At 43.7% G+C, this 144,179-nt stretch overlaps 1 protein-coding gene across 6 annotated transcripts; it reads left to right on the top strand.

The window, feature by feature from the left end:
* The first annotated feature begins 6,022 nt into the window (after positions 1-6,022).
* On the top strand, positions 6,023-85,332 carry gnb1l (guanine nucleotide binding protein (G protein), beta polypeptide 1-like). Of its 6 annotated transcripts, XM_072240870.1 has the most exons (7): positions 6,023-6,175; positions 35,009-35,139; positions 48,914-49,039; positions 58,439-58,601; positions 62,118-62,216; positions 79,370-79,585; positions 82,764-85,324. In XM_072240870.1, exons 2-7 carry the CDS (start codon positions 35,024-35,026, stop codon positions 83,028-83,030), a joined length of 987 nt encoding a protein of 328 aa, XP_072096971.1. In that variant the 5' UTR covers positions 6,023-6,175; positions 35,009-35,023; the 3' UTR covers positions 83,031-85,324. The 6 variants fall into 6 exon arrangements, with proteins under 6 accessions (XP_072096971.1, XP_072096975.1, XP_072096972.1 ...); XM_072240874.1 differs by lacking the exon at positions 35,009-35,139 and having other exon boundaries at positions 58,420-58,601; positions 82,764-85,331; XM_072240871.1 differs by lacking the exon at positions 35,009-35,139 and having other exon boundaries at positions 82,764-85,328.
* Positions 85,333-144,179: the final 58,847 nt, after the last annotated feature.

Below are 144,179 nucleotides of genomic sequence, written 5' to 3' on the forward strand. Positions count from 1 at the left end.
GAACTCTGAACTTTGAAATTTTGCTCTTTAATGTTGAAATGGACCCTGCACCAACCACTTGCACTGGCAACTCATTCCACACTCTCACTACCCTCTCAGTGAAGACATTTCCCCTTATGTTCCCCTTAAACTTCTTACCTTTCACCTTTAACCCAATGACCTCTAGTTGTAGTTCCACCCAGCCTCAGCAGACCCAGTCCGCCCCAATCAAAATCACACAAAATAGCAATAAAGAAAGTAACCAGAAACACATCAGAATGTGAACAGCAGAGTCCAATCCACAAACTGCGCTGATCAAACCTAATACAGAGGTGAAAGAGATTACATAGAAGTAATTACCAAATCCAGAGCGACACACACAGAATGCTGGGGTAACTTAGCAGGTGAGGTAGCATCTACAGAAATGAATAAACAGTCAATGTTTTGGGCGGAGACTGAGAAGGAAGGGGGAAGATGCCAAGAAAAAGGTAGTGAAAGCGAAAGGGGGCTAGCTGGAAGGTGATAGGTGAAGCCAGGTGAGTAGGAAAGGTAAAGGACTGGAGAATAAGGAATCTGATAGGAGAGGAGAATGGACCAAGGGAAGGAGGAGAGGATCCAGGAGGAGGTGATAGGTAGGTGAGAAGAGGTAAAATGTCACGAGTGGGGAATAGAGGAAGAGAAGGGGATTTTTTTTCCCTGGAAAGAGAAATCAATATTCCTGCCATCAGGTTGGAGGCTACCCAGACGGAATATAAGGTGTTGTTCCTCCAACCTGAGAGTGGCTTCATCTTGACAGTAGAGGACGCCGTGGATAGACATCAGAATCGGAATGGGACATGGAGTTAAAATGTGTGGCCACTGGGAGATCCTGCTTTCTCTGGCGGACAGAGTGTAGGTGTTCAGTGAAATGGTCTCCCAGCCTGCGTCGGGTCTCACCAATATATAGAAGGCCACATCGGGAGCACCGGACGCAGTATATCACCCCAGCCGATTCACAGGTGAAGTGTCGCCTCACCTGGAAGGATTGTCTGGGGCCCTGAATGGTGGTGAGGGAGGAAGTGTAAGGGCATGTGTAGCACTCAGCTGTCCAGCTCTTAGCTCCATCCCTCCCCTTCCTGTCTTCTCCTAGCATTTCGGATCTCCCCCTCCCCCTCCCACTTCCAATCTCTTACTATCTCTTTTTCAGCTAGTCCTGACGAAGGGTCTCGGCCCGAAACGTCGACTGTACCTCTTCCTATAGGTGCTGCCTAGCCTGCTGAGTTCACCAGCAACTTTTATGTGTGTTGCTTGAAATTCCAGCATCTGCAGATTTCCTCGTGATTGTGTATTTAAATAAGATGAGAGTGATGAGTCTTTGTGTTAAATGAAGACAGAACAACTCTGTCTCCACTCCTGTGTTTCTGGCTTCTCTCCGGTGTTGTTTGACTTTTCCAGTGTGTTCAACACCATCCGCCCTGCTCTGCTGGGGGAGAAGCTGACAGTGATGCAGGTGGATGCTTCCCTGGTGTCATGGATTCTTGATTACCTGACTGGCAGACCACAGTACGTGTGCTTGCAACACTGTGTGTCCGACAGAGCGATCAGCAGTACTGGGGCGCCACAGGGGACTGTCTTGTCTCCCTTTCTCTTCACCATTTACACCTCGGACTTCAACTACTGCACAGAGTCTTGTCATCTTCAGAAGTTTTCGGATGACTCTGCCATAGTTGGATGCATCAGCAAGGGAGATGAGGTTGAGTACAGGGCTACGGTAGGAAACTTTGTCACATGGTGTGTGCAGAATTATCTGCAGCTTAATGTGAAAAAGACTAAGGAGCTGGTGGTAGACCTGAGGAGAGCTAAGGTACCGGTGACCCCTGTTTCCATCCAGGGGGTCAGGGTGGACATGGTGGAGGATTACAAATACCTGGGAATACGAATTGACAATAAACTGGACTGGTCAAAGAACACTGAGGCTGTCTACAAGAAGGGTCAGAGCCGTCTCTATTTCCTGAGGAGACTGAGGTCCTTTAACATCTGCCGGACGATGCTGAGGATGTTCTACGAGTCTGTGGTGGCCAGTGCTATCATGTTTGCTGTTGTGTGCTGGGGCAGCAGGCTGAGGGTAGCAGACACCAACAGAATCAACAAACTCATTCGTAAGGCCAGTGATGTTGTGGGGATGGAACTGGACTCTCTCACGGTGGTGTCTGAAAAGAGGATGCTGTCTAAGTTGCATGCCATCTTGGTCAATGTCTCCCATCCACTACATAATGTACTGGGTGGGCACAGGAGTACATTCAGCCAGAGACTCATTCCACCGAGATGCAGCACAGAGCGTCATAGGAAGTCATTCCTGCCTGTGGCCATCAAACTTTACAACTCCTCCCTTGGAGGGTCAGACACCCTGAGCCGATAGGCTGGTCCTGGACTTATTTCATAATTTACTGGCATAATTTACACATTACTTTTTAACTATTTATGGTTCTATTACTATTTATTATTTATGGTGCAACTGTAACGAAAACCAGTTTCCCCCAGGATCAATAAAGTATGACTATGACTATGTTAGATTAGATTAGATTCAACTTTTTTGTCATTGTGCCGAGTACAGATACAAAGCCAATGAAATGCAGTTAGCATCTGACCAGAAATGCAAAGAATAGTGTTATTTACAAAATAATTTCGAATAAAAAGTAAGTGCTACAGCACACAAATATAAAAGTACTGAGATAGTACAATATGGGTGCAATACTGCTTAGCGCTGTGATGAGAGGTTCAGCAGGGTCACAGCCTCAGGGAAGAAGCTCTTCCTGTGCCTGCTGGTGCGGGAGCAGAGGCTCCTGTAGCACCTACCGGATGGGAGGAGAGTAAAAAGTCCATGGTTAGGGTGAGATGCATCCCTGATAATGCTTTTCACCCTGCCCAGGCAGCGTTTATGGTAGATGTTCTCAATGGTGGGCAATTGGGTGCCGATAATCCACTGGGCAGTTTCACCACACGCTGGAGTGCTTTGCGGTCCGATACGGGGCAATTGCCATACCACACTGAGATTCAGTTGGTGAGTATGCTCTCAATGGTACAGCGGTAAAAGTCCGTCAGTATCCTGGGACAGAGGTGAGCCTTCTTGATGCTCCACAGGAAATAAAGGCGCTGTTGTGCCTTTTTCATCAGGATGGAGGAGTTCAGGGACCAGGTGAGATCCTTGGAAATGTGGACACCAAGGAATTTGAAGCTTGATACACGATCCACTACAGCTCCGTTGATGTAGATGGGGACGTGAGTGTGGCTCCTAGCATGCACGAAGTCCACAATGATCTCCTTGGTCTTCTGGATGTTAACGGTCAGGTTGTTGTCAGCACACCACGCAGCCAGGTGCTGGACCTTGTCCCTGTAGGCCGTCTCGTCATCCCCTCTGATCAGACCAACCACGGTGGTGTTGTCTGCAAACTTGATTATGGAGTTAGAACCATATACAGGAACGCAGTCATAGGTGAAAAGGGAGTACAGAAGAGGGCTCAGCGCACAGCCTTGAAGCACGCCGGTGTTCAGGGTGAGAGTGGAGGAGAGGTTGTCTAACTTAACTGATTGGGGTACTAAAGCATTTGACAACATTGCATCTATTTCCCCAACTTCTCACCTCCTCTTTTCCAGGACTGAGTAACGTCAGAATTACCCTGGTCCTCCCCTTCCAGCCCATCAGCCCCTGGATTCAACAGATCTGAATTACTGCCACTGGCATTTAGGGCAGCAATCAAGGTCCTCCATCTCTGGCAGTGTTCAGGGCTTCCTTCATCATGTCAGTGGCTTCCTCTTAGTTCTCACTACTGTCAGTCATGCAAGTCCCGGATGGAGACTCAGGAATACTGTTGCACTCAGATCTAGAAGGATTCTTCATTGCTGTTTCTGTAACAATTGTCTTTTGACCAGTCAGGGTTGTTAGCCCTGAGCTGAACCCCCAATCTGGGAGACCAGTGGACTACTCTTCGTTTGTCTCCTACCTTTTCTACCCTTTGACCCAACCAAGAGCCAAAGCATAAAGCCCTGACTCCAGCCAACAGCCCTCGGATTCAACAGATTTGAATGACTGCCGCTGGGGTTTAGGGCAGCAATCAAGGTCCTACATCTCTGGTGGTGTTCAGGGCTTCCTTCATCATGTCATTGAGGCACACAAGCCTCCAAACCCTATGACAAGGTTGTGGTATAAAAGATTATAATCCACAAATTCTACCACCTAAGTGTTTTCAGCTCTTGAAAGGCCAGATACATCTTTCCCTCCCTCCCCTTTTTGTATTTCACAGGGAATGTTCACTTTACGACCTCGTGGTCCAGTTTACCATGGCCCTACTAAACAATGCCTAATCTAGTGGATTGCATTCACTGCCAACATTGTGGTCCCATTTACATTGGAGATACAAACCATTTTTTGGAGTTTATGTTGCAGTGCAATTACATACAGTCCATACTAGCAACCCCAAGCTTCCAATTGTCCACCACTTTAACTCCACACCACATCTCAACACCTTAGTTCATTGAAAGGGGTGTCACAGGTAGATAGGCCGCACATTGGCCTTTATAAATCAAGGTATTGAGAGCAGGAGATGGATGTTATGTTGAAGTTATGTAAGAACATAAGAACATAAAAAATAGGAGCAGGAGTAGGCCACCAGGCCCATCAAGCCTGCTCCGTCATTCAATAAGATCTTGGCTGATCTGGCCATGGACTCATCTCCACCTACCTGCCTTTTCCCCATAACCCTTAATTCACCTATAAGACATTGTTGAGGCCTAATTTGGAGTATTGTGTGCAATTTTGGTCACCTACCTACAGGAAAATATCAGTAAGTTTGAAAAACTGCCTGGAGGACCTGAGTTATAGGGAAAGATTGGATAGGTTAGGACTTCATTCCCTGGAACATTGAAGAATTTGATATACAAAATCTCAGAGTAAATGCAAGCAGGTTTTCCCACTGAGTACTACAACCAGAGGTCATGTGTTACGGGTGAAAGATGAAAAACTTAAGGGGAACATGAGGGGAAACTTCTTCACTCAGAGGGTGGTGAGAGTGTGGAATGAGCTGCCTGCACAAATGGTGTAAGTGAGCTCGATTTCAATGGTTAAGAGATGTTTGGATAGATATATGGATGGTAGGGTTATGATCCCAGTGCACGTCAATGGGAGTAGGCAGTATGGGCTGAAGGGCCTGTTTCTGTGCTGTACTTTTCTATGACTTTGTGCCTTATTAATATGCAGCCCTCTGAAGTGATGTAATAGGGTCAACAGAAATTTAATTAACAGGTTCGGGGTTCAGCTCAGGGCTGACAACCCTGAATGGTAAAACAAAATTGTTAAGAAACAGCAATGAAGACTCCTTCCACATCTGAGTGTGACGGTATTCCTGAGTCTCCATCCGGGACTTGCATGATCAACAGTAGTGTAAATCAACAGGAAGCTACTATCCTGATGAAGGAAGCCTTGAACACGGACCTTCATTGCTGCCCGAAACGCCAACGGTGTTACGGGCAGTAAGTAAATAAGGAACAACACCTTCATACTGGCACATCCTGAACTTCTGTAAGCAATTTGATTTCTCAGACTATATCAGTCATCCATCTGTGATATTGACCCAATATTTTGTTTCTTCCCCACTGGGAGGAAGTACAGGAGCCTGAAGGCCCACAATCAGTGATTCAAAAACAGTTTCTTTCCCTCTGTTAACAGTCCATGAACACCATTTTTTACTTCTTACACTATTTCCTTAGTTTAGCACTATTTATTTTGTAATTTATAAAATGGGTATGACTTTGTAAGATACTGCTGCTGCACAACAGCAAATTTCATCTCATATCCGTCCCCCCCTGTTGGTCAGGGTCGACCACGAATGTTGCATCCTGCTGTCTACGTGATGCTAGATTTACTGAGTGTGCCCGCAGTAAAATAAATCGCAGGGTTGTATATTGTGACATATGTACTTTGATAATAGCATTTATTTTAATTACCTCATCCTTCGAAGTTGCCTACATTTCCCAGAAGGCACGGCGGCAGCAGCCGGAAGCTGGAACCAGAGCGCGCTTGCGCAGACCGTACGGCCGCCGTCGGTGGACACGAGGTCGGCCGACGTGCGTCCCTCGGCTGAGTGCCGGTCACCGAGCGTGCGTGCTGACACCGTGGTTGCCCTGGTAACGAGGGCGGAGCCTACATGCCGGTCCGGGCCCGGTGAGCTGACTGGGGTCTCGGTCGGGAAGGGGGTGTCGCAGTGTACGGGCGGCGTGACTGGAATGGGGAGGGTTACCTTCCTGCACGGCAGTGGAGAGGGGGAGATCCTTCACTGCGATTGAAAGGGGCTCCCTCACTGTACTGGGAGGGAATGGGAGATCCCTCACTCATTTCACTTGGAGGGATCACTCATTCCATTGGAAGGAATGGGGACTAGACTCAGGGTTGTACAGCATGAAAACAGGCCCTTCAACCCAAGGCTTTTGTGGTGACCATTGATTCTGTTGTATTTCTTTGTTCCACTGTGAATGCCTAAGACAATGAATCTCAGGGTAGCATATGGTGACAAATACTCTTTTGATACTAATTTGATAATAAATTTACTTTGAACTTTGAAGTGTCTAAGAGAGGTGGTCCCATTTGCCTGTGTTTGACCTTTATCCCTCAATAAAACCTTTCCTATCCATGTATCTGTCTAATGTCTTTTGAACATCATAACTGCGCCATCCTCTAGCAGGGGTTCCCAACTTCGGGTCCATGGATCACTTAGTTAATGGCATTGGCCCATGGCATAAAAAAGGTTTGGAACCCCTGTTCTAGAGTCTCCTCATGGCAGCTTGTTCCATACATCCATCATCAAAATCAGGTTTAATATCACCAGTATATAGCATGATATTTGTTGTTATAGGGCAGCAGTATTATATATTATATAATAAAAGTAAATTACCCTAAGTATATATTTTAAAAAGTTAAATAATAGTGCAAAAAGAGAAAAAAAAAGTAGTAAGGTGGTGTTCACGGGTTCAATGTCTGTTCAGAAATCGGATGGCAGTGGGGAAAAAGCTGTTTCTGAATCATTGAGTGTGTGCCTTCAGGCTTCTGTACCCCCTCCTCATTGGTAACAATGAGTACAAGGCATGTTTCTATGTTTCTATACCCTGGGTGATCGGGGTCCTTAATGATGGACACCACCATTTTGAGGTATCGCTCCTTGAAGATGTCCTGGATGCTGGGGAGCATTTTTCTATGTGGAAAAAGTTGCCCCTTGGGTCTTTAGTAAGTCTTTCTCCTCTTACCTCTATTTTTACACTATTCTACCCTGCGGTGAAAGTACTGCAGACAGTCTTCTTATCTACACCCTTCTTGATTTTGTATTCCCTCACAAGGTCACCCTGAGCCTCCCATGTTCCAGAGAGAAGTTTCCTAGCCTATCCAGCCTCCTTATAACTCAAACCTTTCATCCTTCTGTGCATGGAGTTCAAAAGAATCAATAACATAAATCATAAAACACTACAACACAGTAACAGGCCCTTTGGCCCATCTAGTCCATGCTGACCTGTTTCCTGCCTAGACCCATTGACCTACACCTATCCAAATTTCTCTTTAAGTGTTGAAATCGAACCTGCATTCACCACTTCCACTGGCAGCTCGTTCCACATTCTGAGTGAAGAAGTTCCCCCTCAAGCTCACCTTAAATATTTCAACGTTCACCCTAACCTATGACCTTCAGATCTATCTTAGCAACCGCAGTGGGAAAAGCCTTCTTCCATTTACCCTATCGATAATTTTGTAAACCTCTATCAAATCTCCTCTTAATCTTCTGTGTTCCAAGGGAATAATGTCCTAACCTATTCAACCTTTCCATATAGCTCAGATCCCCAAGTCCCTGCAGCATCCTTGTAAATTTTTTCTGCACTTTTTTAATCTTGTATATCTTTCTTGTAGGAAGGTGACCAAAACTGCGCACACTACTCCAAATTAGCCCTCACCAAGGTCTTATACAGCTTCAACATAACATCCCAGCTCCTGAAAATTGTTTAATTCAAGATTCGAGATAGTTTAATGTCATTTCCTGTATACGTGTAAAAGAGAACAAAAAGTTACTCTGGATCTGATGCAATACCAGAAAATCCACAGAGCTAATGAACACAATAATAATAATAATAAAGCACAATAAATATAAAAACATAAGATAGCTTATCTTAGCAGTCCATAATCCATCATCAGGGCCCCTCCCCACCCAGTATATGCTCTCTTCTCACTGCTCCCATCAGGGAGAAGGCACAGGAGCCTCAGGACTCATACCACCGGGTTCAGGAACAGCTATTACCCTTCAACCATTAGGTTCTTGCACTAGAGGGGACAGCTTCACTCAAATTCACTTGCCCCATCACTGAAGTGTCCCACAACCTACAGACTCACTTTCAAGGACTTTTCATCTCATGTTCGCGACGTTTTTTCTTTCTTTTTGTACTTGCACAGTTTGTTCTCTTTTGCACACCTCAGATCCGCCTCATCAGTGCGGTCTTTCATTGATTGTATTATGGTTATTGGATTTATTGAGTATGCCCGCAAGGAAATGAATCTCAGAGCTGTATATGGTGACATATATGTACTTTGAACTTTATATACAGTACTTTGCAAAGTCTTAAGGTCGTGGTTCATTCAATTTCCCTCTCAACCCTCTCTAAAAAATCTATTTGAATAGATTCTTGATTAGTAAGTCTGCCAAAGGTTAAAGGGAGAAGGCAGTAAAATGGGGTTGAGAGGGAAATTGGATGAACCATGATTGAATCATGAAGCAGACTAAATGGGCTGAATGGCTAATTAAGATCATAAGACATAAGAGCTGAATTAGGCCATTTGGCCCATCCAGACTTCTCCGCCATTCCACCGGGGCTGATTTATTATCCTTCTCAAACCTATTCTCCAGCCTTCTCCCCAGAACCCTTGATACCCTTATAATCAAGAACCACTTTAAATATACCCAATGGCTTAGCCTCCACAGGTGTCTGTGGCAATGAATTTCACACATTCACCACCCTCTGGCTAAATAAAGTCATCCTCATTTCTGTTGTAAAAGGATGAGCCTCGATTCTGAGACTCTGCCTTCTGGTCCAAGAATCTCCCTCTATAGGAGACATGTCCACTCCATTCAAGCCTTTCAGTATTTGTTAGATTTCTTTTGAACTCCAGTGAGTACAGGTGCTCTGCAAATGTTAACCCTTCCATTCCCGGGGACATTCCTATGACTCTCATAATTCTTCTCCTATGTCTTATGGTGAGATATTAAAGAAAGGCTATTCTACTCAGAGAGAAAACATCCTTGGGTGGTATTTTAAAGCAGAACAGGGGAACTATCCTAGGTGTTGCTGACAATATCTAGCTCACAACAAACATGACAGAAATGAAATATTTCAGTGAGCCCTTGAGTGTTGTGCTTCCTACATTACAGACGTGACTGTAATTCCAAAAAAACCTCATTTGACCGAGGTGCTAAAAGAGAGGTTGTACAGGTCCACAATTCCTTCTCCGAAATTCTGAAATCCGAAAACCGAAGTTTTTTTTTGTGGAGTGTGGAGCGTGTTGCGCCAACAGCTGACGTCACTCAGGTGTGACGTGGCAGCACTAGCAGAGGCCGCCAGACGTCAGTTGTGGCTCAGCGCTCGTACTGGTTACACGTGCATTTGTTGTTCGCTGATATTTTGTGTTCACTGTTGACTCTGTGTTTAATTTCACTGTGAAAATGTCAAAAAGAGCTGCAGATACCCCTATGGGTAACAATGAGAAAAAGCACCCATCGTTATCAATAACACAGGAAGTGGAGTTATTGCAGAAGCTTGAATGTGGTGTGTCTGTGCGGCGTCTTACTGAAGAATATGGTGTCGGAACTACCACTGTATATGATTTAATCAAGCAGAAAGACCAGTTACTGAAGTTTTATAGTGACAGTGATGACCATAAACTAATGAAAAATAGGAATACACTGCATAGGGCAAAAAATGAAGATCTTGCATTCCTTGAGTGATGGGGAAATTGCTGAAATGGTGTTAACTACAGATAAGCATGAAGGTAGTAGTGATGATGATGATGGCATAGTGAACACAGGTGAAAAAATCCCCATTGACGATATGGTGAAAATGTGTGATCAGTTAATTGCTGGCCTTGAACAGCATGCATTTATCAGTGAGCAAGAGATTATGGCAGTTTACAACAGGAATTCAGCAGATGCTGGAAATTCAAGCAACACACATCAAAGTTGCTGGTGAACGCAGCAGGCCAGGCAGCATCTCTAGGAAGAGGTACAGTCGATGTTTCGGGCCGAGGCCCTTCGTCAGGACTAACTGAAAGAAGAGTGAGTAAGAGATTTGAAGTGGGACGGGGAGGGGAGATCCAAATGATAGGAGAAGACAGGAGGGGGAGGGATGGAGCCAAGAGCTGGACAGGTGATTGGCAAAAGGGATACGAGAGGATCATGGGACGGGAAGCCGAGGGAGAAAGACAAGGGGGGGGAACCAGAGGATGGGCAAGGGGTATATACAGAGGGAGAAAAAGGAGAGAAAGAGAGAAAGAATGTGTGTATATAAATAAATAACGGATGGGATACGAGGGGGAGGTGGGGCATTAGCGGAAGTTAGAGAAGTCGATGTTCATGTCATCAGGTTGGAGGCTACCCAGACGGAATATGAGGTGTTGTTCCTCCAACCTGAGTGTGGCTTCATCTTTACGGTAGAGGAGGCCGTGGATAGACATGTCAGAATGGAAATGGGATGTGGAATTAAAATGTGTGGCCACTGGGAGATCCTGCTTTCTCTGGCGGACAGAGCGTAGGTGTTCAGCAAAGCGGTCTCCCAGTCTGTGTCGGGTCTCGCCAATATATAGAAGGCCACATCGGGAGCACCGGACGCAGTATATCACCCCAGCCGACTCACAGGTGAAGTGTTGCCTCACCTGGAAGGACTGTCTGGGGCCTTGAATGGTGGTAAAGGAGGAAGTGTAAGGGCATGTGTAGCACTTGTTCCGCTTACAAGGATAAGTGCCAGGAGGGAGATCAGTGGGGAGGGATGGGGGGGACAAATGGACAAGGGAGTCGCGTAGGGAGCGATCCCTGCGGAATGCGGGGGGGGGGGGAAGGGAAAGATGTACTTAGTGGTGGCATCCCGTTGGAGGTGGCGGAAGTTACAGAGAATAATACGTTGGACCCGGAGGCTGGTGGGGTGGTAAGTGGGGACCAGGGGAACCCTATTCCTAGTGGGGTGGCGGGTCCGAAGGTGTGGAAGGGTCTGGAATAGGGACAACAAATACCTCCTCATGGCGGAGAGGGTCGCCTTCAGAGCTTGACGGGAGAAGCGGCGAGAGGCAGAGGCAGTTTACTCAGTTAAAGAGAGATTGCGGATTGCTTAAACATAAACCTATGTTAATGAGACAAGTGACACTTGAAGAAATCTTTAAAAACGCCGTCTGTCATAGTGGTGCTTCATAACTTGAGAATCCTGTTCCTGGCCCATCAGGTACCTGTAGAGTATTTAGCTTTGTTTGCCAGACGTAATGCAACTTAACAAGAGGTACCTGTACGTATTTAGCTTAGTTTGGACCTGTATATGTCCTAGAGTATTTATGTTCTACACTTATTCCAATAAGTAATTTACCATGTGTTTGATTCGGTTCATTTGAAGCTGTATATTTTTATGTTTTATTGAATGTTTCTGTTGGAGATAAAATGTACTAGTATTTATGGTTTATAATTATCCCACTATTTCATTTCTCAGTATATTACTCTATAAATAAACTGTAATAGTATTTGTGGGTGCGGATTGGGAAAACCCAGAAGTTCTCTCTCCAACACTCATTGTTTGAGCATGTACAGACTTTTTTTCTTGTCATTATTCCCTAAGCAATACAGTATACAGTAACAACTATTTACATAGATTTACATTGTATTAGGTACTATAAGTAATCTAGAGATGATTTAAAGTATACGGGAGGATGTGCGTAGGTCCGGAGCTCCCCTGGGTCCTAAAGTCCACCCGCACTGAGCCAGGTTAATTATCAATTTTCTGAAATCCGAAAAATTCTGAATTCCGAAAAATTCTGAATTCCGAAATGCAACTGGTCCCAAGGATTTCAGATAAGGGATTGTGGACCTGTACAATAATACAAGTTACACACATCAAAGTTGCTGGTGAACGCAGCAGGCCAGGCAGCATCTCTAGGAAGAGGTGCAGTCGACGTTTCAGGCCGAGACCCTTCATTAGTCCTGGCCTGCTGCGTTCACCAGCAACTTTGATGTGTGTTGCTTGACTTTCCAGCATCTGCAGAATTCCTGTTGTTTGCGTTTAAATAATACAAGTTCCTGTGTTTGTCTTTCTTCGAGTGCTGTACTTACAAAGGCCATAAACCCGAGAGATTCTGCAGATGCTGGAAATCCAGACAACCACTCACAGAAAATATTTATGGAAATGAGAAAACAGCTTCGCTTTGGGCCCAGATCCTTCTTCAAGACAGGAAAAGAAGGGGGAAGATGCCAGAATAAAAAGGTGGAGGGAGGGAGTGGAAGGAGCATAGCTCAAAGGTGATAGCGGAAGTCAGATGAGTGGGAAAGGTAAAGGGCTGGAGGGGAAGGAATCTGATCGGAAGGGAGAGTAGACATTGGAGAAAGGGAAGGAGAAGGGGGCCCAGGGGGAGGTGATTGGCAAGTGAGAAAAGGTAAGAGGCCAAATTGGAGAATAGAAGAGGGGAAGGGGAGGAGTGATGCTGCCTTTTGTATGTTGAAAGGCCTCAATAGAGTGGACGTGGAGAGGAGTGGTGAGGGAGTGTTTAACAAGATGAATCAGACTCAGAATAGAGGGATGTCCTTTTAGAATGAAGATGAGAAGGAATTTATTTCGCCAGAGAGTGGAGAATCTGTAGAACAGGTGGCTGTGGAGGCCTTCGGTATATTTACCTGCTAGATTCTTGATTACCGTAGTCAGGGCATGAAGGGATATGGGGAGAAGGCAGGAGATTGGGCAGAGAGGGAAAATGGAAAATGGATGAAGTGGCAGAGCAGACTCGATGAGCCAAATGGCCTAATTCTGCTCCTATATCTTATGGTGTTATTAAATAACCATACTTCTGATTTTGATGATGTAAGCGAAGCTCTTCACTAGGCAGTTGAAGTTTTTATTCCTTTCAGCTCACAACTGAGTGCCAACGTGCTAGTGTAACTAATCCTTTTAGAATGTAAGATTATGCACTAGTGAGTATGCCTTAATTGGGGGTTTGGGTTTTGAGGTGATGACACGAACACAATTCTGTTCCTCTGTCCCCACATAAGATCAGGAACTTTTGGTGGTGTTTCCTGTCAATTTCGTTGTGTGACATTGGGTGGCCTGGTGGAGATAACATCTCCTTCCTTCTGCTAGCCTTGTGTAAGAGGCCCTTTCCTTCGGTTAGCTTGCAAGTCACCCTTGGACAAGGTGCAGCACCTGCTTAGCAACCCCCTCCCCCACCCATCAGGGTCATGTGAAGCCATGGGCGAAGGTGGTGGATGGTCGTTTGAGCAGCTGGTACGTACCACAAGTCCTGGTTATACAACCACTGACGCCAGGCAGACAATCTCCAACGAGTATTGATGATGGGTGGGGTCACCTGTCCTGTCAAGATGCTGCCCAGAAGAAGGCAAACGGTCGGTAGAAAAATTAGCCAAGAACAATCATGGCCATGGAAAGAGCAACAGTGTGAAGGGGTCTTCCCCACAGACAACGTTCCGTCACGTGGTAGACATTAAAGGCAGATAGAAGACCATGATCACCCATGTCATACAACACGGCACATAATAATGACATTAGTAATAATTCAGGTTAAATTTTAGGTCAGAGAGCACCAACCACCTTATTTTGCAGTGACAGGAGAAAATATATTTCAAAGTTCAAAGTACATTTATTATCGAAGAATGTATATGTAAAACATAGTACATAGAAGAGTACAGCACAGGAAGAGGCAATTTGGCCCACAATATTGTGCCGAACCAACTAGAAAGCAAATCCAATCCCTCCTACCTACACCATGTCCATATCCCTCCATCTCCCTCTCATCCATGTGCCTATTCAAACATCTCTTAAAATGTATTTACCTCTACCACCATACCAGGCAGCACATTCCAGGCATCCACCACTCTGAGTAAAAAACTTAACCCTTATATTTCCCTTGAACCTACCCCCTCTCATGTTCAATTTATGTCCTCTGGTATTAGACATTTCTACCTTGGGAAACAGATACTCTCTGTCTACTCTATCTATACCTCTCATTATCTTTTAAACCTTTATCAGATCTCACCTCAGCCTCTGCCTCTTCAGAGAAAACAACCCAAGTTTGTCTAGCCTCTCGTGATAGCATGTGCCCTCTAAACCTCCTTCAATAAGCTGCGGTAAATCCCATTATGCCCTGGGGACTTATCCACCTTAGTACTCATTAGGAAGGCCAACACTTCCTCCTCCTAGACCTCTAAATGCCCTAAAGTATTTATACACTCAGCACTGATCTCCAAGTCCTCCACGTCCTTTTCGTTAGTAAGTACTGAAGGAAAGTTCTCATTAAGTACCTCAAGCAGCACATATAAAAGTTACACACATCAAAGTTGCTGGTGAACGCAGCAGGCCAGGCAGCATCTCTAAGAAGAGGTGCAGTCGATGTTTCGGGCTGAGACCCTTCGTCAGGACTAACTGAAAGAAGAGCTAGTAAGAGATTTGAAAGTGGGATGGGGTAGGGGAGGGATGGAGCCAAGAGCTGTACAGGTGATTGGCAAAAGGGATATGAGAGGATCATAGGACATAGGGTCATAGGAGGCCTAGGGAGAAAGAAAAGGGGGAGGGGAGAGAAAAGCCCAGAGGATGGGCAAGGGGTATAGTGAGAGGGACAGAGGGAGAAAAAGGAGAGAGAGAGAGAAAGAATATGTGTATATAAATAAATAATGGATGGGGTACGAGGGGGAGATGGGGCATTAGCAGAAATTAGAGAAGTCAATGTTCATGCCATCAGGTTGGAGGCTACCCAGACGGAATATGAGGTGTTGTTTCTCCAACCTGAGTGTGGCTTCATCTTGACAGTAGAGGAGGCCGTGGATAGACATATCAGAATGGGAATGGGACATGGAATCAAAATGTGTGGCCACTGGGACATCCTGCTTACACTGGCGGACAGAGCGTAGGTGTTCAGCGAAACGATCTCCAGTCTGCGTTGGGTCTCACCAATATATAGAAGGCCACATTGGGAGTACCGGATGCAGTATATCACCCCAGCCGACTCACAGCTGAAGTATCGCCTCACCTGGAAGGACTGGCTGGAGCCCTGAATGGTGGTGAGGGAGGAAGTGTAAGGGCATGATCTCCCAGTGGCCACCCATTTTAATTCCATGCCCCATTCCGATTCTGATATGTCTATCCATGGCCTCCTCTACTGTAAAGATGAAGCCACACTCAGGTTGGAGGAACAACACCTTATATTCCGTCTGGGTAGCCTCCAACCTGATGGCATGAACATTGACTTTCAAACTTCCGCTAATGCCCCACCGCCCCTTCGTACCCCAATCGTTATTTATTTATATACACATTCTTTCTCTCTCTCTCCTTTTTCTCCCTCTGTCCCTTTCACTATACCCCTTGCCCATCCTCTGGTTCCCCCCCCCTTTTCTTTCTTCCTAAGCCTCCTGTCCCATGATCCTTTCGTATCCCTTTTGCCAATCACCTGTCCAGCTCTTGGCTCCATCCCTCTCCCTCCTGTCTTCTCCTATCATTTTGGATCTCCCCCTCCCCCTCCCACTTTCAAATCTCTTACCAGCTCTTCTTTCAGTTAGTCCTGACGAAGGGTCTCGGCCCGAAACGTTGACTGTACCTCTTCCTAGAGATGCTGCTTGGCCTGCTGCGTTCACCAGCAACTTTGATGTGTGTTGCTAAAACTTTTCCATGGACGGCTTCCAGACCGTTCCGGCTGACCGAAAGTGCACTGAGAGCAGTAAACGTAAAGGGGTTGGGTGCTTACTGTTCTGGTTAACAACAGATGGTGCAATCCGGGTCATATTATGATCGAGGAACATGTTTGTAGACCGGATATTGAACTTTTTGCTGTTGGACCCCGGCCATATTCCACCATGATACAACACTGGGCGTCATGGGAGGTTGTTCCTGCCTGTGGCCATCGAACTTTGCAGCTCCTCCCGTGGAGGGTCAGACACCCTGAGCCAATAGGCTGGTCCTGGACTTATTTCCATCTGGCATAGTTTGCATATTGTTGTTTGATTGTTTGTGGTTTTTGTATTGCTATATTTATGCTCTATTCTTGGTTGGTGCAGCTGTAACGAAACTCAATTTCCCTTGGGATCAGTAAAGTATATCTATCTATCTATATATCTATCTATGTATGTATGTATAGAATGCCTTGGGACTCACCATTATCTACTGTAGGTTATACAACCTTGTGATTCGTCTCCTAGCAGGGAGCCAGGAAACAAACCCAAAACAAACCATAAAGAAGACCGTCAAACACCCAATGTGCAGACAAAAAATCAGGCCTCCACAGCTGCCTGTGACAGAAGTTGATAGATTCTTGATTGGTCGGGGCATGAAGGGATACGGGGAGAAGGCAGGAGATTGGGGCTGAGAGGAATAATGGATCAGCCATGATGAAATGGTGGAGCAGACTCGATAGGCCAGATATCCTGGCCTATATCATATGGTTTATTATAAATCATGCAAACAATAAACACAAGCAAATAGCGTTCTGAACTGAAGTCCACAAAAAGAGTCCATCCGCAGACCTTTAGTTCTGCACAAAGAGGAGCAGTGAGCTGAACCGGCCCATCCAACACCTTGGCTCGGGCCACGATATCCTGACCTTTTCAGTTTGGCCTGGTGCCAAACTCCTGGTCCAAACATCGAGTTTAGTCTCTTTGATCTGCCCTGGGGGCCTGTACCCCATCGCCTTGAGTCAGTCCATACCCGACCTTTCCCATTTGGCCACACATATGAAACATAACAAGCTCATTGAGACTCGTAAGACAGCTTACCTTGCAGGAACTTCAATTGTTGTCTGTAGCTGAGATATATTTTACATTCTGTTGCCCTTGGGCACTAAACAGTGAAACTCTACTTAAAGATGTACAATGAGGTTTAATTTCATATTGTTGACACTGCTTTCATAACTATTGCAATGCAAATATGCCGACAGTTTATAAAGTTCATTTTCCATCCCTCTTAACAGCTGCTGTGTTCAATGTGTGTGGGCTGCTGTAACTATTATGCATGTTGCCACCTACCTACAGTCTGACCCTATTTCCCCAGACAATGGAGTCTACAGGATCCAGCTCAGAATGATTATCACATCTCGTGCTGCTTTCAGAGCACATATTTCAGCTGGAGTGATATTGAAACGCTTTCAAAAGTCAACAGTTAAAAATAATTGCTGTTTATGTTCATTTTCACTAAATAGAAAGAGTCGATGAAAATTATTTGTTCTGATTTAGATTCATCCATATAAGTATAATGTGCTGTCTCTTGCTCAGATTATAACATTCAATCAATTAATACCTTTATCTTTGTTGTCCTGCTAACATGCCTTCAGGACTTCTGGCTGTCTGCCGGTTACCAGTGGAGTTCTACAGGGGTCAGTGTTGGGACCGCTGCTTTTTATCATATACAGTACGTCAGTGTTTTGGACTGCGGGATTAATGGATTTGTGGCTAAATTTGCTGATGGTACAAAGATAGGTGGAGGAGCAGGTAGTGTTGAAGAAACAAAGAGCCTGCAGAGAGACTTAGATAGTTTAGGGGAATGGGCAAAGAAGTGGCAAATGAAATACAATGTTGGAAGGTGTATGGTCATGCACTTTGGTGAAAGAAATAAACAGGCAGACTATTATTTAGATTGGGAGGGAATTCAAAATGCAGAGATGCAAAGGGACTTGGGAGTCCTTGGGCAGGATACCCTAAAGTTAACCTCCAGGTTGAGTCGGTGGTGAAGAAGGCAAGTGCAATGTTGGCATTCATTTCTAGAGGTATGGAATATAAGAGCAGGGATGTGATGTTGAGGCTCTATAAGGCGCTCGTGAGACCACACTTGGAGTATTGTGTGCGGTTTTGGGCTCCTTATTTTAGAAAGGATATACTGACATAAGAATGAATCCAGGAATGAAAGGGTTACCGTATGAGGAACGTGTGGCAGCTCTTGGGCTGTATTCCCTGGAGTTCAGGAGAATGAGGGGGATCCCATAGAAACATTCCGAATGTTAAAAGGCCTGAACAGATTAGATATGGCAAAGTTATTTCCCGTGGTAAGGGAATCCAGGATAACAGGGCACGACTTCAGGATTGAAGGACGTCCATTTAGAACAGAGATGCAGAGAAATTTCTTTAGTCAGAGGGTGGTAAATCTGTGAAATTTGTTGTCATGAGTGGCTGTGGAGACCTAGTCATTGGGTGTATTTAAGGCAGAGATAGATAGGTTCTTGATTAGCCAGGGCATCAAAGGGTATGGGGAGAAGGCAGGGGAGTGTGGATGACTGGAAGAATTGGATCAGCCATGATTGAATGGTGGAGCAATCTTGATGGGCTGAATGGCCTACTTCTGCTCCTGTATCTTATGGAAGTCCCTACAAAGGACTGTGAGTACTGCTGAGAAGATCATTGGGGTCTCCCTACCATCCATCAGGGACATTTAAGATCATAAGATACAGGAGCAGAATTAGGCCATTTGGCCCAGCAAGTCTACTCTGCCATTTCATCATGGCTGATCTATCTACTCTTAGCCCCAATCTCCTGCCTTCTCCCTGATTGCACCCATCCATCCAGCATCCTCTTTGACTTCATACCATCAGGCAGGAGACTCCGATGCATAAATACAACAATGGTCAGAGTGGGAAACAGTTTCTTCCCTCAGGTTATTAGATTCCTGAACTCCCTGCTCCATTGCATTTGAAGTGTTACTGGATAATCTGTTCTGTACTCTACAATATTTAATTTATGCACTCTACTTTGTTTATCTATGTGTAATTCATTTGTAGATTTAATTTTTACTTTCTTAAGTTATTGTGTGTTATATGTACTACTGTGCTTTACACCCTCGTCTGGAGAAATGTCTTGATTGGCTGCATACATGTATAGTTAATAGCAATAAACTAGACCTGACATGTATGGATAGGTTCAAAGTTTAAAATAAGTTCGATTATCAAAGTACATTAATGTCACCATATATATTTACTTGTGGGCATTCTCAGGAAATCTATAAACTGGTAACTATAACAGGATCAATGAAAGATCAACCAGAGTGCAGAAGACAACAAACTGTGCAAATGCAAATATAAATAAACAGCAATAAATAATGAGAACATGAGATAAAGAGTCCTTAAAGTGAGATAATCGGTTGTGGGAACATTTCAATGATGAGACAAGTGAAGTTGAGTGTACTTATCCCCTTTAGTTCAAGGGCCTGATGGTTGAGGGGTAATAACTGTTCCTGAACCTGGTTCATTGTGTGCAAAAAAAATCATGTCATCAGTCTCTTAATAATTTGATTCTGTATTCTGTTGTCACACTGTCAAAGCTTAGCTAAGCTTAGCTAGAAGTAGGGTGTCTGTTTTAATGTACACTCAATGGCCACTTTCCATCATTGCTTATCTATTTCTATTATTATTAATATAACTTTTTTTCTTTCTATTTGTATTTCTACAATTTTGTTGTGTTTTGGACACTTTGTTTGCCTTGGTGTGGTCTTTCATTGATTCTATGGTGACTGGATTTATAGATTTTGCAGGAAAATGAATCTCAGGGTTAAATATGGTGACATATATGTACTATGATAATACATTTACTTTGAGCTTTATTAGGTACCTCTTGTGCCTACTAAAATAGCCACTGAGTGTATGTTCTTCTGCTGAATTTCAAGATACAATGTGTTGTTCACCCAGAGATGCTCTTCTGCACACCACTGTTATAACGTGTGGTTATTTGAGTTACTGTTGCCTTCCTGTCAGCTTGAACCAGTCTGGCCATTCTTCTCTGACCTCTCTAATTATCAAGGCATTTTTGCCCATAGAACTACCGCTTGCTGGATTTTTTTTGTTTCTCGCACCATTCTCTATAAGCTCTAGAGAATGTTGTGCCTGAAAATCCCACGATATGAGCAGATACTCAAACCACCCCGTCTGGCACCAACAATTATTCCATGGCCAAAGTCACTTTCATCACAATTCTTCTGCATTCTGATGTTTGGTCTGAACAACAACCTCTTGACCATGTTCAAAGGTTCAAAGGTCTAATTTAATGTCAGAGAAATGTATACAATATACATCCTGAAATGCTTTTTCTTTGCAAACATCCACGAAAGCAGAGAAGTGCCCCAAAGAATGACCGACGGATAAACATAAGAACCCCAAAGTCTTCTCCAGCTCCCCTCCCACACGTAAGCGGCTGTGAGCAACAATCCCCCCTCCCCCCACCGGCAAAAGGAAGCAAGCATTGGTACTGTCACCAAGCACTCAAGTGTGAGCAAAGCAGTAGCAAAGACGCAGACCTGCATTTACCCCAAAGACTCCGCCTTTCACCTGACATTCGACATATCACAGATTCTCTCTCTCCCTAAGAAGAGAGAAAAAGGTGTCTCCGTTTTCCCAGCGAGCGAGGAGACATAACATGCAATTTGATGGTTTACGATGTTAAAAGTGTGTTACGTCACTTTTTTTTAGCTCTGTGCCTCAAGATCGTAAAGATCCCAGGTCTTCGGGTCCACAGCAAATATTCCGGCCCCCCCCCCCCCGATGACACACGAGTCTCCTGCTGTGACACTGCGTCCTTTTATGTATTGAGTTGCTGCTACGTGATTGGCTGATTAGATATTTGCATTAACAAGCAGGTTTACAGGTATGTTGAATAAAGTGGTCACCGAGTGTATGTCTATTGTGTACCATTTAAATCAGGGGTTCCCAACTTGGGGTCCACGGCATAATAAAAGGTTTGGAGACCATGATTTAAATGGAGTTATAAAGCCACTGTGTCTGACCTGACTATCAAGTACCCATCATAAATGCAATATGAAAAAGGAATCTGACTTGACACAGGACAGAGGGTTCAGTTTGGCTTATTGTTCCTTGAAAATAGGTTCTGTTCATACTGCTCTGTAGATGTATAACTTGGTATTACAGACAAAGGAAAGCATCATGTAGAAAATTGTTCTTGTACACGATGCCCTCTTAGTCATCCGTTGAGAAAAATGGTCGTGTAGTTGTTAGCACAGCAACCCTTGTTAATTTTCCACTGCTGCCTGTGAGTTTGTACATTCTCACTGTGACCATGTGGGTTTGCTCCCACAGTCCAAAGACATGCTGGTTAGTAGGTCAATTGGTTATCGTAAATTGTCCTGTGAGTAGGCTAGGGGGTTGCTGCATAGGACAGCTCGAAAGGGTAGAAGGGCCTGTTCTGTGCTGTTTTCTTATCCTTACTGCCCGTTAATGCTGCTGCCGTTTAGAGAAACAGTGAAGGTCCTCTATCTTTGGCAGTGTGTAGAGCTTCCTTCATTGTGTCAAGTAGCTTCCTCTTGGTTTTCACTACTGTCAGTCACGCAAGTCCCAGCTAGAGACTCAGGAATACCATCGCACTCAGATGTAGAAGGATCCTTCATTGCTGTTTCCGTAACAATTTCGTTTTACCAGTCAGGGCTGTTAGCCATGAGCTGAACCCTCAAACCTGGAGGACTTTCACTCTTAGTCTGGCCTCTACCCTTTGACCTGTTTGTCATGGGTGACCCTACCAAGAGCCAAAGCATAAAGCCCTGATTCCAGCTTACATAGCTCTCCTAGTCACACAAGCCTCCGAACCAATGACAAGGTTTTGGTCCTCTTGGTGGTCCATGCTGTATCTCAACAAACAATAAATAAACTAAGTTCATATTTCTGCACCTTTCATGATAAATTCCTTTATAGATGCTCAGAGTCATGCTTCTGACTTTTAGCTGATTTGCCCTCGAGTGTCCTTCAATGAAATTACCTCAGTTATGTGCATCATGTCATTCTGGGTGTCTTTGTACTTTACCATGGAAATTATAGAGCTAGATTAATTCATTTTTGGCTCATTGTGCTTTCAGAGTGAGCTGTTTCCTCAGCTTTACTTCCCTGACCCTATTGTTACATTTTTTCTTTTAAAATATTTACGTGTTTCCTTCGAAACTGCCTTATCAATCCTTTCTTATTCATCAGCATCATTATGTGCTATGTTGTATGACGTGGGTGATCCTGGTCTTTCAACAACCATGGTTGTTTTCTACACAAGTGGTTTTCCATTGCCTTCTTCTGGGCAGTGTCTTTACAAAACGGGTGTCCTCGGCCATTATCGATACTCTAGAAAGTTTATCTGCCCGGTCTGTGGTTGCACACCCAGGACTTGTGATCTGCAGCAGCTGCTCATACGACCATCCTCCACCTGCTCCCATGGCTTCATGTGACCCGGATTGGGGTGGGGGGGGCCAAGCAGGTTCTACACCTTGACAAGGGTGACCTGCAGGCTAGTGGAGGGAAGGAGCTCCTTATACATCCTTTGATAGAGACGTATCTCCACCCCACCACCCAGCTGTCTTTAAAATGTCCAGTAAAACTATGCCCAATGCTCTGTCTACTTTTTTCAGTTCAATCCATTCTAGTCATTGAGAGCCCAACATACGTTTCAGTCCACTTAAAAATAATATTCTAATTTGCCTGACGGTGTTAAAGGTGTATATTCTTCAAGTGGATTAAATACCTGGCTATGAGTCCTGGCTACTATTAGAACATAGAACAGTACAGCACAGGACAGGCCATGAGGCCCACAGCAAAACACCCCAACTCTAATCCCTCCCACCTACACAATGCCCATATCTCTCCATCTTCCTTACATCTGTATATTAGCCAAAAATCTCTTAATGTATCTGCCTCTACCACCATACCAGGCAGTGCATTCCAGACATCCACCACTCTCAGTCTCCACCACCCACCCCCCCCGTCTCTATCTCCACCCCCCCCGTCTCTATCTCCACCCCCCCGTCTCTATCTCCACCCCCTCCGTCTCTATCTCCACCCCCTCCGTCTCTATCTCCACCCCCCCGTCTCTATCTCCACCCCCTCCGTCTCTATCTCCACCACCCCCCCCGTCTCTATCTCCACCACCCCCCCCGTCTCCATCTCCCCTCCCCCGGGTCTCTATCTCCCCCCCCCCATCTCTATCTCCCCCCCCCGGGTCTCTGTCTCTCCCCCCCCCATCTCTACCCCATCTCTATCTCCCATGATGGAGCTGACAAATTTTACAACTCTCTGCAGCTTACTTATATCTTGTGCAGTAGCCCCCCCCCCCCGCCCCATGCTAGAGAGTGATGCAGCCAGTTAGAAAGCTCTGGATGATACACCTAGAAATATACGGGAATCAGATTCATCGAAACAGACAGTGAAAAACATCAGTTGCATTAACAACCAGAGCATGTGCTGTGGGCAGCCCACAGTGTCGCCACAGAGTCCATTGCCAACATAGATTGACCACAATATTTGGCAGAACCTGTAGCCAGCTGCACTGTCAGAATCATGTTTAATATCACTGAACATTTGTATGAAATTAGTTGATTTTGTGGCAGCAGTGAAGTGCAATACATAATAAACATTGCTGTCTCCCATTTCCGTTTCATCTCTCTTGAAAGTTTTACGATTAAGAAGAGTTATGGCCTCAGATGTGTTCTTTTGTCGTTTCTTGTCAGATGTTCAATTCCTGACACTGCCTATAAGGAGTCTGTACGTTCTGCTCCATGACCGTGTGGATTTCCTCCCACAGTCCAAAGATGTACCGGTTGTTAGGTTAATTGGTCATGGATTCATAGAGAAGTACAGCACAGAAGCAGACCTTTTGGCCCATCTAGTCTGTACTAAATCATTTAAAATGCCTTCTCCCATCGACCTGCACTGGGACCATAGCCCTCCATAACCCTCCCATTTATGTGCCTATCCACCACTTGCACTGGTAGTTCGTTTCACACTCACCATCCTCTGAGTGAAGTAGTTTTCCTTCATGTTCCCCTTAAACTTTTTACCTGTCACCCTAAACTCATGACCTCTAGTTGTGGCCCCACCCAATCTCAGTGGAAAAAGCCTGCTTGCATTTACCCTGTCTATACCCCTCATAATTTTGTATATCTCCTTTCAATCTTCTACGTTCCAAGGAATAAAGTCCTAACCTATTCACTCTTTCCTTACAACTCAGGTGCTCCAGTCCCAGCGACATCCTTGTAAATTCTCTCTGTATTCTTTCTATCTTTGGAATTGTAAATTGTCCCATGATTAGGCTAGGGTTAAAATTGTAGGTGTGGCTCGAAGAGCCGGAAGGGACTATTCTGTACGGTATCTCAATAAAGTAAAATAAAAAAATAAATAGTACTTGAATATGTCAAAACTTTAAATCATGTGTTTCTTTGAAAAGTTTTATCCATCGGGTACGCAGTTTTACTCTTTTTCTATTTATCTTGCATAAGCGGAAAGAGAATGTTTTCAGGCCTTACTGACCAGGTGAAATTCCAAACTCGCGTTTTTAGCTGTGTGCTATTGACCTGTTTTGCTGAAGGTTCATCGCTGGCGGTGGTTTACGGCTTGTGGTCACAGTGTACATGGTGAAGGATTAATGGCTTTGTGTTATTCATTGCAAGTTTCATCTGGGGTAATGTTAAATAATTAACTACTGGAAAATAATCCAATCTCAGAGTCAGAATCAGGTTTAATATTACTGGCATATGTTGTGAAATATGTTAACTTTGTGGCAGCAGTACAATGCAATACATGATAAATGTAGAAAAAACTGAATTCAGTAAGCATATATATTAAATAGTTAAACTATGTTAAGTTGTGCAAAAACTGAAATTTAAAAAACTAGTGAGTTAGTGTTCATGGGTTCATGTACATTCAGAAGTCAGATGACAGAGGGGAAGAAACTGTTCCTGAATCGTTGAGTGTGTGCTTTCAGGCTTCTGTACCTCCTTCCTGATGGTAACGATGAGAAGAGGGCATGGCCTGGGTGATGGGCATCCTTGATGATGGCCGCTGCTTTTCTGAGGCACCACTCCTTGAAGATGTCCTGGATGCTATGGATGCTAGTGCCCTTGATGGAGCTGATCAATTTTATAATTCCCATCAGGTTACTTTGATCCTGTACAGTAGCAACCTGCCCCCATACCAGACGATGATGCAGCCAGTCAGAATGCTCTGCATGGTACATCTGTAGAAAGTTTTGAGTGTTCTAGGTGACAAAGCAAATCTCCTCAAACTCCTGGTATCTTGCCTTTATACTGTAGGTGCACCAATACATTGGGACAAGGTTAGACCCTTAGAGGTGATGTTAATTGGAAGTTAATTTCAGCTTCTCTTTTTCAATCCTCTGTAACTTTTCAGATATGGCTCACTTGTTCATTACTGGGTCACTGTCATATAATGAACCACAAAACAATAAAGTAGCTTTCTCTGAACTTAGCAAGAAACATCCTGAATGCCAACTAAATGTGACATACTGTAGTATCTGGAATGACAGAATCTCATGCCAAAAGTTGGAAATAGAATTGGCAAGACTTGTACAAGTTAACTTTGAAAACATCCTCAAGTTTCAAATAGAATCCATGTTTTTAAAACCTTATCTGAATCCTACAGAATCCTCTATACGGTAAGTGCTCATGGGTAACACAATCATGACTAATCAATCTGTTCTGTCTTTGTCAAAAATATTGGACTTCTGTAGAGTCCATTCTACTGACACTGATCCTGTTCTCTTTACTCCGTCTGTACGCCATGTTCTGTTAGAATCCATTTTAAAAGTTTAGTACACCATTCATCCAATCTTAGCACACAAAAGCTAATCGGTATCTTTCTGGAGCGGTAATTTGTGAAATAATGCCGGGGTCAAGGGTGCCACTGTCAGTCATACAGACGCATCCACTCCCGAAAATGCATCGTTGGCGCACTGCAATGGGACCCGGATCTTTTGAAGCCAGGAGGAATTGCCAAGCAAGCCCTTCCAAAGGCTGGGCCTGATAGTGGTTTCAATTGAATTAGGGTCTCCGGTCCCTCAGGTGCTGACAGAAGCCCCGGCTCGCGATTATTTCTGATTTAATAACATGAAGGGGAAGCAGGCTTTTGCTTGATAATTAGGCCTAATTAGTGAGAATGTGTTGATGGACAGGCCATCATACGGTCACAAGGAAACAAACTTTCTTTATCCAAGGCTTAGAGTCAGATTACAGTTCCTGTGTTATCTGCTTCTGCCGACTACAAGGCCGACTCATGGTTACTTCTTCAAAGAAGGATAGGATCCACTATATATGGGATTGGGAAGAGAATATTGAAAAAGAATATCTCTTTGATTCATTTTAACTAAATTAATTATACCCTCCCCCCCCCCATTAAATTATCACTGTCTTTTAGTTGGAATTACAGAAGTGATCCAATTTCAGCTTTGGTAAAGCAATGAATAAGAATCTTTTCTCAATTTATTTCTAAATGAGTTCAAAGCTGCCTGTTGCTTAATGCTGATAAGAAGTATTTAGTGATTGTACAGTTTTGATAAAATACTGCCTTTGCTTTTCTGCTGTCTCATTGAAAGAAACGAATGGAATGGGCACTGTGAACCACTAATTGATTTCAGCACTCTTTGTCACGCACAGATCGCACAAAGTGGATGTTGTCTTTTCCTGTTTACTAATTTCTAAGATGCTGTATCTCAGGCCATAAGATGCAAGAGCAGAATTAGGCTATTTGGCCTGTCGGGTCTGCTCCGCCATTTCATCATCGCTGGTGCATTTCCCCCTCTGCCCCAATCTCCTGCCTTCTCCCCATATCCCTTTGTATCCCAGCTGATCAAAAATCTATCAACCCCTGCCTTAAATAAACCCACTGCCATCTGTGGCAACGAATTCCACAGATTTGCCACTCTCCGGCTAAAGAAATTCTTCCTCAGCCCCATTCTAAATGAACGTCCCTCTATTCTGAGGCTGTGTCCTCTAGTTCCCCATCTCCATTCTAATCTGGGCGGCTCAGTAGTGTACTGATTAGCACAATGCTTTGTAGTACTGGTGACCCACTGCTGCCTGTAAAACGTTTATATGTTCTCTCCATAACCGTCTGGGTTTGCTCCGGGTGCTCCCATTTCCTCCCACGTTCCAAAGACGTACCAGTTGGCGGGTTTAATTGGTCATTATAAATTATACCGTGATAAGGCTGGGGTTAAATTGGGGAATTGCTGAGTGGTGAGGCTGGAAGGGTCTAGTCCAAACAGTGTCTCCAATCACAAAGAGAAGAAAATCTGCAGGTGCTGGAAGTCCAGACAACACACACAAAATACTGGAAGGATGAAGTAAAGAGCTGGGAAGTTGATTGGTGAAAAGAGATACTGGACTGGAGAAGGGGGGGTCCAGTAGGAGAGAACAGAAGGCCATGGAAGAAAGAAAGGAGGGGAGGAGCACCAGAGGGAGGTGATGGCAGGCAAGGAGATTAGGTAAGAGATGGAAAAGGAGATGGGGAATGGTGAAGGAGGTGGGGGGGGGGTGTCATTACTGGAAGTTCAAGAAATCGATGTCCATGCCATCAGGTTGGAGGCTATCCAGACGGAGTATAAGGTGTTGTTCCTCCAACCTGAGTGTGGCCTCATCATGACAGTAGAGGAGGCAATGGATTGACATATCGGAATGGGAATGAGAAGTGCCTGCTGGGAGATCGTGCTTCTCCTGGCAGACGGAGCGTAGGTGCTCGGCAAAACGGTCCCCCAATTGATGTCAGGACTCACTGATATACAGGAGGCCACCTCGGGAGCACCGAACACAGTATATGACTCAAACAGACTCACAGTTGAAGTGTCGCCTCACCTAGAAGGACTGTTTGGGGCTGTTTGTAGTGAGGGAGGAGGTGTAGGAGCAGGTGTAGCACTTGTTCCACTTGCAAGAATAAGTGCCAGGAGGGAGGTCAGTGGGGAGGGATGAATGGACAAGGGTCATGGCTTAGGGAGTGAAGGGAGTGATTCCTGTGGAAAGCAGAAAGTGAGGGGGGGGGGAGAGGGAAAGATGTGCTTGGTGGTGGGATCTTGTTGGAGATGGCGGAGGTTTCGGAGAATTATGTGCTGCACGTGGAGGTTAGTGGGGTAGTAGGTGTGGACAAGAGGAACCCTATCCCTGGTAGGGTAGCAGGAGGATGGGATGAGAACAGACATATGTGAAATGGAAGAGATGTGGTTGAGGGCAGCATTGATGGTAGAGGAAGGGAAGCCCCTTTCTTTGAAAAAGGAGGACATCTCCTTCATTTTAGAATGAAAAACCTCATCCTGTATCTCAATCTGAATCAGAATCAGAATCGGGTTTAATATTACTAGCATATGTTGTGAAATTTGTTAACTTTGTGGCAGCAGTACAATGCAATACATAATAAATGTAGGGAAAAATACTGAATTACAATAAGTATATATAGTATGTATGTGTGTTTGTGTGTGTGTATATATAAAATGTTAAATTAGTAGTGCAAAAAATAGGAAATTAAAAAAGTAGTGAGGTAGTGTTCATGGGTTCAATGTCCATTCAGAAACCGGATGGTAGAGGGAAGAAGCTGTTCCTGAATCATTGAGTGAGTGCCTTCATGCGCCTGTACCTTCTCCTTGATGGTAGCAATGAAAACAAGGCATGTCGTGGGTGATGGGGGTCCTTAATTATGGACGCTGCCTTTTTGAGGCATTGCTCCTTGAAGATGCTCAGGATGCTATGGAGGCTAGTGTCCATGATGGAGCTGATTAGGTTTACAACTCTGCAGCTTATTTCGATCCTGTGCAATGCTCCTGCCCACCCCTCCCCATACGGTGATGCAGCCAGTTAGAATATATAAATAAATGCAGTCTTAAGTGTTAAAATATTTGAATATTGAACAGTCTGGTATATAATTTTTCATCTCTGCACCCGTTTCCGACACTAAAAATGTCTCACTGCTAATGGAGTAGCCTGTGACATTTTTTATGTATGTAGACCTTCAGCTGTGACATTATTCTGAAATTAATTGCTATTAAAATAACATTCCATATGTTTGACAAAGGAGTGATAAGTGAAAGCCTTTTTGTCAAACATATGTTCAAAGGAGAAATGAGCTAGCACAAAACATACTTCCTAACAGTTAAGAGAACATGGCTGTGAGAACTTCTTAATCCTTCAACGTTTACTTAGGAAGCATTACCCTGCAGTGGCTTTAATTAGGGAGGCTGGGCGGACAAATCTGAGTGGTTGACAGATTAGCAATGCACAATTAAGCCAGGGCTTTCTCACCAAGCAGTTTTCTAATTGCGACAGGATATCCAGGTCCTTTTTTTCCTCTAGATGTTTGCGAACATTACTCACCGAGGCCAGTTTGCACGTAGCATCAAAAATAAATCATGAGACTTGCTGTTTGAAGGAGAAAATTCTTGCCTTCATTATTCTTAGACTGGGTGTCAACATCTATCCTGGGCCCAAGATATCAATGCAGTTACAAACGAAAGCACACCAGTAGCTATAGTTCCTTGGGAGTTTGAGGAGATTTGGTATCACTTGCAAATTTCTACAAATGTACCATGGAGAGCATTCGAGCTGGCTGCATCTCCATCTGGTGTGGGGGTGGGGGGGGAGCTACTGCACAGGATCAAAAGAAGCTGCAGAAAGTTGTGAACTCAGTCAGCTGCATCATGGGCACCAGCCTAGTAGTATCCGAGTGATGCATTATTAAGGCAGCATCAATCATTAAGGATCCACATCACCCAGGACATGCCCTCTTCTCACTGTTACCATCAGGAAGGAGGTACAGGAGACTGAAGGCACACACTCAACGATTCAGGAACAGCTTCTTCCCCTCTGCTATCCGATCCTTGAATGGACATTGAAGCCATGAACATTACCTCACCACTTCTTTGCACTACTTAATTTAACTGTTTTATATTTATAATTCTATATCTATTAACAATTTTTATTATGTATACTATTTTACAGTTGCCGCAAAACAACAAATCCCATGACATAAACCAGTATTATTAAACCTAATTCTGATTCTGATATCATTCATAAGAGGGATTGAGTTGGTGGGAAAGAGAAAAATGTTCAAGTCTTTCACATGATACATTTGTTGCTCTTGCTGTGATATGCTGCTGGTCAGGTTGGGCTGGCTCCGGCCTGCAGTCAATGCGAAAACAATGCTAAATTGACTGTTTCGGTGACTCTGTGGTTTGATGTTTTATGTTCTGTGTGTTATTTGCTCTTTTTTTGCCATTTGTACGATTTGTTCTTTTTTTTTTGCGTGTGGGGTGTTCGATGTTTTTTGAATGGTTTCCATGGTGTTTCTTTGTTTGGTGGCAGTCTGTGGAAAGGCAAATCTCAGAGTTGTATACTGCTTATGTACTTAGATAATAAATATATTTTGATTCTTTTTGATCTTCGATGTTTTCAACAGAATAGCTGCACGGAAAGTAAGTGCTGCTAAACAGACGTGGAACAAACCTGAGAGCAAGTTGTAAATAGAGGTTATAGGTACCATCCCATGCAATCAGTGTAGCTTAGGTCACGCAAGTGTTCAAGAAGATTCAAAATCATTCATCGTCATTCTTAAGTACGTGAGTGTAAAGGAGATGAAAATAATTGTCTTTGGATTTATTGTAGCACAGAAAACATGAAAAGACAATATATTGCTGATGATTAGTGGTGTTCCACAGGGGTCTGTGTTGGGACCAATTCTTTTTACATCATATATCAGTGTCTTGCATGACGGAATTCAACGGCTTTGTTCCAAAGTTTGTAGACAATCCAAAGATAGGTAGAGGGAGACGTTTGAAAAAGTAGAGGGGCAACACGAGGACTTAGATTAGAAGAATGGGAAAAGAAGTGGCAGATGGAAAAGACTGTCAGGAAGTGTATGATCATGTACTTTGGTAGAAGAAATAAAATGATACTCTATTTTCTAAATTGAGAGAAAATCCAAAATTCCAAGGTGCAAAGGGACTTGGGAGTCCTTGTGCAGGATTTCCTGAAGGTTAATTTGCAGATTGAGTCTGTAGTGAGGAAGGCAAATACAATGTTAGCATTTATTTTGAAAGGACTAGAATATAAATGCAAGGATGTAATGTTGAGACTTTATAAAGTACTGGAGAGGCCTCACTTGGAGTATTGGGGATCCCTTATCTAAGAATGGATGTGCTGACATTGGAGAGGGTTCAAAGGAGTTTCACAAAAATTATTCTACAATTGAAAGGCTTCTCAAATAAAGAACTTTTTAATGGCTCTGGGCCTGTGCTCACTGGAATTCTGAAAATGAGGGGAGACCTAATTGAAACCTATCAAATGTTGAAAGGCCTTTATAGAGTGGATGTGGAGAGGGTGTTTCCTATGGTGGGAGAGTCCAAGACCAAAGGACACAGCCTCAGAATAGATGGGCAATCATTTAGAATGGAGATGAGGAGGAATTTCTTTAGCTAGAGAGTGGTAAATCTGTGGAGTTTGTTACCAAAGGTGGCTGTAGAGGCCAAGTCATCAGGTATATTTAAGATAGAGGTTGATAGATGGTTGAATAGGGCGTGAAGGGATACGGGGAGAAGGCAGGAGATTGAAGCTGTGAGGGAAATTGCATTAGCCATAGCGACGTGGTAGTGCAGACTTGATGGGGCAAATAGTCAAATACAAAAAGAAAGGAATATAATAATAATAAATAAGAAATAAATATCGAGAATGTGAGATGAAAAGTTCTTGAAAGTGAATCCATAGGTTGTGGGAACATTTCAGTGATGGGGTGAATGAAGTTATCCCCTCTGGACAAGAGACTGATAGTTGAGGGATAATAATGGTTCCTGGACCTGGTGGTGTGAGTCCTGATGCTCTTGTACCTTCTTCCTGATGGTAACAGCGAGAAGAGAGCATGACCAAGGTGGTGGGGGACCCTGATGATGGATGCTGCTTTCCTGCAATGATGCTCAGTGTAGAAGATGTGCTCAAATATGGGTAGGGCTTTACCCCTGATAGACTGAGCTATCTCCACTCGTGTAGATGTGCAAGTAGATGGGTGTTAGACTAAATGTATTGTTGAGAAATGCAAGGTATAGCTTTGAAGGGGAGAAGTAAACCACTCTATGATCTTTCTCTTTCCATGTGGGCAAAAATTCTGTCTTTTTATTGCATTTCTCTTAAGTTACATGGTTAAAGTCAGAAATTCTACCAATGGTAAATGAGATTTACCCATACTTGGACTCAGCCCTAGATATCACGGGCACAGTCCTCTCCACCGTTGGTAGTATGTATGAGAGGCACTGCCTCAAGAGGACAGCATCCATCATCAGAGATCCCCACCATCCAGATTATGTCAGCTTTTCTCAGCTTAGTTATAGAAGCCGTAAGTCCCACACCGCCAGCTTCAAGAACAGGTACCTCCTTTCAACCATTTGGTTCTTGAAGCAATTGGCAAAACTGGAATCACCACAGTTTCTTGTAAAAGGTGTGGACAACTTGTGGTTAAGTTACATTTTTCTTGTGAATGCTGCTTATCTATTGCTATGTGACTGATTATGCTGCAAGAAAGTTTTTCATTGCGGCTGTGCATAAGTCTTAGGCACAAAATATGGCTAGGATGCCAAAGAATTTTGCACAGTATTGTAGTAACTTTATGTATTGCTGCTAAAAAAAAAAGTTCATGACATTGAGTGATGATGAACCTGATTCTGATCTGGGTCTCTATTGTGGACTGAGAGTGGGAAAGGGGCAGGGAGAGAGGAATCACGGTTGGGAAAAGGAAAAGGGAGAGGGGAGGGAGCAGGAAGCACCAGAGACATTCTGTAATGATCAATAAACCAATTGTTTGGAAAATGACCTTGCCTGGTGTCTCAGGTCTGGGTGTGTTTGCACCCGGACCACCCACCTCCTGTGGCGCTCCACCCTCGCCATTCCCAACATCTTTTGCTCCCACCAGATGTACAAACTTGCTCTCTTCTCCACATTGACAAATGTAGTATTGTGTAAAAGTCTTTGGCACCCTAACTGTATATATGAGCCTAAAACTTTTGCATAAGACTGTACAAGTGACAATAAACTTGATTTTGACCTTTGACCTAAATTTTTGTTTGTTCTAATGTATGGTGTTACCAGGAAGATTATTCATTTTAGATATATATCATACCTAATAATGCCTGTTTTGTGCTGTATCCACTGAGTGACCCCTCCACTTATGTTTTCTGAATCTGCTCTGAATAATTGGTATTAGGTGCTTAAACTTGATATAAAATATATTCTACTACCCTCATGTAGCTCAGAATATGTGAGCTATTTCTCTGATTTACCAAACAAAATTTAGAATGTCATTTGGATGTCATAACCAACCTCCCGAGTGCATTGTGAATGATAGAACGTTAGATCAATATTCTTGAAACTCTTTATAAAAAGTAGCAGATATGACCCACTCTATTATGGGTAAAGCCTTCCTCGCCATTGGGCACATCAACATGAAAGGCTGTGGCAGGGAATTAGCACCCATAATCGGGGACCCCCACCACCTTCTTCCTGCTGCCATCAGGAAGGAGGTACAGGAGCCTCAGGACTCGCACTACCAGGTTCAGGAACAATTATAACCCCTCCACCATCAGGTTCTTGAACCAGAAAGGAATAACTTCACTCAGCTTCACTTGCCCCATCACTGAAATGTTCCCACAACTTATGCACTCAATTTCAAGGACTCTTCTTCTCATAAGACCATAAGACATAGGAGCAGAATTAGGCCATTCAGCCCATCAAATCTGCTCCACCATTCCATTGTGGCTGATCCCAGATTCCACTCAACTCTGTACACCTGCCTTCTCGCCATATCCTTTGATGCCCTGACTGATCAGGAAGCAATTAAATTCTGCCTTAAACATCCCCACTGATTTGGCTTCCACTGCAGTCTGTGGCCAAGCATTCCACAGATTCACTACTCTCTTGCTAAAAAAAATCCTCCTTATCTCTGTTCAAAAAGGTTGCCCCTCAATGTTGAGGCTGTGCCCTCTAGTTCTGGATACCCCCAGCATAGGAAACATACTTTCCATGTCCACCCTGTCTAATCCTCCCAACATTTTGAGATCCCCCCCCCCCCGCATTCTTCTAAATTCCAGTGAGTACAGGCTGAAAGCTGCCAAATGCTCCTCATATGTTAACCCCTTCATTCCCGGAATCATCCTTGTGCACCTCGGTTGGACTGTCTCCAATGACAACACATCTTTTCTGAGATATTGCATCCAAAACGGTTGACAATACTTCAATTACGGCCTGACTAGTGACTTAAAAATCCTCAGCGTTATCTCCTTGCTTTTATATTCTATTCACCTTGAAATAAATGTCAACATTGCATTTACTGCCTTTACCACAGACTCAACTTGTAAATTAACCTTCTGGGAGTCTTGCAGAAGGACTCCTAAGTCCTTCTGCACCTCTGATGTTTGACCCTTCTCCCCATTTAGATAACAGTCCACACTATTGTTCCTTTTGCCAAAATGCATATATACATTTCCCAACACTGTATTCCATCTGCCACTTTTTGGCCCCTTCTTCCAATTTGTCTAAGTTCTGCTGCAATTGCATTACCTACTCCTCCACCTACCTTCGTATCATCTGCAAGCTTTGCCACAAAGCCACAAATTCCATTATCCAAATCATTGACAAACAATGTGAAAAATAGCAGACCCAATACTGACTCCTGAGGAACAACTCTAGTCACTGGCAACTGACCTGAAAAGGCCCCTTTTATTCCCACTCGCTGCCTCCTGCCTGTCAGCCATTCTGCTATCCATGCTGGTACCTTTCCTGGAACTCCATAGGATTTTATCTTGTTAAGCAGCCTCAAGTGTGGCACCTTCTGGAAACCTAAGTAAATGACATCCGCTGCCTCTCCTTTGTCCAGCCTGTTTGTTACTTTCTGGAAGAACTCTAGCAGATTTGACAGGAAAACGAATCTCAGGGTTATATATGGTAACATGTATGTACTCTGATAACTTTGAACTTTCCATAATTTATTGGCTGTTTCTCTCTGCAGAATAGTGGTGCAACCATGGCCTTGCATCCCCCCGATCCAAAGTTTGTTCTTCGAGGGACCGGAGCTTCAGTCCACACGCTGAATTTCTGCTGCAGAAGCCCAGTGAACAGTGATCCAGTACTCTTCTCAGGGTGAGGAGCATCTCCTGCACCTCCTGAAGGGCAAGGAGTTTGGTGATGAAATTTAATGCCAGTGTTGCATGTGTGTGAGAGACCAACAAAATGGAAGAAGGAAGGTGAAAAGATACTGAAAGTGGTGCAGGCACCCTGTCATGTGAGGCTAAGTGAAAAGTGATCCGTAAAACACAAAATGCTGGAGGAACTCAACAGGTCAGGCAGCAAAGTTCAAAGTAGATTTTATTATCAAAGTACATATATATCACCCTATACAACCTTGAGATTGAATTTCCTGTGGACATACTCTGTAAATCTAAAGAATAGTAACTATAACAGCATCAATGAAAGATCAACCAGAGTGCAGATGACAGCAAACTGTGTAAATGCAAATATAAATAAGAAATAGTAATGAGAACATGAGAGAGAGAGTCCTTAAAGTGAGATAATTAGTTATAGGAACATTTCAATGATGGGACAAGTGAGTATAATTATCCCATTCTATTCAAGAACCTGATGGTATCTATTCCACTCGAAAAAATTACTTATAATTTAAGAGATAAATATGTAACATTTTTGAATATTTGGCGCCCTTATTTACAAAAGATAGGATGGCATATTTAAGTGCTCCGATAAAGACCTTGGTCCCTTGGGGAAAGTAACGAATAATTATACCAAATTTATTTTGAATCCCATGGAGCATGTGGAAACCTTCCAACACCCAAGGTGGCTCTTCTTTTTTTTTTCTCTTTTCTTTCCTTTTGGGTAGGACTATATATGGGGGGGGGGAGAGGGGGGAGGGTGGATTTTATCTTTTCACGTATTCTTTTTGAAAAGTCAATAAAAATTATATTACAAAAAAAAAAGAACCTGATGGTTGAGGGGTAGTAACTGTTCTTGAACCTGGTGGTGCTATTTGCTTACTTCTATTGTTTGCACGATTTGTTTCTTTTCTTTCTCTTCACAAAGGGTGTTTGATGGTCTTTTTTATGGATTCTTTTGTGTTTATTTATTTTGTGGCTGCCTGTAAGGAGATGAATCTCAAGGTTGTACAACACCATGTATTGGTAGGGAGGGCTTTGCACATGATGGGCTTTACTACTTTTTGTAGGATTTTCCATTCAAAGGCATTAGTATTTCCATACCAGGCTTGATGCAGCCAGTTAATATACTCTCCACTACACAAAACTTTAGATATCATGCCAAATCTCCATAGTCTCTTAAGGATGTGAAGGCGCTGTCGTGGTTTTTTGCAATGGCACTTATCTGCTGGGCCCAGGACAAGTCCTCTGAGATAGCAACACCCAGGAATTTAAAGTTATGAACCCATAAGACCATAAGACAAAGGAGCAGAAGTCGGCCATTCGGCCCATTGAGTCTGCTCCGCCATTTTATCATGAGCTGATCCATTCTCCCATTTAGTCCCACTCCCCTGCCTTCTCACCATAACCTTTGATGCCCTGGGTACTCAGATACCTATCAATTTCTGCCTTAAATACACCCAATGACTTGGCCTCCACTGCTACCCGTGGCAACAAATTCCATAGATTCACCACCCTCTGACTAAAAAAATTTCTTCGCATTTCTGTTCTGAATGAGTTCTCTTCAATCCTTAAGTCATGCCCTCTCGTACTAGACTCCCCCATCATGGGAAACAACTTTGCCACATCCACTCTGTCCATGCCTTTCAACATTCGAAATGTTTCCTTGAGGTCTCCCCTCATTCTTCTAAACTCCAAGGAATACAGTCCAAGAGCGGACAAACGTTCCTCATATGTTAACCCTCTCATTCACGGAATCATTCTAGTGAATCTTCTCTGTACCCTCTCCAACGTCAGCACATCCTTTCTTAAATAAGGAGACCAAAACTGCCCACAGTACTCCAAGTGAGGTCTCACCAGCGCCTTATAGAGCCTCAACATCACATCCCTGCTCCTATACTGTATTCCCCTAGAAATGAATGCCAACATTGCGTTCGCCTTCTTCACCACCGACTCAACCTGGAGGTTAACCTTAAAGGTATCCTGTACGAGGACTCCCAAGTCCCGTTGCATCTCAGAACTTTGAATTCTTTCCCCATGTAAATAATAGTCTGTCCATTTATTTCTTCAGCCAAAGTGCATAATGATACACTTTCCAACATTGTATTTCATTTGCCACTTCCTTGCCCATTCTTCCAATCTATCCAAGTTTCTCTGCAGACTCTCCGTTTCCTCAGCACTACCGGCCCCTCCACCTATCTTATTATCGTCAGCAAACTTAGCCACAAAGCCATCTATTCTATAATCCAAGTCGTTGATGTACAATGTAAAAAGAAGTGGCCCCAACATGGACCCCTGTGGAACACCACTGGTAACCAGCAGCCAACCAGAATAGGATCCCTTTATTCCCACTCTCTGTTTTCTGCCAATCAGCTAATGCTCTATCCACATATGTAACTTTCCCATAATTCCATGGGCTCTTATCTTAAGTAGCCTTATGTGTGGCACCTTGTCAAAGGCCTTCTGAAAATCCTTTTATACAACATGCACTGCATCTCCCTTGTCTAGCCTACTTGTAATTTCCTCAAAAAATTGTAATAGGTTTGTCAGACAGGATTTTCCTTTAAGGAATCTATGCTGAGTTCTGCCTATCTTGTCATATGCCTCCAGGTACTCTGTAACCTCATCCTTGACAATCGATTCCAACAACTTCCCAACCACTGATGTCAAGCTAACAGGTCTATAATTTCCTTTTTGCTTCCTTGCCCCCTTCTTAAATAGCGGAGTGACATTTGCAATCTTCCAGTCCTCCGGAACCATGCCAGAATCTATCGACTTTGGAAAGATCATCACTAATGCCTCCGCAATCTCCACAGCTACTTCCTTCAGAACACGAGGGTGCATTCCATCTGGTCCAGGAGATTTATCTACCTTTAGATTATTCAGCTTCCTGAGTACTTTCTCTGTCGTAATTGTGACTGCACACATTTCTCTTCCCTGCCACCCTTGAGTGTCTGGTATATTGCTGATGTCTTCCTCAGTGAAGACTGATGCAAAATACTAGTTCAGTTCCTCCGCCATCTCCTTATCTCCCATTACAATATCTCCAGCATCATTTTCTATTGGTCCTATATCTACTCTCACCTGTCTTTTACTCATTATAAACTTGAAAAAGCTTTTAGTATCCCCTTTGATATTATTTGCTAGCTTCCTTTTATAGTTAATCTTTTCCTTCTTAATGACCTTCTTAGTTTCCTTTTGTAAGCTTTTAAAAACTTCCCAATCCTCCATCTTCCCACTAATTTTTGCTTCCTTGTACGCCCTCTCCTTTGCTTTAACTTTGGCTTTGACTTCTCTTGTCAACCACGGTTGCATCCTTTTTCCATTCGAAAATTTCTTCTTTTTTGGAATATACCTGTCTTGCACCTTCCTCGCTTCTCGCATAAACTCCAGCCACTGCTGCTCTGCCGTCTTTCCCGTCAGTGTCCCTTTCCAGTCAACTTTGGCCAGTTCCTCTCTCATGCCACTGTAATTTCCTTTACTCCACTGAAATACCGACACATCAGATTTTGGCTTCTCTTTTTCAAATTTCACAGTGAACTCAATCATGTTATGATCACTGCCTCCTAAGGGTTCCTTCACCTCAATCTCTCTAATCACCTCCAGTTTATTACACAATACCCAATCCAGTACAGCCGATCCCCTAGTGGGCTCAACAACAAGCTGTTCTAAAAAGCCATCTCGCAGACATTCTACAAATTCTCTCTCGTGGGATCCAGTGCCGACCTGATTTTCCCAATCCACTCGCATGTTAAAATCCCCCACAATTATCATAACACTGCCCTTCTGACAAGCCTTTTCTATTTCCTGTTGTAATTTGTAGTCCACATCACTGCAGCTGTTTGGAGGCCTATAAATAACTGCCATCAGGGTCCTTTTACCCCTGCTATTCCTTAGCTCAACCCATAAAGATTCTGCACCTTCCGATCCTATGTCACCTCTTTCTAATGATTTGATATCATTTCTTACCAATAAAGCCACGCCTCCCCTTCTGCCTACCTTCCTATCCTTCCGATACACCGTGTATCCTTGGACGTTCAGCTCCCAGAGACATGCATCCTTTAACCAGGTCTCAGTGATGGCCACAATATCATCCCTGCCAATCTGTAGCTGTATGACAAGATCATCCACCTTATTCCTTGTGCTGCGTGCATTTAAGTATAACACCTTAAGACCAGTATTAGGTACTTTTCGCTTTGATTTCACTGCAACTTTATTGCACTGCAACTCATCCCAATGGCTACAAATTTGCCCCATCACCTGGCTGTCTTTCCTGACATCTTTACTGCTCACTATCTTAGATTTATTTCTGTTTTCCCCTTCCTCCGCTCTGTCATTCAGGTTTCCATCCCCCTGCCAACCCTGTCCACCTCCGATGAGGACTGGCTCATGGGCCTCTGTTTATTTCTCCTAAAGTCTATAATCAGCTCCTTGGTCTTGCTGACACTGTGTGAGAGGTTGTTGTTGTGGCACCACTGAGCCAAATTTTCAGTCTCTGTCCTGTATGCTTATTCATCACCAGAACAGGACTGAAACCTGATGAAGGATTTCGGCCTGAAACAACAACTGTTTACTTCTCTCCATTGATGCTGCCTGACCAGTTGAGTTCCTCCAGCATTTTGTGTGCATCTTACTCTGGATTTCTATCATCTGCAGAACCTCCTGTGTAGATGATCCATAAAGTTCCTTATTTTCACCATGTTTTCACTGCTGTGATACCATAAGGATATAATATAATTTTTACACAGAGAGTGCTCTTTGATATTCAGTGTTCACTGAGCTTGGCAGTCAGCTTACAGACGTTTCATCACCAGTCAAGGTGACATGCTCAGTGCGCAGTAGTTGGTGTTTCTCTCTGGGAGTGCTCGCATTTATATAGGCCTCCATTTGCTCGCCTCAGTCCTGACTGGTTACCCCTTCAGTGACCTTTGAATTCTATCAGCTCATGTTTCTTTGGCTCTTAGGGGTTCGTAAATGGCGTCTATTTCTCTTGTTTGTTTATGGAGTTATCAGAAGAGGACCACACTTCTAAAAATTCTCATGCCTTCTTCGTGTTTGCCTGTGCCAGAACATTCACGGTGTCTCAGTTAAAGTGTTGCCCTTCTTGGTCTTCATGTATTGAAATCAGCGACAATGGATCATGTGTCCTTACTGCCAGTTTGTGTTCCCGTAAATTTATTGATAGTTTACATTGTGGCTGGTTGATGTGTTTCTTGTTGCTGTCTTCACAGGTGGTCCTGCGCACCACTTTGCTTTTGTCAGTTGTCTTTACTGGTACCTTGGTTCTTGAGACAAGCTTCCTTAAAGTCGCAGTTGGTTTGTGAATGATTGTGATGCCAATTTCAAGCTGTCATTTCTGAGATATTCTTGTAGTAAGTGTGTGGAACACACCATCTGGGGTGATGTTAGAGGCAGATACGTTAGAGAGATTTAAGAAACTCTTAGATAGGCATATGGAACAATGGTTCAAAGGCTTTTTTTATTGTCAAAGTATACATGTACAATACAACTCTGATATTCGTCTTCTCCAGATAGGCATGAAATACAGAAAGACCATGGGAGTTGTGAAAGAAAAGACATCAACTCCCTCTCCTGGTAAGAAAAAGAAATAAATCTCGCTAACCCTAAAACACCCCCCACTCCTCCCTCGCAGTTAAAACAGCAACAATTGCATTCAAACCTTTCACCCCCTCCCTGCAGAAGAAAACAGCAACGATAACATCAACTCCCCGACCCACTCACTCACTGAAAAGAACACCGACAATAGCATCTAAACCTCCAACCCCCCCCACCCACCCACACACACACACACACACACTCACACTCACACTCACACTCACACTCACACACACCCACACACACTCACACACAAACTAACAGATCGCACACACACTCACACACTCTCACACACACACACACACACACTCTCACACACACACACACACACACTCTCTCTCTCACACACACACACACTCACACACACACACTCACTCACACACACACACACACACACACACACACACACACACACACACTCACACACACACCCACTCACACACACACCCACACACACACACTCACACACACACACATAAACTAACAGATCACACACATCAAAAAACACCAGCACCTTCTCAAAAATAAGGATGAAAGCGCTATGTGGGAGGGTGGAATCAGATTCATCTTGGAATAGGTTAAAAGGTGAGCAGAATATTGTGCACCAAAGGGCCTTTACTGTGCTGTACTGTTCAATGTTCTGCTGAGTTTCTCCAGCATTTTGTGTGTGTTACGGTTTTGTGTTTTATTGGAGGCATACAGAAGTACAGCACAGAAACAGGCCCTTCAGCCCATCTAGTCCATGTGTACCATTTAAACTGCTGACTCCCATATAGAATTACAGAATTTTTTTCTAATAACCTTCACACAGCATTCATACAAATGATGAGCAATAAAATGATGTCATTTCTAGGTGGAAATAACTCAGAAGATGTGTAGCTCGGGTGGATGATAGTTGGGTTAAGCTGTTCTCCAATCTTGGCAATTTACTTGCAAACACTTTGTCACCATGTGAGGTGACATCATCAGTGCGCTGTTACTTAACAGTTCACTGATGATGTCTCCTTACTTGGCGATGAAATGTTTGCAAGTGTAAGTAGGTTGCCAAGGTTGGAGAATGGCTCAACCCAAGTACTTCTAGGTTTTAAATCTAGGGTCCTTTTTGTGACCTAGAATTTTTTTTCAGTATATAGTTTATATAGCTGCTTGTGTGTGAGAGGGGGAGGGGAGATTTGGGGTTCTAACATTTCTGTCATTCATTCTTTGAGTTTTTTTCTGTTTCGTGGATGTCTGAGGAGAGTGTGAATTTCAGGTTGTATACTGTATATATTCTCTGATAGTAAATGGAACCATTGAACCATTGTTTCAGGCCTGTAAGGAGCTGCTTTAGAAAACAAATATCATATTGATTATTCAATGGTAATTCCCTCATAAGGTGGACATTACAGTCTGGTGTTAATCTCTGATCACAGTATTGCACTCTCCTGTCTGGTAGTTTAACTTCTGCTGATGGCAAAAATAAAATAGCACAAATGATAAGTAGTATTTATGTGGCACCAGCATGTTTCATCAGCGATACTGTAAGATAGCCAAGAGAAGCAAGAACCAAATTTTGGATGTGGTCGGAACAACAAGGGACTGTTTGGAAGTGGGTGCAGAGTTTTTAATTGGGGCTGGCATCAAGATTTGGGTGTAGTGGACAGGGAGGAAGGTTATCATGGCTTGAAGAGGGGTTTACATCAGCTGGAAAAGTCAGCTGAAAAATAGCAGATGGAATTTAATGCAGTTTAGCACTTTGTTACGAACGACCAGGGTAGGTCTTACACAGTGAATGTTAAAGCACTGAGGAATGTGGTAGAACAATAAGATCTGGGAATGCAGGTCTATAATTCATTGAAAGTGGTGGCACAGGTAGATAGGGTCGTAAAGAAAGCTTTTGGCACATTGGTCTTCAGAAATCAATGTATAGACTACAAGAGATGGGATGTTACCTTGAACTTGTATAAGATTTTGGTGAGGCCTTATTTGGAGTATTGAGTGCAGTTTTGGTCACCTACCTACAGGAAAGATGTAAACAAGGTTGAAGGAGTACAGAGAAAATTTACAAGGACAATGCTGGGTACGGAGGACCGGAGTTATAAGGAAAGATTGAATAGGTTAGGGCTTTATTTTCTAGAATGTAGAAAACTGAAAGGAGATTTGATAGAGGTATATAAAATTATGAGGAGCATAGAAGGGTGGATGCAAGCAGAGTTTTTCCACTGAGATTGGGTGGGACTACAACCAGAGGTCATGGGTAAAGGGTGAAATGTGGGAAGTTTCAGGGGAACATGAGAGCAAACTTCTTCACTCAGAGGGCTGTGAGTGTGGAATGAACTCCCAGTGCAAGTAGTGCATGTGCGCTCAATTTCAACATTTAAGCAAAGTTTGGATAGGTACATGGATAGTGGGGGTATGGAGGATCGTAAAGAATGCAGCATTAATTCTAGCCTGAGCCCGCCAAGAACTAAATCCATAGTCCCGGTGCAGGTCGATGGGACAAGGCAGTTTAAGTGGTTTCGGCATGGACTAGATGGGCCGGACTGTGCTGTACTTCTCTATGACTCTATTTATGAATTGAAATTAGAAGGATTGGTATTGCTAAATGCACATTTGAGCAAGATACTAAAGAATAACTTAATTTCTATGGGTATGAAACTCAGAGTGTTGCAGTGCTGTATTCACTCCACACTACCATATGGAAGCAAATGTTGGACAAAAGTAAATGAGAGAAGACTTGAAGCTGCAGAAATATGTTTTTTGAGAAGAATGATGAAAATATTGTGGAAGGGCAGAAACGGCGAAGTGTTGTGAAAAGCTGGAATAAGAAGAGAGCTGATATCAGTCAGGAAATGGAAGCTGGCATTTCTGGGACATGTTCTGCGGAAACCGAAGTTCAAGCTGCTCACGGTGACAGGAAATATTGATGGAAGAAAATGTCATGGCCAACAGCACATGGCATTCATGATTTACATCAAAGGACGGACAGGCTAAAGTTTTGAAGAGCTTATTAGAAGCTTCTTAAATTAAAAACATATGGAAGATCGTGAATGCCCACATCATACTACAAGGCAAGTAATGATGATGATGCTATGGATAGAGAGAGTACACTGTCTATTTGGTACCCCATTGGCTTTATTAAATATTTAATTCTTGGCGGGCTTAGGCTAGAATTAATGCTGCATCTCTTGTTCCACTTGAAAAGATGGTGATGACAGGTGACTAGAAAGGTTTAAGTAAAGGCAAGCAGTCAGTGGCCCTAGTAATGGTTTCACAATGAGGAATATGTAGAGTGAGAACTTCAACCAACATTAATGCAGTGGGAAAATTTCAATATTCTTTACTGTGTGACAGCTGTGTTCCTCCCCCCAGTTTCTTACTCTGGCTTCTTCCCCCTTCCTTTCCAGTCCTGATGAAGAGTCTTGGCCTGAAACGTCAACTGTTTATTCTTTTCTATAGATGTAACCTGGCCTGCTGAGTTGCTCCAGCATTCTGTGTGTGTTGTCGAGCTGGCTGAACCGACAACCCCCTGCAGCCTCTTGAAATTCTGTGTGTTGATGCCTCCATAACAGGCTATGATACAGCCAGTCAAAATGCCACCCACAGAACAGCTATAGAAATTCACGAGATTCTTTGGTGACGTCTGCAAATTCCTGGCAAAGTGGAGCTGCTGGCATTCCTTCTTTGTGATTGCACCTGTGCTGGACCTAGGACAAGTCCTAGGTCAGTGTTGATCGCCAGGAACTTAAAGCTGTTTACCGTTTCCACCGTTGACCCTTCAACAATGATCAGTGCATGTTCTTGCAACTTCCCCTTCCTGAGGTCCACAATCAATTCCTTTGCTTTGCTTAATCTAAATACCATATCTATCCATCCTTCTACTTGTGAATGCAGTCAAAAACTTGTTCTCCAATTAAATTTTGCTGCCCCACCTCAGCGAGCATCACCTTCCAACAGTTTTGAGGGTTGAACTGATTGTTATTTGTAAATGAGCTTTTGTGTAAGGGTCCTAGGAATCCAAAAAGTCTTAAGTTCAAGGTACATTTATTATCAAAGTATGTATACTATATACAGTACAACCTCAAGATTCATTTCCTTATAAGCAGCCACAAAAAAAAGAACCCCAGCACCGTAGCGTAGCAGTTAGCACAACGCTTTACAGTACTAGCAAACCAGATTCAGATCGCACTGCTGTCTGTAAGGAGTTTGTACATTCTCCTCATGACTGCGTGGGTTTCCTCCAGGTGCTCCAGTTTCCTCCCACAGTGCAAAGTTGGTAGGTTGATTGGTCATTGTAAGTTGTCCCGTGATTAGGCTAGGGTTAAATTAGGGGTTTCAGGGCAACGTGGTTCGAAGGGCCAGAAGGGGCCTATTTTGCGCTGTACTGAAATAAATAAATTAATGAATAAGAAAGAAAACTATCAAACACCTACTGTACAGAAAAAAGGAACAAATCGTGCAAACAAAAGTCAGCAAATAACATTCAGAACTAAAGTTCACAAAAGTGAATTCACAGCCACAAAGCCAGTCATCACTGCAGCCAGTCCAGGAGCCTGTTAGTTGCAGGCCACAGCCTTCGTTCACTGCAGAGATGAATAAACCTGTCCAAGAAGCAAGCTGATTACTGGCCCGTCTCTCGCCTCTGGCCCTTGACACCCTGATATTTTCAATCTGGCTCGGCACTTAAGTCAATCAAACATCAGCCCTCAGGCCTGGCCTCACTGCCTCGACTCAGATCTGCCACTTTGAATCATCTCCAAGTCTGCTGCGGCGATGGCAAACTGCTTTTTCCTTGCTCTCGGACCCGAACCCTGCTGCGTCAGTTCAGCTCGTACACACACCACCACCATTGTGCAATTATTCCCTCTGATCTTTTTGATCCAAAGCAATAATTATGAATAATTGGCATGAAACAAGCTAGATTATAGTTACCACTATTTGTCATTGAGTTGAACGATGGAACTCCTGCTGGGTGTTACCAGTACCAGGTCGTAGGTTGTTGCGTCACACCATCATTTACAAAGGCATATTTTGAAACTGGAGAACAGGTAATTTGGTATTGATTTTTGAAATAATTACAATCTTTTAGAAGGAAATGGATGAACAAGGTCAAGTTTCTTCTTGACTTCAATACTGGTGCTCTGAATATCTTGCCAAATACTGTATCTTTCAGTTTTCAAAAGGACTGAACTAACTCCCTTTATTCAATGTTTCTTAATATTTCCATAGGGATGTTTGAGACTGAAATAGTAGAGAATATGAATTTGTAATTTAATTTGGGTTTGTTATTTATTATGTAATCTCATCAGTTTTAGTTATTTACTATAGTATGTTTTGTGTATTTAAGAAATATCTGGCTCTTTTTCAGCCAAGTGACTCTTAAATGGGTCGGCACGGTGATGTAGTGGTTAGCACAACGCTTTACAGTACAGGCAACCCAGGTTCAATCCCCACTGCTCCCTGTAAGGAGTTTGTACGCTTTCCTCGTGCCCACGTGGGTTTCCTCCCACAGTCCAAAGATGTTCTTGTAGGAAGGTTAATTGGTCATTGTAAATTGTCCCATGGATAGGCTAGGGTTAAATCAGAGGGTTGCTGGGCAGTGTGGCTGGAAGGGCTGGAAAGGCCTGTTCTGTGCTGCATCTGAGTAAATAAATAATCTGTGCTTTACCTTGTTACTGTACCAGGAAGGACCAGGGTGGCAGGGAATCAGAACCAGGTTTAATATCGCGGGTATATGTCAGGAAAGGTTTTGTTTTGCAGCAGCGGTACATTGCAATACTTAACTATAATTTATAATAAGAATATACAGTATATAAAAAAATAAATAAGTAATGCAAAATAGTGAGGGAAAAAAATAGTGAGCTAGTGTTTCTGGGTTCATTGACCATTCAGAAATCTAATGGCGAAAGAGAAGAAGCTGTTCCTGAAGTATTGAGTGTGTGCCTTCAGGCTCCTGTTCCTCCTCCCTGAGCAGTGAGAAGAGAGCATGGTAAAGAAATAAAAATCGATACTGCTGTATTTCTCTCAGCAAAAATCAAGTTCTGCTCCAAGTCCTCTAAGCAAATACACTGTAGTGATCATTCTAACTGGTTGCATCACCGTCTAATACGGAGGGGCTACTGCACAGGATCGGAAAAAGCTGCGGAGGGTTGCAAGTTCACCTAGCTCCATCATGGGCACTAACCTCCACAGCACTGAGGACGACTTTGAAAGGTGCTGCCTCAAAAAGCCAGCATCCATCATTTTGGACCTCTGTCACCTGGGACATGCCTTCTTCTTACTACAATTATCAAAGAAGTATCAGGAGCATGAAGACACACACTCAACAATTCAGGAACAGCCTTTTCCATCCACCATCAGGTTTCTGAACAAACAATGAATCCATGAACACTACCTCACTATTTTTACTTATTTTTGCACTAATTATTTAATTTAACTTTTAAAATATGTTTCTTATTGTAATTTATTTTTTTTAATATATTGCACTGTACTGCTGCTGCAAAAGCAACAAATTTCACAGCATGTCAAATTTCAAAGTAAATTTTACTATCAAAGTACATATATGTCACTATATTCACATTAATTTTCTTGTGGGTATTTGCAACAGGTCTGTAGAATAGTAACTATAACAGGATCAATGAAAGATCAACCAGAGTGTAGTAGACAATAAATTGTGCAAATATAAATAAATGAGCAATAAATATTGAGAACATGAGATGAAGTGCTCTTGCAAGTGAGTCCATTGGTTGTGGGAACATTTCAATACTGGGGCAAGTGAAGTTGAGTGATAGTAAGCCTAATTCTGATTCTGAAATCCTGCATCATCCTGGTTTGGAAGAATACTGTTCTTTCCCTGGGCCAAGGCTCAGAGCTCCTCAACCAACAGTGCTGTTGATGTATCGTCAGTAACTGACTGCAGTGGTTTGAAGTAAAGAGGCTCTTTCCCCTCTGCGAATGCTGATGTTACTGTCATTCAGAACAGAGGACTAGCTATATGTCCAGTTCCACACCAGAAAGGAATCTGATCGGATACTGACAGACCTGCTGTATGGACAGCTGGCAGAAGCTGCATGTTTAGTAGGTTGCCCACAGCTTCGCTTCAAGGATGTCTGCACCCGGGATTTACATGACTGACAGTAGTGAAAACCGAGATGAAGAGACTGACATGATGAAGGAAGCCCTGAACACCACCAGAGATGGAGGATCTTCATTGTTGCCCTAAACGCCAGCAGCGTAATGGGCAGGAGATAAGATCAATCTAACCCTTCCCTCCTTATGTTGGCAGTCTGCCTGTGTAGTTCTTCAATGAGTTTGCACGTAAGTTCATTGCTAAACATCTGGCATGACTCTGTGTCCATCTGCACACATTATCAGACATTTTGGGTCAACTATCAACTTTTTTGGGTGACGAGGAGGAGATAGGTCTCTACCAAAGGAGGAGTAAGGCTGTCTGCTAGCCTGAAGGTCACTGTCAGACAAGGAACCCCTACCCCCTGCCGATCAAGGTCGAGTGAAGCTGTGGGAGCAGATGGTGGATGGTCTTGTGAGCAGTTGGTGCATTTCACAAGTCCTGGTCATGTGACTACTGACACCAGGCAGACAACCTTTGAAGAGTATTGATAATGTCTGGGGTCACCCGTCTTGTAAAGACACTGCCCAGAAGAAGACAATGGCAAACCACTTCTGTAGAAAAATTTGCCAAGAGCAATCATGGTTACCATGATCACCCACATCATACAACTCAGCACATAATGATGAAGATGATCAGCTTCTGCCTTTGGGAATAGCTAACCGCATGAACTTTGGATTAAATATTCAAATTGAGTAAATTCCGTCTAAAACTGGTGTACAGTCCTGTAGTGTTTTAATCATTAGGGATGGCACAGTAGGTTTTACATTACAGGTTCAATTCCTGTCCCTCTCTCTGAGGAGTATGTACATTCTCTCTATGGCTGTGTCAGTTTCCTCTGGGTGCTCCAGTTTCCTCCCACAGTCCAAAGATGGTACAGTTGCTAGGTTACTTGGTTATTGTAATTTGTTTTGTGATTAGGCTAGGATTAAATCAGGGGATAGTTGGGCAGCATGGCTCAAAGGGCCTATTCTGCGCTGTGTCTCAATAAGTAAAAATAACTAACTACTTTTATTTCTATTAACAGGTCAGCTAATGGATTAATACACATATGGAACTTAAAGACACACAGGGCAGATACAGTACTGGAAAGCCATGATAAAAATTCAGTATTATGGATACAAACATTGCAATGGAGATACTCTCTCATCAGGTTAGTATGCATTAGAATTTCACTACTTGGAAGCGGGATATACAGGAATGTAGATGTCTGCACAATTGTTGAAATTCCTGAGAACCACAATGTTTTAATGCAGAGGAAATTGACAGGTTAGTTTAGAATAACGCACCAGTCAGGGGTACCAAGGATGCATGTCCTGTATTGTTACCCCAAATAAGATCAATTAAACACACAAAATGGTGGAGGAACTCAGCAAGTCAGGCAGCATCTATGGAAAAGAATAAGCAATTGACGTTTCGAGCCAAAACCCTTCATCGAGACTGGAAAAGAAGAGGAGAAATCGGAGTAAGAAGGTGGGGACAGGGAAGGAGGAAGTACGAGGTGGTTGGTAATAGGTGACACTGGGGGGGGGTGAATTAAAGAGCTGGGTAGTTGATTGGTGAAGATATAAAGGGCAGGAGAAGGTGGAATCTGATGGGAGAGGATAGAAACAGTAAGGATTGAACTAGAAATCTCCCTGACACCTGAAGTTGAGGTTCTCATTTCTCATCTTACTGAGTTAACAAATACTTCAAATGGTTTAATTTAATATCAGAGAATGTATACAGTTCACAACCTGAAATTCTTACTCTTTACAGACATCCACGAAACAAGAAACCCTATAGAATGAATGATACAAAACATCAGAACATTGGATTGCCGGGTTATGGACTGTAGTTTTTGTTGGATTGCAGACCATAGTCTCTTTGGGGGCTTTGCTATTGCTTGCTTGGTGGGTGGTGGGTGCTGATACTTCCTGCTGGAACGAGTGGGGGGAGGGAAGGGGGGATGGTTGATGTTGCTTTGCTGCTAAAGTGTGTGGGGGGTTGGGGGACTTTCAGGGTTTTGATGTTTCTATCATTTATTCTTTAGGGTTTTCTGTTTTATGGATGTCTTTGAAAAGTAAGAGTTTCAGGTTGTATATTCTTTGATACTAAATGGAACCAGTGAACCTCAAAGTCCTTTCTCCCCCTTCTATCGCACAAGCAAACTTAAAAGGGAACTTCTTAAATAATTCAATAAGTAACAATGAATTGGAGAACATTATTTGTGTGAAACTAAATTTTTATCCCACTGATATTTGCTCTGTTTAAGCCAGGTGCCACCAACCTTTTTTAATGCTATGGCCCCCAACCATTAACTGAGGGATCCATGGACCCCAGTTTGGGATCCCCTGGTTTAAGTGATTTAGTGAGGACATATAAAGGTAGTTGAAGATACAATCTGTTTCCACTCAGTTTCAAATTTGTATCTTCCTCGGTATATTTTCTGCAGATTGTTTCACATAGAACTGCTAGGTCCTAGTTCATTCCAAATGATTCTGTCAAGCACTGTAGATCCACGCCAGTTCTCTGGGCGTAAACCAATTGAATTTGGCCCACTTTTAACTCGTGAATTTCCTCGGCCATTGACCCAGAAAGCCCATAGCCTTTGTCTAAGCTGGAGCCCAAACACAGCCTCAGCCCAGATCACCAGCAGGCTAGCTCGCTACTGCATCTCACTAGCAACTGAAAATAAGTCTTGGCAAGCAATTAAAGTTGCTCCAACCTCATGACATGAATTTCAATTTCTCCTTGTGGTGAACAAATTTGCCCCCTTCCCTCTTCCTCAATTCCCCACTCTGACCTTTTACCTCTTCTCACCTACATTTTACTTCCCCTGGGTCCCCTCTCCTTCCCTTTCTCCTCTTGTCCATACTCCTCTCCTGTCAGATTTCTTCCTTGACCTTTCTCACCCACCTTCCAGCTATCCTCCTTCCCCTCCCCCCACCTTTTTATTCTGGCACCTTTCCCCTTCCTTCTCAGTCCTGAAGAAGGGTCTCGACCCAAAATGTTAACTGTTTATTCTTTTCTGTAGATGCTGCCTGACCTGCTGAGTTCCTCCAGCATTTTGTGTGTGTAGCTTTGGATTTCCAGCACCTGCAGACTTTCTCATATTTATAATTAAATTTCCCTGACTTCATTGCATCATTATCACTGAGGCCTGACGTGGTCATTCTGTCAGAAACCTCAAAGTAGATGGTCAAAGTAGAACTGACAGTGCTTTGGGAAGAGCAGATTGAGGAGGTGTCTGAGCATAAAAAAGCCACATACCAGGAGCTGGTAGAGCAGTGCCAGAGACAAAGTTGGCGAGCACCATGTGAACATATAGAGGTGGGTGTAGAGGTTTTGCTGGCTACTCGCTGTACAGAACCTTCTCTCTCCTTGGCATTGCAGGGAGGGGTGGGGTGATGGGGGGGCTGCAAAGAAAAGAGCCATCAGGACTGCTGAGCGAGCCTTTAGATGGCTATGGATCAAGAGGTATGATCCTTGGAGCAATGCTACTGGGATACAAACCTGGCTGGGTCACCTGGGCAAGAGTGTCTGATGCTGAAAAACCCGAAACACCCGATGAAGATGATGATCACTGATCATGTGTCCCACCGTGTCCTAGGAACACCCGATGAAGATGATGATCACTGATGATGTGTCCCAGTGTGTCCTAGGAGCACCCGATGACCTGATCACTGATGATGTGTCCCTGCATGTCCTAGGAACACCCGATGAAGATGATGATCACTGATGATGTGTCCCAGCGTGTCCTAGGAACACCCGATGAAGATGATGATCACTGATGATGTGTCCCAGCATGTCCCAGGAACACCCGATGACCTGATCACTGATGATGTGTCCCAGCGTGTCCTAGGAACACCCGATGAAGATGATGATCACTGATGATGTGTCCCAGCGTGTCCTAGGAACACCCGATGAAGATGATGATCACTGATGATGTGTCCCAGCGTGTCCTAGGAACACCCGATGAAGATGATGATCACTGATGATGTGTCCCAGCGTGTCCTAGGAACACCCGATGAAGATGATGATCACTGATGATGTGTCGCAGCGTGTCCTAGGAACACCCGATGAAGATGATGATCACTGATGATGTGTCGCAGCGTGTCCTAGGAACACCCGATGAAGATGATGATCACTGATGATGTGTCCCAGCGTGTCCTAGGAACACCCGATGAAGATGATGATCACTGATGATGTGTCCCAGCGTGTCCTAGGAACACCCGATGAAGATGATGATCACTGATGATGTGTCCCAGCGTGTCCTAGGAACACCCGATGAAGATGATGATCACTGATGATGTGTCCCAGCGTGTCCTAGGAACACCCGATGAAGATGATGATCACTGATGATGTGTCCCAGCGTGTCCTAGGAACACCCGATGAAGATGATGATCACTGATGATGTGTCCCAGCGTGTCCTAGGAACACCCGATGAAGATGATGATCACTGATGATGTGTCGCAGCATGTCCTAGGAACACCCGATGAAGATGATGATCACTGATGATGTGTCCCAGCGTGTCCTAGGAACACCCGATGAAGATGATGATCACTGATGATGTGTCCCAGCATGTCCTAGGAACACCCGATGAAGATGATGATCACTGATGATGTGTCCCAGCGTGTCCTAGGAACACCCGATGAAGAAGATGATCACTGATGATGTGTCCCAGCGTGTCCTAGGAACACCCGATGACCTAATCACTGATGATGTGTCCCAGCGTGTCCTAGGATGTATCTTTGCATCAGGGAAGTGTATTTGCACCTGTGTGCATTTGATAAGATAGATGTGTATTGTACACAGTGCACAATGTGTATTATGTTAGCCTTTCTTTTAGCAATTCCTTTTCCAAAAGCTCCCTTCTGGAAAGTACTATAGGGTTGTTAGTCAAAACCTTCACACTATTTAAAAGATTTCTTCCCCCGACCCCCTAAGGCAGTTAATCTGATTAATCATTCTAGTTAGCCCACCCCATCCCCTCTGTCTCAGTGAGTGCACTGCACAAACTTCGAGCCACATTTAGTAATGCTGTTTACATTGTAGTTGCAGTAGCATGTCAAAGTCTTAGGCACATCTGCAATATGAAGATATTTTCAAAAATAATGAATTGACAAATTTACTTTAAGGAGCAGTAAACAGTAAAGAACTAAATGAAATCAAGCCCAAGAGCACATCAAACCCAATTTCCCTCGGGATCAATAAAGTATGACTACTGTGAGCAGCAGGGCCAGGATCCAAGAGAGAGGTATGATCCGGGGTTTGGAAGATATAAGCACTGGACATGATGGAAAAGGCCAGGGTTTCAGGGCCAGAGGCAAGGGATGCGCAGTTCAGCTCACTGCTCCATAAGGTTTACTCATCTCTGCACTGAGCTGAGGCTGTGGCCTTGTATGTAATGGGCTCCCGGATCGCTTCAGAGATGACGGGCTTTGTTGCTGTGGACTCAGTTGTTTGCTTGCTTTTATTGTTTGCATGATTTTTTCTTTTTTCTGCACATTAGGTGTTTCGTGGTCTTTTTTTAAAAACGTTTTCTGTTGGGTTCTTTGTTTTGTGGCACCTGTAAGGAGACGAATCTCAAGGTTGTATAATGTATCATCATCATCAGGTGCCATGCCCAGTTTGAGCTTTGACTGCCATGGCCCACACACTCCTGTTTCGGGTCAAGTGGATCAATTCATTGGTATTCATTTCCAGTTCTCTGGCTGCTGTCTCCATCATCTTTTGTCTTTGTCTTCCTCTTGCTTTCTTCCCTTCAATCTTTCCCATAATTACCATGCATTCTAACTCCTCTTTCCTAATCACATTTCCAATGAAGTTATGTTGCCTTTTCATGATCTCATACATTATTTCTCTTTTTGTGTTTGCTCTGTTCATGACATCCTCATTAGATATTCGTTTCGTCCATGATATTCTTTGCATCTTTCTCAAAAACCACATCTCTGCTACTACAATTCTTTTCCTCATGTTACTAGATATTGTCCAACATTCTGAGCCATATAACATAACTGGATAAACGTAACATTTCAGTACTCTGAGGTGGGTTGTCATGCCTAGTTTAGTGTTGGTCAGTATACTCTTCATTCTCATAAAGGTGTCTTTTGCCATCCCTATTCTTCCTTTGATGTTCATGTCGCACCTGCCATCTGATGTCACCCAGCTTCCTAAGTAGCAAAAGTTCTGTACTTGTTTTATGTCTTCCCCGTTTATTCTCAGCCTGCAGATAGGATTCTCCTTCTCTTTGGATACACCATACATTCTGTCTTTTTGCAATTGATAGACCCATTTTTGCACTTTTTTCAACAATTATATCAATTAAGTTTTGTAGTTCTTCCGCCGTACTTGCAATTAACACAGTGTCATCTGCATATCTGAAATTATTGATGTTTTCACCGCCAACATTGATTCCCAAGATGTCTCTTATTTTTTGTAATATTGTTTCACTATACACATTAAATAAATCAGGGGAGAAAACACACCCTTGTCTAATGCCTCTCTTGATTTTCGTAAACTGTCTCACTTCTCCATCTTTTCTTACAGCGGCAGTTTGTTCCCAGTACAGATTTCTGATTAGGCGGAGGTCTTTCGAATCTAGATCTAGAGTTTTCTGTAATATTTCAAGTACCTTATTGTGCTTCACTTTATCAAATGCTCTTGTGTCGTCGATAAAACAAACAAACAAATCTTTTTGCATTTGAATAGCTCATTCTGATAGTATCCTTACATCAATATTGCATTTCTTGTACCGTTGTCTTTCACAAAACCGCATTGTTCTTTACCTATTTCAGCTTGTATCTTACTTTTAGCTCTAAGTATAATAGTTTGATAATAAATGTACTTCGAAATTTGTGCTTTATTTGGTGTGACCCCCCCCCCCCTTTGTCTTTAAAGCTGCATTAGTTCCCTTAGGTACAATGTCGTGCAGTTTTAAAAGAAAATCAGTTTGTAGATGTTTCAGTCATCTTGGAGAATATGCAACAGTTCTTCTGCAGACATTGGGGTTGCTCAGCAATCTCTTAATTTAATCCTAACCTAATTCCAGGGCAAAATACAATGACCAATGAGCCTACTGTAACGCCCTGGTAAAGGTTTCAGTGCTAACGTAATAGTCTTTCTGTAGAAGCAGTGTTTGGGTTATGGTTAGAGATAACGGGTGCTTTGGAACGCGAGCCGTCCAATCAGGGGAGGGTTTTTTTTGTGTGCCTGACACTCATATGAATGGGGTCTTTTGTTCGGCTGGAGATGAAGACAGAAGATACTGAAGAGAACCGGTCATAGGATTCGACCTGGTGGGGACTGTGATTCGATGGAGCAAGGGGCAGGAGTCTACTGAGGATCAGATGAATATGACTTTTGGAAGAGTTGAGCTCCAACCTATGCACATTTGACTGTTTAATTATAATGGGCTTTTTTTTGTTTTTTTCTACTTTCTTTACTAACCCTTTAGTTAAGTTAACTTTCATGGTTGGCTGGCGGTGCAGTGAGATCAGTGCCTGGCTCGAGAACGGAAGTTCCTGAGTTCGATCCAGCGACAGACCGCACCCGTGCGTGCTCTCCATCCGCGCCAGGTTGATGTTGAGCTCACAACTCAGCCTCGTAAAATAATACTGCGAAATGTCTGTGCGAGGAGTGACGCCCCACACAGCCTTTCGAACTGCACCTTGTAAGGCATGAAAATGCCCGACGCTGGCCTCTCAGTTCTGAGTCGACGTCGTCGTCATCATCATCATAAATATAATTCCTATAATCATATGCACTGTGCTGTCTGTTATTTCTTGGCAGTGAGTTGTAACAGGGTAGCAAATTACACAGAATTCACTCAAGCTGGAGTTTGGGTGGGAGAGTCGTCCCAATCTTACGGATTTGGCGGGACCTGAGTGTGTATTCCCTAGACTCATGCAGCCCAAGGAAGCTGGGGTTTCACTACCAACTGATATGTCTTGGGACTGGGGGCAGGAACCAGAGAACCCAGAGGAATCCCACACAGTCTTTATAGCTGCTGAATGTTGCTTTTTTGTTGCATGTTGCACCCTGACAACATGCCACAGCAAATTCCTATACATGTAAATGTATATGGTGAATAAAATTGATCCTTGACCCTCTAGACTTGATTGCATTGACTGAGTAGTCGCTGATGTATATAACACAATTGACTAAGATAGAAGGTCACACATAAATTGGTTCCAGAGGCCATGAATTTGTATACAGATGGGATCTGCTTTGGGAGAAAATCAGTAGTGTGACTTGAACAATGATCCGGATTTGTTAAAAAGAAAAAAGAAATTGCCTAATCGAGGTGGTGGGGACCAGGTGCCAGAATGTACCAAATTAGAATCAGGTTTAATATCTCTGGCATATGTTGTGAAATTGGTTAACTTTGCAACAGCAGTACAATGCAATACATAATAATAGAGAACTTACAGTAAGTATATAATAGAAACATAGAAACACAGAAAACCTACAGCACAATACGGGCCCTTAGGCCCACAAAGCTGTGCCAAACATGTTCTTACCTTAGAAATTACCTAGGGTTTCCCGTAGCCCTCTATTTTTCTGAGCTCCATGTACCTGTCCAGGAGTCTCTTAAAAGACCCTATCGTATCCACCTCAACCACCATCACTGGCAGCCCATTCCACGCACTCACCATTGTCTGCATAAAAAAACTTACCCCTGACATCTCCTCTGTACCTACTTCCAAGCACCTTAAAACTGTGCCCTCTTGTGCTAGCCATTTCAGCCCTGGGAAAAAGCCTCTGACTATTCACACGATCAATGCCTCTCATCATCTTGTACACCTCTATCAGGTCACCTCTCATCCTCCATCACTCCAAGGAAAAAAGGCTGAGTTCACTCAATCTATTCTCATAAGGCATGCTCTCCAATTAATGCAATATCCTTGTGATTCTCCTCTGCACCCTTTCTGCGGTTTCCACATCCTTCCTGTAGTGAGGCAACCAGAACTGAGCACCGTACTCCAAGTGGGGTCTGACCAGGATCCTATATAGCTGCAACATTACCTCTCAGCTCCTAAACTCAATCCCACAATTGATGAAGGCCAATACACCGTATGCCACCTTAACCAGAGTCAACCTGCGTAGCTGCTTTGAGTGCCCTATGGACTTGGACACCAAGATCTCTCTGATCCTCCACACTGCCAAGAGTCTTACCATTAATACTATATTCTACCATCATATTTGACCTACCAAAATGAACCACCTCACACTTACCTGGGTTGAACTCCATCTGCCACTTCTCAGCATAGTTTTGCATCCTATCAATGTCCTGCTGTAACCTCTGACAGCCCTCCACACTATCCACAACACCCTCAACCTTTGTGTCATCAGCAAGTTTACTAACCCATCCCTCCACTTCCTCATCCAGGTCATTTATAAAAATCATGAAGAGAAGGGGTCCCAGAACAGATCCCTGAGGCACACCACTGGTCACTGACCTCCATGCAGAATATGACCCGTCTACAACCACTCTTTGCCTTCTGTGGGCAAGCCAGTTCTGGATCCACAAAGCAATGTCCCCTTGGATCCCATGCCTGCTTACTTTCTCAATAAGCCTTACAATGGGGTACCTTGTCAAATGCCTTGCTGAAATCCATATACACTACATTTATATGCATATTAAATAGTTAAATAAGTAGTGCAAAGAATAAGAAATAAAAAAGTAGTGATGTAGTGTTCACGGGTTCAACGTCCATTTAGAAATTAAATGGTAGAGGGAAAGAAGCAGTCCCTTTGACCCTGTACTCCCTCATACAAGCCCTCCCCCCATACCAGATAGTTATGCAGCCAGTTAGAACGTTCTCCACGGTACATCTGTAGAAATTTGCCAGTATTTTTGGTAACATACCAAATCTCCTCAAACTCCTAATGAAATATAGCTATTGTTTTGTCTTCTTTCTAGCTGCATCGATATGTTGGGTCCAGGTTAGTTTCTCCGAGATAGTGATACCCAGAAACTTGAAACTGCTGACTTTCTCCACTTCTGATCCCTCTATGAGAACTGAATCTGATGTTTGGACGATTTAATTGCCAGGCTGAATTGGAACGGTCAGGTACAGGCTAAATCGAGGCGGTGGGGTCCAGGCCCCAGAGCATATCAGAGTGACTGAACCCGATGTTTGGGTGATTTAGTAGCCGGACCAGATTGGGGCCCAAGGCGAGGGATGGGCTGGTTCTGCTCTGTGTTGAACTAGGGGTCTATGGACAGGACCGTTTTAGTAGACTTCAGTTCAGAATGCTATTTACTTGTGTTTATTGTTTGCATGATTTGTTTTTTTTTTGGGTGGTTGATGATCTTTAAGAAATTTTTTTTGGGGTCTCTTTGTTTTGTGGCTGCCTGTAAGGAGTCGAATCTGAAGGTTTTTAATGTATACTTACTTTGATAATAAACGTACTTTGAACTTTGAAATAATAAGTCATGGGTTGAATGCTAATTTTAAAATCAGTGCAACTAAAACTTTGTTTGAACGGCAGATTATTGTTCATTTATTGAAGAAATGTGTTCAGCATCCTGCTTTGTGTTGATAGGTTCCATATTTTCTTCCAGCCAAGGTCGTGATTCGACTGTCTGCATGTGGGATCTAGCCGAAGGGCGTAAAATGGTCGTGGATTCCATTCCTCTGGATAGCTATGGATACTGCCAGTGTTCACTATTGGATAGAGGTGTTGGCAGCTACCTCTTAGCTTTGCCTGGCAAGGATTTGTCAGAGGTAACTCGATAGATCTGAGGGTCCTATTATACAGAGGTGCAGTATCCATAAGACATCGGAGTAGAGTTAGGCCATTCGGCTCATCAGTCTGCTCCGCCATTTCATCATGATTGATCCATTTTTCCTCTCAACCCCATTCTTCCTGTAACCTTTCACACTCTGACTAATCAAGAACCTATCAACGTCCACCTTGAATAAGCCCAATGACCTGGCTTCCACAGCCGCCTGTGGCAACGAACTCACCATAAGACCATAAGGTATAGCAGCAGAATTAGGCCATTTGGTCCATCTAGTTTTCTCTGCCATTTCATCATGTTTGATTCATTTCTCTCTTAGCCCCAGTCTCCTGCCTTCTCCCTGTATCTCTCCATGCCCTGACCAATCAAGAATCTATCAAACTCTGCCCTAAATATACCCAATGACTTAGCCTCCATAGTCACTCACAGCAAAGAATTCCACAGATTCACCACCTTTTGGCTAAAGAAATTCCTCCTCACCTCTGTTCTAAATGAACGTCCCTCTATTCTGAGTCTCTGTCCCCGGTCCTGGACTCCCCCACTATAGGAGGCATCTACTCCACATCTGCTCTATCGAGGCCTTTCAGTATTTGAAAGGTTTCAATGAGATTCCCCTTATTCTTTTAAATTTCAGTGAGTAGGGGCCCAGCACCATTAAATACTCCTCAAATGACAAGCTTTTCAATCCTGAAATCATTTTTGTGAACCTCCTTTGAACGCTCTCCAATGTCAGCACATAATTTCTTAGATAAGGGCCCCAAATTTGCTAACAAAACTCTAAGTGAGACCTCGCCAGTGCCTTATAAAGCCTCAACATTACACCCTTGCTTTTATATTCTAGTCCTCTCGAACAAAAAAATTCCTCCTCATCTCTGTTCTAAAGGGACAGCCCGATATTTTGTGGCTGTGACCTCTGGTCCTAGATTCCACCACCATAGGAAACATCCTCTCCTGTAGTCAATCCATACTTAGGTTCTATTTATGCAAATTCCCCTGAAAATTTTGTTCTAATATTAATTTTCTCATGTTGTCTCGATTCCATTCTCTGTATGTAGTCAATGGCTTTGTTTTTAGAAACATAGAAAACCTACAGCACAATACAGGTCCTTCGGCCCACAAATCTGTGCTGAACATGTCCTTACCTTAGAAATTACCTAGGGTTACCCATAACCCTCTATTTTTCTAAGGTCCATGTACCTATCCAGGAGTTTCTTAAAAGACCCTATTGTATCCGCCTCCACCACCATCGCCGCCAGCCCATTCCACGCACTCATCACTCTCTACATAGTTTGGCACGGACTAGAAGGGCCGAGATGGCCTGTTTCTGTGCTGTAATTGTTATATGGTTATATGGTTAAAAAACTTACCCTTGACGTCTCCTCTGCACCTACTTCCAAGCACCTTAAAGTTGTGCCTTCTCGTGCTAGCCATTTCAGCCTTGAGAAAAAGCCTCTGTCTATCCACACGATCAATGCCTCTCATCACCTTATATACCTCTATCAGGTCACCTCTCATCCTCCGTCACTCCCAGGAGAAAAGGCCAAGTTCAGTCAACCTATTCTCATAAGGCATGGTCCCCAATCCAGGCAACATTCTTGTAAATCTCCTCTGCACCCTTTCTATGGCTTCCACATCCTTCCTGTAGTGAGGCAACCAGAACTGAGCACAGTACTTCAAATGGGGTCTGACCAGGGTCCTATGTAGCTGCAACATTGCCTCTCGGCTCTTAAACTCAATCCCATGACTGATGAAGGCCAATGCACCGTATGTCTTCTTAACCACAGAGTCAAACTGCGCAGCAGCCTTGAGTGTCCTATGGACTTGGACCCCAAGTCTTAAGCATATATATAGCTAAGATGCCTAAGACATTTGTACAGTACTATCGTATTTTTATGTATTGCACTGTACTGCTGCCACAAGAAAAACAAATTTCATGACAAATGTGAGTGATGATAAACCTGATTCTGATATGTGTCTCTATCGTGGACTGAAAGTGGGAAGGGGAGTGGAATCATGGTTGGGAAAAGGGGAAGGGAGAAGGAAGGGAGTGGGGAGCACTAGAGAGACATTCTGTAATGATCAATAAACCAATTGTTTGGGATCAAATGACCTTGCCTGGTGTCTCAGGGCTGAGTGTGTCTGCACCTACGCCAGCCCCTGGCACACCCACATCATTTCATTGCAACATTGTGCATTGAGCCTGTACAAGTGATTATAAACTCAATGATCACTTTATTAAGTGCCTCTGTACTTAACATACTCCTGTATTTCTAGGTGCCATGTGTTGTGCATTCAGAGATGATGTTCTGCACACCACTGTTGTAAAGTGTGGTTGTTTGAGTTACTGTCACTTTCCTGTCAGCTTGAACCACTCCTGCCATTTTCCTCTGACCTCTCTTATTAACAAGGCATTTTTCCCCACAGAATTGCCACTCACTGTATGTTTTTTTTGTTTTTCAAACCATTCTCTGTAAAGTCCAGAGACTGTATGTAACTCCAGGATATCAACAGTTTCTGAGATGCACAAACCACCCTGTCTGGCACCAACAATCCCTGTCTCCTTCCCACTTTCAGTCCACGATAGAGAGACATTATAGAATCAAGTTTGTCATCACTCACTTAGGTCATGAAATTTGTTTTTTTTTTGTGGCAGCAGTAAAATGCAATACATAAAATTAATTACTTCAGTACTGTGTAAAAGTCTTAGACATTCTAGCTACATATATATATGCCTAAGACTTTTGCACTGTCCTGTATCTGAGATAAACTCTTTAGATTTGTACTCTGTAAATGCCAAACTATAGGGGTAACATGAAGGGGAACTTCTTTACTCAGAGAGTGGTAGCTGTGTGGAACGAGCTTCCAGCAGAAGTGGTTGAGGCAGGTTTGAAGTTGTCGTTTAAAGTTAAATTGGATAGATATATGGACAGGAAAGGAATAGAGGGTTATGGGCTGAGTGTAGGTTGGTGGGATTAGGTGAGAGTAAGAGTTCGGCATGGACTAGAAGGGCCGAGATGGCCTGTTTTTGTGCTGTAATTGTTATATGGTTATATTGTAATAAATGTATCACTTTTGACAGATAATGTTTCTGAAATAAAAATAATTGTTGTCCGATATCCTGTTTGCACTAGAGTAAACCAGTTTGTTTATATTCAAAAACACAATGATGGTATTGATTGAGACACAGTGGGGATAATCCATATCTCAAGTAGTGACAATAGAGTTTTACTTCCCTATGAGAAAACTGTGTTTTCTAAGTATTGCCAGATTGTTGCCGATGGCTTTCTGTGTAAGTTAGAGCCTGTAGGCCTGGCATACCATTATATTAATTGCTTTTATACTATTTACCATCTTTCTAAAAATATAGATGACAGCTTGGTGTTTTCTAGTTATTGCCATATTTCTGCCAATGGCTTTTTGTGTAGGCTACAGCCTGTAAGACTGGTGTGCCATTAAATTAATTGTCATTATTATATTTAACTCCCTTCTTAAAATACAGGTTAAGATTGTAGATTTACCTAACAAGACGCCAGTCTGGACCCTAAGTCCACCAAAAGATGCTAAACTGGGCATGCCGATGTGTCTGAAGCTCTGGCAGGTAAAACACACTGAACGCATCGCAGAAGTCTATGTGCTGACTCATTTTGCCTTGAGCATGTGATTCATGTTTTGTTCAGCTGTTATTTTTTCTGTTTTCAGCTTGTCTCCCGTTCATCCGCAAAACTAATTTTTTTTTGGAACACAGATGCACTTATTGTTGCAGACGGTCGGACAACAGGCGCTGTTTGTTTCGTGCTAAGTGCATGGGTGAGGGCAGAGGGGTGACTGGGTTGTTGGCTGAGAAGTTTGGCACTTTGTCAATGTCAGGAACAGGAAATAATAATATTGACTTTAGACTATTTTGTGATTAGCAAGATATTCTTTAAAAAAGATGTTTAATTACAAAGCTACTGGTTAGGTACTTTTAATAATAATGATTCTAAACCAGTGAGATCTAGAGTAATCATAAATGGTCTAGGCTCTATACTTAATTGACTGAATGTGGAATGGTATACAGTACTGTGCAAAAAAACTTAGGCACATGTATATAGTTAGGGTGCCTAGGACAGTACTGTATTTGTCAATGTGGAGCGGAGAGAGAGTTTGTAAATCTTGAGGGAACAAAGGATGTTGGGATTGGGGCGGGTGGAGTGCCGTGGGAGGGGTGTGGGGCAGGTGGCAGAGAAGGAGTGGTAGGGGTGGCGCAGGTGCAGACACACCCAGCCCTGAGACACCAGGCAAGGTCACTTGATTCCAAACAATTGGTTTATTGCTCATTACAGAATGTCTCTCTGGTGCTCCCTCCCTCCCCTCTCCCTTCCCCTTTTCCCAACCATGATTTCCCTCTCCCTTCCCCTTTTCCCAACCATGATTTCCCTCTCCCTTCCCCTTTTCCCAACCATGATTTCCCTCTCCCTGGCCCTTCCCACTCTCAGTCCACAATAGGGACCCATGACACGGTAGTGTAGTGGTTAGCATAATGCTTTACAGTACCAGTGACCCGGGTTCAATTCCCATCACACAGTAGTGTAGTGGTTAGCATAATGCTTTACAGTACCAGTGACCTGGGTTCAACTCCCATCACTGCCTGTAAGCAGTTTGTACGTTTTCTCCGTGACCACATGGGTTTCCACTTGGTGTTCTGGTTTCTTCCCACAGTCCAAAGACATATTGGCTGGTAGTTTAATTGGTCATTGTAAATTGTCCCGGTTTAGGTGAGGGTTAAATCGGGGGTTGCTGGGCCGCGTGGCTCGAAGGGCCGCAGGGGCCTGCTCTGTGCTGTATATCAATAAAGAAGAAAAAAGAATATCCGAATCAGGTTTATTGTCACGCATGGACATCATGAATTTTATTCTGCTGCAGCTGTACACTGCAATACATAAAATTACTACAGCACTGTTGCAACATCTTATATGTTCCTAAGGCTTTTGCACAGTACTGTATATGGGCAGTCCAACATTACACACAAGTAAATATGTGTTTCTAAAATTACACAAATTAACTTATTGTTGAAAAATGTTTCTTGTAAACTTTTATTTACTTGCTATTGGCACATAGTAATTACAGTTTAACAGGGGGAAAAGTACTTGATGACAAAACTAAAAATATCAGCAGTGGCTTCGCTTTTGATGCAGGGTCCTGTTTTTATATTATTGAAGTCTTTCTTGGGCCTGTGGACAAAGGAATTTGTGGCACATCTCATTTGTCTTCTCAGAGCACCGTCCTCTGGAATTTGATGTAGTTTTGCTGATGAACCGTTTGAGATTTTTTCCATCCATCTCAGCTTGTCTCTATGTCGTTTGACTGCTTCTTAATGCTCCATACCTGTTGTACTGGGTACCCTTCACCCTAATGTGACTTTTATTAGTATTGTGGAAAAACATGCACTTATTAAGCAGTTTATTTTAACTTATTTATCCTTGGCTAAAATTTGAACTCATTGGGGGACGGCAAACCATTTTTAATAATCGTATTATTATTAATTGCCTGTTATGCTGCTGGCATTTAAGGCAGCAATGAAAGTCCTCCATCTCTGTCTGTCTTTGGCCACATAGAAGGGATCTTCAATTTGTTTCCATAACAATTTTTTTGTTTGACCAGTCAGGATTGTTAGCCCCGAGCTGAACCCCTGAACCTGGAGGACCAGTGGACCACTTTTAGTTTGACCTCTTCCCTTTGACCTGTTTGTTATGGGATACCTGACTAAGAATCAAAGCACAAGGCCCTGATTCCAGCCAATATAGCTTTCCGGGTCATTGAGGCATGCAAGCGTCCAAACCCTACAACAACGTTGTGGTCCTCTTGGAGTTTTTAATAGCAATAACGCACACAAAATGTTGGGGGAACTCAGTAGGTCAGACAGCATCTATGGAAAGGAGTAAAGCGTCAACATTCTGGGCTGAGTCTTGATGAAGGGTCATTCAGTTCATTACTACTTTCCATAGATGCTGCCTGACCTGCTGAGTTCCTCTGGATTTCCAGCATCTGCAAAATCTAAGTTGCTGGTGAACGCAGCAGGCCAGGCAGCATCTCTAGGAAGAGGTACAGTCGACGTTTCAGGCCGAGACCCTTCGTCAGGACTAACTGAAGGAAGAGTTAGTATCTGTAAAATCTCCTGTGTTTACCTTTTTAATAGCTGTAGTTTCTATGGATTCCATTATACATTTAATAATCCACAATGCACTGTGATTTATTAAATAAAGGTAAAATATAATGTGAACAAAAGTGTTAGACACATATATATAGCTAAGGGGCCTAAGACTTTTGTACAGTACTGTATTTGTCCATGTGTGGTGGAGAGCAAGTTTGTTTTTCTGGTGAGGCTGGAAAGTCGCAGGAAGGGTTTGGCACAGGTGGCAGAGGAGTGCCAGGGACGGGGGCGGGTAGTGCGGGTGCAGACATGCCCAGCCCTGAGACACCAGGCAAGGTCATTTGATTCCAAACAATTGGTTTATTGATCATTACAGAATGTCTCTCTGGTGTTTCCCACTCCCTCCCCTCTCCCTTCCCCAGCTATATAAATGTGCTTAAGACTGTTGCACAGCACAGTACTGTAATAATAGGAATCAATGAAAATATAAAAAAGGCTAAAAGGAGCAAACAGAAATAAAAGAGAAATAATCAGTTGCAAGATATTCTCAACAATAATTCTAGCTCTAGAAACACTATGTTGAAACACTTCTTGAAACACTTATGTTATCAGACATAATACAGTAAATTTCTGATCATCAGGCATGCCCAGGTCTTTGTTGGTGCTGGCCTGATCAACTTTTCAAGACAAGGGATGGTTATTTTTATCAGTATCCTAATTTGGCAAATGGTGGATGTTGGCCATGGTTGGCAGCTCATCTGGGAGAAGGAAAATTCTGATCTCAAACCTATGCTGCCTGTACCCACTCATGGGGAAGCCATTGTGAGTAAACCCCAAGGGAAACATCTGGAGGTAAGGCTGTCCTCCCTGGAGTTCAGTGGAGCTCCGAGACCACAAGACCATAAAATATAGAAGCAGAATTAGGCCATTTGGCCCATCGAGTCTGCTCCACCACTTCATCGTGGCTGATCCAACTTTCCTCTCAGCCCCAATTTCCTGCTTTCTCCCCGTATCTCTTCATGTCCTGACCAATCAAGAATCTATCAAAGGATTCAACTTGGCCACCCAGCTGCCTGTGACAAAGAATTCCACAGATTCACCACTTTCTGGCTAAAGAAATTCCTCCTCATCTCCATTCTAAAAGGACATCCTTTTATTCTGAGGCTGTGTCCTCTGGTCTTAGACTCTCCTATCATAGGAATCCTCCTCTCCACATCCACTCTATCAAGGCCTTTCACCATTCGTTAGGTTTCAATGAGGTCACCCTCCTGAATTCTAGTGAATACAGGCCTTGAGCCATTTAACGCTCTTCATATGACAAGCCGTTCAATACTGAAATGATTTTTGTGAACTCTTGAACCCTCTCCAATTTCAGCACATCCTTTCTAAGATGAAGGGCCCAAGACTGCTCACAATAAAGTCACAGCAGTACATCCTTTTATATTCTAGTCCTTTTGAAATGAATGCAAACATTGCATTTGCCTTCCTCACCATAGACTCAACTTGCAAATTAACCTTTAGGGAACCCTGCACGAAGACGCTTAAGTCCCTTTGGGCCTCTTTTTTCTGTATTTTTTCTCCATTTAGAAAATAGTCAACCCTTTCATTTCTTCTACCAAAGTGCGTGACCATGCACTTCCCTACTACACTCTATTCCATCAGCCACTTCCTTGCCCATTCTCAGAATCTGTGTAAGTCCTTCTCTAGCCTCACTACTTCCCCAAAAACACCTGCCCCTCCACCTATCTTCATATCGTCAGCAAACTTTGCAACAAAGCTAACAATTCCATCATCCAAACCGTTGACATATAATGTGAAAAGGAGCAGTCCCAACACAGACCCCTGTGGAACATCACTAGTCACCGGCAGCCAAACAGAAAAGGTTCCCTTTATTCCCACCCTTCACCTCCTGTCAATTAGCCACTGCTTTATCGCTGCTAGAATCTTTCTTGTAATACCATGGGCTCATAGCAGCTTCATGTGTGACACCTTGTTAATGGCCTTCTGAAAATCCAAGTATACAGTTTTAACCAGTTCTGCTTTGTCTATCCTGCTTGTTATTTCTTCAAAGAATTCCAACAGATATCTCAGGGAAGATATTCCCTTGAGGAAACCATGCTAACTACAGCCTATTTTATTATGTGTCTCCAAGTACCCTGAGAGGTCATCCTTAAGAATCGATTCCAACATCTTCCCAACCACTGAAGTCAGGCTAACTGGTCTATGGTTTCCTTTCTTCTGCCTCTTTCACTTCTTGAAGAGTGGAAAGACATTTGCAATTTTCTAGTCTTCTGGAACCGTTCCAGAATTTAGTGATTCTTAAAAGATCATTACTAATGCCTCCATGATTTCTTCAGCCACCTCTTTCACAACCTCCTTCTGGTCCAGGTGATTTAACTGCCTTCAGAAGTTTCAGTTTGCTAATAACCTTCTGTCTAGTTATGGTAACGTCACACAATTCTTGACCCCTGATACCTGGAACTTCCGCTATACTGCTAGTGTCTTCCACAGTGAAGGCTGATGCAAAATACTTTCTCAGTTCATCCGCCATTTTGTTGTCCATTGCACAACACCCAATCCGGAAAAGCTGATCCTCTCGTGGGCTCACCCATGAGCTGTTCTCCAGCATTGTCGTCCAGCAGTCCGATATCCACTCTCACCGCTCTTTTACACTTTATATATCTGAGGAAACCTTTGAAATCCTCTTCAATATTATTGGCTAGCTTACTTTCGTTTTCCATTTTTACCTTCTTAATGACTTTTTTTAGCTGCCTTCTGTTTGTTTTTAAAAGCTTCGTAATCCTTTAACTTCCTACTAATCTTTGTTCTGTTATATGCCCTCTCTTTGGCTTTTATGTTGGCTTTGACTTCCCTTGTTAGCCACAGCTGTGTCATCTTGCCTTTGGAATACTTCTTTCTCTTCGGCATGTACGTATGCTGTGCTTTCTGAACTGCTTCCAGAAACTACAGACATTGCTGCTATGCTGTCATCCCTGCCAGTTTTCCAATCAGTTCTGGCCAACTCCTCTCTCATGCCTCTGTAATTCCATTTACTTCACTATAATACTGATATATCTTACTTTAGCTTCTCCTCAAACTTCAGGGTGAATTTGATCATATCATGATCACCATCCCCAAAGGGCTTTTTAAATTTATGTTCTCTTAATTCTGGTTCATTGCACAACACACAATTTAGAAAAGCTGATCCCCTCGTGGGCTCAACCATGAGCTGCTCTAAAAAGCCATCTCATAGGCACTCTAGAAATTCCCCCTCTTGGAATCCAGCACCAACCTGATTTTCCCAATCTACCTGCATATTGCAATCCCCATGACTGTTGTAACATTGGTGTGCATTTTCTATTTCCTGTTGTAATTTGTAGACCACTTCCTTACTACTGTTTGGGGGTCTATATACAACTCCCACCAATGTCTTTTTGCCTTTGCAGTTTCTTAACTCTGTCCACACTTTCCAATCCTATATCACCTCTCTCGAATGACTTGATTTCACGTTTCACCAAAAGAACAACACCACCCTGTCTGCCTTCTTGCCAGTCCTTTTGATACAATATGTATTCTTGGACATTAAGCTCCCAGCTATAATCTCCTTTCAGCCATGAGCTGCAAATTCATCTACCTTATTTTGTATACTGCACCCATTGAAATACAGCACCTTCAGTCCTGTATTCACCTTTTTAGATTTTGTCAGCCTTTTACGTTTCAACTCATCCTGTTGACTGCAATTTTGCCCTATCAACAGCCTCTCCTCACTACACATTGCCTCTTTTTGTAAACCAGCTACCTCATCTTCAGCACTATCATCCACCTTTCCTACGTCACCTCTTGCATTGAAATATGGGGAGCTCAGGGCTCTAGTCACCCCATGCTCAAACTTTGTGTGAGGTCTTACCAACATGTTTCTTTCTGCAGTCTCTCCACTAACTGTTCTGGCACTCTGGATCCCATGTCCCTGCAGCTCTGGTTTAAGCCCCACCATGTGTGCAGCATTAACAAACCCTCCTGCTAGGATATTAGTCCTTCTCTAGCTTCAGGTGTAAACCGTCCCTGGGAGAGAGCCCAATGATCCAAAAATCTTATGCCCTTCCTCCTACACCAATTCCTTAACCAGGTTTAAAACTGTATAATCTTCCCAATTCTGGCCTAATTAACATGTGGCATGGGTTGCAATCTTGAGATTACTACTCTGGAGGTCCTGTCCTTGAATTTAGCACCTAACTCCTTGAACTCCCTATGCAGAACCGCATCACTCATCCTACCTACATGGACCACGACTTCTGGCTGTTCACCCTCCCACTCTTGCGAACGTCGCTGGTGCTTATCTATATCGGTGTCCGTCATTCCTTTAGATTCATCAGCTGCATGGAGAGAAGGAGCCTCTTGCAAGGGCAACAGCTTGCTCTCCATATTGTACTGCCCTGGCTTGTGTATGACAGCTAGGACACAACATCCATGGTCAACCCTGAGCAACGGATGTGTTGTTCATTGTTTCTTCATTTAATAAAATATCTCACTAATCTACCTATGTAACATCCTGGCACAATAAGAGCCAATAACAGGATAAATGACTATACAAAAAGGGTTCCCAACCTTTTTTATACCATTAAGCAAGGGGTTTTTGGACTCCAGGTCAGGAACCCCTTCTCGACAAGGTTTATTTATAATCTTTGAGAGAACGAGCACTGCGTGCTTTCTGTTATTTCGATTAACAGGTAAAATCCTCCCAACCACTTGAGTACATGTACATGAACGTGAAACACTGTCTCAAGAAAGCAGCATCCATCATCAGGGACCCCTGCCACCTAGGATATGCTCTCTTCTCACTGCTGCCATCAAGAAGAAGATACAGGAGCCTCAGGACTCACATCACCATGTTCAAGAACAATTATTATCCCTCAACTATCAGGCTCTTGAACCAAAAGGGATAACTTCACTTAACTTAACTTGCCCCCATCTTTGAAACGTTCCCACAACCAATGGACTCACTTTCAAGGACACTTCATCTCATGTTCTAGATTCTTATTGCTTATTTATTTATTATCAAGCTTTGACCAGCAACTAATCCAGACATCGGAAGTTTGAGAGGAGGAGATTTCATTCAGATCCACCACTCGAGTAAAAAAGAGTGCAGCGTGTCATGGCAACATGATAGAGCTTTGACCGGCGACCAATCCACATTTGAGATTGATTAACAAGAGCAAATTAAAGGAAAGCAGGGGCAAGCACAGCAGCCATCGTCTGAGTGGACAGAATCAGAGTGGTGATCTTGAGGCTTTAGTTCTTCGAGGCTTCAGCGACGGGAGGCTTCAGTCAGAGAAAGCAAAAAAAAAGTTGTAGGTTAAGTTTTTTTTCCCCTTCCCTTCTTTACATCTGCTCTGCTAGGACAGTAGTGCTGTCAGGCAGAATAGTTGAATGTTCCTCTTGTGAGAAGACATGGAGACCTCCAGTGTCCTTGACAACTACAACTGTGAGAAGTGCATCCAGCTGCAGCTTCTAACAATCCATGTTAAGGAGTTGGAGCTGGAGCTGGACAAACTCTGGATCACTTGGGAGGCTGAAGGGTTGATAATTGGACATATAGAAAGTTAGTTATACCAAAAGTACAGGAAACTGGGTGACAGTCAGGAAGGGAAAAAGGGTTAAGGAGCCAGTGCAGAATACCCCTGTGGCCATCCCCCTCAACAACAGGTATATCACTTTGGATGCTGTCAGGGTTGGGGTTGAACTAACAACGGAAAGTCACAGTATTTGGCTCTTTGGCACTGAGTCTCTCCATTTATTAATGCTGCATGGGGTGGTTTAAACTAGATGTGAACCGAAGTGCCAGAACAGTTAGTGGAGATGTTGTGGAGGCAGGTGTTGGTAAGACCTCAGAGAAAGTTGTGAATGAAAAGGTTGAGCATAGTGTGACTAGTGTCTTGAGTTGCATATATTTCAAAGCAAGAAGTAATGTAAGAAAGGCGGATAAGCTCCGGGCATGGATCAACAATTGGCAGGACTAGTAGTGCTCCATCAGGACAGACTGGAGAACTCAACGAGTGAGCTGTTATGGGTGGAACTGAGAAATAAGAAAGCTATGACCACAATAATGGGCTATATTACAGATCACCCAACAGTCCTAAGGATTTAAAGGAACACATCTGCAAGAAACGTAAGGTTGTTATTGCAGGTGATTTTAACTTTCCACATATTGATTGGGAATCCCATATTGTAAAAGGGCTAGATGGGATAGAATTTGTCAAATATGTTCAGATGAAGTTTCCTTCATCACCACATAGAAGTCCCAATGAGAGAGTGTGTGATTCTGGATGTACTATTAGGGAATGAGACAAGACAGGTGACAGAAGTTTGTGTTGGGGAGTACTTTGCATCCAGTCACCATACTATCGTTATTTTCAAAGTAAATATGCAAGGAGATGGGTCTGGTCTGCAGGTTGAGATTCTAAATTGGAGAAAGGCCAATTTTGATGGTATAAGAAGTTATCTGGAAAGTGTGGACAGGCTGTTTTTTGGCAAAAGTGTATTTGGAAAGATGGGGGCCTTCAAAAACGAAATCTTGAGGGTACAAAGCTTGTATGTGTCTGTCAGAATAAAAGGTAAAGATAACAAGTGTGGGGAACCTTGGTTTTCAAGAGATTCCCTGGTTAAGAGAAAAATGGAGGTGCAAAGCAGGTCTAGGTAAGTAGGAACAAATGAGGTGCTTGTGGAGTATAAGAAATGCAAGAGAACACTTAAGAAAGAAATTGGGAGGGCTAAAAGAAGGCAAAAGGTTGCTCTAGCGGTGAAGATGAAGGAGAATCCTAAGGGATGTTAAGAGTTCTATGGGTATGTTAAGAGTAAAAGGATTGCGAGGGACAAAATTTGTCCTCTGGAAGACCAGAATGATAATCCATGTGTGGAGCCTAAACATGAGATCTTAAGTGTATTCTTTGCATCTGTATTTATTGGGGAGACGGATACAGAGTCTATAGAAGTGTGGCAAAGCATCATCAACTTTGTAGACCCTGTACACATTACAGAGGAGGAGGTGTTTGCTACCCTGAGGTGTATCAGGGTGGTTAAATCCTCAGGACCTGACAAGATGTTCCCTTGGACCCTACAGGAGGCAAGTGCAGAAATTGCCAGGGCCCTAGCAGAGATACTTAAAACACCCTTAGTAACAGGAGAGGTTCCAGAGGATTGGAGGATAGCCAATGTTGTTTCACTGTTTCAAAGGCTCCAAATAGAAACTAGGAAATTATGGGTCAGTGAGTCTGACATCAGTTGTGGGAAAGTTATTGGATCAGATGTGTAAGTACATGGGCTGATAAAAAGATAGCCAGCGTGGCTTTGTGTGTGGTAGGTCATGTCTAACCAATCTTATAGAGTTTTTTGAGGAAGTAACCTGGAAAGTGGATGAAGACAAGGCAGTGGATGTTGTCTACATGGACTTTAGTAAGGCATTTGACAAGGTCCTGCATGGGAAGCTGGTCAAGAAGGTTCAGTCACTTGACATTTTGGATAAGGTAGTAAATTAAGATTAGACACTGGCTTTGTGGGAGAAGCCAGAGAGTGGTACTGTAGTAGAGGGTTGCCTCTCTGACTGGAGGCCTGTGACTAGTGGTGTGCTGAAGGGATCAGTGCTGGGTCTTTTGTTGTTTGTCATCTATATCAATGATCTAGATGATGATGTGGTTAACGGGATCAGCACATGTACAGGTGGCACCAAGACTGGGGGTGTGGTGCATTGTGAGGAGGCTATCATGGCTTGCAGAGGGACCTGCATCAGGTGGAGAAATGGGCTGAAAAGTGGCAGATGGAATTTAATGTGGACAAGTGAGAGGTGTTGCACTTCAGCAGGATCAACTAGGATAGGTCTTACACTGTGAACGGTAGGGCACTGAGGAATGTGTGGTAGAACAAAGGGATCTGGGAATACAGGTACATAATTCGTTGAATGTGCTGTCACAGTAAAGAAAGCATTTGGAACCTTGGCCTTCATAAATCAATGTATTGAGTACAGAGGTTGGGATGTATGTTGAAGTTGTATAAGATGTTGGTAAGGCCTCATTTGGAGTATTGTGTGCAGTTTTGGTCACTTATCTACAGGAAAGATGTAAACAAGGTTGAAGGAGCGCAGAGAAAATTTACAAGGATGTTCCTGGGTCTGGAGAACCTAAGTTATAAGGAAAGATTGAATAGGTTAAGATTGTGTTCTTTAGAACGTAGAAGATTGAGAGGAGATTTGATCAATGTATACAAAATTACAAGGGGTAGAGATAGAGTAAATGCAGCAGGCTTTTTCCACTGAGGTCGGTTGGGACTACAACCAGAGGCCGTGGCTTAAAGGTGAAAGGTGAGTTTAAGGGAAATATCTTCACTCAGAGGGTCATGAGAGTGTGGAATGAGCTTGCCAGCATGTGGTTCATGCGAGCTCAATATCAATGTTTAAGGGAAGCTTATAGAAGTACATGGTTAGGGGAATGGAGGGCTATGGTCCTGGTACAGGTGCTTAGGAGTAGGCAGTTCAAAAGGATTTCAGCATGGACTAGATGGGACAAAGGGCCTGTTTCTGTGCTGTACTTCTCTGTAACTCTGACTTTATTATTATTATTTCTTCTTTTTGTTTTTCCATAGTTTGTTGTCTTCAGCACTTGGTTGAATGCCCTGGTTAGGTGGTCTTTCATTGATTCTGTTTCAGTAATTATTCTATAGATTTGTTGAGTATTCCCACAAGAAAATTAATCTCAGGGTTGCATATGGTGATGTGTGTATTTCAATAATAAAATTTATTTTGAGCTTTGAACTTTAATGCAGACCCTTAAGAACAGTGTAGATGGACAAAGCTGCCTTAGTAATCACTTTGTGGAAATATGATTATTGCCCAATTCTTACCAATTAGAATTTTTTACTCAGAACTGCCTAAGTGCGGAGAGGGGGAGCCTGCTGCATAGGCAACAGCTTGCTCTCCATATAGTACTGCCCTGGCTTGGCTATCACGTAGACAGCTGAGACACAATATCCAAGGTTGACATTGACCAATGGAGGGCTTTTCAGATTTTAATAAACTTTAATATTGTTTGTATAGATGTCACCCAGTATTAGAATTAATTTTGAAGTCTACATGGGAAGCACCAAGGCAATGCATAATGAAGCAGTTACAGCAATGCTTTACGGTGTCAGCTGTAGTATCAGGATTCAGTTCCTGTCTACAATTTGAATGTTCTCCCTGTGATCGCCTGCGATTGCCCCGGACGCTCTGCTTTCCTCACACGTTCTAAAGATGTATGCTTTCGGGTTAATAAGTTGTGGGCATGTTGTGTTGGCACTGTAAGTGTGTCGACACTGCAAACCTCTCTGAAGTGATATGATGCATTTCACTGTATGCTTCGATGTACTTGTGACAATTCTGATTGTAATGTTTTTAATGTGTGACACAGGGCTTGAGTGAACTACAAGAAACATGGGAGCTGAGGCTCTGGTGGGTTTCAAAGGAGGATGGGAACCAGGGCCCTGATGGGCAATGTTCCCTCTAATTTTTAGTAGTCAGTGTGCGCAAAAATCTTAGGTTGTGCAAATTTTTTTCCTGTGACAAAAGTATGTGTGCACTGAATGCACACATGGGCCAGTTTATGTAGGTTTACAAAATATTTGACATAAAACTGCACAGAATAACAACAAAATAACATACATAAATTTCAGTCACACACACAAAAAAATGCTGGTGAACACAGCAGGCCAGGCAGCATCTATAGGAAGTCGACGTTTTGGGCCGAGACCCTTCGTCAGGACCAACTGATAGTAAGAGATTTGAAAGTGGGAGGGGAAGGGGGAGATCCGAAATGATAGGAGAAGACAGGAGGGGGAGGGATGGAGCTAAGAGCTGGAAAGTTGATTGGCAAAAGGGATACGAGGCTGGAGAAGGGAGAGGATCATGGGACGGGAGGCCTAGGGAGAAAGAAGGGGGGAGGGGAGGAAGCCCAGAGGATGGGCAAGGAGTTATAGTGAGAGGGACAGAGGGAGAAAAAAGAGAGAAGAAAAACAGGAAAGAAAAAACATCATAATAATAAATAAATAAGAGATGGGGTATGAAGGGGAGGAGGGGCATTAACGGAAGTTAGAGAAGTCAATGTTCATGCCATCAGGTTGGAGATATTTGATTTTTATCATATTTAAGTCACTTAATTATTTTTTTCTCTCTCCTGTCTTTGGCATTTACCCATTCTTTGTAAACTCTATCTCGACTAATAGAACTTTCATCCCATTGATAGCTTTTGATTCTCATTAACATATCCAAATGACATTCACCTAAACGGTTTCTCAGCTTGTTTTTGAGTTGATTCATTAGGCTAAAACCTCGCTCACAGTCCGCACTAGACACAAGAAAGGTTCCCCCAATGTCCACCAACTGTGCAAGGTCGCAAAACTGTTCATTTTGAAGTACAAATACCGCCATTTGAGCAAAGTTTGAAATCGGTTTGGATTTAATTTTTTCTTGCACAGAAAATTTGAAATCATTAAACTGTCTAACTATTACAATATTTTCAGCTAGAAAATCATATTTTAGACATAAGGTATTAACTTGTTCATCGCCAAATGTGAAGTCACAATCTGCAATTGCAGAGAAATCAAAAGCTGACCATTCTTGTACCTCAACTTTGATCTCCTCTGGGTTTGATCATTCTCACTCTCGCTCATCTGCACTCAACCGTAACATGCGTAGCACTCCTGTAACAGGTAATGATGGGTTCTGTTGCCTGAGCTTTTGTACACCATCCAAATGTAATTTACTTGCCAAATGACACTTCAGAAAGTCAAGTTTCCAAATATCATCCCACTTCTTTCCACTAGCAAATTCTCCAGCAACTTTCGCATCATGACAATACAAACAGATAACTTCAGTTTCCGTATCATACATAAATATTTCTCGTAAGCTGAATGTTCATGACCTCATGAGCTTTCGGTGTAGCAGTTTCTACTATTTTGTTAAGCCATTCAACTTTGAACAAATTTGCAGTTCTTTTGCGCTTCACACCCTTCGCTTCTTTTGAATTCGACAAAGTGAATCAATATTTTTTTCAATAAAACTTAGTAAGCTATCTACAGGATTTGAAACAGATCTTTGTAAACTTTACGATATGAACACTGTCTGCCAAATATGGCTGCCGCCGTGATGCAGCTGTACAAACCGGAACAGGATCGGTGAGGTGACGTAAATTAGTGACGTACATTGTGGTATTTGAAAAACCGACTAACTAGTTAACAGAAACAGGTAAAAGATTATTTTCAAGAAGTATAATTATTAACAGCTACATTATTTTAGGTAACTAGCCTTTTGTGTGCACATTAATTTCCTTTGTGCGCTGGTTGAAAAACGTGTGTGTGCGTGCACACGCACCCAGCTTAAAGGGAACTATGCTGACGGTCCTTGTGGGAGCCGGGGCCCTGACGGTCCTCGTGGGATCCGGGGCCCTGATGGGTCTCGTCAGAGCCAGGTCCCTGAGGGTCATAATGGGATCCAAAGTTCTGTTGGGTCTCGTGGGAATTCGGCTCTGGTGAATTTCAGAGGAGAATGAGAAATGGGGCCTCAGAATCTAAAAGGATCAGGGGAAACCAGGGCCTGACAAATCTCAAGGGAGCATGGGAAATGAGTTTCAAGGGAATTCAGGATCTGGGCACTGATTATTATCGGGAGATAGGGGTGTACGGTTTGGGAGCTGGGGTTCATTGAGGAACACAGGAAACATATTTAATATCATATGCCAAACCATCAGACCACAGATGGATAGAAGAATATCGGAATTTTACCAAGTGGCAATTTGTGTAAGATTACAGGGAGAAGACAGGAGAATAGGTTTGAGAGTGATAATATATCAGCCATGATGATGGAATGGTAGACAGGATTGATGGGCTGAATGGCCTAATTCTGCTCCGATGTCTTATGGCCTTTTTTAAATCTGTGGACTAGGTCCTTTTGGCACTTCAAGCCGCACCACCTCAACAACTCAACATCCTCCAATTTAACCCTAACCTAATCATAGGACAATTTACAATGACCATTTAGCCTACCCAGTACATCTTTAGACTGTGGGAATCCAGAACACCCACGTATTTTATGGGGAGGAAGTACAGAGACTCCTTACAGAATGGCACTAGAAAAATACTCCAGAACGCCCTGAGCTGTAATAGTGTCACGCTAACTGTTACACTGGTGTGGCATTCATACATACGGCACTGTGCAAAAGTCAAAGGCTGCCTAAAACTATTTCACAGTTCTGTATTTGTCAATGTGGAGTGGAGAACAGCTTTGTACATCTGCCTGGAGCAAAAGATGTTGGGAATGGTGAGGATGGAGTGGTGTGGGAGGGATGTGGGACAGGTAGCAGAGGAGTGCCAGTGGTGGGGCATGATGTAGGTGCAGACACACCCAGCCTTGAGACAGCAGGCATGGTCATTTGATCATTACAGAATGTATCTCTGATGTTTCCCGCTCCCTTCCCTCTCCCTTCCCCTTCTCCCAACCATGATTCCCCTCTCCCTGTCCCCTTCCCACTCTCAGTCCACAATAGAGACCCAGATCAGAATCAGGTTTATCATCACTCACTTATGTCAGGAAATTTTTTTTTTTTTTTTACGACAGCAGTACAATGCAATACGTAAAATTACTACAGTACTATGAAAATGTCTTAGACACCCTAGCTATATATATGTGCCTTTGCACAGTACCTTATATATGTGTGAGTATGTATATGCATATATATGCAGTAATTTATAGTACATTTTATGAATTACGTTGTACTGGGGCCACAAGACAACAAATTACAAGACATAAGTCAGTGATAAAAAACCTGATTTGTATTACATGTTTTATTAATGCAGTAAAACAATGAACACAGTGGGTGAGTGCGAAGGCTTCAGGAATTCTAGGAACTACAGGAATCAGTAATAAATCATCCTTAATAATGGTGATAATGACTTTGATTTCAGACGAGGATAGCAGTTAATTCACAAATAATGAACACGTACCGATTTAAGTGGGACTTAGGAAACAGTTCTGAATGCATTTATTTGAGAACAGCTAGAACACAAGAATAGGATAGGCTCCTTGAGCTTGCTTCATCCATTCTAATAATTATCATTTGCCTGCTGAGATTTTATGCTGCATCTCAAAATTAAAGTAAATTTTGTTATCAAAGTACATATATGCCACCATATATAACCCTTAGTGTTCATTTTCCTGTGGGCATACTCAGCAAATGTGTAGAATAGTAACTATAATGGGATCAATTACTTGAGAAACTCAGTTACAGAGAAAGGTTGAATAGGTTAGGACTTGATTCCCTGGAGTGTAGAAGAATGAGGGGAGATTTGATGAAGGTATATAAAATTATGATGGGTATAGATAGAGTGAATGCAAGGAGGCTTTTTCCACTGAGGCAAGGGGAGAAAAAAACCAGAGGACATGGGTTAAGGGTGAAGGGGGAAAAGTATAAAGGGAACATTGGGGGGGGGCTTCACACAGAGAGTGGTGGGAGTGTGGAATGAGCTGCCAGATGAAGTGGTAAATGCGGGCTCACTTTTAACATTCAAGAAAAACTTGGACAGGTATATGGATGAGAGGTGTATGGAGGGATATGATCCAGGTGCTGGTCAGTGGACTAGGCAGAAAAATAGTTCAGCACAGCCAAGAAGGGCCAAAAGACCTGTTTCTGTGCTGTAATGTTCTATGGTTCTATGGTTCAATGACAGGTCAACCAGAGTGCAGAAGGACTGTTGTCGCATGCAAGAAGTCACTGGAGAGACACAGCTGGTAGATATGGAGCAGTCTCTTTATTCAACAAAATGAGATACAGCCTGGCATCATATTGAGACCCCTTTTGGAGAAGAGTCCTGCTCAACCCAACACTATATGATATTTTATATGCTAAAGATCAGAGGACAATTCTATATTTACAATATATCTACAATGCTTCCTTTGAATTACATGTAACTTTCACAGTTTCTTCTTCACACATACACTACAGACAATGCTATACAACATTGTCTGGTTTTTCAATTAACTACGGTTCATGGCTATTAGGAACCTATTGTCCAGTGCTGCATTTTAAATTTAATCTACAGTCCATATTCAGATCTGAAGGTTTGCTGCTGAAGTCAAAATTTACATGTCCTAACCCCAGAAATGGCCTAACAAAGATGACAAACTGGGCACATGTGAATATAAATAAATAGCAGTAAATAACAGGAAAATGAGATAAAGAGTCCTTGAAGTGGGATCATTGGTTGTCGAAAGGGAGTGAAGTTATCTCCTTTGTTTCAGAACCTGATGGTTGAGGGTAGTAACTGTTCTTGAAGCTGGTAGTGAGAGTCCTGAGGCTCTCATACCTTCTACCTGATGGCAGCAGCGACAAAAGGGGATGACCTGGGTGGTGAGGATCTCTGATGATGGATGCTACTTTCGTGCTGTACTGGGTTGAATCCACTACCCTCTTTCTTGGTAATACTGGGGCAAACTGTAGGTTTTATTTTTTAATATATTTATAGTTTAAACTGCATCAAAGTTCTGGGTTTATCAATGTACATTACATACTGCATTACTGTCTGTCTCTGCTTTTGTTTTTGACTAGCCTCCTTCCTGTTCTCGGCCTTCAATATTGATTGGATACGAGGACGGATCAGTGACCCTGTGGGACCTATCGGAAAAGAAAATGTTGAGCCGTCTCACCTGCCACAAAGAGCCAATCATGTGTCTTGACTTTGATCCGGAAAAAGTCAAGGGTATCTCTGGCTCGTCAGAAAAGGTTGTAGCTTCTTGGAGCCTTGACCAGCAACAGAACCTTAAGGTCAGCATCGTTTATTAGGGGTTACACCAATGGTCTGATAAGCTGAAAAAATATTTTGTCATGAAGAGGAGTAATTGCAGAGCCCAGATAATTAATTAGAAACATCAAAACCCTACAGCACAATACAGGCCCTTCAGCCCACAATGCTGTGCCAAACATGTACTTACTTTAGAGATTACCTAGGGTTACCCATAGCCCTCTATTTTACTTTTTTTTTGGTAATTTATTTTTTATTGAATTTCATCATCAAACATTTCCATAAGTTGTATTTCAGATACTGTACAAACATATCATATAATCATATTTGTCACAAATCTCCACATAATATTTATCTGAGGTATACATTTAGAAAGGAGAGGAAAGAAAGAACAATCGAGAGAAGAAAACTATGTACAGAGTAGGGAGTGATTTTTTTTTACAACATATTCATTGACTTGTGAGAATAAAATCAGGCCTATAGAGGTGTTATGTAGCTAAACTATTTTTTCCAGTATGAATAAAATTGTTCCAGCTTATGATTAACAGATGCTGTTATCTTCTCCATTTTGTAAATGTCCATTGTAATTTCCATCCATACATTTAAAGTTGGGCTCTCCTGTGATAACCATTCCTGATAAGGGTCTTTTTACCAGCCACCAGCAGTATATTCATTAAAATATTTATCTCTTTTCAACCATTCTTGAGTATATACCCAAAATATATGGTCTTACTCCGTAAGGGTATTTCACATTTAAAGATGTCTTGTAGGGCATTATGTATCCCACTCCAATAGTCTTTGATAACAGGACATTCCCAGAAAATATGATAATGGTTTGCATTTTGATTTCCACAATTTCTCCAGCAAGAGTCTCTATTTTTCTAAGCTCCCTATATACCTATCCAGGAGTCTCTTAAAAGACCCTATCATTTCTACCTCCACCACTGCCGCCGGCAGCCCATTCCACACACTCACCACTCTCTGCGTAAAAAAACTTACCTCTGACATCTCCTCTGTACCTACTTCCAAGAACCTGAAAACTGTGCCCTCTCGTGTTAGTCTCAGCCTTGGGAAAAAGCCTCTGACTATCCACATGATCAATGCCTCTCATCATCTTATACACCTCTATCAGGTCACCTCTGGTCTCCACCGCTTCAAGGAGAAAAGGGCGAGTTCACTCAACCTGTTCTCATAAGGCATTTCTCTCCAATCCAGGCCACGTCCTTGTAAATTTTTCAGAAGCACCATCTTTATTTTTTTATCTTACACCCCTTAGCGTTAATTCCCCTCTCAGTATCATTTCCTCAGCTCTCTATTTAATTTGCTTAGCATGTAACATTTCCAATATGTGTAGCCAAGAGCATAGTTTGACAATTGTCAATTTAGCATGTACTAAATAGTAGTGAGGTAGAGTTTATGGGTTCAATGTTCATTCAGAAATGGGATGGCAGAGGGGAAGAAGCTTTTCCTGAACCACTGAAGTGTGCCTTCAGGCTTCTGTATCTCCTTCCTGATGGTAGCAATGAGAAGAGGGCATGTCCTGGGTGATGGGGCATCTCTGAGGCATCAGTCTTTGAAGATGACCTGGATGCATGATGGAGCTGACTGGGTTCACATCTTCTACGGCTTACAGTCATCCCTTCTCCCCCACTCTCCATTATACATCTGTAGAAATTTGCAAGTGTCCTTGGTGACATACCAAATCTCCTCAAACTCCTAATAAAATATAGCCACAGTCGTACCTTCTTTAATAGATCCCTTTCCTCTTTTGATCCCTCTATGAGGACTGGTGTGTGTTCCTCATCTTACCCTTTCAGTTTCCTTTGGTCCTTCTGACATTGAGTTCAAGCTTGTTGCTGCGATACCACCCAACTAGCTGATATTTCTCTCTCCTGTACTCCTCTTGTCACCATCTGAAATTCATAGTTCAAAGTTCAAGTAAAGATTATTATCAGTATACCTACGTGTCCCCACATGCAACCCTGAGATTCTTTTCTGTGGGCATACTTTCCAAATCTATCTCTAAAATAGTTACTGTAAACTGTAAACAAACCTGTGCAAATGCAGATATAAGTAAATAGCAATAAACCTTGAATTTTATTTCCAATCCGCACAGACTGCGGTCTTTCGGTGAGGAAGTTTAGGATCCAGTTACAGAGGGAGGTATGGAGGCCCAGGTTTTAGAGCATTTTGATCAGAACTCTAGGAGTGATAGTGTTAAATGTTATGAACAGCAGCTTTTCATAGGTGATCCAAGTCAAGTGAGGAGCCATGAGATCGCACCCGCTGTAGACCTATTGTGCAACAAATTTCACAACATAGACCCTTGATATTAAGCCTGATTCTGATCCTGATGTCCTGTGTCTTGTAAAGTCAATAGAGTCAATTTGTTAACAGTAACTTATTAAGCCTAGTTGGATCATGGAGCAAGGAAAAGCTAAAGACAAGGAATGATTCTGAGCATGAAAGCTGACATTTTATACTCAGCTCTTCATCCTGTTTAGTATATTGACCTACGAACAAAACAAACTGTGGAACACAATCAAAGGATATCACGTATCTGTCACTGTGTTTCATCATAATGAAGAGCATTGCTCCATTATGTCAAGGTGCTTACACTGAAAGATTGAGTCTAAGAGTTTTGATGTTACATTATCCAAGATATGACAATATTTATGCTTGCTGCAACTTGTTTCAGTTCCCTGAGGTAAAAATATTCCATCTAAATTGCTATAGTGTACAATAGACCTAAGATTGGAATAAAAGCATAAAGAATATTATTGAAACCAATGATAGCTACTAACTAAATACATTATTATTTTAGTTATTAGTCTACATGTCAAATTTTAGAAAATTTTAGACTTTAAAAGGCATAAAAAGCTTTGTGGCTAGTACAATCCTTTATAGTGCCAGTGACCATGTTCAATTTGCACCATTGTCTGTAAGGAGTTTGTAAGTTCCTTCCCATGACAGCATAGGTTTACTCTGGGTACTCTGTTTTCCTCCCGCAGTCCAAAGACTTACCAGTTGGTAGGTTAATTAGCCATGGTAAATTGAGTTGTGATTTGTATTGGATTAAATTTGGTTGCTAGGTGGTGCAGATCACTGGCTGGATCTCAATAAATAAATAAAAATAACTAGGAGAAAAATATACCTTGAAAATCTGCCAAAGAGCTAATTCATTCCAATTTAATTCCCCAGCTGAAGAACATGGTGAAGTTAGTGAACGCTGGGATAGCTCACACATGCCTTCGTCAAGACAAGAAGATAGTAGCCACGGCCGGTTGGGATCATCGGATCCGCATCTTTGGCTGGAAAAACCTGAAGCCCCTGGCTGTCCTGCTGTACCACACAGCGAGCATCCACTGTGTGACCTTCTCCGACCATGCAGATCCGAGCGAAAGGTTAATGGCTGCAGGCTCTAAGGACCAGCGCATAAGCTTATGGTCCCTTTACAACGAACCATGAAGAGCCATAATCTGTATTTTCACTCAATGAAGTCTGTGTGGGCATCATAACTTAATTGGTGATGGACATCAGTTTTGACCATAATTTGCACTGTAATTCAATTACAGTAATATTTTAATTTGAACTGCCTCCTGTTGAATCATTTTTAAAGAAGAAAGGAAAACAGCATTGGCACAATAATTCATACTAGGTCACAGCCAATAAATAACTTCTCTTCAGTTATCATTGTTTGGAAGATGGCATGGTAGCTGATTTTACATGTCATGAATATCCACAAGTATTCTGTCTCGGTAGCCTCCAGTCTGATGGCATGAACATTGATTTCTCTAACGTTAAATGATTTCTTTCCCCGTAACTTTTTTTCCATTCCCAGTTCTGGTTCTCCTCTCAACCTTTCCTTTCTCCTCACTCACCCATCACCTCCTTCCCTTCTATGCTCCACTCTCCTGTCCCTGTTTCTTACTCCTTCCACCCTCCCCCCCCATCCATGATCCCCCCTCAGCTAGTCTCACCTATCACCTGCCAACTTGTACCTACCTCCTTCTCTCCCCCCCCCCCCCCCCCACCTTCTTATCCTGGCTTCTTCCCCTTCTGTTTCGATAAAGAGTCTTGGCCTGAAATGTCGACTGTTTATTCCTCTTCATAGATGCTGCCTGACCTGCTGAGTTCCTCCAGCATTTTATGTATGTGTTGCTCTAAATAATACATTGTTTTCAAATCATTTTTTTTACTATTGAGATACAGAATGGCCATGAGGCTCTTCGAGCTGTACCACCCAGCAATCCCCCAATTTAATCCGAGCCTAATCACAGGACAATCTACAAGGACCAATTAACCTACCAATTGGTACATCTTTGGACTGTGGGAGGAAACCAGAGCACCCGGATGAAACCCACACAGTCACAAGGAAACATTTAAACTCCTTACTGGCAGTGGCGGGAATCGAACCCTAATCTGTACTGTAAAGTGTTGTGCTAACCATGACACTATCGTGGTGCTTTGGATGTTGTTCCTCTTTCCCCCTCCCCCTACCTTCTTATTCTGGCATCTTCCCACTTCCTTTCCACTCCTGATGAAGTGTCCAGAGGGTGGGGGATAAATTTTTAAATTGACCGCTGCTTTGAAAAGTGCCATGGGATTTTTCTAAAGAATCAGTCTACATGTAGTACCACCTAATAGTGCTTTTAGAGATTAAAACTTGTTGGTACAAAGTTAATGTTAAAAATAAGATTAACTCTGATGCCTTATGAGAGTTTATTGTGTTTAGCGAACTGCTTCCTTTGTAGAGGAGACAGAGGTCTTGAATTTTGACACAGATAGCTTCCAGTTATATAGTGCCTTTAATAGCAAAATGCCCCAAGGCATCTCAGGAGTTTTGTAATAAAATTTAACACCAAAGCACTTAAGGAGATAATAAACAGATGTCGAAATGCTTCATAAAAGAAGGAGGTCTTAAGGGGTATCTTACAGGAGGAACGAAAGACAAATAGGCAGACAGAACTATTAAGGAGGGAATGTTGTCAGAGTTTAGGACTTGGTAGCTAAAGGCATTCCTGCCATAAATGGGGGTTGGGTCATGTGATTAAATATACGTAGATTTTAGATTGTTAAGGAAAAATGTTATGATAACTACTCGAGCCCAGAGTGCTTGTGCTGGGGGCGGGTGTGCTGAGGCTTTATAAGGCATTGGTCAGACTGCCCTTCCAGTATTGTGAGCCGTTTGACCCCCTTATCCAAGAAAGGCTGTGCTGGCACAGGATAGCATCTAGAGAAGATTCATGAGAATGATCCTGGAATGAAAGCATTAACGTATGAGAAATGTTTGATGACTCTGGGCCTGTACTTGCTGCAGTTTAGAAGAATGGGTGTAGGGTGGGGAACAAGGGATCTCACGGAAACCTATTGAATATTGAAAGACCTAGATAGAGCGGGTGTGGAAAGGATGATTCCAATAAAGTTCAAAGTTTAAATTAAATTTTATTATATGTCACTCTACAACCCTGAGAATCATTTTCTCGTGGACAATCTCGATAAATCTATAGAATAATAGCCATGCCAGAATCAATGAAGGACTGCACAACTAGGGTACTCAACCAGACTGCAGGAGACGAGAAACTGTTGTGGGGACATCTCAATGATGGGGCAAGTGATGTCGAATGAAGTTATTCCCTTTGGTTCAAGAGCCTGATGGTTGAGGGTGGTGGGGATGTCTGATAATGGATGTTGCTTTCCTAAGACAGCATTTCGTGCAGATGTGCTTAATATTGGGGAGGGGTTTACCCGAGATGGACTGGGCTGTATTGACTAACTTTGTGCAGTTTTCCGTTCAAAGGCATTGGTGTTTCCATACCAGGCTATGATGCACCCAGTCAATGTACTCTCCATTACACATGTTCCTTAGAGATTTGCAAAGATTCAGCATGGCAAACTTGTAGATGAATGGCCAGTAGCTGGACTGAGATGTCAGAGGCAATTTGAGATGATGCCTTTATAGATAGTGGGAGCTTATCCCTACTACCATCCCCAACTATAACAAACACATACAGCAATAAAAGCTACTATAAGAAAGTTAAACTACAAGAAAAATAACACTTCTACACCCCAATCCATCAGAGTGTTGAGGAAGGTCAATTTCACTCGACTAGGAAATGAAAAACAGCAAGTCGAAGCTGAATCGGAGAGAGACTAATGAAATGAGGGGTTTTGTTTGGAGAGGTCACACAGTTTAGGCCAAAAATATTCCCGTGGATAGGATTGCCAAACTAAATTCCTGTTAATAGTAGAATGTTTTGAAAGGAAAGGAAGGGACTTTTATGTCGGAAAGAGGGAACATCAGATTGTAAAGGCCAACAGGCATGTATAGAGGGTAAAAGGGAAAAATAAAGTTCAAAGAAAATTTTATTATCAAAATAGATAAATATATGTCACTGTATACAACCCTGAGATTCATTTTCCTGTGCGCATACTCAGCAAATCTATAGAATAGTAACTATAACAGAATCGATGAAAAATCAGCCAGAGTGCAGAAGATAACGAACTGCGCAAATGCAAATATAATCAAACAGCAATAAATAATGAGAACGTGAGAAAAAAAGAGTCCTTAATGTGAGATTATTGGTTGTAGGAACATTTCAATGATTGGACAAGTGAGTGTAGTTATTCCATTCTATTCAAGAGCTGATGGTTGAGGAGTAGTAACTGTTCTTGAACCTGGTGGTGTGAGTCCTGAGGTACTTGTACCTTCTACCTGATGACAGCAGAGAGAAGAGAGCATGCATGACACTGGGTGATCATATCTCTGATGATGGATCCACCATCTTTTGTAGGATTTTCCATTCAAAGGCGTTGGTGTTTCCATACCAGCTGTGATGCAGTCAGTGAATATACTCTCCACTACACATCTATAGAAGTTTGGCAAAGTTTTAGATGTCATGCCGAATCTCCACAGATTTCTAAGGAAGTAGAGGCGCTAAAAGTAAGAAAGATTCAAAGTTGTTTATATTCAGAATTGTTTAATATACTTTGCAGTACACAATGAAATAATTGTTGTTCCTGATCTGATACAGCACAAAAAACACACAATAACGTAGAACATAGAATAGTACAGCACATTACAGGCCCTTTGGCCCACAATGTTGTGCCGACCCTCAAACCCTGCCTCCCATATAACCCCCCACCTTAAATTCCTCCATATACCTGTCTAGTATCATCATTATGTGCCATGTCATATGATGGGGGTAATCATGGACTTTCCATGACCATGATTGTTCTCAGCAAATTTTTCTACAGAAGTGGTTTGCCATTGCCACCTTCTGGGCAGTGCCTTTACAAGATGGGTGACCCCAGCCATTATTACTATTCTTCAGAGATAAATGAGATAAAACACAATAATAATAAAAAAACAATAAATATAAATACATATGATAGCTTAGATACATGGATTGATTGTATGTCCAAAGAGTGATGCTAGGCACAGGAGCGTCTGTACATAAGGCGATTCTGACCGGAAATGATAAAGTAGTGGTGGTTGGGAGCGTGGAGGGGTGATGGTGTTGATCAGCTTTATTGCTTGAGGAAAATAACTGGTTTTGAGTCTGGTGGTGGTGGAGATACATCTCTGCCAAAGGAGGTGTCAGGCGTTCTGTCCTTCCGCTAGCCTGCAGGTCACCCTTGGGCAAGGTGTAGCACCTGCTTAGCCCCCGATCAGGGTCACGTGAAGCCATGGGAGCAGGTGGTGGATGGTCGTTTGAACAACCGGTGCATATCGCAAATCCTGGTCATGTGACACTGTCGCTAGGAAAACAATCTCTGAAGAGTATTGAGAAAGGCTGGGATCACTTGTCTTGTAAGGACACTGCCCGTAAAAAGGCAGTGGCAAAGGATGTTGGGAATGACAAAGGAGCTGCGGGAGTGATGTGGGACAGGTGGCAGATGATTGCCAGGGGTGGGGGTGGCATGGGTACACACCCATTCCTGAGACACCAGGCAAGGTTATTTCATTCCAAGCAATTGGTTTATTAATCTTACAGAACTTTCTTTTGTCCCTCCCCTCTCCCTTCCCCCTTTTTCCCAACCATGATTCCCCTCTCCCTGCCTCCTTCCCACTCTCAGTCCACAATAGAGACCCATAACAGAATCAGGTTTATCATCACTCACATATGTCATGAAATTTGTTTTTTTTGGTGGCAACAGTACAGTGCAATACATGAAACTTCTCCGCTAAGTCTCACAAATGCAATATCAACAAAGAGTTGTTCTTTATTACCTGCAAGGGGAAAGTTCACCTCCACTCCCACTAGAGTTGGCCGGGGACTTCCAACACACCGTTTACTAAGAGTGCTTTTTATACATCTGAACGAGACAAGGTTACTATTTCCAGTGAGCTCAGTCCTTCCAGCACATTAGTTGTAGTTTGCCATCTGCAGTTGACTCATCTCTGCTACTTCCTTATTCTTGCACAAGGTTCAGTACTTTGGGTGCCTGCAGTCACCTATTCCTTTAGTAAGAACATTTCTTGTAACTTCTACTTGTTACTTTAGCCACGTACATATATTGCAACATATTAGCTTAGCACTCTGGGATTTCCTACTCCATTTTGTCACGTCAAATGGTTAAAAAATGCAAATTTCAATATATATTTGCACAGTACTTTATTGGCAAGTAATACCAAAGGAAATACAAAGATGTTCGTAAGTGTGTAAAGAGCAATCAGATAATTAAGGAAATAATAACTGAGACTGAAAAAGTGGGTAAGAATCTTTGCAGCTCTATCCACACCCTACAAGAGAGACTATGACAATGTAGTAGTTAAAGCAGATGGAGTGTGAAAAGTTGGAAGGATAAATATTGTGGAAGATATTGGAGGACTGCAAATGTCATTCTTCTGTTGTTTGGAAAAAGGATAGGCTGAGTAATTACCATATATTTGGTTTAATTTTACTGGTAGTCAGATTGGAACATCCAGAGGGACAGGATAAAGTATCATCCAGAAAGTTGTTAATCAATCAAAGAAAGTCAGCGTGGATCTGATAAAGGAAGGTCATGTCTGCTTAGCTTCATTTTGGGATGTGTAATAAGGACAGTCCATGCAGATGCACTTGGCACTGATTTAAGCAACATTTTTGTTGAGGTCAAAAGCCCATGCAGTTGAAAGGAAAGAGGTAAATTGGATCCAAAGCTGACTCTCTGGCAGGAAGCAAAGGCTAATGGTTAACAAATTGTTTTGCAAATACAAGGCTGTTACTAGTGGGATTTCACAGGACCTGTTGCTTCAGCCCTTTATGTTGGATGTGCTAATTAATTAAACTGCAGGAAACAAGAAGTTTGACGAGGGTACAAGACTTGGCTGTGTGATTGACAGAGTAAGGCCTTACATTATTATGAGTCCAGGCAGATAGACAACAACATCAAAATGGAACTTAATCCTAAGAATATACAGTACTGTGCTAAAAAGTTTTCATCACCAAGAATTTTTTATATGGTTTCATCTGGTAGTTATGGCCTCTACAGAGCCCTGATATCAACATCATCAAGGCTGTCTGGGATTACCTGGTGAGACAGAAGGAAGCAAGACAGCCAAAGTCTGCAGAAGAACTCTGGCAAGTTGCTTGGAACAACCTACCAACAGATTTCTTTATAAAACTGCACAACAGTGTACCTCAGAGAACTGATGCAGTTCCACAGTAAATATTGATTTGATTTGGTGTTTTGTTTACTTGTAGTAATTTTTCTTCACTATTTCATTACTTTTGAAAGCATCTTTGCTTTACAGATTTTTTCTACGCGGGCTTAAAGGCTTTTGCACAGTAGTGCCGTTGTTCTTTTTTGCGCCTTATGGCGCATTAGGCAGCATTTTTTTTTGCCATTTCCGTAGCATTTGTCTGTTTTTGATAAGACCAAGTTGCCAGCTCAATGCTCAGCTCAGCATGGATGGAAAGCATGCAAGGGGCCAGCTGGATCTAAACCCAGGACCATTCATCTTTGAAGTCCAGTGCTGATGTCACTGCACCACTGGCCAGCCACAGTACTGTATATAGTCATGCATCTAGGGAAATATTACAGTGTAAGGAAACAACCAGCAAATGGGAAGATACTGAGAGGTGTGTAGAAACAATAGGACATGGCGTGTGTCCTCACAGATTAAAGATGATAAGATAGATCAATAAAATGGTTCTGAGTGTCATATACTGTAGGTGTTTTCCTTGATTAATGGAAGCATGGAATATAAGAATTATTGTTGGCAGAATTTCAGATGTTGATGAGATGGCATACAGGAATGAGATGTATCAAGTCAAGTTCAATTCGCTTTTATTGTCATATTTCAACCATAACTGCTGGTACAGTGCACAGTAAAAATAGAACAACGATCCTCCAGGACCACCGTGCTACATGAAACAACACAAAACTACACTAGACTATGTGAAACAACACAAAACTACATTAGACTTCAGACCTACGCGAGACTACAAAAGTGCCCAAAACAGTGCAAGACAGTACAATAATTAATAAGCAAGACAATAGGCACAGTAAAGGACAAATTACAATATAATAATAAATGATGTAAATGTTAGCAGTGTTTTAGCAGGAATTGAGAAAGAAATGAGCAAAAATTGCAAAGGGAATGGAGTGGTGTTGAGGGGTGTGTGTGTGTGTGTGTTGGTGTCAGACTAGACTCTGGGAATTGAGGAGTCTGATGGCTTGGGGGAAGAAATTGTTACACAGTCTGGTCGTGACAGCCCGAATGCTTCGGTACGTTTTGCCAGATGGCAGGAGGGAGAAGAGTTTGTATGAGGGGTGCATGGAGTCCTTCACAATGCTATTAGCTTTGTGGATGCAGCGTGTGGTGTAAATGTCTCTAATGGCGGGATGAGAGACCCCGCTGATCCCTTCAGCTGATCTCACTATCCGCTGCAGGGTCTTGCGATCCGAAACGGTGCAATTTCTGAACCAGGCAGTGATGCAACTGCTCAGGATGCTGTCGATACAACCTCTGTAGAATGTGGTGAGGATGGGGGGGTGGGAGATGAACTTTTCTCAGCCTTCGCAGAAAGTAGAGATGCTGCTGGGCTTTCTTGGCTATGGAGCTGGTGTTGAGGGACCAGGTGAGATTCTCTGCCAGGTGAGCACCAAGAAATTTGATGCTCTTAAAGATCTCTATGGAGGAGCCATCTGAGTGGTGTTGCAGCAACAACCATGCACTCAACGTCAATTGTGGACTTCAGGAAGGATAAGATGAGGTAACACACACCAGTCCTCATAGAGAGGTCAGAAGTGGAGAGAGTGAGCAATTTCAGGTTCCTGTAGGTCCCTTACAGTCAGAAACAGGTGAATTGATCATGGGGAGCAAGGACATGGCAGACCAATTGAATAACTACTTTGGTTCTGTCTTCACTGAGGAGGACATAAGTAATCTTCCGGAAATAGTAGGGGACCGAGGGTCTAGTGAGATGGAGGAACTGAGCGAAATACATGTTAGTAGGGAAGTGGTGTTAGGTAAATTGAAGGGATTAAAGGCAGATAAATCCCCAGGGCCAGATGGTCTGCATCCCAGAGTGCTTAAGGAAGTAGCCCAAGAAATAGTGGATGCATTAGTGATAATTTTTCAAAGCTCTTTAGATTCTGGATTAGTTCCTGAGGATTGGAGGGTGGCTAATGTAACTCCGGTTTTTAAAAAAGGAGGGAGAGAGAAACTGGGGAAATATAGACCAGTTAGCCTGACATCAGTGGTGGGGAAACTGCTGGAGTCAGTTATCAAAGATGTGATAACAGCACATTTGGAAAGCGGTGAAATCATCGGACAAAGTCAGCATGGATTTGTGAAAGGAAAATCATGTCTGACGAATCTCATAGAATTTTTTGAGGATGTAACTAGTAGAGTGGATAGGGGAGAACCAGTGGATGTGGTATATTTGGATTTTCAAAAAGCTTTTGACAAGGTCCCACACAGGAGATTAGTGTGCAAACTTAAAGCACACGGTATTGGGGGTAAGGTATTGATGTGGATAGAGAATTAGTTGGCAGACAGGAAGCAAAGTGGGAATAAACGGGACCTTTTCAGAATGGCAGGCAATGACTGGTGGGTACCGCAAGGCTCAGTGCTGGGACCCCAGTTGTTTACAATATATATTAATGACTTAGACGAGGGAATTAAATGCAGCATCTCCAGGTTTGCGGATGACACGAAGCTGGGTGGCAGTGTTAGCTGTGAGGAGGATGCTAAGAGGATGCAGGGTGACTTGGATAGGTTAGGTGAGTGGGCAAATTCGTGGCAGATGCAATTTAATGTGGATAAATGTGAGGTTATCCACTTTGGTGGCAAGAACAGGAAAACAGATTATTATCTGAATGGTGGCCGATTAGGAAAAGGGGAGGTGCAACGAGACCTGGGTGTCATTGTACACCAGTCATTGAAAGTGGGCATGCAGGTACAGCAGGCGGTGAAAAAGGTGAATGGTATGCTGGCATTCATAGCAAGAGGACTTGAGTACAGGAGCAGGGAGGTACTAATGCAGTTGTACAAGGCCTTGGTGAGACCACACCTGGAGTATTGTGTGCAATTTTGGTCCCCTAATCTGAGGAAAGACAGTCTTGCCATAGAGGGAGTACAAGGAAGGTTCACCAGATTGATTCCTGGGATGGCAGGACTTTCATATGATGAAAGACTGGATCGACTAGGCTTATACTCGCTGGAATTTAGAAGATTGAGGGGTGATCTTATTGAAACGTATAAAATTTTAAAGGGATTGGACAGGCTAGATGCAGGAAGATTATTCTTGATGTTGGGGAAGTCCAGAACGGAGGGGTCACAGTTTAAGGATAAAGGGGAAGCCTTTTAGGACCGAGATGAGGAAAAGCTTCTTCACACAGAGAGTGGTGAATCTGTGGAATTCTCTGCCACAGGAAACAGTTGAGGCCAGTTAATTGGCTACATTTAAGAGGGAGTTAAATATGGCCCTTGTGGCTAAAGGGATCGGGGGTATGGAGAGAAGGAAGGTACAGGGTTCTAAGTTGGATGATCAGCCATGATCATACTGAATGGCGGTGCAGGTTGAAAGGGCTGAATGGCCTACTCCTGCACCTATTTTCTATGTTTCTATGTTTCTTCCTGATGGCAGAAGTGAGAAAAGAGCATAGTCTGGGTGGTGAGGATCTTTGATGATGGATGCTGCTTTTCTACAGCAACATCTCATGTAGATGTGCTCAATGGTTGGGAGAATTTTACCCCTGATGTACTGGGCCATTTTAGGCCACTAGGCCTAATTAGACCATTTGGCCCATAGAGTCTGCTCCACCATTTCATCATGATTACTCCATTTTTCCTCTCAGCCCCAATCTCTTGCTTTCTCCCTGTATCCCTTCATGCCTTGACTAATCAAGAATCTATCAAACTCTGCTTTATGTATACCCAATGACTTGGCCTCCACAGCCGCCTGTGGCAGTGAATTCCACAGATTCACCATATTCTGGTTCATCTCCATTCTAAATGGGCGCTGCTCTACTCTGAGCCTGTGTCCTCCGGTCTTAGACTCCCCACCATAGAAAACATCCTCTCCATATGCACTCTAGCGAGGCCTTTCAACATTCTATAGGTTTCAATTATGTCACCCCTCATTCTTCAGAATTCTAGTGAGTACAGGCCCAGCTATCAAATGCTTCTGATATGACGTCTTTCAATCCTGGAAACATTTTCGTGAACCTCCTTTGATCCCTCTCCAATGTCAGCACATCCTTTCTTAGATAAGGAGCTGAACACTGCTCACAAAACTATGTGAGGCTTCACCAGTGCCTTATAAAGCCTCAGCATTACATCCTTGCTTTTATATTCTAATCCTCTCAACATGAATGCTGACATTGCATTTGTCTTCCTTAATGATGGATGCTGCCTTTTTGTGACATTGCCTTTTGAAGATGCCCTCACTGGTGGGGATGCTCGTGCCAATAATGCAGCTGGCTGAGTTTGCGACCCTCCAGTTTTTTTCCAATCCTGTTCCGTGACCCCCACTTCCACTACAGATGGTGGTGCATCCAGTTCAGTAGTCAAGAGGATACAGTTGGAGGAGTACATATGCTGGAAGGTGGTAGAGTTGGAACAAATTACATAGAAGGGACTGGAAGAGTTTGAAAACCAGGATGAAATTTTACTAATCATGCATTTCTTAATTAGCAGCCCGTAGATCAAGCAGTACAGAAGTGACTGCAGATGGAATTTAGTGGCAGTTTATTTCGAAGTAAAAAATGTTTGTTTGACATCCAGTCTTTGATTGACAGGAGATGAATGGTTATAGTTAAGACTCCTCATCATCATTATGAGCCATGTCGTATGACATGGGTGATCATGGTCTTTAATCATGATTGTTCTTGGTAAATTGGACAGAATTGGTTTGCTGTTGCCTTCTTCTGGGCAGTGTCTTCACAAGACGAGTGACCCCAGCCATTATCAATACTCTTCAGAGATTGTCTGCCTGGTGTCAGTGGTCACGTGACCAGGACTTGTGATCTGCACCAGCTGCTTGTATGACCATTCACCACCTCCTCCCATGGTCACCTGACCCTGGTCGGGGGCTAAGCTGGTGGTACACCTTGCCCAAGGGTGACCTGAGGGCTAGTGAAGGAAAGGAGTGCCTTACACCTTACACCTCCTTAAGTAGAGAAATATCTCCACTCTGCTATCCTCTAGTTTAGGCTAAAGGCAATAAAAACAGTTTGACTTCATCAAAATATTTTTATTGAGATGCTTTTTTTCCTAAACATTTTCTTACAATGCTCCTACATACTTCCCTTTACACTCCAATCTTGTTTGGCAAAGAAGTGCACAATGAAGAAACAAAATGCAAGCAAATTGTTTTGTTCCAAAAAACAAGAAAATCTATAGATGCTGAGAAACCACAGCAACACACACTAAACGCTGGTGGAACTCAGCAGACCAGGCAGCATCTATGGAAAAGAGTAAACAGTCAACCTTTTGGGCCGAGACCCTTCATCAGGACTCAAATTGTTTTGTACTAGACATGCAATATTAACCCGATGAAGCGTCTCAGCCTAAAATGTTCACTGTTTCTTCCTCTCCATAAATGCTGCCCGCCCGCCGGCATTTTGTGTGTGTTACTCTGCATTTCCGGCATCTGCAGAGTCTCTTTCATTTATAATATTAACCTGAATGGGATGAGCCTCTGAGCATAGACCACAATTTTAATTTAATCCTTACCAACATACACATTTCATAGGATCTCTTTCAGATCTGAATTTCATGTGAAATTTGAATTAATTTGTGGGCTTTCATGACCAACATAAATCATATTAATATTTACAAACTATTTCTTGTTATTTTGAATTTCAATCAGCTCCCATTTGTATTTCCACTATTTATTTCTTTTGATCACCGACAACTATTTGCAAAGTACTGAATGATCTAGCAGATGCTGCTTCCGGGTTAGACTTTTCCTGTCCAAAGCAGACAATGTTTCTGTCAATATTATTCCTGTCATTCTTTGATTTTGTGCTAATGTTCTAATCTATTTCCCCACACACAAAACTCTGGGGTACATATATATATATATATAGCTAGGATGCCTAAGACTTTTGCACAGTACTGTATTAATTTTACATATTGCACTGTACTGCTGCCACAATAAAACAACACATATTTCATGACGTATGTGAGTGATGATAAACCTGATTCTGATATGGGTCTCTACTGTGGACTGAGAGTGGAAAGGGGACAGGGAGAGGAGAATCATGGTTGGGGAAAGGGGAAGGGAGAAGGGAGAGGGGAGGGAGCAGGAAGCACCAGAGAGACATTCTGTAATGATCATAAACCAATTGTTTGTAATCAAATGACCTTGCCTGGTGTCTCAGGACGGTGTGTGTCTGCACCCGTGCCAGTCCTCCCCCGCACCCCTGAGACAATCCTCTGCCACTTGGCCCATACCCCTTTGTTCCCGCCAGATTTAAAAACATGCTCACAACACGCTGGAGGAACTCAGCAGGTCGGGCAGCATCCGTGGAAACAATCAGTCAACGTTTTGGGCTGGAACCCTTCATCAGGACTGAAGAGGGAAGAGGCAGAGGCCCTATAAAGAAGGTGGGGGAGGGTGGGAAGGAGAAGGCTGGTAGGTTCCAGGTGAAAAACCAGTAAGGGGAAAGATAAAGGGGTGGAGGAGGGGAAGCAGGGAGGTGATAGGCAGGAAAGGTGAAGAAGGAATAAGGGAAAACACAATGGGTAGTAGAAGGAGGCAGAACCATGAGGGAGCTGATAGGCAGCTGGGGGAGGGGGCAGAGTGAAATTGGGATAGGGGAAGAGAGGGAGAGGGAATTACCGGAAGTTGGAGAATTCAATGTTCATACCAAGGGGTTGGAGACTACCTAGACGGTATATGAGGTGTTGCTCCTCCAACCTGAGTTTAGCCTCATCGTGGCAATGGAGGAGGCCATGTATGGACATATCCAAATGGGAATGTGAAGCAGAGTTGAAGTGAGTGGCAACTGGGAGATCCTGTCTGTTGTGGCGGGTGGAGCGGAGGTGCTCGACAATAGAACTGTGCCAAATCCACTAGCTTTTGTGGGATTTTCCATTCAATGGCATTGGTGTTTCCGTACCAGGCTGTGAAGCAGACATGTGTTGCTCTTACCACTAGCTTACTGTGCTTCATAATGCTTCTGTGCCTCATTAGGACTCATTATTGCCCACATGTGGCTATATAGTCACTGACACTCGGAGTTTTCCCTTTGTGTCTTTTGCACATTGGTTGTTTGCCTGTTCTGTTGGATCTGGTCTTTCATTGATTCTATTGTGCTTCTTGTATTTACTGTGATTATCCACAAGAAAATGCAATCTCAGGGTTTTATATGGTGACACATATGTACTTTGATAATAAATTTACTTTGAACTTTGACCACTTTATTAGTTACCTCCTCTACCTAATAAAGTGGCCACTCTGTGTATGTTTGCAGCTGTTCAATCCTGAAATAATTTTCCCGAACCTCCTTTGAACCCTCTCCAGTGTCAGCACATCCTTTCTAAGATAAGGAGCACAAACCTGCTCACAATACTTCAAGTGATGTCTCACCAGTGCTTAATAAAGCCTCAACATTATGTCCTTGTTTTTATATTCCAGTCCTCCTGAAATGAATGCTAACATCGTATTTGCCTTCCCCACTCAACCTGCAAATTGACCAAGTCCCTTTGTGCGTCAGATTTTTGAATTTTCTCTCCTATTAGAAAATAGATAACCCTTTTATTTATTCTACCAAAGTACATGACTATACACTTTCTGACTCTGTATTTCTTCTGCCACTTCTTTGTCCATTCTCCTAATCATCTCCATGTCCTTCAGTAGCCTCCGTACTTCCTCAAAATATCAGCTCCTCCACCTATCTTCGTATCATCTGCAAACTTTGCAAAAGCCATCAATTCCATCATCCAAGTCATTGACATATAACATAAAATAGACTTGCCCCTAACACAGACCCCTGTAGAACACCGCTGGTCACTGCAGCCAACCGGAAAAGGTTCCCTTTATTCCCACTCTTTGCCTCCTGCCAATCAGCCACTGCTAGAATCTTAACTTGTTCATGGGCTCATGGGCTCTTAACTTGTCAAGCAGCATCATGTGTGGCACCTTGTCAAAGGCTTTCTGAAAATCCAGGTACACAACGTCAAACGGTTCTCCTTTGTCTACCCTGCTTGTTATTTCTTCAAAGAATTTCAGCAGATTTGTCAGGCAAGATTTTTACTTGAAGGAACCATGCTGACTATGGCCTATTTTGTCATGTGCCTCCAAGTTCCCCGGAACCACAACCTTAATAATTGATTCCAACACCTTCCCAACCACTGAGGTCAGACTATCTTGCCTATAGTTTCCTTTCATCTGCCACTCTCCCTTGAGGAGTAGAGTGACATTTGCAATTTTTCTGTCTTTCCAGAACCATTCCAGAATCTAATGATTCCTGGAAGATCATAACTAATGCCTCCACAATCTCATCAGTTACTTTTTTCAAAACCCTGGGGTGTACACTATCTGTTCCAGGTGACTTATCTCCTTTCAGACCTTTCAGTTTCATAGAAACATAGAAATACAGCAACATAGAAAACCTACAGCACAATACAGGCCCTTCAGCCCACAAAGTTGTGCCGAACATGTCCCTACCTTAGAAATTTCTAGGTTTCCCAAGACCCTTCTCCCTAGTACCGGCAACTCCACACATTTTATGACGCCTGATACCTGGAACTTCCACCATACTACTGGTATCTTCCACAGTGAAGACTGATGCAAAATACTTATTCATGTCATCTGCCATTTCATTCTCCCCCATTACACCTCTCCAGCATTGTTTTCCAGCGGTCCGATATCCACTCTCACCTCTCTTTTACACTTTATGTATCTGAAGAAACTTTTGGTATTCTTTAATATTATTGGCTAGCTTACTTTTGTATTCCATTTTTCTTTTCTTAATAACTTTCTCAGTTGCCTTCTGTTTGTTTTAAAGCTTCCGAATCCTCTAACTTGCCACTAATTTTTGCTCTATTGTATACCCTCTTTTATGTTGGCTTTGACGTATCTTCCTAGCCAAGGTTGTGACATGCTGTCTTTAGAATACTCCTTCCTCTTTGGGATGTATATATCCTGTGCCTTTCAAGTTGCTTCCAAAGATTTCAGTCATTGCTGCTCTGCTGTCATCCTTGCCGGTGTTCTTTTCCAATCAATTCTGGCCAACTCCTCTCTTATACCTCTGTCATTCCCTTTACTCCACTGTAATACTGATACATCTGACTTTAGTTTCTCCTTCTTAAGTTTCAGGGTGAATTCAATCATATTATGATCACACCCCCCTAAGGGTTCCTTTACCTTAAACACTCTAGTCAACTCCGGTTCATTGTACAACACCCAATCCAGAACAGCTGCTGCCCCAGTGGGCTCAACCATGAGCTTCTCTGAAAATTCATCTCATAGGTATTCTAGGAATCCCTCTCTTGGGATCCAGTGCCATCCTGATCTTCCCAATCTACCTACATATTAAAATCCCCCATGACTAATATAACATTGCTGTTTTGGGATGCATTTTCTACCTCCCATTGTCATTTGTACACCTTATCCTTATTACTGTTTGGGGGTCTGTGTATAACTCCCATCAGGGTCTTTTTACCCTTGCAGTTCCTTAGCATTACCCACAATGATTTGACACCTTCTGACTCTGTACCACTTCTTTCTAATGATTGGATTTCATTTTTTACCAACAGAGCCTCACCACCCCCTCTGCCTACCTACCTGTCCTTTAGGTACAATATGTATCGTTGGACATTATGTGTGAAGATCCCAGGAGATCGCCACTTTCTGAGATACTCAAACCACTCCATCTGGCACCAACAAGTAGTCACCAAGACCACGTTTCTTCCTCATTCTGACATCTGACACCCAAAATGAATGTTAAATCATCATTGTCTGGTTTTCCCGTAAACCATGGTTTAGGAACCTATTGCCCCGAGCTGCATTTTAAATTTCATCTACAGTCCATATTCGGATCTGAAGATTGCTTGCTGAAGTTAATAGTTAATATTTTGCTGTATGTCCTAACCCCAATAATGCCCTAACATACCTTATAAAGTGGCCACTTTGTGTTCACGTAAGCAGCCTGTTAAGGCTGAGTAACACACATCAAAGTTGCTGGTGAACGCAGCAGGCCAGGCAGCATCTCTAGGAAGAGGTGCAGTCGACGTTTCAGGCCGAGACCCTTCGTCAGGACTAACTGAAGGAAGAGTTAGTAAGAGATTTGAAAGTTGGAGGGGGAGGTGGAGATCCAAAATGATAGAAGAAGACAGGAGGGGGAGGGATGGAGCCAAGAGCTGGGCAGGTGATAGGCAAAAGGGGATATGAGAGGATCATGGGACAGGAGGTCCGGGAAGAAAGACAAGGGGGGGGGACCCAGAGGATGGGCAAGAGGTATATTCAGAGGGACAGAGGGAGAAAAAGGAGAGTGAGAGAAAGAATGTGTGCATAAAAATAAGTAACAGATGGGGTACGAGGGGGAGGTGGGGCCTTAGCGGAAGTTAGAGAAGTCGATGTTCATGCCATCAGGTTGGAGGCTACCCAGATAGAACATAAGGTGTTGTTCCTCCAACCTGAGTGTGGCTTCATCTTTACAGTAGAGGAGGCCGTGGATAGATATGTCAGAATGGGAATGGGATGTGGAATTAAAATGTGTGGCCACTGGGAGATCCTGCTTTCTCTGGCGGACAGAGCATAGATGTTCAGCAAAGCGGTCTCCCAGTCTGTGTCGGGTCTCGCCAATATATAAAAGGCCACATCGGGAGCACCGGACGCAGTATATCACCCCAGTCGACTCACAGGTAAAGTGTTGCCTCACCTGGAAGGACTGTTTGGGGCCCTGAATGGTGGTAAGGGAGGAAGTGTAAGGGCATGTGTAGCACTTATTCCGCTTACACAGATAAGTGCCAGGAGGGAGATCAGTGGGGAGGGATGGGGGGGGGATGAATGGACAAGGGAGTTGTGTAGGGAGCGATCCCTGCGGAATGCAGGGGGGGAGAGGGAAAGATGTGCTTAGTGGTGGGATCCCGTTGGAGGTGGCGGAAGTTACGGAGAATAATATGTTGGACCCGGAGGCTGGTGGGGTGGTGGGTGAGGACCAGGGGAACCCTATTCCTAGTGGGGTGGCGGGAGGATGGAGTGAGAGCAGATGTACGTGAAATGGGGGAGATGTGTTTAAGAGCAGAGTTGATAGTGGAGGAAGGGAAGCCCCTTTCTTTAAAAAATGAAGACATCTCCCTCGTCCTAGAATGAAAAGCCTCATCCTGAGAGCAGATGCGGCGGAGACGGAGGAATTGCGAGAAGGGGATGGCGTTTTTGCAAGAGACAGGGTGAGAAGAGGAATAGTCCAGATAGCTGTGAGAGTCAGTAGGCTTATAGTAGACATCAGTGGATAAGCTGTCTCCAGAGACAGAGACAGAAAGATCTAGAAAGGGGAGGGAGGTGTCGGAAATGGACCAGGTAAACTTGAGGGCAGGGTGAAAGTTGGAGGCAAAGTTAATAAAGTCAACGAGTTCTGCATGCGTGCAGGAAGCAGCGCCAATGCAGTCGTCGATGTAGCGAAGGAAAAGTGGGGGACAGATACCAGAATAGGCACGGAGCATAGATTGTTCCACAAACCCAACAAAAAGGCAGGCATAGCTAGGACCCATACGGGTCCTAGTGAGTCGACTGGGGTGATATACTGCGTCCGGTGCTCCTGATGTGGCCTTTTATATATTGGCGAGACCCGACGCAGACTGGGAGACCGCTTTGCTGAACATCTACGCTCTGTCCGCCAGAGAAAGCAGGATCTCCCAGTGGCCACACATTTTAATTCCACATCCCATTCCCATTCTGACATGTCTATCCACGGCCTCCTCTACTGTAAAGATGAAGCCACACTCAGGTTGGAGGAACAACACCTTATATTCCATCTGGGTAGCCTCCAACCTGATGGCATGAACCTCGACTTCTCTAACTTCCGCTAGGCCCCACCTCCCCCTTGTACCCCATCTGTTACTTATTTTTATGCACACATTCTTTCTCTCACTCTCCTTTTTCTCCCTCTGTCCCTCTGAATATACCTCTTGCCCATCCTCTGGGTCCCCCCCCTTGTCTTTCTTCCCGGACCTCCTGTCCCATGATCCTCTCATATCCCCTTTTGCCTATCACCTGTCCAGCTCTTGGCTCCATCCCTCCCTCTCCTGTCTTCTCCTATCATTTTGGATCTCCCCCTCCCCCTCCAACTTTCAAATCCCTTACTCACTCTTCCTTCAGTTAGTCCTGACGAAGGGTCTCGGCCTGAAACGTCGACTGCACCTCTTCCTAGAGATGCTGCCTGGCCTGCTGCGTTCACCAGCAACTTTGATGTGTGTTACTTGAATTTCCAGCATCTGCAGAATTCCTGTTGTTTGCTGTTAAGGCTGATCTGATTGTAACCCTAACTCTGCATTCCTCTCCATTCATGGTAACCTTTCACACTCTTGTCTTTCTACATACTGTCCACAATATTCAAAGAATGTTAGGAATGGTGAGAGTGGAGTGCCGTGGGAGGTGTGCTGGACAGGTGGCAGAGAAGGAGTGCCAAGGGCGAGGGTTGGTTTGGTGCAGGTGGAAACACACCCAGCCCTGAGACAATGAAAGGTCATTTCATTGGCTCAATGTTTCCATTTAATATCAAAGAATGTATACAGTGTACAACCTGAAATTCTTACTCTGCACAGACGTCCACGAAACAGAAAACCCCAAATGAATGAAAGACAGAAAAAATGTTAGAACCCCAATTTTTTTCTTTTTCATCTTTTTTTATTGTTTCAAAATTAAACATAATAATAGTAATGATACATAGAGATCGGGATTACAATAATAACAGTTAACATGAACAAGCACAGATTTCAAGTAACAAATATAATTTAGCCTCCCAATCTCAAGTAACTAACCATGAAAAAGATATTTTAAAGAGAAAAAAGAAAACCCTCTAAACTAAGGAAAAACTAACCAAAAAAAAAACCAAAAAAACAAAGCTTGGGCTGTCATATTACATCGGCTAAAATTATTATTTGTCGTTAACTGCACTCCTCTATACATGAACAAAAAAATTACTACAAAGGATTCAGATAGAGTCAACTTACATCATATGAAAATAATGAATAAATGGCCTCCAAGTTTCTTCAAATTTAACGGAAGGATCCATAGTACCACTCCTAATTTTTTCCAAGTTTAGTCATGCTATCATTTGGGAAAACCATTGAAATGTAGTGGGGGAATCAGAGTCTTTCCATTTAAATAAAATGTCTTTATCTACAGAGGAATGAGAAAAAATTCTTCAATTAGTCATTACTTCCTCAATGTGTGCCAGACACGCCTAGATACAATTTAGTGGTGGTTCACAGGACTCATATGTCCAAGGATAAGCTAGCTCGTTTTTATTGCCACATAAATCCTGTTTGCGATAGATGTAAATCTGAGGTAGCTTCCTTGACACATGTATTCTGGTCTTGTCCTCTTCTAGAAAAATTTTGGAAAGGTATTTTTGATATTATTTCAGTAGTTCTGAGTATTGATTTACAACCTCACCCTATTACTGCAATTTTTGGACTACCAGTGATAGACTCTAGTCGTTTATCCTTATCAGCTTGTCGTGTAATTTCATTTGTTACATTAATAGCCAGAACCCCAATTTCTAACTTATTGATTATTACAGAATGTCCCTCTGGTGCTTCCTGCTCCCTCCCCTCTCCCTTCCCCCTTCCCACTCTCAGTCCACAATAGAGACCCAGATCAGAATCAGGTTTATCGTCACTCACATACGTCATGAAATTTGTTTGTTTTTGCAGCAGTAGTAGTACAGTGCACAGGAGTGTATGGGATGTCCAGGGAAAGGAATGGCCTTGTCATGCCCAATTTGGGGCAGCTCTCTCACCTTTGATCCCCACTAGACACTCATCTCTCACCTGTGGCTCCAAGTAGCTGTTTGCACACAACATGGCCGCACCCCAGTACACCGCTTAGACAGGTGGGTTAAAGCAGGTGAGGGTAGCTGGCGGCCTCATACCCCAGTGAAATAGGGACTTGCCAATCCTAACATGCAATGTTGGCTCTGGGAGACTGGGTGGATGAGATCTACAGTGAGATCCAATGTGTAGGAAAGCAGTGTGGAGAGAGAAGGACATGATGACAGAGATGTCATGGTCATCCACTGCAACCAAGGACGACCCCAGTTTGTAATGCTTGTTCATACCATAGGTCCTGAATGTCTGAGGTCGGGAGAGTGGAACTGCCCCAGTGCAGTGTCGTTTCCACTTTAAAAACTCTCCTACACAGATTTCCTATCATCGTCAGACACGATGGACAATGCATAAAATATACTATAATTTATAAGAAATACAGTACCTATAAACAGTATTCACACCGCCCCCCCCTTAGAAGTTTTCATGCTCTATTGTTTTACAACATTAAATCACAGTGTCATATTAAAGGGAGGTGAATACTTAAGCAATCAATCATTTTGTGTTTTATATTTGTAATTAATTTAGATCACTTTGTAGAGATCTGTTTTCACTTTGATGCAAAAGAGTCTTTTTCTGTTGATCAGTGTCAAGAAAGCCAAATTAAGTCCGCTGCGATTCAATGTTGTAAAATAATAAAACATGAAAACTTCCAATCGGGGTGAATACATTTTATAGGCATTGTATATATTTAAAAAATCAAATAAGTAATGCTAAAAGAGAGCAAAAATAGTGAGGTGGTGTCCATGGGTTAAATGTCCATTCTGAAATCTGAGGGCAGAGGCGAGAAGGCTGTTGCTAAAACGCAGAGTGTGCCACCTCCCTGAAGGTGGTACTAAGGAGCGAGCATGTCCGGGGTGATGGGGATCCTCAACGATAGGCGCTCCTTTTGAAGATATCCTCGATGGTCAGGAGGCCAGAAGGGTTAGTAGGTTAAATACCCACTGTAAGTTGCCCCTGACATGTTGATGATGGATTCTGGGGGGGGGGGGGTTGATGGGGGGAGTAGTGTAGGATCAAAGTAATTAGGTGCCCTACCCACCCTGGACATTCTCTCTTCTGCCCCCCCCCACCCCCATCGTGCAGAAGGTACTACCAGGTTCATGGGCAGCTTCTATCCAGCTGTTATTCAAGACTATTGAATGGTCCACCATTACAGTAAGTTGGACTGCTTCAGAGAGAGAAAAAATCTGGCTTGTCTCTATCTTTTTAAGTAGTGACCCCTAGTTCTCACACAAGAGGAAACATCCTCTCCACATTCATCCTGTCAAAACCCCAGAGGACCTCATCTGTTTTAATCAAATCCCATCTCCCTCTGCTACAAATTGCGGTGATACAGGTCTAGCCCGTCCACTGCCGGTGTAAGTCTAGTTATTTCAGCTCGGTTGGGTAATGTGCGTATGATTGATATGTTTTGCTAAGTTTTCTTGTCCTGTGCTCTGAACCACTTAACAGGCAATAGTAGAAGAGACATACAGGTATTTCAGAATGCCATTAATGGAATGGCGTTGGCCGTGTTAAAATAATGTTTCTTGTATAATGTATTAAGGGAGAAGCCATCGGGTTTCCCAGACCTAATGAAGCGTAGCTGCCGCTATCGTTTCGAATACATGACTGATGATACAATGAAACACCTGGAGGAATTTGCCCCTGTATCTATATTTTGGTAAAAATTTAAGACAAGCCGGGCTAATAGAATGCACTATTTTGTCTGCTAAGCATACAATTTAAAAAATATACTATCTATTACCTCGTGTACTTGTTGAACTAATTAGTACTATTTACAACCAGTCTTAACCTGGTTTCCTTAAGGTTGTCATAACTGGGCGGGGGGTGGGGAAGGGTTGGTTCATGGGGATTATCTCCCGCTACCTATTAAATGCTCCCAAAGGTGTGTGCGTCAAATAGCCTCTGACAACCAAGTCCAGATCCTGGCCTTCACATGTGGCTTAGCCACTGAGGCTGGCAGGGCCATTTCTACTGACAGGAGAAGAGGAAAAGGTTGGCTACTGGCACCTAAAAACCAGTCACTTCAGGCAGATGTAACTCGTCAGCCATGGTTGGCAACTCATCTGTGAGAAGGAAAACTCTGATGGCAATCCTCCGCTGCCTTGCGGCTATACCTGCTCATGGGGAGGGCTTTGGGAGTAAACCCAGAGGAAAATTCCAGAGCTGGAGTCTCTAAGCAGCCCTACGTTGAGTTCAATGCTGACTGGCAACTCTGTGACTCCTCTTGAAGATGTTGTTGATGGTGGGGTGGGTTGTACCCATGATCAAGCTGACTGAGTCTGCAAGCCTCTGCAGCCTCTAGGAACTTTGTGCATTGGAGCCTCCATAGTAGCCTTTGAGACAACCGGTTCAAATGCTTGCCACTGACAATCTATAGAAATTGGTAAGAGCAAAACCATGTTCAATTCTTGGCTCCTGAACTGGAGGGGATAGCTTTGCTCAACTTCATTTGCCCCATCATTAACATGGACTTACTTTCAAGGACACTTCACCTCATGTTATTCTGCCCTCACTCAAGAGTTTTCTTAAGCTAGGTAGATACTGTCAATAAACTCCATCTCCGCATAGTTGCAGTTTGAAGATGGTTTTATTATTGACCAATGCATTACAGTGCACAAGCAGCTGAGTAAAGCATTGATTAAAATTCTTTCAACTTCTGACAAAGTGCTTCTAACTAACAGAGACTCAATGAAATGTACAAATGATATAAAATGGCCGACTGATAACGAAAGCTAATTGCTTAACAATGTGATAACACGTAATCAACAGCAGCTGTGAACTTACGGGGAAGCAGTGAGATCTAGTAATTAGAAATAAAATAACAAACCAAATCAGGAAGGATATAACACATGTTCTCAGTATTTACTGTTTATATATTTACTATTATTGTTTCCTTTTCGTATTTGCACAGTTTTTGTCCTTTGCACTCTGGTTGAACACACAAGTTGGTACAGACTTCCATTGATTCTCTGTATTATGGTTATTATTCTATTGCGGATTTATTGAGTATGCCCACAAGAAAATAAATCTCAGGATTTTATGTACTTTGATAATAAGTTTACTTTGAAACTTTGAACTTTAAATTCCTAAAGGAATCCTAGACTTTTGATCAAGATAGCCAGATGGCCATTGTAATAATGGCTGGATCGGTCAGATCTTCCAAAATTTCATTCATGAACAGTTCCGACAGATGGAAATTTATTTATTTATTGAGATGCCGGACAGGACCCTTCTGGCCCTTTGAGCCACACTGCCCAGCAATCCCCCAGTTTAATCCTAGCCTAATCTCGAGACAATTCACAATGACTAATTAACCTACTGACCGGTACGTGTTTGGACTGCGAGAGGAAACTGGAGTGCCCGAAGGAAATCAACTGGAAAGCATTGTGCTAACCACTACACTATCTTATAGACTGATTAAAGTGGCCACGCCATTTATGTTTGTGGTCTTCTGCTGCTGTAGCCCATTCAAAGTTCGATGTGTTGTGCATTCAGAGATGTTCTCCTGCACACCACTGTTTTAATGTGTGGTTATTTAAGTTACTGTCGCCTCATGACAGCTTGAACTAGTCTGGCCATTCTCCTCTAACTTCTCTCATTAACGAGGCATTATTGCCCAAAGAACTGCTGCTCACTGGATTTTTTTTTTTGTTTTTCATACCTTTCTTTGTAAACTCTAGACACTGTTGTACATGAAAATCCCAGGATATCAGCAGTTTCTGAGATACTCAAACCACCCCATCTGGCACCAATGATCATTCCACACTCAAAGTCACTTAGATCACATTCTTTCCCCACTCTGATTTTTGGTCTGAACAACAACTGAACCTCTTGACCATGTCTGCATGCTTTTATGCATTGAGTTGCTGCCACACGATTGGCTGATTAAATATTTGCATTAATGAGCAGGTGAATAGGTGTACCAAATAAAGTGGCCACTGAGTGTCCTTCCATTGTTGAAGACAGGGAGCAGAGTGGAAACAGGGATCTGTAGACCAACAACAGTAGAGAACAGCAGCACACAAAATGCTGGAGTAACTTGATGGGTCGGTCACCTTCAAGGAGGGAAATGGACAGTTGATGAATCAGATTCATTCGCCTCAGCACATACTGCCTAACCCACTGAGTTCCTCCAGCATTTTGTGTGTTGCTCCAGATTTCAGATTCTAGCATCAGTAGTCTCTTTTGTCTCTTTTATTAGAGAGTATTTAACTACTGCAGTGAACCCTGGCACTAACCAACTCAAGTTCAAACATTTTAATTCCAATTCCCATTCTCGTTCCAACTAGTTGGTCCACGGACTCCTCTTGTGCCAAGATGAGGTCATCCTCAGGGTAGAGGAGCAACACGTTATATTCCGTCCGGGTAGCCTCCAACCTGATGGCATGAAGATCAATTTCTCTTTCACCCACCCCCTTCCTCTATTCCCCACTCTGACCTTTCACTTCTTTTCCCCTGCCGCACCCTCCTCCCCTTCCCTTTCTCCTGTGGTCCACTCTCCTCTCCCAGCAGACTCTTTCTTCTGCAGCCCCTGACATTCCCCAGCCTCCTGGCTACATCTATCACCTTCCAGTTAGCCTCTGGTTATTCATTTCCACAGATGCTGCCTGACCTGCTGAGTTCCCCAGCATTTTGTGTGTGTTACTTTGGGTTTACAGTATCTGCAAAACTCTCTTGGTTTTACATGTTCAAGTTTATTTTCATTCAACCGTACACATGTATACTGCCAAACGATACAACATTCCTCCAGACCAAGGTGCACAACACAGTACATATAACTCACAGACAACACATAAGGGAATATTAACACAAATATGTTAACAAGTAATGTGTATTTACGACACAAGTAAACAGTCTAACGCTATTGGTGCTTCATATGTGATGAGACCTGGGTGATGGGAGAATCAGAATCAAGTTTAATATCACCGGCATATATCATGAAATTTGTTAACTTTGCGGCAGCAGTACAAAGCAATACATAATAATAGAGAAAAAATTGTGAATTACCAATAGTTAGATTAAAATAAGCAGTGCAACAATAGAAATAAAAAAGTAGTGAGGTAGTATTCATGGGTTCAATGTCCATTCAGAAATCGGATGGCAGAGGGGAAGAAGTTGTTCCTGAGTCACTGAGTGTGTGTCTTCAGGCTCCTGTACCTCCTCCCCAAGGGTGGCAATGAGATCAAGGTGTGCCCTGGGTGTTGGGGGTCCTTAATGATGGGCTCCTCCCTTTTGAGGCACTGTTTCTTGAAGATGTCCTGGATACTATGGAGGCTGGTGCCCATGATGGAGCTGACTGAGTTTACAACTCTCTGCAACACACACAAAATGCTGGAGGAACTCAGTAGGCCAGGCAGCATCTAGGAAACTAGTACGGTCAATGTTTCAGGCCAAAACCCTTCAACAGGACCAGTCACCTGAAATGTTGTCGGTACTATTTGCCTTGATGCTGCCTGGCCTGCTGATCTCCTCCAGCATTTTATGTGTGCTGCTCGGATTTGGAGCATTTGCACAATTTCTCTTGTTTGTGATTGGATTACAACTCTCTGCAGTTTATTTCGATCCTGTGCAGTGTCCCCTCGTCCTTACCAGGTGATGCAGCCAGTTAGCTAGGAGTTCGGTAGTCTCACGGCCTGGTCCTAACACCCCGGGACCCTCCCGCCTGATGGTAGCGGTTCAGAGAGATTGTTGGACAAACTGGAGGGATCATTGCCAATGCTTGGGGCCATACGTACACGCTCCTGATAAATATCGCAGATGCGTGGAAGGGAGACTCCGATAATTCTCTCGGCAGGTCAGATCTGGTCTGAGTGATTAAATATTAAATAATGAAGAATTGTAAGTATCTAACACCAATTCAACGTGTCTGCTGCTCACTACAAACGGGGAAGAATCCCATTTTAAGAGCAGATGTTTCTTGAGGTGACTCATAATTTACAGGATTTTGTGTTTGAATTTGCAGATCACACCTTCCCTGCACAGAACCCGTCCACGGACATTTCGTGGGAGAGGTGCGCGGAGCCATTTCATTGGAGAGACGCGCGTTAATGGGAGTCCAGGCACACGGGGCTGGAATGGCGCAATTATAAACGCAAGAGGTTCTGCAGATGCTGTAATCCGGAGCCGCACAAAATGCTGCAGGATCTCAGCAGGTCAGGCAACATTTACGGCGAGGAATTAACAGTCGATGTTTCGGACGAGAGCCTTCCTCAGGACTGAGACCCGAAGAAGAGTCTCGGCCCGAAACGTCGGCTATTCAATCCTCTCCACAGCTGCTGCCTGACCCGCTGAGATCCTGCAGCATTTTGCGCGTGTTTCGTGGGAATGGCGCACCATGAGTCAGTAAAATACCCGCATCTCTCAGAAGAGAACGGTGAGACGGATCGCGCTGGTCCGTGCGCCACCTCTTGAAATACCTACCTGACACGCTGTGACTCTGTCGGATGATTAATAGTGAAGAACACGGGGTTATTTTACACACCTGCATTTATATTACGCGGTTACCTAGCACCCGCCAGCACAACCCATAAATGGAATCCAGGATGGAAAGTCCAACAAGCTTCTGAAATGGGGGCGGCCGATTTAACCATTTAATGAACATTTGATTATAACCCTTCCGTTTGGGGGCAAAGGAGGGGATTTGTTTCTCCAGAGAAAACCCCAATCAGAATTTCAGTGGGAATGAAATACCCCCAACTGCAACTTTGTACCCATGAATGAGATTAATATCTTTTCTTTTTCAATATTTTTATTGACTTGATTTCTATATAGAAGAATACAGAGTTCAAGAGAATGCCTATTATGAAACGAAAGACAAAATATAATAATACCAGCTACAGTATATTGAATCACATTAACGAACTCCTTACTCTATATTCATATGGATTAGATTAATTCGTATATTAGAATATGAACAATTTTATTAAGAAACTACCAAAGTCGAAGCTGTTGGACTCTCTTTCAGGGAAGGTGGGACCTGCACAGACGGGACAGTTTGCACCTGAACCGGAGGGGGACTAATAACCTAGTGGGAAGGTTTGTTAATGCTGCATAGTGGGTTTAAACTAGAGTTGCAGGGGGACGGGAACCAGAGTGCCAGAACAGTTAGCAGAGAGGTTGTGGAGGCAGATGTTGGTAAGAACTCAGGCAAAGTTATGAATCAAAAGGTTGAGCATGGTGTAACTTGTGTCCTGTGGTGACCTTACAGCAGGTGATGGAATATGCATGCCACGTTACAGTATTGGGGGATTTAAATATTCGAATCATTCAGAATCAGGTTTATTATCACCAGCAGATGTCATGAAATTTGTTAACTCGGCAGCAGCATTAAATGCAATACATGAAAATATGGAAAGAAAGAAATAAGTAAGTAAATCAATTACAGTAAGTATATCTGTGTATAATGAATAGATTTAAAATAGTGCAAAAACAGAAATAATATATATTGAAAGGAAGTGAGGTGGAGTTCACTGATTTAATGTTCATTCAGAAATCGGATGGCACAGGGGAAGAAGCTGTTCCTGAATGGCTGGGTGTGTGCCTTTAGGCTTTTGAACCTCGTCCCTGATGGTAACAGTGAGAAGAGGGATGTCCTGGGTGATGAGGGTCCTTAGTAATGGATGTCGCCATTCTGAGTCACTGCTCTTCAAAGATGTCAATATGCAGGTAGATTGGAAAAATCAGGCTGGTGCTGAATTCCAGGACGGGGAATTCCTAGAGTGCCTACCAGATGGCTTTTTAGAGCAGCTTTTCTGGATTGGGTGTTGTGCAATGAACCGGAATTGATTAGAGAGTTTAAGGTAAAAGAACCCTGAGGGGAAAGTGTTCACAATATGACTGAAATCATCTTGAAATTTGAGAAGGAGAAGCTAAAGTCAGATGCATCAGTATTACAGTGGAGGAGAGGGAATTGCAGAGGCATGAGAGGGGTGTTGGCCAGAATTGACTGAAAAAGAACACTGACAGAGGTGAGATAGCCGAGCAGCAAAGGCCACAATTTCTGGAAGTAATTTGGAAGGTACAGGATATATAATCCCAAAGAGAAAGAGGTATTCTAAAGGCAATAGAGAGGATATCGGGTAACTTTTTTCACACAGAGAATGGTGGGTGTGTGGAATGCACTGCCGGCGGCAGTGGTGGAAGTGGATACAATAGGGTCGTTTAAGAGCATCTTAGATAGGTACCTGGAGCTTAAAGAAACAGGGAGCTATGTGGTAGGAAATTCTAGGCAGTTTCTAGAGTAGGTTACATGTTCAGCACAACACTGTGGGCCGAAGGGCCTGTAATGTGCTGTAGATTTCTATGTTCTATGTTCTATGTTCTTTCAGTGTCAGTTCTGTGGGTGAAAACGCTTTGTTAATGAGAGAGGTCAGAGGAGAATGGCCAGACTGGTTCAAGCTGACAGGAAGGCAACAATAACTCTAATAACCATGTGTTACAACAGTGGTGTGCAGAAGATCATCTCTGAACCTTGAACATCGAACCTTGAAGTGGATGGGCTACAGCAGCAGATGACCATGAACACAAAGTCAGTGGCCTCTTTATTTGGTGCAGGGAGTACCTATTAATGTGACCAATGGGTGTATGTAGATCGTTTCTTTGCCATAAAATCATCCTGGAATCGTCAAGGCCAGATTGCTCAGCCTGGTTGTAGATTTTATGTGCAGGGCTTGGTTGTTTCAGAAAATGGGGGGCTGAGCTGGCGGGCTGGTGTCGGTATCTTTTCAACAATTATTATTCAAATAGGTCTAATGTTGCAGTTCATTTATTTCACAGGAGTTAGTATCTTTTCAATGGACGTAATTGTTCAGACAGGTCTGACTTATGACTGCACAGAGCCCGGATATTGTAAATCCACTATACCCTCCTCCCTACCTCCAATAATTGTAGGTTATTGTTATAATTATAGTAATTATTATAATAACTTTGCAAATCATATTTGATCTCTGTGATTGCAAAACATGCAGTCTAAAAATACATGTAAAAATATTCCATCTGACATTAATGGCTGTCGCAAGAACGTTTTAGGTAGTTACCTCTAAAGTCTGAAAAAATTTCTACAGATGTACCGTGGAGAGAATTCTAACTGGCTGCATCACCGTCTGGTATTGGGGGGCGGGGTGGAATCACTGCACAAGCTGCAGAGAGTTGTAAACTTAGTCAGCTCCATCATGGGCATAGACCTCTGTGGTATCCAGGACATCTTCAAGGAGCAATGCCTCAAAAAGATGGTGTCCATCATTAAGGACCCCCATCACCAGGACATGCCCTCTTCTCATTGTTGCCCTCAGGAAGGAGGTACAGGAGCCTGAAGACACACGCTCAGTGATTCAGGAACAGCTTCTTCCCCTCTGCCATCTGATTTCTGAATGGACACTGAACCCATAAACACCACCTCACTACTTTTCCCTCTCTTTTTGCACTACTTATTAAAATTAATTTTCTTTTTTTTAAATGTACTTCTTATTGTAACTTGTTATTATTATGTACTGCTGCGCAAAACAAATTTCACGACACATGCCGATGATATTAAATCTGATTCTGATTCTGAAATCTGAGATTTGTGGGACTAAGGAACGTTATATGAATAGGGTCAATAAAATTCACCTCCTCCCTCACCTCCATTCAGGACCTGAAGCAGTCCTTCCAGGTGAGGCAAAACTCCACCTGCAAATCTGTTGGAGTTGTCTATTATGTCTGGTGCTCCCGATGCAGCCTCTCCTACCTCATGAGACCTGTTATAAGTTTTGGGGACCGCTTCATCAAGCAACTTCACTCCATCCACCAAAAGCTGAACTTCCCAGTGGCCAAATATTTTATTTCCAATTCCCATTCCCATTCTGAATTGTTGGTCCATGGACTCCTCTTATGTCAAGATGAGGCCACCCTCAGGGTGGAGGAACAACATCTTGTATTCTGTCTCGTAGCCTCCAACCTGATGACATGAATACCGATTTCGCCTTCTGGTAAAAATATTTTTCCCTCCCCTTCTGCTCTTCATCTACTCTCCACTCTGGCAGAGAAGATTTACGAGGATGTTGCCAGGACCAGAGTGACAAGGAGAAGTTGGCCAGGTGAGGAGTTTATTCATCTGGACATAGGAAAATGAGGGGTGACCTCATTTAAAATTTAAATTATGAGAGATGTAGACAAAGTGGATGGTAACAGTCTTTTTCCCAGGGTAGGAGAGTCAAAACTAGGTTTAGGGTGAGGGAGATCTTAAAGATTTCAGAATGGTGAGTATACGGAACAAGCTGTCAGAGGAAGTGGTTGAGGCAGATACAATATTTTTTAAGAAACCTTTGGATAGGCTGTGCCCAGTTTTTACCAGCATGTAACCTGTTGCACCAGAGCTCTCACCACACTAGACCACTGCTACAAAGGAATGCCTATTGTTCCCTCCTGACTCAGTAGGCTGGGCTGTGTTCAAGAACTTATCTGAGTACCTAACTGACTACACCAGGGTTGTTACAGACTTTATTATAACAGCTGTGGCTGAGCTTGTCCGCACAACAGCATTCAGGGTTTTCCCCAGTCAGAAGCCCTGGTTGAACAATGAAATCCAGCGTCTGCTGAGAGCCAGATCAGAGGAGTTCAAGTCCACAGATCAAAAATGCTACAAGATGTGCAGGTATGATCTCCGGAAGGCCATCTCATGGGCGAAGTGGGGATTCCGGACTAGATTGGAATCAACAGGGAATGGCTGACAGCTGTGGCAGGGTTTGGATGGCTTAACCTCCTACAAAGTTAAATCTTATGACATAGGAGACAGCAGAGCTTCACTTGAAGCAGGCTGCCTTCAAGAGAGTGAATCCAAGGAAAGCATCCCGTCCAGATGGAGTACTCAGCTGAGTATTGAAGACCTGTGCTGACCAGCTGACCAGTGCATTCATGGATAACTTCAACCTCTTGATCCGGTAGTGTGCGTACCCACCTGCATCAAACAGGCTTCAATCGTACTGATGCCTAAGAAGAGCGAGGTAACCTGTCTAAGTGACCATCGCCCAGTGGCACTTACATCCACAGTGATGAAGTGTTTTGAGAGGCTGGTGTTGAGGTGCATCAGCTCCTGTCTGAGTGGTGACTTGGATCTGCTCCATTCAGTTACCATAGTAACAGGTCAACAGCAGATGCCATCTCATTGGCTCTTCACACAGCTCAGGAACATCAGGATAGCAAAGATGCATACATCAGGATACTCTTTATTGATTACAGCTCAGCGTTTAATACCACCACCCCCTCAAAACTGATCAATAGACTCCAAAACTTGGGCTTCAATACCCCCTTGTGCGATTGGATTTCTTCACTTGTAGATCCCAGTCAGTTTGGATTTCCAAACACATTTCCACGATCTCCATCAGCACAGTAGCACTGCAGAAATGTGTTCTTAGTCCTCTGCTCTCCTCACTTTACACCTATGACTGCGGCAAAGTACCAGTCCAACACCATATACAAGTTTGTTGATGGCACCACTGTTGTGGGCTGTATCTGAGGGGGTGATGAATCAGCATACAGGAGGGAGTCTGAAAACTTGGCTGAGTGGTGTAGTAACAACAACTTCTCACTCAATGTCAATAAGACCAAGAAACTGATTGTAGACTTCAGGAGAGGGAAACCAGAGGTCCATGAGCCAGTACTCTTCAGAGGTGAAGAGGGTCAGTAACTTTAAATTCCTGTGTGTCACTATCTCCGAGGACGAGTCCTGGGCCCATCGTGTAAATATAATTGTGAAGAAAGCACAACAGCACCTCTACTTCCTCAGGAGTCTGTGGTGATTCGGCGTGTCATTAAAAACCTTGTCAAACTTCTATAGATGTGTGGTGGATTGTGTGCTGACAGCCTGGTTCTGGAAACACCATTGCCTTTGAGTGACATGTTCCACAAAGGTAGTGGATTCAGCCCAGTACATCACAGGTAAAACCTTCCCAACCATTGAGCACATCTACCTGAAACATTGCTTTAGAAAAGCGCATCCATCATCAGAGATTCTTCTCACCCAGGCCATCAGGTAGAAGGTAGAAGAGCCTCAGGACTTGCACCACCAGGTTCAAGAACAGTTACAACCCCTCAACCACCAGGCTCTTGATCAAAAGGGGATAACTACACTCAGCTAAGGACTCTTTTACCTTGTTATTTCATGTTTGTTATTTATTGCCATTTATCTATATCTGTATTTGCACAGTTCATTGTCCATTGTTTATAGAAACTTTTCTATAGATTTGCTAAGTATCCCTACAGAAAAAGAATCTCAAGGTTGTATATGTTGACATGTATGTACTCTGATAATAAATTTACTTTGATCTTTGAACCTTAGTGGTGCATAGAGGGACTGGAATTGGAAGGATATAGATCAAACACACTAAATTTGGACTAACTGGATGGGAACAGTGGTCACGACGTCCGGTCGCTGGTGGAGCATTATGAGGGCTTTGAGTTTTTCCCCCTTTTTTTTGTATTCTCTGCATTTTATTAATTATATTTATAATGTATAGTTGCGCTTCATATTTTTTGTGTGTTATTGTTAGGTCTCCTCCAGTTTACATTTAAGTTGCAATTCTTGGATACTTCCAATTAATTCTCAGGGACTTTGCAGGGGTCCAATTAACTATCCTTGGACTTTTGTCTCTTATTAGAATAGTTACTTATTAGCTTCTCAAGTGTCTGGGGTTTTATCAGCTGGGCATGGATTCCTTTGTACCCTGAAGTGTGTGTATTTAAAGGGGCAGTGCTAACCCCTCATTGGCTCAGTCGTTCTGATCCTTACCTAGTGAAGTTCTGGCCAAGTTATTCTAGACCTTGTAAGTTCTACTGTTTTAATTTTGTCTGTTTTGTGAATAAAATCCTGAGTTTAGTTTAACCCTTCAGAGTCTCTGTGTGATCCTGTACTTGTGTCTAAGAAGATGCAGCATAACACAGTGGTCGGAATGAACTCTTTGGCTGAAGGGTCTATGTACATGTTGTATTGTGTTATGACTCTAAGTAAGTCCTTTGGATATTGAGCGTCTACATTCTCTCTCAGTTGTCCCAGCAGATGCTAGATTACTGGATTAGTGATGAAGTTCCTGGGAGTTCACATCACAGATAACCTCTCACCTGGACACTCAATGTCATCTCCTTGAATAAGAAGGCACAGCAGCGCCTCCACTTCCTAAGGAGACTGAGGCATGTGAGGCTTCCCACCCAATGATCTTAACTGAATTTTACAGGAGCGCCATGAGAGCGTCCCAACAAGTTGCATCTCCATCTGGTTTGGAGTAGCCAAGCATCTGATTGGAAATCCCTACAAAGGACTGTGAGAACAGCCAAGAGGATCATAGGGGTTTCCCTACCATCCACTGGGGGCATTTATCGGTAGCACTGCGTACACAGGGCCGTTAGTATTATTAAGGATCCCACCCATCTATCCAGCATCCTCTTTGGCTTCCTACCATCGGGCAGGAGACTCTGATGCATAAAGACAAGAACAGTCAGAACGGGGAACAGCTTCTTCACTCAGACCGTTAGGAGTTCTGAGTTCCCTGCCGCATCACATTCGAAATGTCACTGAATAATTTGTACAATATTTAATTTATGCACTTTATTTTGTTTATCTATGTGTAATTAATGTGTACATTTTATTCTTACTTTTCCAAGTTACTGTGTAATATGCAAGGGGTGATTGATAAGTTCGTGGCCTAAGGTAGAAAGAGATGAATTATTAACTTCAAACTTTCTGCATAATCACTCAAAGAGTTGACCTGCATGTGCATGTAATGAGAGCTGTATAACTCATCTCCTTCTACCTTAGGCCACAAACTTATCAACCACCCCTTGTATGTGTGTTAGGTGTACTACTTTGTTTTACACCCTGGTCTGGAGAAATGTTGTCTCATTTGACGGTATACCTGTATATAGTTAAATAACAATAAACTTGACTTGACTAACTTCCTCTTCAAGTTCCCCAGGCTGCTCCATGAGGCGAGGGAAGAGATTGCTGAGCCCCTGGCTAGGATCTTTATGTCCTTGTTGTCCATGGGAATGGAACCGGAGGATTGGAGGGAGGCGAATGTTGTCCCCTTTTTCAAAAAAGGTAGTAGGGAAAGTCCGGGTAATTATAGACCAGTGAGCCTTACGTCTGTGGTGGGAAAGCTGTTGGAAAAGATTCTTAGAGGTAGGATCTATGGGCATTTAGAGAATCATGGTCTGATCAGGGACAGTCAGCATGGCTTTGCGAAGGGCAGATCATGTCTAACAAGCCTGATGGAGTTCTTTGAGGAGGTGACCAGGCATATAGATGAGGGTAATGCAGTGGATGTGATCTATATGGATTTTAGTAAGGCATTTGACAAGGTTCCACACAGTAGGCTTATTCAGAAAGTCAGAAGGCCTGGGATCCAGGGAAGTTTGGCCGGGTGAATTCAGAATTGGCTTGCCTGCAGAAGGCAGAGGGTGGTGGTGGAGGGAGTACATTTGGATTGGAGAATTGTGACTAGTGGTGTCCCACAAGAATTGGTTCTGGGACCTCTACTTTTCGTGATTTTTATTAACGACCTGGATGTGGGGGTAGAAGGGTGGGTTGGCAAGATTGCAGTAAACACAAAGGTTGATGGTGTTGTGGATAGTGTAGAGGATTGTCGAAGATTGCAGAGAGATATTGATAGGATGCAGAAGTGGGCTGAGAAGTGGCAGATGGAGTTCAACCCAGAGAAGTGTGAGGTGGTACACTTTGGAAGGACAAACTCCAAGGCAGAGTACAAAGTAAATGGTAGGTTACTTGGTAGTGTGGAGGAGCAGAGGGATCTGGGGGTACATGTCCACAGATCCCTGTAAGTTGCTTCACAGGTAGATAGGGTAGTTAAGAAAGCTTATGGGGTGATAGCCTTCATAAGTTGAGGGGTAGAATTTAAGAGTCGCGAGGTAATGATGCAGCTCTATAAAACTCTAGGCCACACTTGGAGTACTGTGTCCAGTTCTGGTCGCCTCACTATAGGAAGGATGTGGAAGCATTGGAAAGGGAACAGAGGAGATTTACCAGGATGCTGCCTGGTTTAGAGAGTATACATTATGATCAGAGATTAGGGGAGCTAGGGCTTTACTCTTTGGAGAGAAGGAGGATGAGAGGAGACATGATAGAGATACAAGATATTAAGAGGAATAGATAGAGTGGACAGCCAGCACCTCTTCCCCAGGGCACCACTGCTCAATACAAGAGGACATGGCTTTAAGGTAAGTGGTGGGAAGTTCAAGGGGGATATTGGAGGAAGGTTTTTTACTCAGAGAGTGGTTGGTGCGTGGAATGTACTGCCTGAGTCAGTGTTGGAGGCAGATACACTAGCGAAATTTAAGAGACGACTAGACAGGTATATGGAGGAATTTAAGGTGGGGGTTATATAGGAGGAAGGGTTTGAGGGTCAGCACAACATTGTGGGCCGAAGGGCCTGTACTGTGCTGTACTATTCTACGTTCTAAGTATAATATTCTCACCAACTGAATAGTTATGTTCAGTTATATTTGCTTTACTCTGTTTTGTGTATGATTCAATGTTTTTCAATTGATATTCTTTAAATCCATATCAGAGTCAAATATTCTCTTTTTTTTCTTCTTTCCTCCCTGTGTTGCTCCATCTCCTTCATTTGAGAAATATTTACAAGACCACTGGGAAAGAATGTGGATTACTAAACATCTCCAAAGAACTATTACAGCTGAAGGGTGTATTTCTGAGCTTGTAGTATTAGAGTCTGAAGCACAACAGCACAGAAACAGGCCCTTCCACCCATCATGTTCATGCTGACCTGCTCTTCTGCCTAGTCCCATCTACTTGCCCCCGTCCACAATCTCTCTATACCCCGCTCACCCATCTACCTCTCCAAATTTCTCTTGAATGTGAAATTGAGCCTGCATCCACCACCCCTGCTGGCAGGCTGTTTCACACTGGCATGTCACCGTCTTGGGGCATATGTATAGCTGAGGTGCCTGAGACTTTAGCACAGTACTGTAGCAATTTGATGTATTGCACTGTACTGCTGCTTCAAAAATAAAACAAATGTCATGACATATATGAGTGATTATAAACCTGATTCTGACATGGGTCTCTATTGTGGACTGAGAGTGGGAAGGTGTCAGGGAGAGGGGAGGGAGCCGGAAATACCTTATATTCCATCTCGATAGCCTCGAACCTGATGGTATACATATAAATTTCTCCTTCTTGTTAAAAAATTTCCCTCCTCCTCCCCTCTTCTACTAATCCTCATTCTGGCTTCTTACCTCTTCCCACCTGCCTATCATCCCCCCCCACCCCGTGCCCCCTCCTTCCCTTTTTCGTAGGGTCCAGTCTCCTCTCCTTTCAGATTCCTTCCTTTCCAGCCCCTCATCTTTCACCTAACACCTTCTGACTAGTCTCCTTCCGCCCCTCACCACTTTTATTCTGTCATCTTCCCGCTTCCTTTCCAGTCCTGAGCCAGGATCTCCTCTCCCAGCGTCGACACTTTCCCTGGATGTTGCCTAACCTGTTGAGTTCCTCCAGCATTTTGTGTGTGTGTATCTATAAAGCTCCCTTGTAGCTGTATTGCTGCCCAGAGAAAGGAATTGCACAGATCCGCCCGTTCAGAAACGAAGTGTACGCCCATCGGTCACGTCTCCGCGTTTGTTGCACGTAGTAATTTACTTTGAAGTGTAGAAAATGTCGTGCTTGCAAGCTGCAGACAATCAATATTACAGGGTTGGTTATTTTTCAATACTACCCTTCCTCCCAGATGAATATAGCTAGGATGCCTGGTATCCGTTGTTGCCTGGTTAACTTGTTCACAGCCACACTCCTCTCCCTCTTTGCCCGCGTCCAGCAGGAAAGGAAATTAAATCAAAGTCTTATGATCTTCAAATAAAAGAAAAATAGGAGCGGTTCGGTCGTGGAAAAAAAAACATAAAAAGTTGCCCTGCTCTGTTGCTACGACCTTGAGTGTCTGACAAGTTGCCACTACTGAGTCAGCCTTCTGCCGCTGAACAGGCGTTTAACGGGGTTTCCGTCTATTCTGCGATGAATCGAATTCTTTTAATATTGCAAACAGATGCGGGGAGAGATTTTACGAAAACAGTCGGTGAGGAAATGCCGAGAATCATTTGAGGTAAATTGGGAAGTCAATAAAGGGAAGCCGGGGTAGAAAAGAAAGCAATTTTTTGCTAAGGTTTGGGCTGCAGCCGAGGTCCCAGGTGAGCGTTAATAAAGATTTATTATTTGTAATGGAACGATGGTTTGGGGGGGTCGGTTTTCACTATTGAAATGAAAATTGTTTCGTTTGGGGATTAACATGTGAGCGACAGGCTCTGATTCAAGGCCGCAGTTCAAAATCCGGCCCCACTGTGAAGACCCGAGAAGCCGCCATCTTTCCAGAGCTCCATCAATGAATTTAAGGCATTCCATGGTACTGTCGGAAGACCAGCGTTTGTTTTTTCCCCCAGTGGTCTGGCCTGCATTAATCCATCAATCAACATCAGTTAACAAGTGGATTCTGGTCACCCTCACCAGAACCAGGTTTAATGTCACTGGCACATTTCATGAAATTTGCGTGTTTTACGCTGCAGTAATTGTAATTGTAGGGAGCACATGGAGTATTGTGAGCAGTTTTGGGCCCCAGAGGATGTGTTGACCATGGAGACAGTTCAAAGGAGGTTCACAAAAATGATTCCAGGATTGAAGGGTTTGTCATATGAGGGGGCATTTGATGGCTCTGGGGTGTATTCACTAGAATTCAGAAGAATGAGGGGTGACCTCATTGAAATCTTTCAAATATTGAAAGACCTTGAAAGATTGGATGTAGAGAGAATGTTTCCTGTGGTGAGAGAGTCTAGGACCAGAGGACACAGCCTCAGAATAGAGGTGCATCCATTTAGAACGGAGATGAGGAAGAATTTTTTTAGCCAGAGAGTGGTGGATTCATTGCTATTGGTGGCTGTGGAGGCCAAGTCTTTATGTATATTTCAGGCAGAGCTTTTGATTGGTCAGAGCATGAAGGGATACAGGGAGAAGGCAGGAGGTTGGGGCCAAAGGGAAAATTGGATCAATCATGATGAAATGGTGGTGCAGGATATTTGGGCCAAGTGGCCTAATTCTGCTCCTATATCTTATGGTCTTATAATAAAACATATATAAATTACATTAAAAAACATCCATGAAAGCAGAATGCCCGAAAGAATAAGTGACAGTTAAAATGATTTATTTTATAATATAAAAAATAAACTTGGAGGATGTGGTTGATGGTTTGTTTGAGTTGTTCTCTGATAGCCCGAATTTGCTTGCAATGTTGCACCATCATACAATTGAATTGAATTGACTTTGTTTCTTACATCCTTCACATACACGAGGAGTAAAAATCTTTACGTTACATCTCCATCTAAATGTGCAATATGCAATCATAATAATTTATAATAAATAGAACAGTCATTGTAATATAGAGTACGCTCAAGTCAGTATGAGTTCATCAGTCTGATGGCCTGGTGGAAGAAGCTGTCCCGGACCCTGTTGGTCCTGGCTTTTATGCTGTGGTACTGCTTCCCAGATGGTACCAGCTGGCATAGATTGTGGTTGGGGTGACTCAGGTTCCCAATGATCCTATGGGCCCTTTTTACACACTTGTCCTTGTAAATGTCCTGAATCATGGAAAGTTCACAACTACAGATGCGCTGGGCTGTCCGCTCCACTCTCTGCAGAGTCCTACGATTAAGGAAGGTACAGTTCCCATACCAGGCAGTGATGTAGCTAGTCAGGATGCTCTCAATTGTGCCCCTGTAGAAAGTACTTAGTATTTGGGGGCCCATACCAAGCTTCCTCAACTGTCTGAGGTGAAAGAGGCGCTGTTGTGCTTTTCTCACCACACAGCTGGTGTGTACAGACAACGTGAGGTGTGGATGCTGAGGAACATGAAGCTGCTTACCCTCTCAACCCCAGATCCATTGATGTCAATAGGGGTTAGTCTATTCCTCCTGTAATCCACAACCAACTCCTTTGTTTTTGCGACAATGAGGAGGCACCAACAGTGCACTGTTGATTGCAGTGAGTTTTCCGTGAACAATTCTGTAAGTAAACACGTATACTCGATCCTATTTATCAGCCAATGCAGGCAAAATTCCAGACAACAATGTATGAAGTTCACCACACAGCCAATCAGTGACAATATTTCCTCTGTACATCACATTTGAGTTTTTAAAATGATGACCAATCAGCTGATTGATAAGTATATAAAGGCCAAGCATTTGGAGGCCACACTAGTCAACAGCACACTGACAATGTCTCCTCGCATGGTGATGACACATTTGCAAGTAAAATCAGAGATCAACTCAATCCAACCAGATAATATTACGGTAAGAAAGTAGTACAAAAAAGGTAAGGTAGTGTTCATGGGTTCAATGTCCACGCAGAAATCGGATAGCAGTGGGGAAGAAGCTATTCCTGAAGCATTGAGTGTGTGCCTTCAGGCTCCTGTATCTCCTTCCTGATGGTAGCAATGAGAAGAGGGCATGCCCTGGGAAGTGGGGGTCCTTAATGATGGATTTTTGAAGCATCACATTTTGGGAACTTGGCTCGTGTGTTTCCTACAGTAGGAACACTTCAGAAGTAGATCATTTTCAGTATATTACATTGGGACGTTACTAAATGGACCCTAACTTTACATGTCACTTAGACTTAACAATTTTTAAAAGGAATGGTGTTGGGAATGGAGCGGGGAGTTAGAATTAGGGGACAGGAAGAGGAGGGGTTAGAGATCAGGCCAGAGCCTAGGCCTCTGCTCTGCACTCTGTATTCGAAGACGAACATGTGGACAGATTTTAGGCCTCCGCTTTGCATTCGAAGGCGAATGGTGTGGATGGACGGTGAAGACATCCAGAGTCTAACCCTCCGCTCCGCACTCTGCATTTGAAGGTGAACGATGGATGGATGATGAAGACATGTGAAGTTGAGGCCTCTGCTCTGCCTTTGAATGCCAGCGACATGGACATGGGCATACAGTATGTAAGACCAAGGAGGGTAGGTCTTACACGGTGGGTGGTAGCGCACTGAGGAGTGGTAGGGCACTGAGGAGTGGTAGGGCACTGAAGAGTGGTAGGGCACTGAGGAGTGGTAGGGCACTGAAGAGTGGTAGGGCATTGAGGAGTGGTAGGGCACTGAGGAGTGGTAGGGCACTGAAGAGTGGTAGAGCACTGAGGAGTGGTAGGGCACTGAAGAGTGCGGTAGAACGAAGGGACCTGGGAATACATTGAAAGTGGTGTTGCAGGTAAACGGGGTTGTTTAGAAAGCTTTTGGCACAATGGTCTTCATGGATCAAAGTATTGAGTTCAGGAGTTGAGATGTTACCTTGAAGTTGTATAAGAAATTGATGAGGCCTAATTTGGAGTATCATGTGCAGTTTTAATCACCTACCTACAGGAAAGATGTAAATAAAATTGAAAGAGTACAGAGAAAATTTACAAGGATGTTTCTGGGACTGGAGCACCTGACTTACAAGAAAAGTTTGAATAGGTGAGAACTTTATTCCTTAGAATGTAGAAGATTAAGAGGAGATCTGATAGAGGTATACAAAATTATGAGGGGTATAGATAGGGTAAATGCACAAAGGCTTTTTCAACTGAAATTTGGTGAGATTACAACCAGAGGTCATAGGTTAAGGGTGAAAGATGGAAAGTTCAAGGGGAAACGTCTTCACTGAGAGAGTGGTGAGAGTGTGAAATGAGTTGCCAGTGCGAGTGGTGGATGTGATTTTGACTTCAATGTTCAGGAGAAGTTTGGATAGGTACATGGATGGGACGGATATGGAAGGCTGTGATCTGGGTGCAGGTCACAGTGGGAGTGGCAGTTCAAATGGTTCAGCATGGATGAGATGGACCGAAGGCAGTAGTTTTCTCCGAGTCTATGTGACGGACATCTGGAGTCCAGGTCTCTGCTCCATGCTCGGGGGCCAGCAATGTGGATGTCTAATGAGAGACGTCCGTGTATGTTGGGCTGTCCCAGGCTGGTAAACCCTGGGATCTGATGCCTGTGCGAGCAGAAGGCACGAGGGCTAGTGAGTCCCTGAGCCTGGAGTTTAGGGTTCTGTCGTTGGTTAGTCCAAAGATTGAAACCCCAAGGTCAATCGGAAGTGTGGAATTCGAAGTCCAATGGTTGAAGCCCGGAAACTGGAGACTGGAGGCCTGGATGCCTATCCTGGATGTGGAGAACTATCTGTGTGACTAGGAGGCTGGGAGTGAGGAAAGGGGCTTGCTTTACTGTTGTCCTTTTGTGTTCTGTTTTGCCGTGTTTTGTCTTGTTCTGAGCATTGTGGGCATGCCATACTGGTGCTGGTATGTATGACAGCACTTGCAGGCTGCTCTAGCACATAAGACCATAAGATATAGGAGCAGAATTTAGCCATTTGGCCCATTGAATCTACTCTGCCATTTCATCAGGCTGATCCATTTTCCCTCTCAGCCCCAATCTCCTGCCTTCTCCCCGTATTCCTTCATTTCCTGACTACTCAAGAATCTATCAATCTCTGCCCCAATGACTCGGCCTCCACGGCCACCTGTTGCAACAAATTCCACAGATTCACCACGCTCTGGCTAAAGAAATTCTTCCTCATCTCAATTCTGAAAGGGCTTCCCTCTATTCTAAGGCTGTGACCTCTTGTCTTAGCCTCTCCCACCATAGGAAACATCCTCTCCACATCCACTCCATCGAGGCCGTTCAATGAGATCATCCTCATTCTTCTGAATTTCCAGCAAGTAGAGGCCCAGGGCCATCAAACGCTCCTCAATCCATTCAATCCCAGAATCATTTTTGTGAATCTCCTTTGAACCCCCTCTGATATCAGCAGATCCTGTCTTAGATAAGGGGTCCAAAACTGCTCACAATACTCCAAGTGAGATCTCACCAGTGCCTTATAAAGCATCAACCTCACATCCTTGCTTTTATATTCTGGTCCTCTCATTATGAATCTGAGATTGCATTGCCTTCCGTGCCTCCAACTCAACTTGCAAATTAACATCTTTTGGTTGTGTTAGTTGTTAACACAACAACACATTTCACTGTATGTTTGGTTGTACATGTGCTAAATAAATGAATCTAAATCTAATTCCTCCAAGCCAACCTTGACTACAATCCATGGAAGAAGAAAAAAGCTGCAGATCTTGGATTTCTGAAGTAAAACAGAAAATGCTAAGAAACCTTGGTGGGTCACTGTGGAAAATGAATCCATCAACATGCTGGGTTGCAACCCATTCTCAATACTTCACCAGAGCTCTCTTTCAACAGATGTCTCTCTAGGTACTGTGGAGAGCATTCTAGCTCATTGCATCTCCATCTGGTATGGAGGGGCCATTGCACAGGATTGGAAAAAGCTGCAGAAAGTTGTAAGCTCAGTCAGGTCCATCATGGGCACTGGACTTCCCAACATTGAGGACACCTTCAAAAGGAGATGCCTCAAAAAGGTGGCATCCATCATTAAGGACCCCCATCACCCAGGACTTGCCCTCTTTTCATTGTTACCATCAGGAGGGAGGTACAGGAACCTGAAGACACACACTCAATGATTCAGGAACAGCTGTCATCCGGTTTCTGAATGAGCATTGAACCCATGAACACTACCTCACCACTTTTTCTTGTTTTTTGCTCTTTTTTTGCACTACTAGCTAATTTATTTTTAATATATATTTCTTATTGTAATTTACAGTTTTATTATTATGTATTGCAGTGTTCTGCTGCCAGAAAACAACACATTTAATGACATATGCTGGTGATATTAAACCTGATTCAGATTCTTTGTGTGTTTGCAAACTGGGTGTCAGGACAGCCTGGAGTCCTACTCCACGGAAGAACCAGTTTGTTCCTTGTTGGTTTTGGGTCAGTGTCATCTTTCACTGTGTTTCTGCTGCGTGCCAATGCTATTACTTGTGAATGTGAATGCCTAGTACATTGCAGCACATTGGAGGAACAGTAACTTCAAGTTCTTGGGCGTCAACATCTTGGAAGACCCATCTTGGGCACAATGCAGTGATGAGGCATGACGAAGGCACACCAGCAGCTCTATCTCATTAGAAGCTCAATGATATATGCAATGTCAAGAAAGACTCTTTTGCAGATTTCTACAGACATACGCCGGAGGGCATTCTGACTGGTGGCATCACAGCCTGCTATAGAGGCTCCGATGCACAGAATGACAAGGGGGTTGTAAACTCAGCCAGTTCCATTATAGGTACAACCCTTGTCACCACGCAGCACCTCCTCAAGAGGTGGTGTCTCAAGAAGGCACAGCCCATCAAAAAGGGCCCTCACCACCTAGGTGACATCTTCTCATTGCCACCATTGGGGAGGCAGGTACAGGAGCCTGAAGGCACACACTCAATGAATCAGGAACAGCTTCTTCCCCTCTACCATCTGATTTCTGAATGGATATTGAACCCATGAACACTACCTCGCGATTCCTTTATTTTTGCATTATTTACAGTACAAAAGTCTTAAGCTTATATAATATACATCTAGGATTCCTGAGACTTTTGCAAAGTACTGTATTTGTCAACATGGAATGGAATGCAAGTTTGTAAATCTTGTAGGAGCAAAGGATGTTGGGAATGGTGGGGGTGGAGTGCAGTGGGAGGGGTGTGGGACAGGTGACAGAAGAGTTCTGGGGCGGGGGAGAGGTACGGGTGCAGACACACCCAGCCCTGAGACACCAGGCAAGGTTATTTGATTCCAAGCAATTGGTTTATTGATCATTACAGGATGTCTCTCTAGTGGTTCCTGTTCCTCCCCTCTCCTTTCCCCTTTACCCAACCATGACTCCCCTCTCCCTGTCCCCTTCCCACTCTCAGTCCACAATAGAGACCCATATCAGAATCAGGTTTATCATCACTCACATATGTCATGAAATTTGTTTTTTTTTGTGGCAGTAGTACAGTGCAATTCATAAAATTACTACAGTACTGTGCAAAATTCTTATGCACCCTAACTGTCTATCTATCTGTCTATCTATCTATATATATATATATATATATATATATATATATATGCCTAAGACTTTTGGACAGTGTTGAATTGAATTGAATTTATTTAAATCTTACATCCATCCCACAACGTGATGGAGTACAAATCTTTGTGTAATGTCTCTGTTACAATGTTCAGGCATGTGAGTTTATAAGTCTAATGGTTTGTAGAAAGAAGCTGTTCTGTAGCCTGTCGGTCCTGGCTTTAATGCTGGGGTAGCGTTTGCTAGGCGGAAGCAGCTTTGTACTTTTGTAATTTATAATGTTTTTATGCCTTTGCATTGTACTGGTGCCGCAAAACAACAAAACAATAAATTTTATGTCATATATATCAGGGAAAATAAACCTGATTGCTGGACTATTACCGTGATGGGGCACCAGCTTCAGGACTGGACATTTATGTTCAAGGTGTCAAGCTCTAGCTTTCCACAGCCACAGACACTACGGATGACCAGCAATAAACCCAATTCTGATCCTGGTGGTCAATCAAAATGGCAAAGTTCAAAGTAAGTTTATTATCAAAGTACACCACGTACATTCCTGAGATTCATTTACTGGTGGCATACTCAGTAAATCCAAGAACCGTAATTGAATCAATGAAAGACCACACACAAAAGGGCAGACATGGACCTAGTGTGCAAGACAACATACTGTGCAAATGCAAAAGACAAAAATGTAGTAGTAGTAGTAGTGATAATGATAATAAAAGCCAATGAATAGCAAGAACATGAGATGAAGTGTGCTTGAAAGTGAGTCCATTGGGAGTGGAAACAATTCAGTGACGGGGCACGTGAAGTTGAATGAAGTTGTTCCCACTGGCTCAAGAGCCTGATGGCTGAGGGGTAATAACTGTTACTGAACCTGATGGCTGAGGGGTAATAACTGTTACTGAACCTGTTGGCTGAGGGGTAATAACTGTTACTGAACCTGATGGCTGAGGGGTAATAACTGTTACTGAACCTGTTGGCTGAGGGGTAATAACTGTTACTGAACCTGATGGCTGAGGGGTAATAACTGTTACTGAACCTGATGGCTGAGGGGTAATAACTGTTACTGAACCTGTTGGCTGAGGGGTAATAACTGTTACTGAACCTGTTGGCTGAGGGGTAATAACTGTTACTGAACCTGATGGCTGAGGGGTAATAACTGTTACTGAACCTGTTGGCTGAGGGGTAATAACTGTTACTGAACCTGTTGGCTGAGGGGTAATAACTGTTACTGAACCTGATGGCTGAGGGGTAATAACTGTTACTGAACCTGTTGGCTGAGGGGTAATAACTGTTACTGAACCTGTTGGCTGAGGGGTAATAACTGTTACTGAACCTGATGGCTGAGGGGTAATAACTGTTACTGAACCTGTTGGCTCAGGGGTAATAACTGTTACTGAACCTGATGGCTGAGGGGTAATAACTGTTACTGAACCTGTTGGCTGAGGGGTAATAACTGTTACTGAACCTGATGGCTGAGGGGTAATAACTGTTACTGAACCTGTTGGCTGAGGGGTAATAACTGTTACTGAACCTGATGGCTGAGGGGTAATAACTGTTACTGAACCTGATGGCTGAGGGGTAATAACAGTTACTGAACCTGATGACTGAGGGGTAATAACTATTACTGAACCTGATGGCTGAGGGGTAATAACTGTTACTGAACCTGATGGCTGAGGGGTAATAACTGTTACTGAACATGCTGTGTGAGTCCTGAGGCTCCTATGCCTCCTTCCTGATGGCAGCAGTGAGAAGAAAGCATAACGTGGGTGATGGGGACTCATATGATGCTATCTTGCTTTTATGCGGCAGTGTTTCATGTCGATGTGCTCAATGGTGGGAAGGGCTTTACCTGTGATGGACTGGGCCGAATGCGCTACTTCCTTGTTGGATTTTGTGCTCAAAGGCATTGGGGTTTCCATATCAGGCTGCGCTGCAGCCAGTCAGTACACTCTCCACCACATTTATAGAAGTTTGTCAAGGTTGTTGATGCCATCCTGAAACTTCACAAACCACGTAAGTGCAATTGTGAAGAAAGTGCTTTCTTCATAATTGCAGTTATGTGCTGGGCCAGGACAGGTCCTCTGAAATGATAACTCTGAGCCTCTCCACCATAGATGGACCTGGTTTCCTCTACCTGAAGTCAGTAATCAGCTCCCTGGTCTTGCTGGCATTGAGTGAGAGGTTGTTGTTGTGGCACCTCTCAGGCAGGTTTTCAGTCTCGCTCCTCATGCTGCTTTGTCACTCCCCCTGATTGGGCCAGTGGTCTTTGTTCATTACTGAAGCTTCCTTCCACCGTCCCTCCTCCACCCTATCAGTATATCCTCGTTCTCATCCCTGCCTCTCATTAACTGTGTCTATGACATTTGTTAAACCTCAACTATTAGATTTGGCAGCAACTTCAGTAGTCCCTCAGGGTAAACATGTTACCCCCTGAATCTGAATGCTTTGCTGTACATGTGATTTGAGATGAGCTTTATTTGATACATATACATCAAAACATGTTGCATCAAATGAAATCCGCGAGGTTTGCGATGGGCAGCCCACAAATATGGCCACGCTTTGTTGCCAGCACTGTTTGATAAAGTACTGGAGGCAGCCTGAAAGTGTCACTGAAGTGACATGTCCACACCTCAGTGACCCTCACATAACGTAACGTGGGGGGAGACCGGAGCACCCAGAGAAAAACCACACGGTCACAGGGAGAACGTACAAACTCCTTACAGACAGAGGCGGGAATTGAACCCCCAATCGCCGGTGCTGTGAAGCATTGCACTAACCGCTATGCTACAGTGCCACCCCAGTCCAACGAGGAGGATCCATTAGAGGAGATGAAATGGTTGCTCTGGGATTGTGGATAAGATTCCCAAGGACACAGCAAAACCGATTTATCATGAAGGATTAGAAGTGATTATCCTGAATTTGAGCCACTTTTTTGCAATACTTCTGTAGCCTTTTCAACCAGTGTACACTGGGAGATTTCACTCACCATCAGTTCGGTGATGGACAGCAGTGCCTGACCTTGGGAAATAAAGCAAATATGTAAAGATCTGTAGGAAAATAGGCACCTAATTGTTGTGACACTTGTATTCAATACAGCCACTGACAGATACAGTAGCTTTTTTTGAAAAGAACTGTTTATACTGATTACAGAGAGTTTCTTCAGTTAGAATACTTGAGCCCCATGTCTGTGAGCTATAGACACAGATATAGATCAAATGGACAGATATGCTGTATCTCAGTAAATAAGTAAATATCACTCAATTACTGAGATATCAAATACACAACAAAGACCTCTCCTGCACTGATTGCTTATTTCTTTATATATTGAGATACAGCACAGTACAGGCCCTTCTGGTCCTTCAACCCATGCTGCCCAGCAATCGCCCGAGTTAACCCTTGTCTAATCACGGGATAATTTACAATGACCAACTAACCTACGGACCGGTACATCTTTGGACTGTGGGAGGAAACTGGAGCACCCAGAGGAAAGCCATGCGGTCACGGGGAGAACGAGCAAACTCCTTACAGGCAGTGGTGGGAATTGAACCCAGGCCACATTGTGCTAACCACTACACTATTGTGCTGACCCATCTAGACTGTTCATATCCTGTGTGCTGTTTTATGTTCTCTCATAGACTAAGCATTATATCATACATTATAAAGAAGACTTTGTTGAGAGCTTTTATAATCCAATACCTCGGCTGATACATTGGCGTCAATTACTCCTTGCACTCTTTCACATGCGCAGATAGTTTGCCATTCATCTGCATTCATGCGTGTATTTTGCTGCTGTTTCAGAAGCATTCATCTGTCAGGTGAGCGGCTATATAAAGGCACGATAGTTCTCGAGACAGATTTATGAATGTCGGTATCTGATATAACTGGTTGTTACCTGACCATACCAGATGCAAGAGGCCAGAGGCAGATTCATAGGTAGGAATGTTTTGGCAGTTCTGAGAAAAAATTCTAAATGGTAAGAATTGGGTAATACTTCCATTTCCAAAAAGTGTTTATTTCCCTCCTCCTTGAATTGGATGGGCTACAGCAGCAGAAAATAGTGATTATTCCCTCCCCGCCTCCCTTCATCTTCTATTCCCCACTTTGGCTTCTCACCTGCCTTTCACCTCCCCTGGGTCCCCTCCTCCTGCTCTTTCTCTTAAGGTTCACTCTCCGCTCCTATCAGATTCCTTCCTCTCTAGCACTTCATCTTTCCCACCCACCTGACCACCTATCACCTCCTTGAAGTGGATGGGTTACCACTCCATGACCATGATTGTCCTTGGCAAATTTTTCTACAGAAGTGGTGTGCCATCGGGTTCTTCTATAATTTTGCATATCTCTACAAGACCTCTCCTCATTCTGCTGCGCTCCAGAGAATGAAATCCTGACCAATTCAATTTCCCTATAACTCAGTTTCTCAAGTCCCGGCAACTTCCATATAACTTTCTCTGCATTCTTTCAATATCTTTCTTGTAGATTAGTGACCAGAACTGGAAACAACTCTCCAAATTCAGCCTCATTGTCGTATACAACTTCAACATAACATCTCAGCTCAAATTTTCCAAATCAATTCCTTGTGTTGAGCACAAGGAATTTAAAATTAGAGCTGTGAAACTGGTTCTGATATGAAAAGGTTAATGTATGACAGGTGTTTGATGGCTTTGGGCCTCGCTGGAACTTAGAAGAACGAAAGGGGATCTCATTGAAACTTATCAAATACTGAAAGTGGATGTTGAGAAGATGCTTCCAGTAGTGGGGAAGTCTAGGACCAGAGGGCACAGCCTCAGAATAGAAGGATGTGCCTTTAGAGCACGGATAGAAAGGAATTTTATTTACAGAGTGGTGAATTTGTGGAATTCATTGCCACAGATGGCTGTGGAGTCCAAGTCATTGGAGAAATTGAAAGTGGAGGTTGATTGACTCTCAATTAGTCAGCACATCAAAGGTTATGGAGAGAAGGCAGGGGAGTGGGGTTCAGAGGGATAATAAATCAGCCAAGATTGAGTGGCAGAGCAGACTCAATGAGCTAATTCAGCAATGTCTTATGATTTTATGGTCTTGTCTGGGTGGAATGATTAACATTTAAAGACAGACTGGAATGGCTGTGTTCATTTTCCTTTAGAGGAGGTCGAGAAGACATGATAGAAGTATAGACAACTGTGTGTGACATGGATGAGGTGGACAGGAGAGAACTTTCCCCGTGGCACAAGAGTCTCCAACTGAAGGGTATAGGTTAAGAGTGAAGGGTTAGAGGTTTAGAGATTTGAGGAAAAAAACTTTTGGGTAGAGGGTTGTTGGGAGCTAGGTTCTCTCATAACTTTGAACTTCAAAGTTCAAAGTAGCATCTAGACAAGCATAGAAGACTACAAGGCAAGTGCTGATAAGTGGTTTATAATAAGACAGAGGCAGCATGGTAGCATAGTAGTTTGCGTAATGCTCCACAATGCAGGTGACCCAGGTTCAATTGCCACCAGTGCTTCTAAGGGGTTTGTATGTTCTCCCCATGACCACGTGGGTTTCCTCCCACAGTCCAAAAATGTACCGCTTGGTAGGTTAATTGGTCATTGTAAATTGTCCTGTGATTCAGCTCAGATTAAATCGGGAGATTGCTGTATGGTGCGGCTCGAAGGGCTGGAAGGGCCTATTCATTGTTGTATTTGAATAAATAAATAAACAAGGTCATTCAGCCCATCGAGTCTGCTCCACCATCTGATCACAGCTGATTTACTATCCCTCTCAACCCCATTCTCCTGCCTTCTCCCTGTAACCTTTGACACTCTGACTAATCAAGAACCTATCAACCTCCACTTTAAATATACCCAATAACGTCCTCCACAGCTGTCTGTAGTAGTGAATTCCACAGATGCACCAGTCTCCAGCTAAGGAAATTCCTCCTCATCTCCATTCTGAATGGATGTCCTTCCATTCTGAGGCAGTGCCCTCTGGTCCTAGACTCCCCCAAGTATGAATGGGTGGAAGAGGGTCAGTTTCTAATCCGTGACTCTAATATCTCCATGAAAATATAATCACAGCTGGAGATGTTAGAGAAGTGTAACGGGGCAGCACATCACACAAAGAGTTCTGGAAATCCAAGCAACACACATCAAAGTTGCTGGTGAACGCAGCAGGCCGGGCAGCATCTCTAGGAAGAGGTGCAGTCAACGTTTCAGGCCGAGACCTTTCGTCAGGACTAACTGAAGGAAGAGTGAGTAAGGGATTTGAAAGTTGGAGAGGGAGGGGGAGATCCAATGCTCATCTCCTTCTGGACTCCATAGATGCTTACTGGATAACTAGATCCTTCAGGCTTGAGATCATAGATGAGAGGTGGGTAAGAGGTGTCAGGGTTTGTGGAGGAGAGTTTGAGGCACTAATCAACTGCGATATCATTAAAGGGCAGGGCAGTCTTGAGAACGCTGGACAGTCAGTCCATAACGTCATAGGTCATACAGTATTGTGCAAAAGTTTTCCGCACATATGCGGTATATGAACTGTATTTGTCAATGTGGAGTGAAGAACAAGTTTGTAACCTGGCGGGAGCAAAGGATGTTGGGAATGGTGAGGGTGGAGCGCCGTGGGTGGGATGTGGGTCAGGTGGCAGAGAAGGAGGGGGGAGTGACGTGGGTGCAGATTTGAGACACCAGGCAAGGTCATTTAATTCTAAACAATTGGTTTATTGATCATTACAGAATGTCTCTCTGGTGCTTCCTGCTCCCTCCCCTCTCCCTTCCCCTTTTCCCAACCATGATTCCCCTCTCTCTGTACCTTCCTACTCTCAGTCCACAATAGAGACCAAAATCAGGATCAGGTTTATCATCACTCACATATGTCATGAAATCTGATTTTTTTTGTGGCTGCAGTACAGTGTAATACATAAAATTACTACAGTACTGTGCAAAAGTCTTAGGCACCCTAGATATATGTGCCCAAGATTTTTGCACAGGACTGTTGGAGCAGCTTTCGGCCATTTGGCCCATCAAGTCTTTGCCGTACATATCTGCTTCTTCATTGTAATGAGATCATTCCATGTCATTGCCAATTATTGCTTCGTAAACTGTTCTGTGTGTTAAAGTGCAGGCAAATCCTGTAAGCACTTGTTCAAAGTCATGGTGTTATTCTTGGAATCAGTACTTTGTTTTGACATTTGATTACGTATTTAAAACCGACTAGGTTACCAGATTTTTGTTATAGAACTGAACTATAAAATGTATTGATGTATGTTATCAGCAGGCATGGAAATACTTTGCATCATAGATGATACAGGTCGGTGCGGTAGTGTAGTTGTTGACATCATGGTGTGACAGTGTCAGCGACCCGGGTTTCAATTCCTGCTGCTGTCTGTAGGAGTTTGTACGTTCTCCCCGTGACTGCGTGGGTTTCCTCCGGGTGCTCCGGTTTCCTCCCACAGTCTAAAAGATGCATGAGTTAGTAGGTTAATTGGTCACATGGTTGTAATTGGGCGGCATGGGCTCATTGGGCTGGAATGATCTGGTACCCTATATCTAACATAAAATAACATGTAAAAAAACTTTGCTGCTTTGCAATGTTTCCTCTCTTTTTACAACTTTGTGGACCAATCATTGCTCTGAGCAGGAAATTTTTACATGGCTTGAAAACTGTGCAGCAATTTAAATGTTTTTACCTATGTATATATATGCACATCAAACAAACACAAACCACAACCACAACACAAGTAAAGAATGTCAAGCAATCAAAACAATTGGTAGGCACAATGGCAAAAGTAAAAGGATTTTATTAGACAGTGCCAGCGGTCAGTGGGTCAGCAGTTTATTAACAATAAGCTCCTGACTTCCAATCTGTGTTTACTGTTACAATTTGTAACAATGGTTTAATTTGAAACACTAACAATATAAGTAATTTGAAGCTCTAAAATAGGGTTGTGTATGTTTACTATTTAGAAAATGTATGGATTATATTCATTCAGACATAATTACAGGGTAATTCACAATTATATTAACATAGATTTCAAAATTATATTAGCAAAATTTAAAAATGATATTAACATAATTTCAAAATGATCTTACCATTATATAACAGAAAATTCCAGCTGCGCAGAAACAAAGGCTATGTGCATGGGAGCATTTCAGTTACTGTGCGGCCTTGCCCCCACACAGCTTAGAGGGAACAGTGGTGCTTTGAATTATTGGAACATTCTTCAAATAATGTAATGCTACTTACATGTTGCACAGAGGTGCACTGAGATGAAACACATAATGTATTGATGAACGATTCTGGCAAGAGTGAAAATATCTTGGACTTGGATTTTCAGATTTGAATATAGTCAGAGAGTGGTACAACTTTTTATCCGCAATTTATGGTTTGAACTCTATTTCACTTGGGCTCTTCAGTTTTATATTTATATATTCTGTTTTTTCACCCTATTCTTTCTTGCTTTCATTTGCGTGATTTATTTCTTTGTGCGAGGGGGTTTTTGGGCTTTGATGTTCTTGTTGCTGTTTGCATGATTTGAGTTTTTTTTTCACGTGGGGGGGTGATGTTTTTCTTTGAATGGCCTCCTTTGTTTCATGGCTGTCTGGTGAAGATGAATCTCAGAGTTATGAATTGCATACATACTTTGAACCTTGAGCCTCCCTGCCCATCTAAGATTCAAGGTGTTTAATGTCATTTCCAGTACACAAGAGAACAAAATAATTGCTACACCATATCCAACACAGCACAAAAACCAGTGAGGAAAAGAACATAGTAATAATAAAAAGACATAATAAATATAAGGTCATCAGATAGCTTATATACGCAGGTTGATTGTGTTACGGTGTGCACTCACAAGACTGGACCCATGTACAAAGGGGTGACGGACTCTCCCTGTCATGGTGGCCACTGGCACCAGCTCAACCCCAGAGTGGAGGAATGCAGAATCATTATGAAGATGGAAACAAGAGGTTAGACATCAGAATACCAACAGAGCCTCGGAGGGTGAACTGAGTGACGCCATGAGACAAAATATTCTCTATAATACAGTAGGGCTCTGCAAAAGAGCTAACTAGAGACCCCTTTAAATAATCATAGAATGCAGGAAGCCCATGGTTTTCTCAATGAACTTGACAGGATTAAACTGAAAGCGCAAGGGCTTAACAACTCTAGTTAAGGTAACAGCTAGCAAATACAGGTGTTCAAGAACCTGGAAGATCAACGTTCTACAACAAGCCGCAGAGGTCTGCAGAGCGCATGCCAGAGTGTCTGTTTAGAAAGAGGTGCTAGGCACAGGAGTGTTTACACATAAGGTGACTGACAGGAAATGATAAACTAGCGGTGGAGGGGGGAATGTGGTAAGGTAGTAACTGGGTGGAGGCGATAATCAGCCTTACTGTTCAGGGAAAGTTTTTGAGTCTTTCTCCTCTCACCATAACCCCGTGCCCTCTATGTTTTGACTCTATTACTCTCGAGAGAGAAACTGGCTGCATTCACCCTGTCTATTCCCCCTCACAATTTTATGCAACTCTTATCAGATCAATCTTCAGTCATCTGCATTCCAAAGAATGAAAGAAAAATGGAGGGTTTACAGGACGGAAGGGGGAGGGAGAGGGGAATCATGGTTGGGAAAAGGAGAAGGGAGAAGGGAGGGAGCAGGAAGCACCAGAGAGACATTCTGTAATGATCATCATCATGTTCTATGTTGTATTGATGTGGGCAATAATGGGCTCATGACCTTGATTGTTCTTGGCAACTTATCTACAGAAGTAGTTTGCCATTGCCTTCCTCTAAGCAGTGTCTTTATAAGATGGGTGACCCCAGCCATTATCAATACTCTTCAGAGATAGTCTGCCTGGCGTCAGTGGTCACATAACCAGGACTTGTGATCTGCACCAGCTGCTCATATGACCATCCACCACCTGCTCCCATGGCTTCACATGACCCTGATCTGGTGAAGGGGGGGCTAATCAGGTGCTACACCTTGCCCAAGGGTGATCTGCAGGCTAGTGAAGGAAAGGAGCACCTTACACCTCCTTTGGCACAGATGTATCTCGCCCCCCCCCCCCCCACCCAAGCCATTCTGTAATGATCAATAAACCAATTGTTTGGAATCAAATAATCTTGCCTGATGTCCCAGGGCTGTGTGTGTCTGCACCCATTCCACACCGCCCACCCCTAGCACCCCTTCTCTGCCACCTGTCCCACACCCCTCCCTTGGCACTCCTTCTCTGCCACTTATCCCACACCCCACCCCTGGCACCCCTTCTCTGCCACCTGTCCCACACCCCTCCCCTGGCACTCCTTCTCTGCCACCCGTCCCACACCCCTCCCCTGACACCCCTTCTCTGCCACCTGTCCCACACCCTTCCCGTGGCACTCCTTCTCTGCCACCTGTCCCACACCCCTCCCCTGACACTCCCTCTCTGACACCTGTCCCACACCCCTCCCCGGCACTCCGTCTCTGCCACCTGTCCCACACCCCTCCCCTGACACCCCTTCTCTGCCACCTGTCCCATACCCCTCCCCTGGCACTCCTTCTCTGCCACCTGTCCCACACCCCTCCCCGCACCCCTTCTCTGACACCTGTCCCACACCCCTCCCCTGGCACTCCATCTCTTCCACCTGTCCCACACCCCTCCCCTGGCACTCCTTCTCTGCCACCTGTCCCACACCCCTCCCCTGGCACTCCTTCTCTGCCACCTGTCCCATACCCCTCCACTGACACTCCTTCTCTGCCACCTGTCCCACACCCCTCCCCTGACACCCCTTCTCTGCCACCTGTCCCACACCCTTCCCGTGGCACTCTTTCTCTGCTGCCTGTCCCACACCCCTCCCCTGACACTCCTTCTCTGACACCTGTCCCACACCCCTCCCCTGGCACTCCTTCTCTGCCACCTGTCCCACACCCCTCCCCTGACACCCCTTCTCTGCCACCTGTCCCACACCCCTCCCCTGGCACTCCTTCTCTGCCACCTGTCCCACACCCCTCCCCGCACCCCTTCTCTGACACCTGTCCCACACCCGTCCCGTGGCACTCCTTCTCTGCCACCCGTCCCACACCCCTCCCCTGACACCCCTTCTCTGCCACCTGTCCCACACCCTTCCCGTGGCACTCCTTCTCTGCCACCTGTCCCACACCCTTCCCCTGACACTCCTTCTCTGCCACCTGTCCCACACCCCTCCCCTGACACCCCTTCTCTGCCACCTGTCCCACATCTCTCCCGTGGCACCCCTTCACTGCCACCTGTCCCATACCCCTCCCCTGGCACCCCTTCTCTGCCACCTGTCCCACACCCCTCCCCTAGCACCCCTTCTCTGACACCTGTCCCACACCCCTCCCCTGGCACTCCTTCTCTGCCACCTGTCCCACACCCCTCCCCTGACACCCCTTCTCTGCCACCTGTCCCACATCTCTCCCGTGGCACCCCTTCTGTCCCACACCCCTCCCCTGGCACTCCTTCACTGCCACCTGTCCCATACCCCTCCCCTGGCACCCCTTCTCTGCCACCTGTCCCACACCCCTCCCCTGGCACCCCTTCTCTGCCACCTGTCCCACACCCCTCCCCTGGCAATCTTTCTCTGCCACCTGTCCCACACCCCTCCCCTGGCACTCCTTCTCTGCCACCTGTCCCTCACCCCTCTCCTGACACCCCTTCTCTGCCACCTGTCCCACATCTCTCCCGTGGCACCCCTTCTCTGCCACCTGTCCCATACCCCTCCCCTGGCACTCCTTCTCTGCCACCTGTCCCACACCCCTCCCCGCACCCCTTCTCTGACACCTGTCCCACACCCCTCCCCTGGCAATCTTTCTCTGCCACCTGTCCCACACCCCTCCCCTGGCACTCCTTCTCTGCCACCTGTCCCTCACCCCTCCCCTGACACCCCTTCTCTGCCACCTGTCCCACATCTCTCCCGTGGCACCCCTTCTGTCCCACACCCCTCCCCTGGCACTCCTTCACTGCCACCTGTCCCATACCCCTCCCCTGGCACCCCTTCTCTGCCACCCGTCCCACACCCCTCCCCTGACACCCCTTCTCTGCCACCTGTCCCACACCCTTCCCGTGGCACTCCTTCTCTGCCACCTGTCCCACACCCCTCCCCTGACACTCCCTCTCTGACACCTGTCCCACACCCCTCCCCGGCACTCCGTCTCTGCCACCTGTCCCACACCCCTCCCCTGACACCCCTTCTCTGCCACCTGTCCCATACCCCTCCCCTGGCACTCCTTCTCTGCCACCTGTCCCACACCCCTCCCCGCACCCCTTCTCTGACACCTGTCCCACACCCCTCCCCTGGCACTCCATCTCTTCCACCTGTCCCACACCCCTCCCCTGGCACTCCTTCTCTGCCACCTGTCCCACACCCCTCCCCTGGCACTCCTTCTCTGCCACCTGTCCCATACCCCTCCACTGACACTCCTTCTCTGCCACCTGTCCCACACCCCTCCCCTGACACCCCTTCTCTGCCACCTGTCCCACACCCTTCCCGTGGCACTCTTTCTCTGCTGCCTGTCCCACACCCCTCCCCTGACACTCCTTCTCTGACACCTGTCCCACACCCCTCCCCTGGCACTCCTTCTCTGCCACCTGTCCCACACCCCTCCCCTGACACCCCTTCTCTGCCACCTGTCCCACACCCCTCCCCTGGCACTCCTTCTCTGCCACCTGTCCCACACCCCTCCCCGCACCCCTTCTCTGACACCTGTCCCACACCCGTCCCGTGGCACTCCTTCTCTGCCACCCGTCCCACACCCCTCCCCTGACACCCCTTCTCTGCCACCTGTCCCACACCCTTCCCGTGGCACTCCTTCTCTGCCACCTGTCCCACACCCTTCCCCTGACACTCCTTCTCTGCCACCTGTCCCACACCCCTCCCCTGACACCCCTTCTCTGCCACCTGTCCCACATCTCTCCCGTGGCACCCCTTCACTGCCACCTGTCCCATACCCCTCCCCTGGCACCCCTTCTCTGCCACCTGTCCCACACCCCTCCCCTAGCACCCCTTCTCTGACACCTGTCCCACACCCCTCCCCTGGCACTCCTTCTCTGCCACCTGTCCCACACCCCTCCCCTGACACCCCTTCTCTGCCACCTGTCCCACATCTCTCCCGTGGCACCCCTTCTGTCCCACACCCCTCCCCTGGCACTCCTTCACTGCCACCTGTCCCATACCCCTCCCCTGGCACCCCTTCTCTGCCACCTGTCCCACACCCCTCCCCTGGCACCCCTTCTCTGCCACCTGTCCCACACCCCTCCCCTGGCAATCTTTCTCTGCCACCTGTCCCACACCCCTCCCCTGGCACTCCTTCTCTGCCACCTGTCCCTCACCCCTCTCCTGACACCCCTTCTCTGCCACCTGTCCCACATCTCTCCCGTGGCACTCCTTCTCTGCCACCTGTCCCACACCCCTCCCTGATGATCCACCATCTCCATTCCCAACATCCTTTGTTCCCGCCAGCTTTACAAACTCACTCTCCGCTCCACATTGACAAATACAGTACCGTGTTCTTTGTTCTATATTCTATTTTGCCTGCTCAAACTTTCCCTCGGATCCCAGCAACATTCTTGTAAATCCTTTTTCGATGACACCTTCCCTATACCAGGGTAAGCAAAACTGTATGCAATATTTAGGAGTGGCCTCATCAACGAGTTGTACAACTGCAACATTTGCATAAGCTATCATGATCAGGAGTGTTTAATGTTCAGCATTCCTTATTTACAAAGAATTCAAATAAGTAATGACCCAGTTTCTATCATTGACAATAGGCTTGAAGGGCCTATTCCACACTGTACATTGGTAACCAAGTTGGAGCAGAGCTCCGAACGCTGACGAGCTGAGCTGTAACAACATCACGCAAACCGCTACCCTACGGTAGTGCCTCGTATTTGCAACTCTTTATTTGGACAGTTTGGTTTCTTTTGTACATTGGTTGTTGGTCTGTCTTTGCTTGTATACAGAGTTTCATGGATTCCACTGTATTTCTTTGCATCTACTGTGAATGCCTGCAAGAAAATGAATCTCAGGGTAGTACCAGTACTTTGATAATAAATTTACCTTGAACTTTGAACAACAGCTCTGCATAAATCAAACTATGATTAAAATTATTACCAATACAGCTTTTGGTTCTATCTAGTTACATTTGCCCAAGTTTAGGCAACTAGTTTTGCTTTGAATTTTAGAAATGGCCAAATTCCATAATTTTCGACGTTGATTCATTCATTCCATGCCTGTTTTGCTGCTGGCCTTTAGGGCAGCAATTTTCTGCTGTTTCCATAACAGTTTCATTTGACTAGTCAGGATTGTTGGCCCTGAGCTAAGCCCCCAATCCTGGAGCACCTGTGGACAACCTTTCATCCAGCCTTTGACCTGTTTGTTGTGGGTGACCCTACCGACAGCCAAAGTTTAAAACCCTAACTCCAGTCAGCATATAACTCTCTGGGTCATTGAGGGCACGCAAACCTCCAAACAACAAGGTTCTAGTGTGAATATCCACAAGAAAATGTATCTCAGGGTAATGGTGGTTGTCCATTGTTGTCGACTTTGACAGGAAACGTGTGCAGGAGAGTTTTTAAAGTGGAAGATCCCTTGCATTGGGGAAATTCCACTCTCTCAGCCTCAGAAGTCCCCAGACTCCAGCCAACATAGCTCTCCTGGTCATTGAGGCATGCAAGCCTCCAAACCCAGTGTCAATGTTGTGCTCCTGTTGGAGGTTTCAGCGTTGAACACACTATAGAATACTTCGTTGTCAATCTTCCAACTACCTACCTTACTTTTGATGTGCAAAGTGAGTTGAGCTTCAGATGATTGGAGGTGGAGCAGCGATAAAAGCTAACGAAACTAAAACCAGGAATATAGCAACATAAACAGTCTTAGCATATTAAACATACTTAAGCCAAGCGCCCTTAAATGTGTTGAAGAATATTCAAATGTTTTTAAGCATGTTTATTTATTTATTTATTGAGATACAGCGCAGAACAAGCCCTTCCGACCCTTCGAGCTGCACCACCCAGCAATCCCCCGATTTAACCCCAGCCTAATCACGGAACAATTTACAATGATCAATTAACTTTCCAACTGGTATGTCTTTAGATTCTAGGAGGAAACCCACTGGTCACGGGGAGAACGTAGAAACTCCTTACAGGCAGCGGCGGGAATTGAACCAGGGTCATTGGTACTGTAAACCGTTGTGCTAATTATTACGCCACCGTGCCGCTTTCTTAAATGTAACTAAGTGGACAGCAATAAAGATATTACCCCCGGCTTGCTCCCTGAGCTCTACTCAAATGCCCAAACTAGACTGGGCCCAAAGATAAAACATAAAAATGTAACTAAGTTCTTCACTCTGCCACGTCCATACCCTTATGACTAACTACCAATAATAAACACATAACACAGAATACAATGCAGATCGAAAATAGATACATGGCTGCTGCAGGAGATAAGGATCTGCTAACACACATTGCACTGGAACCTCCGAGCAAAGACTGCCCACATTGTCACCCTGCACCACACCTAAACTGGTCTTGAAGTTGGCTAACACATGACTGTGCAGCCAGATTCAAGGAGAGCCTGATCATTAAATTTGCAGATGATACCACAGTGGTGGGGCTCATCAGCAAAAATGGTGAAACTATGTACAGGGAGGAGGTCAAACACCTAGAGAGCTGGTGCAGGGATAACAACTTGATGCTTAATGTCACCAAAACCAAGGAGATGATCGTCGATTTCAGACAGTCTCAGCCTGAGCACACACCCCTTAGCATCAGTGGCTCCACAGTGGAGAGAGTGGAAAACATCAAGTTCCTTGGGGTGCAGATCTCGGACAATCTCACCTGGTCCAGGAACACCACTGGGATTGTGAAACGGGCCCAGCAGAGATTGCACTTTCTGAGGAAGCTTAAACAAGTATCACTCCCCACTAACATCTTAACTACATTCTACAGAGGCGTGGTTGAGAGTGTGCTGACCTTTTGCACCACAACCTGCTACTCCAGCTGCAGTGCTGTCGACAAAAAAGCCTTGCAGAGGGTGGTTAGGGGAGCAGAGAAGGTTATTGGGGTCTCCCTACCTTCTGTCCAAGACCTCTTTCAGAGTCGATGCCTCCGGAAGACACGGTACATCATTAAAGACCCCTCACACCCTCTCCATGAACTGTTTGTTCTTCTGCCATCAGGGAAACATTACAGGAGCATCAAAACTAAAACCACAAGGCTACTAAACTGCTTCCTCCCACAGGCAGTCAGACTGCTAAATAGCTGCTCTACCTGACTCTGCTTTGGACACTTTTAACTTGCACTGGACACTTATAACTGATTTTAACTGACATGTGGCTGTTGTGTTTTACTATTTATTGTTATGTTTATTATTTAGTATTGCATTTGTTATGTTATGATTGCACTGCCCCTGAGAAATGCTGTCTCATTCTGCCCTGCAGAGCTGATGTACGGTTAGAATGACAATAAAGTTTTTTGAATCTTGAAAGTAAATTTATTATCAAAGTATGTATATCACCACTGTGAGATCACTACCTTGAGATTCATTTTCTTGCAGGCATTCAAAGTAGACTATTTATTTTACGCTCTGACCTCTTACCTCTTCACCTCACCTGCCTATCACCTCCCCCTGGTGCCCCTCTTCCTTCCCATTCTCCATGGTCCACTCTCCTCTTCTATCAGATTCCTTCTTCAGTTCTTTGCCTTTTCCACTTATCATCTCCCAACTTCATCCTCCCCTCCCCACACACCTGGCTTTGCCTATAGCCTAGCTTGTCCTCCATCCACTTACCTTCTTACTCTGGCTTCTTCCTCCATCCTTTCTAGTCCTGATGAAGAGTCTCGGCCCGTAACGTCGACTGTTTATTCATTTCCATAGATGCTGCCTGACCTGCTGAGTTCCTCTAGTGCTCTGTGTGTGTTGCTCTGGATTTCCAGCATCTATGGGATTTCTTGTGTTTATATTCATTTTATATTCTATTTATTTTATAATATTTTGTAGTTCACCCTGGTTGTACAGACCAAGCAAAAACAAGGTAAGAACTCACCATCGCAAGCTGAAAGCAGAAAGCAAAACCCCTCAGGTGTAAAGTCAATATATTGCTTATTGATGTCAATCACATTTAATAGTGTACATCAATATGATACACTGAAATAAATGGAAAGGAAAAGGGAGGAGAAGGAACAAAATCAACAT

The sequence above is a fragment of the Mobula birostris genome, chromosome 22, assembly GCF_030028105.1.
Source record: "Mobula birostris isolate sMobBir1 chromosome 22, sMobBir1.hap1, whole genome shotgun sequence".
Taxonomy (NCBI): Eukaryota; Metazoa; Chordata; class Chondrichthyes; order Myliobatiformes; family Myliobatidae; genus Mobula; species Mobula birostris.

Excerpts from the sequence above, each read along its gene's own strand:
- gnb1l (XM_072240870.1), top strand. The coding sequence starts at position 35,024 with ATGGCCTTGCATCCCCCCGATCCAAAGTTTGTTCTTCGAGGGACCGGA. Across the intron at positions 58,602-62,117 it reads CTGGCAAGGATTTGTCAGAG|GTTAAGATTGTAGATTTACC; the intron begins GTAACTCGATAG and ends CTTAAAATACAG. Across the intron at positions 62,217-79,369 it reads TGTGTCTGAAGCTCTGGCAG|CCTCCTTCCTGTTCTCGGCC; the intron begins GTAAAACACACT and ends GTTTTTGACTAG.